General features: G+C 65.8%; 7 protein-coding genes across 10 annotated transcripts; 2 read left to right on the top strand and 5 right to left on the bottom strand.

Annotated features, from left to right (window-relative positions):
* Nucleotides 1-1,450: 1,450 nt before the first annotated feature.
* On the bottom strand, nucleotides 1,451-8,477 carry DQX1 (DEAQ-box RNA dependent ATPase 1). 2 transcript variants are annotated; one of them, XM_086630983.1, is made up of 11 exons: nucleotides 8,187-8,477; nucleotides 5,515-5,708; nucleotides 4,861-5,236; nucleotides 4,005-4,256; nucleotides 3,608-3,707; nucleotides 3,290-3,448; nucleotides 2,888-3,079; nucleotides 2,634-2,759; nucleotides 2,135-2,325; nucleotides 1,862-2,052; nucleotides 1,451-1,631 (listed from the first exon to the last, which is right to left on the bottom strand). In XM_086630983.1, exons 1-11 carry the CDS (start codon nucleotides 8,475-8,477, stop codon nucleotides 1,451-1,453), a joined length of 2,253 nt encoding a protein of 750 aa, XP_086487109.1. The 2 variants fall into 2 exon arrangements, with proteins under 2 accessions (XP_086487109.1, XP_086487110.1); XM_086630984.1 differs by having other exon boundaries at nucleotides 4,017-4,256.
* Nucleotides 8,478-11,501: 3,024 nt separating this feature from the next.
* On the top strand, nucleotides 11,502-85,574 carry LOC147525806 (dedicator of cytokinesis protein 2-like). The gene is made up of 53 exons (XM_086630978.1): nucleotides 11,502-11,544; nucleotides 13,609-13,692; nucleotides 13,878-13,918; nucleotides 14,123-14,178; nucleotides 14,284-14,380; nucleotides 14,453-14,601; nucleotides 15,060-15,195; nucleotides 15,296-15,450; nucleotides 16,284-16,365; nucleotides 17,448-17,583; nucleotides 19,049-19,124; nucleotides 19,610-19,689; nucleotides 20,214-20,339; nucleotides 20,455-20,579; nucleotides 21,457-21,555; nucleotides 22,647-22,719; nucleotides 23,659-23,762; nucleotides 26,216-26,405; nucleotides 28,609-28,706; nucleotides 29,187-29,276; nucleotides 29,775-29,875; nucleotides 30,054-30,188; nucleotides 35,077-35,188; nucleotides 40,206-40,276; nucleotides 40,887-40,993; nucleotides 42,797-42,924; nucleotides 43,658-43,729; nucleotides 45,992-46,087; nucleotides 74,183-74,281; nucleotides 74,580-74,674; nucleotides 75,282-75,360; nucleotides 75,773-75,873; nucleotides 76,095-76,153; nucleotides 76,976-77,124; nucleotides 77,626-77,711; nucleotides 78,347-78,503; nucleotides 78,806-78,846; nucleotides 79,074-79,164; nucleotides 79,239-79,358; nucleotides 79,977-80,066; nucleotides 80,176-80,280; nucleotides 81,310-81,451; nucleotides 81,624-81,705; nucleotides 81,805-81,889; nucleotides 82,146-82,232; nucleotides 82,623-82,799; nucleotides 82,944-83,027; nucleotides 83,151-83,288; nucleotides 83,629-83,714; nucleotides 84,208-84,358; nucleotides 84,583-84,694; nucleotides 85,284-85,417; nucleotides 85,485-85,574. The coding sequence occupies exons 1-53, from the start codon at nucleotides 11,502-11,504 to the stop codon at nucleotides 85,572-85,574; spliced, it is 5,502 nt and encodes a 1,833-aa protein (XP_086487104.1).
* On the bottom strand, nucleotides 49,058-59,218 carry LOC147525807 (uncharacterized). Its single transcript, XM_086630979.1, has 3 exons — nucleotides 57,690-59,218; nucleotides 53,385-53,459; nucleotides 49,058-49,256 (listed from the first exon to the last, which is right to left on the bottom strand). The coding sequence occupies exons 1-3, from the start codon at nucleotides 59,216-59,218 to the stop codon at nucleotides 49,058-49,060; spliced, it is 1,803 nt and encodes a 600-aa protein (XP_086487105.1).
* A 1,014-nt stretch (nucleotides 85,575-86,588) lies between the features above and the next one.
* Nucleotides 86,589-88,745, bottom strand: LOC147525805 (BCL2/adenovirus E1B 19 kDa protein-interacting protein 3-like). Its single transcript, XM_086630970.1, has 6 exons — nucleotides 88,724-88,745; nucleotides 88,004-88,133; nucleotides 87,766-87,895; nucleotides 87,599-87,693; nucleotides 87,307-87,456; nucleotides 86,589-86,979 (listed from the first exon to the last, which is right to left on the bottom strand). Exons 1-6 carry the CDS (start codon nucleotides 88,743-88,745, stop codon nucleotides 86,931-86,933), a joined length of 576 nt encoding a protein of 191 aa, XP_086487096.1. The 3' UTR covers nucleotides 86,589-86,930.
* A 528-nt stretch (nucleotides 88,746-89,273) lies between these two features.
* Nucleotides 89,274-99,502, bottom strand: AUP1 (AUP1 lipid droplet regulating VLDL assembly factor). Of its 2 annotated transcripts, none has more exons than XM_086630977.1 (12): nucleotides 99,418-99,502; nucleotides 98,901-99,038; nucleotides 98,270-98,420; nucleotides 97,185-97,372; nucleotides 97,036-97,108; nucleotides 94,112-94,185; nucleotides 93,166-93,232; nucleotides 92,493-92,604; nucleotides 92,011-92,157; nucleotides 91,672-91,835; nucleotides 91,374-91,462; nucleotides 89,274-89,322 (listed from the first exon to the last, which is right to left on the bottom strand). In XM_086630977.1, exons 1-12 carry the CDS (start codon nucleotides 99,465-99,467, stop codon nucleotides 89,274-89,276), a joined length of 1,302 nt encoding a protein of 433 aa, XP_086487103.1. In that variant the 5' UTR covers nucleotides 99,468-99,502. The 2 variants fall into 2 exon arrangements, with proteins under 2 accessions (XP_086487103.1, XP_086487102.1); XM_086630976.1 differs by having other exon boundaries at nucleotides 92,499-92,604.
* Nucleotides 99,503-99,896: 394 nt separating this feature from the next.
* Nucleotides 99,897-108,830, top strand: HTRA2 (HtrA serine peptidase 2). The gene is made up of 8 exons (XM_086630968.1): nucleotides 99,897-100,246; nucleotides 101,972-102,176; nucleotides 102,247-102,441; nucleotides 102,715-102,747; nucleotides 103,184-103,292; nucleotides 104,133-104,202; nucleotides 108,278-108,373; nucleotides 108,665-108,830. Exons 1-8 carry the CDS (start codon nucleotides 99,897-99,899, stop codon nucleotides 108,828-108,830), a joined length of 1,224 nt encoding a protein of 407 aa, XP_086487094.1.
* Nucleotides 108,831-111,598: 2,768 nt separating this feature from the next.
* On the bottom strand, nucleotides 111,599-122,888 carry LOXL3 (lysyl oxidase like 3). 2 transcript variants are annotated; one of them, XM_086630974.1, is made up of 16 exons: nucleotides 122,579-122,888; nucleotides 121,846-122,009; nucleotides 120,368-120,579; nucleotides 119,776-119,829; nucleotides 117,136-117,195; nucleotides 116,658-116,877; nucleotides 116,184-116,364; nucleotides 115,719-115,873; nucleotides 114,741-114,914; nucleotides 114,452-114,607; nucleotides 114,042-114,204; nucleotides 113,450-113,693; nucleotides 112,842-112,957; nucleotides 112,542-112,678; nucleotides 111,931-112,042; nucleotides 111,599-111,672 (listed from the first exon to the last, which is right to left on the bottom strand). In XM_086630974.1, the coding sequence occupies exons 1-16, from the start codon at nucleotides 122,886-122,888 to the stop codon at nucleotides 111,599-111,601; spliced, it is 2,532 nt and encodes an 843-aa protein (XP_086487100.1). The 2 variants fall into 2 exon arrangements, with proteins under 2 accessions (XP_086487100.1, XP_086487101.1); XM_086630975.1 differs by lacking the exon at nucleotides 119,776-119,829.
* Nucleotides 122,889-131,458: the final 8,570 nt, after the last annotated feature.

The following is a 131,458-nucleotide window of genomic DNA, read 5'->3' as shown; positions in this document are numbered from 1 at the left end:
CCGCCCTGGCTGCGGGCATCGCTGCAGCAGTGAGGACGGAGTCCCCTCCTGGGAGTCACTGGGCGAAGGGACAGCGCTGGGCACCCAGGATGGGGCTGGAGCCCCTGGTGCTCCCGGCTCCTGGAGGCAGAGTGGTCCTGAGCCCCAGGACGGGCTGAGGGTTTGCACATCGCCGTGCGCTGCACGGAGCACCCGCAGCCTCCTGCCGTGGGGGGCCGGGGGCCAGAGCGCAGAGGAGAGGCCACCGAGGTCCAGCAGTGCCTGTCCCGGGGGTCTGGAGAGGGTCAGGCACGGTGCTGGGCTGTGGCCAGTTGGGCTGCGATGGGTGCCCCGAGGAGAGGGTCACTACAGAGGCTCGGGGTGCTGCACCCAGCAGCATGGGCTGTCTCGTCCCTTCCCTCCCCACGCCGCTGCCCTGGCTGCTTGTCCCGCAGGATGCTGTGCTGGGACGGGGATGCAGGGGCACTGGGCACCAGCACCAGCCCCAGCTCAGGGAGAGGGGATGGGGCAGCCCCCCCACCCCTGGGGCAGGCGGCCCCAGCCGGGAGAGCGCGGGGTGGCGTGCGCTGCGCCCTGCTGCTCCCGCTCACGTACTTTCTGGGGTTCCTAGAAAGCGAAGGGGAAGTTCGGGCTCCGAGGCGGCTGCGGGGACGCCCGGCCCTCACCTTTCCACCCGAATGTCGAGGTGCTGTGGGCGGCTGCCGCCCGCCTCCCCCCCCAGCCGCAGCTTCCCCTCCGCTTCTGCAGAAGCGCTGGCGGCCGCGGAGGGGAAGACCCGACGCAAAGGCCAGGGCTGCCCCTCGGCCCGTCGGCGTGACCGGGGACAGCGGCACGCTACCCAGAACCAAGGCAGGAGATGAGCAAGACCAGGAATGCCTCACGTTCAGAAACTCCCCCGGGAGCGGGGGGAGGCTCGGAGCTGCCCCGCAGGGACGTGGGGGCCAGGGGAGCCCTCTCGTCACTGCTGGCAGGACCCCGGGGTGGGACGGAGCCCACTCCCACAGGGCATGAGCCCTTCTCAGCTGCAATCACAGATGCGAGGCCAGGAGCAAAGGTCACAAAACTTTATACAGGAGAGACCCACAAGTGGCCCCTCGGCCCCCCGTGCTGCTATGCCGGGCGTGGGGGCATGACTGGCAGGGACGGCGGCCCCAGCCCCATGGCAGCCCCCAGCTACGCGAGGTGAAGGAGCCCGGGCAGCGAGGGTCTGCACGACTCCCCAGTCCTGGGGCTCGCACCACACCGGAACGGGCTCTGTCCCCAGCGGAGATGCCAGGGGCTGCTCCCGTGGCCGCTGGCACCATGACCATGGCACAGAGCCGTGGTCACGGCAGGCTTTGCCGGCACCTCCCCAGGGATCGGGTCGGCCCCCATGGCAGCACGGTCCCCCCAGGGCTCTCCGGTCACAGCGAAGCCTGGGCAGCCCCAACGTGGCTCCGGTGGCTCCAGCTCACTGCAGCACACAGACTTCCCTCTCCTCATCCTCCCCACCGGCCGCCTCCTCCAGCGGCTCCGGCACCGTTGGCACATCCTCCACAGCCACCACCTTCTCCCGCAGTTCCATCAGCAGGTCACGGCTCTCGCTGGGCGGCAAGTTGCTCAGGTAGTACTGGGGTGCCAGCTCCACCAGCCTGCGGGGATGGGGGGTCAACGGGGGGTAGCCGGCCCTGGGGGCCTCCCTGGAGCAGCCTCCCTGCTGCCCCGCACAGGGTCAGGCCCCCACCAGCCCCCAGGAGAGGAGACCCGGGTCAGACATTGCGCCCTGGGGCTCTGCCGCGCTCCCGGGCCAGCGCCAGCTCCGGAGCCACGCACAGACATGGCCCGGGTGCGACCCGTCCCTCTCCATCTCCGAGGTCCTCACATTTGGGGCTGGATCTCCGAGACCACGCGGAGGCAGTTGTCCTGCGAGATGGTGAACTCGTGGTAGAGGACCCAGGGGGGCAGGCGCCGGGGGGGCTGCCGCAGCAGGTAGCAGCAGGCAGGGGGCAGGTGGGCCACGTGCTTGTGTGTCAGCATCACGTAGTTGCCAGAGCCGTCGATGTCCCGGGCCACCTGGGGAGCGGAGCAGGAGGGCAGCGGGGCTGGCTGGCACGACCCCCGCCCGCGGCCGGGCCCCGCGTGGCCCCCAGCCCACCTTGAGGAAGTAGCCGGAGATGAGCGCTCGCTGGATGTTGAGCACGTTGGCGTCGGTGCCGAAGGCGGGGGGCGAGACGGGCAGCTCGATGCGCTGCATCACCTCCAGCAGCTCCGCCCGCACGACGCCGGCCAGCCGCAGCGCCTCCGCGCTCACCGCGTGCTTGCGGCACCAGCCCTCGTCCGCGTTGTCTGCGGGGAGAGCGGGGTCAGCGCCACGGGGACGCGGCTGGACGGGCAGAGACCCCGCGGGGGAGCGGGTGGCCTGGCCGGGCTGCGGGCTGACGGGCCACGGAACCAGGCACTGCTGCTCCCTCCGGCAGCGGGGACAGGGACCGTGTGGAGAGCATGGCCCCCATGCTGGGGCTGGGACCCCCTCGCCACCAGCCTGGGCCACGGAGGTGGCCGCAGCGCTCACTCATGGAGGGCGCAGGGGACACACGAGGGAGCTGCGGGGCAGGTGTGGGGTGCTGGTAGTGGAGCCCCTGCCCAGCACTCACGCTGCTGGAAGGCGTTGAAGATGTTGATGAGGGTGAAGTGGTCTCCGTCTGGGTGGAGCAGGGCCCGTCGGCGCATGGTCACAGCCTCCTCCAGGTGCGTGGAAGGGGGCACGAAGCAGGGGGAAGCTGGGGATGGGGCGAAGGGAAGGTCACCACGTGCCCCCCAGCACCACCCCTGTTGGTGCCGGCTCTCCGGGGGCCATGCTGCGTCCCGCGCCAGCAGCGGAGCGGGTGCCCAGCCCCTTGGAACGTACCTGTGAGCATGGCAGCCAGGCTGACCATCTCCTCCACGCAGTCGAACTCACAGGAGGCGATGAGCGCCTTGGCCAGCTGGGGGTCCAGGGGAAACTCCGACATGATGATCCCCACCTCTGACAGGTTCCCGTCATCGTCCAGGGCGGCCAGGTAGTCCAGGTCCTCCAGCGCTTGCATCAGCGACTCGGGGGCTGGGGCGGGATGTCAGCCAGCTGCCTGCAGCGGGCAGCCCTGCCCACCCTCCTCCCACACCCGTGAGACCCTCCAGCCCCTCTCCAGAGACCGCCCGCCACGGCCACCGCCAGCCTCCGGTCGCTCCTGCCCAGCCATCGCTGTCACGTCCCACGGCTCCGGCCCCGCCACGCTGCCGCGCCTGCCCCTCCGTGCCCCGCGGGCACTACCTGGCCGGTCGAGGAAGTCGCACTGGCCCATGTCGGCGATGTCCAGGCGCTTGAGCAGCAGCACCAGGCGGCTGAGGCTGGTCTCGCTGACGTGGGGCGCGGGGCTGGGGGGCAGGCGCTGCTCGTAGAAGGACTCCGAGTAGAGGCGCAGGCAGGTGCCTGCGGAAAAGGGGCTGTGAGCCACCGTGGCGGGAGGGATGGTGCCCGGGATAGGGCAGCAGGCGCAGGCAGAGGAGCTGCCCGGGGTCCGGGCGGGGGGGGATGACAGCCCTTTCCTGCCAGAGGCACGGTGGGGGATGCCAGGGCAGGGGCTCTCACCTGGGGGGCTGCCGGCGGCTCGCTGCATGCGCGACTCCGCCTGGCTCCTGCTGATGGGCCGCAGCACCTGGGACTCTGCCCGGATGCGGGGGTTGTACACCTGCCAGCAGAGCCGTGAGGAGGGACACCCGCCGCGGAGCCCCCCGCTTTCACCCAACGCCCCTCCATCCCACTGGTGCGGTGCCGCCACTGCCACCTCCCTGGAGCAGATCCTGCACCCCGCGGCATCCCCCCGCCTGGGCACCGCGGCCGGCCCAGGTCACGCAGGTGGCACAGCCCCCCTGCTGCCCCCTCCCCAGACTCGCCCCAGCACGTGCTGCCGGCAGTGCCTCAGAGTGGAGCCAGGCCCCCGGCTCGCCGCCGCACCGCTCCCTGTGCCGGTGCCCCTGGCACGGGCTGGCACACTCACACTGCGCAGCTCCAGCCCCGAGTCGATGACGAAGCGCACGGTGCCCAGGGAGAAGGACGAGTCCGCGAGCCAGTGGGTGACGACCACCCGCCTTTCTCGGCCGCCGTCCTCCAGCGCCTCGTACACCTTCTGCGCCGCGCGGCCCACGCCGGGGTGCAGGGGCAGCACCAGCAGCGGGCCCAGCCCCGGGTTCAGCGCCACGGCCTCGGTCTGGATGGCCCTGCAGCACTCGGTGATCTCCTGCGAGGGGGGATGGCGGGATGTGAGTGATGCCCGCCAACGCCCAAAGAAGCCCCATCCCCAGGACCCGGCGCTGCGCTGTGCCCTGTGGCTGCCTCCCAGTGTCCTGGGGGGAAAGGCTCTGGAGACAGGCTGGGAGAGTTGGGGCTGTTCAGTCTGGAGAAGAGAAGGCTCCGGGGAGACCTTCCAGTACCCTAAAGGGGCTACAGGAAAGCTGGAGAGGGGCTTTGGACAAGGGTGTGGAGTGACAGGACAGGGGGCAATGGCTGCGAACTGAGAGAGGGCAGATTTTGATGGGATACAAGGAATAACATCTTCCTTCAGAGGGTGGTGAGGCACTGGCACAGGTTGCCCAGAGAAGCTGTGGCTGCCCCATCCCTGGAAGTGTTCCAGGCCAGGCTGGATGAGGCTTTGGGCAGCCTGGTGTAGTGGAGGGTGTCCCTGCCCTTGGCAAGGGGTTGGAATTGGGTGGTCTCTGAGGTCCCTTCCTGCCCAAACCCTCTGTGATTCCATGAAAGACACTGGGCCCCGGTCCCGTGGCTGCAGTGCCCGTGGCCCCTCCACAGAGGAGCCCCAGCTCCCGCAGTTTCATCCCACAGCCCACCTGCTCGCTGGCCAGGAAGAGCAGGACGTGGCCGGGCTCCTGCCGCCGGTGGATGTCCAGCACGGCCTGGCAGGCAGCTGCAGTGCGGCCACGGGCCGGTGGGTCCCTGTAGAGCAGCTGGGGAGGGGGCCCATGCCCTGGCACTCGCACCACGGGGGGGTCCCCACAGAAGGCTCGGAGCCGCTCCTCCATGGCCGGCGCGGTGACCACCACCACCTTGAGCGCGGGGCGCTGGCGCAGCACGTCCTTCAGCAGCCCCAGCAGCACGTCGGTGGGCACCGTCCGCTCCTGCGCCTCATCCAGCACCACCACCCCGTACTGCCGCAGCAGCGGGTCCGACGTCATCTCCCGCAGCAGCATCTCGTCCGAGCAGAACCTGCCGCGGAGCGGCCATGGTGACTCCCGGCATCGCGGGCTGCAGCCCCACGGGTGTCCCCGCACGCAGCCCTGGGTGAGCGCACCTCGCCCCCTCCCCAGTGGCAGAAGCCCCCATGGCAGCCCCCAGAGGGCCGGGGCAGCCTGCAGCCCACTCCATCGTTCCCTCAACGAGGCCAGGCTGGATTAAGAGATTACGCCGCAGCTGGGGAGCTCAGCGGGATTAGAGCGTGGCATGACGGGTGCTCTGGGCGCAGGCAGCCCGCTCCGTCCCCGTACCTGAGGATGGTCTCGGTGGTGCAGCAGTCCTCGTGGGGGACGCAGTAGCCGACCTCGTGGCCCAGGTTCAGGTCCATCTCGTCGGCCACGCGCAGGGAGAGGCTGAGGGCGGCCAGGCTGTGGGGCTGGGTGCAGGCCACCAGGCCGTGGGCGAACTGCAGGGACAGCGCGTACTCCGCGCACCACTGCGGGATCTGCAAGGGGCAGAGCGCCGAGCAGGGCTGGGGACGGTGCAGTCACAGCTGGGAGCACTGGGACCTTCCCTTCCCCATGACGGAGCGGTGCCTGCTGTGCCCCCTTGAAGGGCAGCAGGACCCTCCCGCTGCAGCCCCCAGAGGTCTGGCTGTAGGACCTCCCGAAGCACTTGACAGCCCCAGTGGGACCTTCCCTCCCCAGTGCCGTCACTTCTGAGCCCCAGTGACCTGTGACACGAGCCCCAAGGCCTCGCTGCCCCACGGCCTCGCCGCACCATGCCTGCAGCTTTCTGCCTCACCACGGGGCACCATGGCCCCGGCTCTCGCACGAAGGACACGGGTCAACAGCCCTCTCTGCCTCCACCTGCCCAGGAAAAACGGGGCTGGGGGTACACGCTGCACGGCCTCCGCCAGAGCTGCCGGCTCAGGGCGAGCGGTGCCCCCGGCGCACGCCTGCCAGGGCTTACGAGGCATTTGGACAATGCCCTTAATAACAGGCCAGCCCTGGAGCAGTCGGGCAGCTGGACCAGACAATGGCTGCCAGTCCATTCCGACCGGAGCCGTGCTGCTCTATCCTAACCGGCCCCCAGCCCCATCCTGTCACCCCTGCGGGGCAGGTCCCCGCTCAGGCGCAGCGCAGAGCGGCGGTCACCGGCTACGTCCACAAGATCCGCACCCGGCAGCAGGGGCTGAGGCACCCTGGCGTGGGGCCGCAGGGATCGCACACCACCCCAGGAAACCCCGCGGTGAGAGTCGGGGAAGGAAAGCCCAGGGAGCAGCCGCCACCCAAGCACCCGGCAGGCGGTGCAGGACGGTCACGGGGCCGTGGGGATGTCCGTTGGGATGTCCATCGGGCACCAAAACCACTCTGCTTCCCGGCTCCCAACGCACCCGCCTGCCTCGCTCACTCCTCCAGCCCCACGCACCCCCACGGGCAGGTGCCTGTGCCCCTGTCCTGCCCCGCACCCGGGCTCCCAGATGGCAGGGTCCTGCCCAGGGGCTGCCTCTGGACAGCCCAGCTCGCAGCTGGGCAGGAGCACACGGGTCATCCACGCGCCCGGCGGTGACCGTGGGCAGGGGTGCAGCCTGTTCTGTGCCTCCGCGGCCCCACGGATCGCCCGTGCTCGGCCATGTCTCCGTGCGCAGTTCTGTGCCCTCCCTTCTGCCACCTCGCCGCTGGCACAGACCGGCGAGGGCAGCGGCACAGGGTGCAGGCAGCCCCCGGCCATGACGACGGTGAAGGGACCCGGCTTAAGCATCTGCTTTTCCCACTTTGGGTGGAAACACCATGCCAAGGGGTGCTGGCGTGCCAATGCACAGGATCAGCTGTTCCACGTGGATCGAGTCCTGTCCCCTTGTCTGCTCAGGGCACGGTGGTCCCAGGGCCCCGCAGGGATGGCAGGGGGTGCCTGTGCCCAAAAGCAGTCCGTGCCCGGGGCCAGATCAGGCCAGGGCTCGCACAAGGGCTTAATTCCCAGTATGTGGCACCTCGCGGGTTGGTCGACACTGCACGGCAGCGGGGTCACGCCCAAGGGAGGCGGTCTGGGCAAGCAGGTGAGCCCTCTGCCAACACGCTGATAGCCCCAGGGGCTGGCAGCTGCCACGCTGTAACCCAGCCCGTGTCCGGCTCTGCCCCCACCACTTCCAGGTGATCCCTCCCCCGGTCAAAGTCTGCGTGACGATGTCTCCTGGTGTCGCAGCAGAGGTTGTCAGGCAGGACCAGCTTCCCGGGGCGGACAGGTGGAAGCCTGGCACCCCGGACCCACCACCTGACTGCCCGCCACCGCCCCGTGCACCCGGGCCCAGCTCTGGGGAGCGGACGTTCCCCCCTCCCTGTGCCACCTCCTCAACCCGCCCTGACGCCTCGTGCCACCGCAGCAGCCGCTCCCGGGGCAGCCGCAGCAGCACTTCCCGGCTCGTGCCGAGGCTTTGCCCGCGGCCGCAGCGCCTGCCCCAGCACATCCTGGCACGCAGCCGCCCGGCTCTGCGTTAGACTTGCCCCACGTCGGGCATGCTGCAGCGGCACGCTCCCAGGTACCGCGGCGGAGCCAAATCCCTGCGGGGCCCGTCACTCCCTCCGTCCCCCCGACAGCTCAGACGCTGCTGTGGGGTCAGGGAGCTGCTGCCCACCGTCCCGTCTCCGTGCCTTCTGCCCGCAGCCCTGCAGCTGCCCGGGCTCCCACCGGTAACACCGCACAGGGGGCTGGTGGGAGCGGAGAGCGCAGGGCCTGCTGGCACTGCCGTGGCAGGCGCGAGGGCCTGGCCGCTGCCGTGCCACAGGGGCTGTGACTCGCTGGCACGGCAGCGGGACCCGTGGCAGGACCCAGCCGCTGCCCGCAGCAGTGCCGCAGGTGTTCTGAGTGGGACGGACAGGGCGCCCAGCTGGCAGTCTGGCGGGCACAAGGGCTGTTGGCAGAGTGGCTGGTACTGCAGCCCTGTGCTGGGCTCCCAGCTGGCAGCGTGGCCCTCCCCACTCACCTGGGTGCTCTTGCCAGTGCCGGGGGGCCCGGACACCAGGATGATGCCGCTGTTGCCCTCCAGGTGCTCCATGAAGCTGTACTTGGTGGTCCAGACGGGCAGCTCCCGGCGCTGCCGCAGGAGCTTGTAGTAGCGGGAGGAGAAGGGCAGCCCGTCGTAGGGGTTCACCTCCAGGTCGCCATCGCAGCCCAGCGCTGGGTCCTCACCCTCCTCCTCCTCCTCCTCCTCCTCCAGCGCGGAGCCAGGGCCGCTCTGCCGGGGCGGGGGGCCAGGGGCCCCGCAGCCGGCCATGGCGGGGACACCGGCACCGGTGCTGCAGGGGCAGGCAGGAGGTGGAGCGGGGTCCGGGGAAGCCCGGTGCTGTCCCACCCTGGCGCGGGGGACCCGCGGGCACGGGGGGCCGGGAGCGGCGGGAGGGCACGGGCAGAGAGGGGTGACACGGCCCGGGCGTGGGGAGCAGGGACAGGCAGGGGCACGGCGGACCGGGGACAGGCGGGGATCGGCGGACACAGGCAGGGGGATCGGACCGGGCCAGAGCACGGGGAGAGCCCGGTGGGACCGAGCGGGGCCGCGGGACCGGCCCGGGCTGTGCGCGGGGGGGACGGGCCGGGGACGCAGGGGGTGCGGAGCGGGGCTGACACCTTGCAGACGGGCGGACCCGAACGGCACGGGCCGTGCCGGGCCGGGGGGGCACCGGGACGGGTCGGACCGGTCCGGGCACCGGGACGGGTCGGACCAGACCGGGCACCTGAGCACCGGGACCGGATCTCACCGGACCGGACGGGACGGAGCCGGGTCCCCCGACTCAGCCCCCTGAGCCGCGGCTCCGGCTCCGGTTCCAGTTCCGGCTCCGGTTCCGGTTCCGGCCCGTCCCGGCCGCCGCTCACCTGCGCGCGCCGCCGCCACCTCGGGCCCTGCCTCGGGAGACCGTCAGGTGACCGCGGCGCCGTCACGTGGCCCCGCCGGCGGCCGCCAATCAGCGCCGCGGGGCGTTCCCCGCCCGCCGGCGCGCGGCCCGGTGCGCGGGGCGGCCGTGCCGGCGGGACGGGGCGGGCCGGGCCCCGACGGGCCCCGGGGCCGAGTCTCCCGCGGCCCAGCCCGCCCGGGGGCCTGCCCCGGGGCGCCCCGGGCCTCCCGTCTTCCTACGCGCTCCGCCCCGCCCCGCCGCCCGCCCCGGTGTGTCGGTACGGAGCAGCCGCCCGCGTCCCGACGCCGGCGCAAGGCGGGCCCGCCCCGGCTGCCCTGACAGCGCTCCCGGCTGCGGTCCGTGTCTCGGACGGGGCCGTGCTCGGCAGCGCGGGCCTCGCCCCGCCTCCGCTCGGAGCCCCGCTGTGCCCAGCCCGCTCCCCCGCGGCTGCCCGGTACCGCTCCGCTGCGGGTCCCGGGTGCGCGGTGCCGTGCTGGGCGCGGCTGCAGCCTGAGCCCGCCGGCATCCCGGTGCCGTTGCGGGGCATCCCGTCCCCGGGACCCTGCACCCAAGGCGGGCGCTCCTCGGCCCGCAGCGGCTCCCGGCGTGCGGCCGGTGGGGCCGGCAGGTGGAGCCCCCAGACCGGCTGTCGGCCCGTGGCGCGGAAGTCCCGCCGGCACGGCCGGGGCCGCGGGGACCGGGCAGCGGGGCAGAGCTCAGGCGCGGGCCGTGCGCTCGTTCCTGGCGCCGGGACGTCGGAAGCTGCCCGGGCAAGCGGGGTGCGGGAGCCCCGGCTGCCGGCAGAAAGCGGAGCTCTGGGGCCGCTTGCAGCGACCGCTCCGCCCCCGCGGCTCCCAGGGACACCCGCCGGCCCCGGCTCCCAGATCCGAGAGGGACTCGCCGGCCCGGCCCCGGCCCCGGCCCCGGCCCCCCTCGAGCCGCGGGCCCCAGCGCGGGCGGGGCGGGGGCGGCGGCTGCCGCCGCTCCCGCCCTCACACCTCGGGCCTGGGCCGCAGCTCTCCGGCATCGGAGGTCCCTGCTGCAGCCTTCAGCGCCGGCATAGCCCCGCGGCGAGTGCCCGCGGGCTGCGGAGTGCTGCCCCGGCGTCTCTGCTGGCACCGGGCATCGCCGCCCCAGCCAGCGACCCGGCCGTGCCGCCGCCGCCTGGGAGCAGACCCCCAGGCAGAGGGAGGACGATGGCAGAGGGGCGATGACGCCCGGGGTTATCCCCTCCAGCTGTCTGTGCTTGGGAGCCCTTAAACCCTCCGGGCCACCTCCTTGCCCAGCTCTGGCAGCCCACCCGAACCTGCTCGAGCCCCCTTTCCTACGGGGCTCTCCATCCCCTCCATCATCTCTTCCACAGGCAGAGGCGTCCTGAGGGCTGCCCGGAGCGGGCTTTGGGCCAGAGGTGTCTGCCCTGGACCCTGGGGTGATGGTGGGATGGAGGAGCTGCACCCAGGGGTGACCCTGCTGCAGGCTCAGGCGGGCGGGGGGCTGAGGGGGCCTGCAAGGGGGTGCAGGTGGCACAGGGAAGGAGCCTGGTGCTGCCTCGGAGGGGCCGATGGAGAAGTGGCTCAAACAGGGAGAACGGCAGCCCTGCGCGGACTGGCCAGGAGCTGGTCCCGGGGGCATGGGGGTCCCAGGGCTGTGCGGGGGGGAGGGCCTGGCTTGGGCTGGGGCTCTGCTGCCCAGCAGGGCCGGAGGACGAGCATCCAGTCCCCGTGGACCTGCAGGCGCTGGGCAGCCGGAGTTTGCAGCGGGTGGGAGGAAGGAAGTGGTTGATGCCGAACCGTTGCTTCACTCACCGTCCCGGTGCCGCAGGGAGCGGAGGGCTGGGCACAGTCCTGCAGGGGCCCAGCCGTGGCCGTACCCTGCACTGGCACTTGCTGAGCCTCGTGCACTGAGGGATGGGGACAGGTCAACCCCGTCTGGGGAGGCAGAGGCCTCGTGCCCGCGGTGCTGGTCTGTAGTGGCGCATGTCCCAAGTGCATGGCTGCCTGCAGCTCCCCGTGCCATGGGGTGGCTGGGGCTGCCCTTGCTCCATGCCCGGGGCTCCAGACCCGTGTCCCGCTGGCTGCTGGGCCCTGGCAGTGGTGGGGCTCCTGGTGCCGCAGCATCGCCCAGGGCTGACAGCCCCATCGCGCCCTGCGGGCAGGGCCAGTGACCCACCGGAGCCTGGGCCCATGGGTGGGTGGCGTGATGGGGTCCCAGGGGTTCCATCCCCACTGTCCCTGCCCTGGCGCATGGCGGGGGGCACAGGGCAGGCTGGTGGGTCCCTGCAGCGCCCAGTTGTGTGTTGAGGAAGTGGAGGTTTGCACAAGCCGGTGAGATACACGTGACACGGAGCGCAGCAGAAGGAACCAGCACCCGCCCCGCGCAGGGTCCCGGTCCCCGCGGCACAGCCGGCCATGGGCCCGTGGCTGCCCACCAAGGAGGAGAAGTATGGCGTGGGTGAGTGCAGGCTTTGGGGCTGAGCACCACGTCCTGTTGTGCTCCCCAGCTCGCCGGAGGGGCACGGGGCTGGCGTGATGGGGTGCTCGTGGCTGGGGTGACGCTGATGGTGGCCCCCGGCTGCGGTGGCCCTGCAGCAGTGGGCTGTAGAGGGGTGGGTGATGGTGGGTAGGTGATGGCGCGGGGCTGTGGAGTCTGTGGGGTGAACGGTGCTGGCGGTGCTGGGCTGGGTGGGGCCGGCAGCGGTGCTCCGTGGTGCAAGGTGGGGGCTGGGCCCTGGCGATGCTGGGGCTGGGTGGGCCAGTGGGTGCAGGAGTGAACGGGGGTTTGGTGGTGGGCTGCAGGGCTGGTGACGGGGTGGCTCAGGGGACGGGGGGCTGAGCAGGGCAGGTGTCAGTGGGACCCACGCATCCAGAGGCTGAGCATGGCTGATGCTGGGTGGGGATGTGGGGCTGGTGGCAGAGCACTGGGGCAGGGGGCTTGGCACAGGATCTGGCCCTCGCGTCAGAGCTATGGGTCTGGGCTCAGCCCGGCTGTTGGAGCACAGAAGCCCCCACCCCAGGGGTGTTTAGCTCGTTAACACGGATCGTTAGCTCATGTGTGACCCCCTCTTGGGGAGGTGCCTGGGGGAGCCCAGAGCCACCCCTGTAATTTGCCCCGGGTCCCAGCTGGGGCTTCGCTCCCAACCTCTGCACTGGGAGAGTCCTGGGCAGCCCCATTCTCTGTGCCACCCCCCAGCTCCGGCTCCCCGCTCCAGCCCTTGCAGCCCTGTGCCTCTTCCCCTTTCTGGCCGAGGCTTTTCCTGCACCCTCCCCTTGCCTGGCTGGCAGCACCGGGGGCCAGGGCTGAGCCCCCGCGGGGTCCTGGGCAGCGCCCAGAGCAGGGGCTCGGATCGGTTCCTGCTTGTGCCCGACGAGTGTTGACAGTCCCGCGAGGAAGCCCGGCCTGGCTGGGGTCTGGGCGGGTGGGAAGGGGCTGGAGGGGAGCGAGCCTGGACCGTGGCTGGATCAGGGTCCTCATGTGGCGGGCAGGGTGGCAGGAGGGTCCCGTGGGACCTCAGGGCTCTCGGTGCTGCAGGGTGTGCCAGGGGCAGCACGGGGGGTCCCGATGAGCTGTGTGGGTCTGGGGGTGTCACAGCAGGAGCTGGCCCTGGCCAGGGCTGGTGGTGGGTGCTAGCAGGGAGCCCCCCACCGAGTGCAGGCACGTTTGCGGGGACTGTCATCCGGTGCAGGGCACAGCTGGTGCTGGGGCCAAGCTGGGACTGCCTGCACCAGACAGAGCTGCTGCTGTTCCCGGGACCAGAAATAGCGGCGGGACTGACCGCAACCGCCCCGGCAGCCCGCGCCGCAGCAGGAACTGTCCGGCCACCAGCGAGCTCCTGTGCTCCTGCAACCCCGCTGCTGCTGCCACCTCACTGCCCTTGCCACCCCGCTGCCCTGCCACCCCCACTGCCGCTGCCGCCCCACTGCCGCTGCTGCCCCACTGCCGCTGCCACCCCACTGCCGCTGCCACCCCGCTGCCCTTGCCACCCCACCCCACCCCCCTGCCGCCCTGCTGCCCCCGACGCTGGCTCCCGCTGTCGCCAGGGACTGGCCTGGTGCCCCCAAGCTGCCAGCCCCAGGCGGGCAGTGCTGCTGCTCCAGGCAAAGCCCTGGCTGGCACTTGCCCCCCTGCACCGCTTGCAGTGGGAGTGGGACACTCTGGCTCAGCACTTGCCGGGGCCCATGTGGCTGGGCCGGGCACCCGGGGTGCGGGCAGCAGGCAGTGTGACGGGGAGGATGCCGGGCAGGGGACCCCTACGGTCTGAGGTCCCCTCCCCACCCCTGCTCCGCTGCGGCCGCTGCTCCTCTACCTCGCACCGTGCCTGCCCGGGGTCTCATGCCGGTGTGTGGGGCTGGGACTCCGCACCGTCCCTCGGGGCTGAGCGATGGCTGTCGAGGAGGCGCTGGCCGTGGGGCATGCTGCCCCGACGGGCAGAGGCCACAGGGCCTGAGACAGCTGTGCTGGTGAGGGGGGTCCGGGCGAGGGACCCCTACTCACAGCTCCCAGCCCCTCTCCTTGCAGCCGTGTGGAACTTCCCGCGCACCAGCGAGCATCACCTCCCGCTGCAGATCGGGGAGACGGTGCACATCCTGCAGGCCTCCGAGGGTAAGGGGGTCCGGCAGCCCACGCCGTCCCCTCCTGGGGAGAGCCGGGGCTGGGTACCCAGCTGCACCCTGGCGCTGCTCCTCCTGCACCTTCTCTTGGCTGCCCCGCCAGCGGGCACCCAGCCCTGCTGCGGGCTGCCGTGTCCCCGAGCCCGGCTGACGGCATCCCCTTCTCTCCCCTTGCAGGCTGGTACCGTGGGTACTCACTCAGGAACAGGGCTGCCCGGGTAGGTGAGGGGCTGCTGGGGCGTGGGGTGGGTGCCCTGCCCTTGTGGGGGGACATGCTGGGCACCTTGTGGCATTGCCAGGCTCAGACTCTCTGTGTGGGACCCTCGATCCTGGCATGGGGAACCCTTGTCCGTGGCCCCCCGGGGAGGGCTGTGTCCTGCCCAGCTCAACCCCCCGGGTGCTGACGGCTCTGGCTTCCCCAGGGCATCTTCCCAGCCTCGCTCATCCACCTGAAGGGCGCCGTGGTGGAGCGCAGGGGGTAGGTTCTGGGCATGGGCAGGGGCAGGGGATCTCTGTCCACCTGCTTGGGGTGGGGGCCCATGCGGCACCGTGGGGCTCCAGGGCTCCCTGTGCCTCTCCCCAGGGCGGAGGAGAGTGTGGTGCCCGCCGAGATGCCCATGGTGCAGGAGATCACCACCACGCTGCGGGAGTGGGCCACCATCTGGAAGCAGCTCTACGTGGTGAGGTCTGGGGGCCGGGGATCTGGGGGGGCCTGGCAGGGACACGCGGTGACCCTGCACCGCTGCCTGCAGACGAGGCAGACGGAGCGGTACCAGCAGGTGAAGCAGATGATGTACGAGCTGATGGAGCGGCGCTCGCAGCTGCTCTCGGGGACGCTGCCCAAGGACGAGCTCCTGCAGCTCAAGAAGGAGGTGACCGGCAAGATCGACTACGGCAACAAGTGAGAGCGGGGACGGGAGCTGGGGGGGCCTGGATATCTGCCCTTGCCCCAGGCACAGGCTGTGCGGTGCCGAGGGGTGCCCGGCCCCTCTGCTGCAGTGTCCCTGCGGCCTGGCTGGCTGTCCCTGTGCCCCCATTGTCACGGCTGGCTGTCCCTGTGTCCCCCCTGTCCTGGCTGGCCATCCCAGGGGGGCTGGGGACAGTGGGTGGCACAGGGCTGTGCCAAGGCTATCAGTGATGAGCCCCAGCTGGGGCAGGAGAGTGTCCCTGGCGCTGCCCGGCTCTTGTCCCCATGCCAGGGCTCTGCTGCTGGCCGGGACCCATGGGGGTCTGTCCTGCCGCTGCACTATGCCCGCAGCCCCTGGGCCCACGCGAGGGCGGGTGGGTCCCGGCAGGACGCACAGATCCCTGCGCCCAGCCAGGTGCCCGGTCCTGCCTCACCCTGTGCCGCCTCCGCAGGATCCTCGCGCTGGACCTGGTGGTGCGGGACGAGGACGAAAACATCCTGGACCCCGACAGGACCAGCGTCATCAGCCTCTTCCAGGCGCACAGGAAGGCGGCGCAGACCATCACATGCCGCATCCAGGAGGAGACGGTGAGAGCCGGCCCTGGCACACTGACCCCTCCATGCCAAGAGCCCGCTGCCCTGTGCCGTGGGGCCGAGCCGTGGGGCTGAGCAGCCTTGTGCCCCGCAGAGCCCGCAGCAGAGCGCGCCGGGCTGCAGCACCCGCCTGGCGGCTTCGCCCTCCTACAGCCTCTACCTCTGCGTGCGCAACTTCGTCTGCAACATCGGGGAGGAGGCGCAGCTCTTCATGGCGCTGTACGACCCCGGCGAGCAGCGCATGATCAGGTGGGCACAGCGGCACGGGACCATGCCCGCTGCCCAACCCTGCTGTCGCCTCGGCTTGGCTGGGCGCCCGTCCCGCTGCTCCCCGCAGTGTCTCCAGCCTTGTCCCCCCTTTGCAGGGCAGCTCCTGTCCCTTTGTACCCCATTGCCCATCCCCGAGCCGGGGCTGCCCATGCTGCCTGGCCTGACTACCCACCCAGCGTGGCACAAGCTGGCACGTCTCGCTGGGGGAGAAGAGGCGCATCCCTTCCCGCAGGGTTGTCTCCTCCGGAGCGGGAGGGTTTGTTGGCAGCGTGCGAGGCGTGCAGTCGCATCCCGGGGGGCAGCCCCCACGGCTCTTCCGTGCCTGATGTGCTGTGGCTCATCATGGCTGTGCGGTGCCATGCTGCCCTGTGCCGATCTGCCAGTGGCAGGAGGTGCTGGCTCAGCCTGTGTCAGACGCTGGGTACCGCTGGGGCAGCGTGGTCCCGTGTAAGGGAGCGGGCAGCTGGTGGCCCCAAGCACCTGCAAGCTGCTCACCCTGTGGGCAGGGCCGGGCTGGCAGCCGCTGGCTGCTGGGCACAGCCAGGCTGGGCCAGTCCATGTGCCGTGATGGGCACTGCCCGGACAGGGGTCTGCGTGGTGGGAGCTGGGGGGGGCCGGGCACGTGAAGCAGCGCCCAAGCAGCACCCTGCCTGCTGCCGAAGCACCCCAGCCCACGCCGTGGTGTTTGCCAGTGGGCTGCTCGCGGGCAGCCTCTGCCTGGTTGGACCTGCGGAGCTCCAGCTCCGATGCCCCGGTGTCCCAGTGCCCGGCCCCTGCCGCGGGCTCCTCACCCCCTCGCCTTCCCCTTGCAGCGAGAACTACGTGATCCGCTGGGCCAGCACGGGGGTGCCCCAGGACATCGAGCTGCTCAACAACCTCAAGGCCGTCTTCACGGTGAGCGCAGACCCCTCGGGAGCAGCATCGCTGCCGCCCGCGCCCCCTCCCCACCCCGCTGCCAGCAGAGCTGCCCCCAGCCCCGGCCAGCATTTCAGATGCATCCAGCACCGCGCATGGGGCACGCAGCCCGTGCCCCCTCCGAGCAGCCGAACCCCGCTCCTCCCTGCTGCTGTCTCCCGTGCCCCTGGCCCCTCAGCCCCCGCGCAGCCCCCGGTCCTGGTCCTGGGACATGGGCACCCGCCGTGGAGCTGCCCCTCGCAGCCTCCCCTCCCGGGTGCAGGGTTGCTGGGGCTGTCGGGGTGCCCGTGCCCCCCTCTCCGCTCCATCCCGCTCCCGCAGCCGGGCTCGGCGGTCCCTGGCCGCGGGTGGGAGGAGGCGCAGGCAGCACCTGCTGACGCAGCATTTTTCCCGCTGCACCAGCGCTGCTGAGCTGACCCCCAGGACGGCCCACGCGGAGCCATCGATATGCAGATGAGCTGGGAAAATCAATGCTAATGAGCAGCGTCAGCACTTCCCGCGCCCGCGGTCCGGCTCCCCCCGCTTCTGACCCCTGCCCGCCGCTGGCATCGGCCTCGTGTCCCCATGCGCTGCGGCGTGACCCTCCCGTGCCGCAGCCCCGTGCCGCAGCCCCGCAGGAAGGCTGTCGCGCAGGGGCGGCACCTGCGGGACCCGAACCCCCAGGGTGCCCAGAGCTGGGGCGTGTGGCCACCCCGCTGAGCCCTACGCCATGTCAGACCTGCCCCTCCCAGGGCAGTGTGCCCCCCTCGGCCGTGCCACCTGGCCCATGGGTGCCCTGTGGGGCCGTCGGTCTCCACCAGCCCTGGCGTTGTCCCCATCCCTTGGGTTTGGGGCTCCCTGTGCTCTCTGGGTGAGCGGGGCTGTGTGCCCACCAGCCGAGCCCCTCTGTGGGGCACAGTGGCAGGGGTGTTCCCCAGCCTCTGAAGACAGAGCCGGGGCACTGGGAGCAGGGACCTGCTGGTTGATCCTCCGGCACGGCCCTGGGTACCTGGCGCCAGCAGAGGCACATGCCCTTGCGGTGCTGCCAGCGCCAGGCTCACGCAGCCCCTGTGTCCCCCCAGGACCTGGGCAGCAAAGACCTGAAGCGGGAGAGGCTTTTCCTGGTGTGCCAGATCATCCGGGTGGGACGCATGGACCTCCGGGACTCCTACAGCCGCAAGCTCAGCACGGGCCTCCGGCGGCCCTTCGGCATCTCAGGTGAGGGCAGGGTCTGCTGGGGGTGCTGGGAGGAGACCCCAGCGCTGCCCGTGCCAGCACCTCCAGCACCCACCTCTCAGACACTGGCCCCCACGGGGCTGCCTGGCCCCGGGGTGCGGCGGTTCAGGGCAGGGATGCCCCAGGGCTGCTCCTACCCTGCAGCCCAGTGGTCCCCGTCCCCGCACGCAGACCCTGACCCTCGCTTGCCTCTGCATGACCACGCTCTGCCACGTCCCCCCGAGTCCTGTCTCCCCCTCCCCAGCCTGACCCACAGCCCCCCATGGTGGCACAGGACCTTCCCCACCCCTGCCTGGTGCTGTGGTGTGGGGAGGGGTCCGGCACAGCCGCTCTGGCAGCTGGGAAAGCCTTGGCTCCCTGCTCCCGCCACGGCCCGAGCCAAGCATTTGCTCTGCTGGGGCTGCGGCCGCAGGGCCCGTGGGGATGCGATGCCCACCCCGGCAGAGGAGAGGGACGGGGGTCCCAGCCACCCCCACTTGCTGTGTGGTGCAGGGGACCCTCAGCCCGGCACTGCGGAGGTGCCCCCGGGAGCAGCCCTGGGCCGCTCCGTGGCACCTGTCCCAGCAGAGCTAGGGGGCTCCAAGCCCCCCCCGACCCGTGGTCCTGCTCTGGGTATTGATCCCTATCGGATGGGCTCGCTGGGAAACGATCGATTTCGTCTGGCTAATCAGCGCGTGCCACAGAGAAGCCGCCAGGTGAATGATGAGCATCTCTGCAGCTGATTGTGCTCCCAGCTGAGCGTGGCCCCGGACGGGTCAGGCGGATTGTCCTGGTGCCTGCTCTGCTGTGGCCTGTCCGTCCTGCACCAAACCCTCTGTCCGTGGGTGATGGAGAGGTTCTGGATGTGGCTTGTTTTGGCCAAAATCTGCCCCGGATCTCTGTGGTGGCCGCCCCATCTCTGGCTGTTCCCCAGAGGCGTGTGGTGGGGACACTGGGCGCATGGGCGAGCCCCAGCAGCTGGCTCTGCCCGGGGGGGCCGAAGAGGTGCAGGGTGAGGAGGGGAGAGCCCGAGGGGCAGGTGGCCGTCGGGCCGTGCCCTAGCATGGGACCCTTCCCTGCTCTGGCAACTGATGCCTGTGCTGCTGCAGACCCCCCGGGACTGTTTGCCATGGGTGGGCTGTGCGGGGACGCCAGGTGCCAGCCCGTGTTGGCAGCACGTCCATCTGCCACAGAGCTGTGTGGGCATGGGGCATCTCCCTGCTGAGAGCCCCAGGCAGCTCCGTGCCATCGGGCACAGGGTGGCAGTGGGGTCTCGGTGGGGCACCGTGACCTCCCTGTGGGGCACAGCAGGGTCAGTGCTGGGGGCACCAGCGAAGCGGCAGCTGCAGGATGGGACAAAACTGTCCCGGGTGCTGGTCCCAGGAGGATATGGCACGGAGGGCCGTGGCGCTGGGGCTGCCATCGCCCGTGGCCACCACCCCACGCTGCCGCCTCTGTGCTGCTGCAGTGATGGACATCACGGACATCACCAAGGGCAAGTGCGAGAGCGACGAGGACAAGCAGCACTTCATCCCTGTGCACCTGTGAGTCCCAGGGGGCAGCGGGCAGGGGGGCAGCACTCCGTGGGCCCAGCTAGCACGGGGACAGCGAGGGGGCAAGAGGTGCCAGGATCAAAAAGAAAAGATTCTTCTGTGAAACGTGGCTTTGCGAAGGGACCATGGATCCCTGGGACACAACGTCCCTGGGTCCAGGACCCTGGTGAGGTCAGAGGAGGGATGTTTCTGTGGGCAGCGACATGCCCAGAGGTGCTGAAGCCCGGAGCTCTGTCCTCCTGGCCCCTTGGGGCACGCGTGTGCTGGGGGTCCCGGTTCTGCTGTGGGTGCTCCTTCACCTCCCTCCCAGCAGGCTGGGGAGCCGTGGTGGGATCCGGGCTGGGGAGCCACGGTGGGATCCAGGTTGCTGTTCGGTTTGCCGCGGTGGGTGCCTGGCCGTGGGGAGCCGTGTGGGGGGTTCCCCACGTGCGCCTGGCGGGGAGCTCCTCTGAACTGCCCCGCTCTGGTGCTCGCAGGGTGGCTGCGGACAACGACTTCCTTCACAACATGATCAGGAAGGCGGTGGAGGGGAAGGACATCAACCACAAGGGACAAGGTAGAGCCCCCGTGCGTCCCCCCTGCTGTGTGTGCCCCGCTCTGCGCCCCGATACGTGCTGGGGGACAGGATGAGACCCCTCCCCAGCCCATCCCGCGTTTCCCTGTGGCTGCTGCTTGTGCTGGGGGTCCTGGGCTGATCCCTGGCACCTGCGCTGGGGCTGCCCCCCGGCCCCTGCGCTGGGGCTGCCCCCCTGACACTCCTCAGAGGGTCTGGGGGCTCGTTCCGGTCCCTGGCCAGCCCTGGGCCCCCTCTTGCTGTCACATCCCTGGCCACGGGGGTGTGAGTGTGATCCTGGGCACAGCCGGGGCTCGCTGCATGAATTGTCCCGGTGATCGGGGTCAGAGCCGTACGGGGGGTCCGGGGATGACCACCCACCAAAGGTGTCCAGGGCTGAGCCCCACGGAGGGGCAGCCGCTTCTGCCAGAGGTGTGCATGGCTGGCAGCCTTGCCCAGCATATCATGACATGGCACAGCCAGAGCTGAGCTGGTGCGGGCCGTGGGGCCGACGTCTCGTCCTGCAGGGTTCTGGGTGTCCCTGAAGATGCTGTGGGGAGACCTGAGTCAAGTGCGGAAGGACCATCCCCACCTCGTGGACCGCAGCACAGTGGTGGCACGCAAGCTGGGCTACCCGGAGATCATCATGCCAGGCAAGCAGGGGGGAAGGTTGGACCACCCTTGGGTAGTCTGGGGGTCCCAGCATGGGGTTACGGGGTGCCCCGCTGCAGAGGGGATCCGGCCTCGCTGACAGGGCTGTTCCCCCAGGAGACGTCAGGAACGACATCTACCTGACGCTGGTGCAGGGTGAGTTTGACAAGGGGAACAAGAAGACGCAGAAGAACGTGGAGGTGACGGTGTGCGTCTGCGACGAGTTGGGCAGCGTGGTGCAGGTACGGCCGGATTGGCCCTGGGGCGAGGGACTGTCCCCCACGTCACCTAACTCGGGCAGATGCAGCAGCTCCGTGGCTTGCACCGCGGTGCCAGCATTGGTGCCAGCACAAACCACCGGAGTAGCCGCTTTGGCTCCTGGAGCCACTGAGGCTGCCCTTCAGAATAAAGATCTGGGAAAGTGGTGGGAAGGGATAGAGAGAAATGGTCCTCCCCTGGGGACAGCCGGAACCCCTGGCCACCCCCGGCTCCCCCAGGTGTGGGGTGTCCCAGCTCTCCATCCCCACGAGAGGCAGGAGGGGGAAGGACCTAGGGGGTAGCCAGGAGGGCGAGGGGAGGCTCAGACCGGGTTGCCCCCACCCCAGGACTGGCTGTTGCCTCGTCTCTCTCCAGGGTGTTGGCTTTCATCTCGAAGGTGATTCTCACCTGGCCCCTGGGGAACAGGCTGTGAACCGCCAGGGGGGCTGCCCCCACCTCCTTCTCCGTCCCTGACAACGTCCTTGGTGGAAGCCAAGCTGTGCCCGTGCCCCGTGGGGCTGCGTGTCCCTTGCTGGCTCCCTTCGGAGGTGGCACCGGGCCTGGCGGAGGGGACGGGGATGGGGATGGGATTGGGGACGGGGAAGCCTTTTGCTGCCCCTCTGAGCCTGGCTGGGAAGGGACGGTCGGAACGATGTCCCTGCGCTGGCTGGGTTGTTGTCAAGGGGCAGCTGTGCCAGGGGGCTCGGGTAGGGGCTGCAGCAGCGCGGGCAGGGAAGAGTGGCTGGGGAGGGCTGGGCTGCTCGGGGCTGGCACCAGCTAGCAGGGCACGCAGTTCTCCAGCCCCTCGCCTTTATTTGGTCTGACCACAAAGCGTCTCTTCTGCTGCTGCCCTCTCCGCAGAACGTGATCTACCACGGTGCGGGGGACAAGCCAGCGAGCGAGTACCGCTCCGTGGTCTACTACCAGCAGCGGCACCAGCGGTGGATGGAGACGGTGAAGGTCTGTACCAGCGACCGCCCGGGGCTGTGTCCCCCCTCCTCCCGCCCGGGGCTGTGTCCCCCCCTCCTCCCGCACGGCAGGGCCGGGCTGCTGCAGGGGATGCCCCGGCGGGGCTTTTCGGTGATGCCAAAAAAGTCGGCAGAGAAAAACCCTCTCGGAGTTGTTCTGAGGTTTCCGAAGGCAGGTGTCCTTTATCGCAGTGCTGGAGACACGGGGGTAATTCCTCCAAACGTGGCTGCTTTTGGGTGAAGTGAGTCGAGTCGATAGAAGTCAGTTGTCTACATATGTATTAGATTCCCAAGAATGATTATACATATTCATCCCATTCCCAAAAACTAATTCTAATATTTGCATCCTGATTATACACACGCGCCCTAAGTCCTTTGGGGTCTTCTGGGAGGGCCCTTTGGGGTCTTCAGGACCCTCTGGTGGTCGTTTTTAAATGTCCTTTGGTCGAACTTTCTTTGGAGCACGTGCTCTGAGGAAGAATCCAGGTGTCTTTTATTTGGATTTGAACGGTTCAGCAGTTCTGGCTGTTACTCAAGGCCGATCTGGTCTGTGCTTAGCTCCAAGTGATGAGTTTTCCAAGTTCAGAGTGATTAGTTTCTGCTTGTTAACATTCTTGAATAATCTATTGTTTAGGTACAAAAAGAAATCAGAGGGACATGCACAAAAAGAATACAAATGGACTATTTCAAAATTTTGGCATCATCAGGGGGCAAAGTCCCGGGTCAGGGAGGACAGGGGGTGCTGCCAATGTCACAGCTTGACCCTGGCTGGGGACCCAGGGCGACACGCAGCAGGGAGCCCGTGTCCCACCTGTGCCAACGCACCGTGCCGGGCAGGGGCTCCGGGTGTGCTGCTCCGCTGGCGGTGCTCCTGCGTCGCTCCTGCCTGTCCCCGCGGGCACAGGGCCATGTCGCTGGCCTGGCACGGGCACCTGTGTCGCCAGTTCAGCCTCGTTAACCGAAGGGAAAGCGCATGGCTTTGGATTTAAGCAGCTCGGCCTCAGCCCAAGTGTGGGGGTCCAGGCTGGCCGGGGGGTCAGCCCGCGCCTTCCTGGCCTCATGTGGGCACGTGGTCTCCCTCAGATCGCCGTTCCCATTGAAGACGTCCACAAGACCCACCTGAGATTCACCTTCCGGCATCGCTCCTCCAGTGACTGTGAGTATCTCCTGTCTTCGGGTCTTCCTCCGCAAGCGTTCCGGCGGGGGCAGCTGTGGGGGGGGCTGCTGGCAGCGCGGAGGCAGCAGGAACAGGAGCGCCCCGTGAGCAGCCCTTGTCCTGTGGGCTACGTCTGGGATGCTGGTTCACGTGGCGGGGCCGGAGGCCGTCACCCCTGTTCTGCCCTGTGCCCGCTGGCCCTTGCATGCCACTGCTCTCTGGGTGCCTGTGCCCACCTTTTGGGAGCCCCCACCCCGCATCCCATGGCGTTGGGCTGCAGCAGGGCCAGGGGCTGCGGCGTGTGGCCAGGGGGACAGGATGCTCCTGGGGCAGGGGGGCTGCTGCCGGTGCCTTCGCGGAGCTGACAACTGGGCGCAATGAGACGTGGTGCGGCACGTCCTGCTGCTGCGGGGACCTTCCCCAGGGCCACCGCTGAGACCTGTGGCTGCTGCGTGGGGATCTGGTCCTGCCTGTCCCGAGCCCTGCCAGCCTCAAACGCTGCCAGCCTCAAACGCTGCCAGCCCCAAACGCTGCCAGCCCCAAACCCTGCCTGCCCCAAACCCTGCCAGCCCCAGCCCTGCCTGCCCCAAACCCGCCTCGTTCCCGCAGCGGCGGCTCCGATGACCGCCTGCCCGGGCAGCGCACGCGGGCGGCTGGTGGCTCCTCCGGCCATGTATCCGCTCACCGCTGCCATCCTTCCCTTCTCTCCCTCTCTGAGATCCCCAAACGGCTGCAGCAGCCGCCTCTCCCGAGCACCCCGGGGACACCGGGGGGTCCCACTGTGCGTGCCACAGCCTGTGGCCTCCGGGAAAAGCAAAGCGATTTCCCCGGCAGCCCCGTCCCTGTGCCACTCCGGCTGCGCTGCCCGTTCCCTGCCCGCGCGGTGGGTCCCGGGGCTCCCCTGAGTCGCTTCCCCGCGCCCGGGTTTGTCTCTCGCAGCCAAAGACAAAAGCGAGCGGATTTTCTCCATGGCTTTCGTGAAGCTGATGCGGCCGGATGGCACCACGCTGCGCGACGGGGAGCACGACCTGGTGCTGTACAAGGTACAGGGGACGGGCAGAACCCCCGTTGGAGGAGGGAGGCTGCGGGTTGACAGCTCTCCTGGCAGCTGCCAGCGTGGGGCCGGGGTCCCATCGCTGCCGGAGCAGCTGTGCCGGTGGCAGGTACCCGAAGTCCCCCAGAGCGTTCCCAGTCCTTCCGTCCCTCCCGTCCTTTCTGTCCGTGAGGGTGGGGGCTCGTGCCGCTGTTCCTGGCACGGCGCGTCTCTGATCTCCGCGCCGCTCCCTCGCGGGTGCCAGCTTTTGTTTGGGAACTTCAACGTGTCTGACTTGGGAGGGAACGTCCCCGTGAAGCTGTTTGCTGCGCTTTACCTGGTTTCACCAGCCTTTTTCTGCCTAAAACTCCTTGGTTTTTCTTCTGCGAGAGCAGAAAGGGAACATGAGGAGGGAAAATTCACTGCTCATTTGGGAAAAACGCCGTCAGCTCGGATGCTGGAGTATGAAAGGCCCCGCGGACGCGCTGCCCCCCCCCTTGCCGCAGTGTGTCCCCCCCCCCAGGCTGAGGCTGGCCAGGGGCACGGGAGGTGCGAGCTGGTCTCCGCTGCACGGGCGAGCTCAGGACCCTTCCTTGGTGTGTTGGCACCACTTTGGCATTCCTTGCCGGCAAGGGAGCTCCAGCCTCCCCAGGAGGTGACCTCCCGCCTCAGCCCCGTGGCTGCTCTGGTATTTAACTGGTTTTCTCTAATTGTCCCTGGTGACGTGACCACAGTTCCTCGAGGCAGCCCCAGCTCCCTTCCCAGGTCCCGCATCTTTTTGGGGTGAGCGGATCTGCCTTCCCCCCGCTGTGGGGGCTGTGCGCCTGGCCTCAGCCAGCGCTTCCCGCGAGCGTGATGCAGAACTCCTCCTCTTCATCGCTGCCTTTGCCCCTTAGCACCCCAATGCTACGTAACATCGTGGCCACAGAGGTGCCCTGGCAGATGGGCTGCTGCCGGCACACCGCTGCACTCGCCATCGTCCCACATCAGGGCTGTGCCATGGGCCTGATGCCGTGTCACCCTGCTCTGCTGCTGCCCCGTGCTTCTGAAGCGGCCCCGCTGCGGGCCGAGCCGCCCGCATGCCCCTGTAGGTCTCTGCTGTCCATCTGTCCATCTGTGCCAGGGCTGCCCCATCCGGCTCCTATGCTGGGGCAGGACTAGCCGCCCTTGAGCCGTTCTTGCTCGGGCACGCTTCTGCCAGTGGGACGGGCTCATGCCCACTCGCCCAGCTGGTCTGTCTCAGTGCCGCACTGCCTCATCCGCCGCTCCTGGGATGCCAAGCTCCCTCCCGCAGGGAACCTGCATGCCCTGCCCTGCCCAGCCTGGGCATGGGGACAGAGCCACGATTTTCTTCCTCAGCAGCTCCTGTGCTTCTGGAATTACCATGTCCCTCCTCCCTGTTCTTTTCCGGCAAAACACCCCAATTCTTTAACTGCTGCCATGGCCTGCAGCACTGCAGCCAGGGTGAGTCCCTGGCTCTCCGGGGAACTGTGCCCCCGTGGTGGCAGAAGCACCGAGCACCGTCGGGATTTGCCGGTGCTGGCTGGGGCAGCGGGATCAAACCCTGCGCACCTCCCTCCCGGCTGCGTTCCCTCCTTACAGGGTCGCTGCTGCCCTCGCCGAACCGGCGCGTGCCCCAGCATGCCCACCCTGCGCAGCGAGGGCTGGCACGCTCTGCTTCATCTTCTCCCCGGCTCACTCCTGCTCTTCCTGGCCAACGCCAAGGCTCGATTCTGGGAGTCAGAAGCTATTTCATCTTTTTTCCCTTGTTTTCCAGGAGAGTGTGAATGACATGCTTTTAGCTGCTCAGACCTCTGGCGCTGGTCGAGAAGCATCTGAAATTAAGCCACTTTGCCCTGCGAGGGCTTTGCTGCCCTCGGGCGAAGCGCAGTGCCTCCCGCGAGGCAGCCGGGCGCTGCGGGCACGCTCAGTGGGGAGCCAAGGGAGAAAAGCCAACAAACAATTTTGTGGTCTTCGTCTGATCTTGTGCAGGAAGGATTTTGTCGTGCGAGGTTGCGGGCAGGGAGGATAAATGCCGTCTTGCCAGGCCGTAAGCGAGCGCTGGGGAGCTGAGGGTGGCACGGCCATGGTCCGTTGTGTGTCCGGCCAGAGCTGGGCACCTGCTGTGTCCCAGTCTTGCAAATGAGCACAGAAGGGTCATTTAGAAAGTCATCCCACTGAGCCCTCCTGGATGTTATGTCATCTTAATTCTGCACCTTAAGAATAGGGACGCAGAGAAATAGGCTGTTTTGCCGCTGCAGAGAGACGCCAGTGTGCCCGTGCCATGGGGTGGGAGCTGCCATGACCTGCACGTGGCTCTGCTGCCCTCCTGGCCCTGCCCCGCTGCCCAAAGCCCCCGCGCAGGGCACTGGATGTGGAGTCAAACTGGAGCCCAGGGCCAGCCCTGAGCCGCGGGGCTGCGCGGGCCGTGCCACCCGGTGCCAGCTGTGCTCTGCCTTGCAGGGCGACAGCCGGAAGCTGGAGGACGCTGGCACGTACCTGACCCTGCCCTCCACTAGGAACCTGTCGGAGCCGAAGCTCCTCTCCGGCTCCTCTTTCCGTGTGAGCGGAGGTGCGTCAGGCTTAACGGTGTCGGCCCGGGACAGCTTCCAAATCTCAACGCTCGTCTGCTCCACGAAGCTGACCCAGAACGGTGAGTCCTGGCTCTCCCTGGGGGTGGCGGCAGGGCTGTGCCCCCGTGCCCGCTGGACTGCGCTTCTACCAGCAACCGACTCTCCCACTGCTGTCTGCTGGCAGCTGAATTTGGGCTCGCACCCATGGCACATGGCACCAGGACAGTGTGCCAACAATGCAGGAGGGCAGGGATGGTGGGCGCTGCGTTACTGTTTCAGCGTGGTCAGGACTGCCATGGCTGTGCCCGGGACAGCGTGATCCCCGGGGCTTCGGGGGGCTGCCGTCCTGTGGAGAGGAGCGGCAGCAAGTGGAACACCTGCGACTGCGGTGGTGCTGCCCTGCCTGCCACCCTGGCCATCTGGGTTCGCTGCCCTTGCCCTGTGGCACTGCTGCCGCGGTGCCCGGTGTCATGCTGCCCAGCACCCGCGCCGCTGGGAGCAGACGTGGTTTGCTGCAGGCTCTGTTTGCGTATCGCTGGGTTGATACCTCCGGGCTCAAATTCAGAGAGTTTCTCGTTTTCTTCTCTGTTTTATTCAGGTTGTCTTTTGGCTCGTCTGCCCCCCGAGCCCTCCTGAGTTGGCAGCAGATCAGTTTGCCAGGGCAGGGAGGAGAACAAACAATAACATGCTGCAAGTGTTTCCAGGCGCTCTCCCGCCTCAGGGGCACGGAGCGGCTGGGGATCCTTGGCGATTTCTTGGCTGGCGCAAACCCTCGCAGATGGTCGTTCATCTGCCCGTGCCCCGGGCGACTGAGCCGCTCTCTCCCACCCGGGAGCCGGAGCGAGCTGCGGAGCGTTGCCATCGAGGGCCCCGTGCCCTTCCTTGGGCCCTTTGCCATCAGGGTGGGAATGGGACCCCCTGTTTTTAAGCCTGCCCTCAGGGAGCTGCGGGGGCTCCCCGAGCGCCTGCGCCAGCTCAGCACGGGTGCGTCCGCCTTTGCGGATGGGATTTTGCCTCGTGCGGAACGGTTTGGGGGGTGGCCGAAGCAAGAGGGGTCGGCAGCCTCGAGCGAGCGCTGGCGACGGTCGGCCCGCGGGAGGGAGGGCCGACGGGGCCGCGCCGTCCTGGTGCCCTCGCGGGCACCCGGCACACGCGCACCTCCTCTGTGACGGGTCTAACCGCACCGCGCTGCGTGGCGGTGCTGGCGGTCGTGCCGTGGCCACGTTTTCAGCACGTGTCTGCGAAAGCCAGGAGGTGACATCTCCAACTGCCTGGAGAGCCGGATGCTGCGCGGGAGCACCGGCACCCGGTGGGCACCATGCTCAGGGGCGAGCGGCAGCGGTGCCCGGCCGGGGGGAGAGCCGGGGCTCCGGGCCGGCGGGTGGAAACACTGCGTTCGGCTCTCGCTGGAGCGCGGCGACGCAGCCGGGGAAGCGCAGCCCTGGCGCGGGGCTGGGGGACCGCGGCCTCGCGGCTCGGGGGACGTGGCGCGCGGGGTGACTCAGCGCTGTTGTGCAGCCGGGGTCTGGGGCCGCTGCGGTTCCGTTAATTCCCTTCCTGAGGCACAACTGCAGCTTCTGCAGTCACAAGCTTTTATTTAGCTGAGTTTCGTGCTTTTATGGTGCTGGAGTCGGGGAGCGCGCCGTGCTGAGCGCCAGTCGTGCCGGGGGTCGGAGGCTGCCGGGGTCCTGGCTGCTCATGGCAGTGCAGTGCCGAGCGCCAGCTGGTGCGGTGCCGAGGCCGCGCTCTGCACGAGCTGCGGCCGCTCCCTGGGAGCCACGGTGGTGGGTTGGCACATGGCCCTGTGCTCATCTGAACGGCAGTGGTGGGATCTGCTTGGCGCAGGATAGGAGCTGCGGAGCTGCTGCCGTGGGTGGGCAGCACAGCTGGGAGCACGGGGTGGGCACCTGGGGTGGGCTCTGGGGAGCCACGAGGGGGCCGTTGCTGGGTCCCAGCCCTGGCATGGTTTAGCTGGTGGAGGGCACGAGTGGGCGGAGGATGGTGACCCGCAACCCCCCTGCCCGAGATCCCTTCTCCGAAAGGTTGGCAGGGAAGCCGCAGCTCCAGTGCCAAGTCCCGCTGTTTCGGCTCTCGGTTTCTCTCCCGTGGGGTGTGAAGCGGACACAGTGCCTGCCTGCGCGGCCGCACCATGGAGTGGCCAGAGCTCAGGCACAACGGACTCGTGGCCAGCGGCGAGCAGGACGGGGCAGCCTTGGGGGGTCGGCGACGTTGGGGTCTGGCAGCAAGTGACACCGGGCTGACCGTCCCCTTCCTCCCGCCCAGTCAACCTGCTGGGGCTGCTGAAGTGGCGCGCCAAGCCCAGCCTCCTCGCCGGGAACCTCCAGAAGCTGATGAACGTGGACGGAGGGGAGGTCATCAAGGTACAGCTGGGATCTTCCCCCCACCTCCTTCTTCCCTCCCCTGCTCCTGCACTCGAGTCTCCAGCCACCCCTGACGGTGGCTCCCGGGCAGGGCAGAGGGATGTGAAAGCTCCCGGGGGCACCAGGGTGTTTGGCAGCCTGGCCGGGTGTGCCAGGAGCAGCTGCCGGAGCCGCACTCCCAGCAGCACCAGGAGCTGTGTGGCCTCAGCACCTTTTCCCCGGGGCAGACACTGCCTCTGCCTGCGGCCATTGCCCCGTCGGCCCCGGGAGCCTCGCTGGGGCAAGCGGGCAGCCGGAGCAGCAGTGCCCGGCTGCTGGCAGGGACTGGGATGGGCAGGAGATGTCAAGTCCTGGCAAAGGGCTGGATGTCCCAGGCTGAGGACGGGCACAGGAGCTCTGTGCCCAGGCAGGTCACTTCCGTGCTCAGGGGTGGGTCCAGGACGACACCGGGAGTCCTCACAGTCCTCTTGTCTCCCCCAGTTCCTCCAGGACACGTTGGATGCCTTGTTCTCCATCATGATGGAGAATTCGGACACGGATGTCTATGACACGCTTGTCTTTGACGCCCTGGTAAGCAGGACCTGCTTCCCCGTGCGCTGAGCATGGGTCTGAGCCCACTGCCCGGTGCGGGTGCCCAGGACGAGCCAAGGTCAGGCTGGGGCGGGTTTGAGATGGGACTTGCTGACCGGACCAGACGAGCCGTGCTCGGAGCTGTGCAGTGGCTCCATCTCCACCATCGTGCCACGGGTCGGTTTCTCCTACTCTGAGACAGGAGCGACCCCAGTGGTGGGAGCAGGGGAGAGTCTGGGTCAGGGCAGCTCTCGTGGCACAGCCGGGGTTGGCGATGGTGCGAGCTCCGTGCAAACTGGCTGTGAAGAGCCCTGCGGCTGCTGGGCTCGAGGCTCCTTTTAGGCTTTCCATGTCTCGGCAGTTGGCCCGTCCTGGCAGGCTGGGCGGGCGATCGGCGGCTCTGGTGGCCTCGACAGCCCCCATGAGGGGCCAATGCACCCCCTGTCCCAGGCATCCTGCTGCCTGCACTGAGCCGTGCCCGCTGCCCGCTCCCCCCAGGTTTTCATCGTGGGGCTGGTGGCCGACAGGAAGTTCCAGCATTTCAACGCTGTCCTGGAGGCGTACATCCACCAGCACTTCAGTGCCACGCTCGCCTACAAGTGCGTACCCGGCGCGGGGAGGGATGGGGCTGGGATGGCGGGTGCCGGGAGGGATGGGGCCGAAGCCCAAGGAGCGCCTGGCAGGCAGGGCAGCATGGCTCAGCGGCTGCCCTGATGGCTGCTTGGCCGAGGCCGGGAAGCCCCCTGAGCCCTGGGCACACGCGTCGCTGTCCTGCAGGAAGCTGCTCTCGGTGCTGACGCAGTACGTGGAGGACACGAGCCGCGGGGAGCCCTGCGAGCCGCTCATGCGCACCTTCAAGGCCTTGGAGTATGTCTTCAAGTTCATTGTCCGCTCCCGGCATCTCTTCTCCCAGTGAGTACCAGCAACCGCTTCCACCGGCTCAGGTGCCGTGCTCTGCTGGGCTGCTGCGCCAGCGCCGCGTGGCTGCAGCACCACTGGAGTGTTGGCCCTGGGGATGGGGTCTGCAGCGGGGAGGAAAGGAAAGGTCCCACGGGGGTCCCTGTGCCATGGGAGCAGTGTCGGTGCTGACTGGTGGTCCTGAGGATGCGGCACTGGCACCTTGACCTGCCCAGTGCTGGTGCTGGTGCTGGCTGCTCAGGTCGGATGTAACACCCAGGGGGGGCACCCGCGGCTCCCGGCACGCTGCGGATGTGCTGCCGTGTTGGCTGGTCCCCAGCCAGGCTCTCCTCCACCACCGCGCTTCCTCTCCCTGAGGTTTCCGGCAGTTTTCTGCTGCACACTGTCCTCCGGTTGCTGCGGTCGTGGTCTGCGCTGTCCTCCGGTTGCACCCCTCCGGTCGTGGTCTGGTGTGGGTGGTGGGCAGCACCGTCCATCTCGGGGCAGGAGAGCTCCCGCGGCACGAGGGGCCGTGGCAGGATGCGTGCCATCGCACAGACCGCGCTCCAGCCGATGGGCGATGTTCTGTAGTGTTTGCAGAGCGCGTTGGCACGAACCAACTGTGGTGTGCTGCCCGTCGGGCTAATGGCTGCTGGTTCCTCCTGCGCGTGCCGGCCAGGAGCCTTGGTGCGCAGTGCTGGGGAGATGGGCTTTGGCACCGGAGCTGCGGCGCTGCCCGCGAGCCCAGCTGCAGTCAGCGGCGTGGAGCCCACCCTTCCTTCCCAGCTGTTCCGGTGGATTCGCTCCATGACTGCGCGGCCAGGCCCTGCCTCGGCTCCCGCTGCCGCACACCGTGGCGCTGGGAAATGCCCGGCTCCTTTGGTGCGGCCGGTGCCAGCACCGTGGGCGCGAGGCCAGGGGCACCTGCAGCCACGTGCCCCCCGAGGCAGGGCTGGTGCTGCCCTGGCCACCCCTGACGGGCGTTTGTCCAACATGCTCTTCAAAACCTTCCACAATGGAGGTGGCAAAACCTCCCCGTGGAGCCCGGTCCCCTGCGGAGCCGGCACGGAAGGGTTTCCTGGCGTCCAGCCCGGTTCTTCCTGCTCCTTCCCAGGGAGCTCCCGTCTGCCTGGCCTGTGCTGCTCGGGAGCTTTTCAGTGGGTTTTTCCTTGGCGAGGAAAACGTTGCGCTTCCCCTCAGCGAGGCTCATCTTCCTACGGAGCAGGGCTCGGCTCCGCTCGGCTCAGCCTGCGGACGGCCACCCTGCTGGCCCTGGCACCTTTGGGTCTGCCAATGGCGTGACCCGCCAGCCTCCCTGCTCAGCACTGGCATTGCTGGTAGCGGGTGTGGGTGGCAGCAGGTGTGGTGGCAGTGATTGGGGCAGCGGGATCTGTGCAAGGACCACCCTGGCACACCGGTGGCAAAGCCACATGTCATTGTTGTTGGGTTCCTATGAATCCAGCGGTGCCCACGGCTCCCAGACCTCACCCGGACGGCTCTCGCGCTTCAGCTGGTCACTCGGCTTTAAATCATTCCCAATGCGCTGCAGCAAAACTGGAGGCATTGCAACCCCTGCCAGGGCTGGGGAGGGGGTGCCCAGGCCAGACCCCCCCGGCTTGTCCTGGCTCAGCGACTCCCCGCACTCGGCACAGGCTCTAAAGGGGCTTGTAAGAAAGAGCGAGATGTTTCACCAGGGCATGGAGTGACAGGGCACGGGGCAACGGCTTTAAACTGGAAGAGGGCAGATTTCGATGGGATCTAAGGCAGAAATTTTTCCCTCTGAGGGTGGTGAGGCACTGGCACAGGTTGCCCAGAGGAGCTGTGGCTGCCCCATCCCTGGCAGTGTTCCAGGCCTGGTTGGATGAGGCTTTGGGCAACCTGGTGTAGTGTAGGGTGTCCCTGCCCATCACAGGGGGTTGGAACTGGGTGGTCTTTGAGGGACCCTGCTGAGCCAAACCCTCCTGAGACCCTGTGATAAGTGGTGTGAGGGGCTGGGAGCCTCCACGGCTCCTTGTTGCTGCCGAGGAAAAGGTCAAAATTCCCCCGCTGGGCACCTCCAGAGCTCTCGTGGGACCTGGTTTCATCTGTTCCCCGTGGGCACGGAGTTCCTGTCCTCATCTGTGTGACGGGCAGGCGTGGGTGAGCCCGGCCGCGCTGCTGAGCAGGAGTGGAAAACAGAAAGCAGGACCCATCGGAGTTCCCAGAAAAAGCAGGTTACGTTCCTCTTTCATTCCGAGCACGCGGCACCGAAAGCCGAAGCATCCCAAGGGAGCGGCAGGAGGCGAGGGCCCCTGGCACGTGGCATGGCACGTGGCATTGCCAGCGGCACTGGGAAAGCAGCACCATGGCCCCGTGCTGCGGGGCCGTGGGTTGGCAGGCGGCTGTTTTCCAGAGGGCAGAGCGAGACCCCCCGAGCTGTGCCGCCTCCGCCCGAAGGCCCCGGTGCCACCCCGAGGGGCCAGGACAGTGTCGGTGACAGTGTCGGTGATGGTGTCGGTGTCCCTGGTGCTCTGCGCCCCGCTGGCAGGGAAGAGCTGGGTCGGGTTCCCGGCACTCCCAGGGGTTCTGCCCCTCACTTTGCGGTCTGCCAGCGTGCCCTGTCTGTGTGTCCTGCCTGGTCCGTGTCCCTGCCAGCCCTTCCCAGGGTCTCGGTTGTGCCAGGGCCCTGGGGTGCTCCAGCACCAGATCGAGGTCCCTACCTCCTCGTCAGGGATGAGAATACAGAGCGAATTCCCCGGCTCACAGAGCTTCTGGCAGAGAAAATTAATTATACGGAGCATTTGTAAACAGCCCCGTGAATTCGTTTGCGTCGGAATGAAGACATCCCTGAAGACATTTAGTGGTTTTATTCATCTTCCCTTTATCTCAGTGATCTTAACTGCGAAGTAACATGGAATCCTCAGATCGTCTAAATACTTTAAACGCTGCTACAATTTGTAGACGGTCTATAATTTAAAGAAATTAGATTGTAATTATAATAAGTTCCTGCAGATTGCTGTATCTATTTGATTATGTGTGGTACCGCTGGCATCAGCCGAGCAGCTCAGGCAGCTGCTGTGACAATCCCGGCTCGCTGCGAGGATGATCCCGGCGCGCCCGGCCGGCGCGGGGCTGGACGTTCGTCGCACGAGCCCCTTCGGCAGCTCTGTGGCCGCTGCGCGGGGAAGGGGCTCCCCGGCTCCCCTCCTGCCTCGGGCTGGATCCTGGCACCAGCCGTGGGAGTTCTGCGCCCGGAATGTGCTTTCCTGCAGGAACGTGCCCCAGCCCTCACTCTGCAGGCAGAGCCGTGGCGCATCTCCAGCCACCTGCCTGGGCAGCACCATGGCATGCGGTGAGCAGCGGAGCCCCCCGAAGCTCCCTGTGCCCTTCCCTCTGCCACGGTAACCCTGACTCCCCTTGGAGCCACCCTGGCACCCACGTGGCTCCATCGCCGCAGGGGGGAACCTGGGGCTTCGATGGCCCGGTGACATGATCTCCTGCTCGCTGCTTCCTCCCCGCCAGTTCCTCTGGCCACTTCTGCTTTTCAACTGGCGCCGAGGGTGGCACCCAGCACGGTTCTCCCAAAAGCGCTCGGCGTTACCCAGGGGCTCTCCCCGTGCGGGGGGCTGGGGCCGCTCTCGCCAGCGGCCCTCCGAGGCCACCCGCTTCCCGGCTCGCAGCCCCCCTGCCCAGCCCTGCTCAGCACCCCGCTTCCCGCAGCTGGCCCCTGCCCTGGCAGCACCCCGGGCTCCGCCACTGCTCCGCTCGGCCCCTCTCCGGTCCCCGCCGCAGCCCAGCACCCCGGCCAGGAACGGCCCCCTGCCCACTGCGGCCCCATAGCCGGTCCCTCGTGCAGCCGGGGCCCCTGCAGCTGCTGAGCATCCCCACCAGCCCCGCTCCTGTGGGGCCTTTGCCGGGGTCCCCGGGGTCCCCAAAGGCTGTCACAGCTGCGGCGGAGCGAGCTCGAAAACCTGTGCCAACGGCTGGTTGTGAGCGGGTGCGTTAAAAAGAGGGACGGTGAAAAATCCAGCAAACCACTGGAGCATGATGGTCGCTGCGCGGCGGCGCGGCTGTGAGAGTAAAAGCGGTGCGTGGGCATTCTGCTCCTCCGGCTTGCTGGGGCACACACGGACCCTGACTCAGGGCTGCGGGGAGGGGGCTGCGGGGGCTCCCGCCGTGCGGTGGCTTTTAGCAGCGGGAATGAGGGGGGCACCTTCCTTGGCGCCCTTGGGAGTCGGTCCAGGGCTGTAACGCAGCTGCTGCTCAGCCCCACATCTGTCTGTCTGAGCACATCTGGGACACCGCGGGCGGAGCGACAGGGTCATTACGGTGAATGTATTTTCACGATTTTGCGTTCGGTTGGCGGCGTTGGAATGTTCTCACGGTTTTACACCCGTCGGGGCTAAAACTCCGCACGTGTTCGGTTCGTTCTGCGACTGGTCACACAGGGCGTGTTGGGGCTGGAGGCGTGGGAGGTTTCCTGCTTGGGTGGGGAGATACCAACCTCCTTTGGGAGGACTTGGGTGTAAAAAATAATGTAAAATAGTCTATTTGAATAAAAAAAAAGAGTATATATGTGAGTATGTGTAAGCAATGTATATAAGTACTGTATGAGGGCAGTCAGCAGTCTTTAATGTGGGTAATTCTGCACATCTGAAGCTTCTGGATGGTCCCAGGGCCGGGGCAGTGGCCGTGCCAGGGCAGCAGTTGTGCTGGGGCAGTGGTTGTGCCGGGGCAGTGGTCGTGCCGGGGCAGTGGCCATGCCAGGGCTCGTTGCTAGACCCAGATATGGAAAATGGTCCCTGAGGAGCATAATGGCAGCAGCAGCTGCCACCCGTGGTCCCCAGTGCAGCGGTTGCCCGGTGTAGCGGCGGTGCAGAAGGTGCCCGGTGCAGCGGCGGTGTGGTGACTCTGGCTCTTGCAGGCTCTACAAGGGGAAGGAGACGGCCGAGTTCCAGCGCTCGCTGCAGCGGTTCTTCCTCTCCCTCAACCAGCTGATGAAGTCGCCGCTGGAGGGTCCCACGCTGCTCTCCCAGGTACGGCGGGGGCCAGTGCTGTGGGGGGCTCAGCTCCAGTGCGTGGCTGGCCGGCCGGTGCTCTGTGGGGGTGACACCGGCTGTGCCCGTGCAGGGTGACTCCAGCTGTCCTGCACGCAGACCTGCTGGCGCGTGGGGCATCGGAGGGAGCTGCTACCCTGCGCAGTGCTTCGCTCCCCCCAGGGACCCCTGTTGTGCCCCTGGTGCAAAGCCCCCCGGGGCTCCAGACCGCAGAACCCCCTGTCGTGCCGGTGCCAGGGGCTGCGGTGCAGTTGGGGTCAGCATCTCAGGCAAACGCTCTCCCGGCCGAGTGTGTGCTGGTGCTGGGAGAAGGGGGTGTCGGGAGGGCTCTGGGGCTCATCCCTGTCCTAGCGCTGGCCTCACCCCGCTCCCTGCACCCCAAGAACAGGCTGGCACGGGGGGTCGGGGAGCAGGAACAGTGCCCTTTGCGCTGCGGGTCCCTGTGGGCACGACTGCGTCCTTCACCGGCTGCCAGTGCTGAGGTCCTCCGGCCACTGGTGTGATGGTGCCGGCAGCAGGAGCTGAACTGGTGCGTCAGAGCTGCGCGCACCCTGCGAAGTTGGGTAGTGGGAGGAGGCAGGAGCCGGTGCTGGGGCTCAGTCGGTCTCACTTGGATGCTGTGCTGGGGTGAGGATGAGGCCATGCTCGGCACACACGGTCTCCCAGCTGGAGAGAGGCACTGCTGGGTGCAGGCGGGACCTCGTTGCGGCTGGGACGCGCGGTGCCCTGGGACATCCGGCAGCTGCTGCTCCTGTGTTCCATTATCTGATGGCATCCTCAGATAATCCCTTATAAACTGATATAATTAAAAAAAAGTAGTTGGGAGGCCAACATGACAGCTTCTCATAGATTCATAGATTTCTAGGTTGGAAAAGACCTTAGAGATCATCGAGTCCAACCATCCCTAATCCCCATTAAACCATATCCTCAAGTAGATCATCCACCCTATTCTTAAACACATCCAGGGATGGGGACTCAACCACCTCCCTGGGCAGCCTGTTCCAGTGGCTGACAACCCTTCTCTGTGGAGAGGAGATGCCTCGTCCCTCCCAACCCCCTTTCCCGTCTGACCATTACCGTTATTCTGGTTTCTATCCCAACACCGTTGCTCTGGACACTGCTGCGGTAATGTGATGCACTGCAGCGTTACCAGCTGCGGCGCGTTCGCCTCGGTGATTTCTGCGTCACTCAGCACCTCATCCAGGTCTGCAGAAAATAATCCTTGCAAACACATCCAGGGCATAGATTCCACTGCCCAGGGCAGAGGGGCAGGTCTGCCCGTGCCCCGCTGGAAAAGGCACCCCAGCAGCTGCCCCGCAGCCGAGATCGGGGACAGCGGTGGTGGCAAATGACAGCTGTAAGGCACGTGCAGTGCGGCGGGGTCTGCCACGGGGCACCGATGGCACAGCTGACTCCGCCAGCTGCCCATCCGAAGCGTTGGGGAGGAGGCAGAGGGCTGTTGGGAGTGGATGAAGCCCATGTCTGGGAGCTGGCCGTGCCGGTGTCCGGCCGAGGCGTGGGGGGACACGCGTGTGCTGCACCCTGAGGCTGCAGCCTGGCAGCGCGTGGCATGAATTGGGCAAGACGAGGCTGCGGTTGCCTCCGCTGGGCCGGCGTCTTGGCGCTGTGGTGTCCAGGCGAGTCCCTGCGGCACGGCCCGCAGTGGCTGCCCGTTTCGGCAGGGAGACTTTTCCAGCGGTGGCACTACTGCGGTCCCTCGGGAGCGCTCAAGGCACGGTGGGCGCACACATCGGTAAGAAGCAGACTTGGTAGAAAACAGCATTTCCTACGCGCCGTCGCACGCTGGGGCGTCAGGGCGAGATCCCTCAGTCCGGGATGAGGAATCGCCCTCTGCCCTCTGCCCAGAGCAGCCTGCAGGGAGCCAGGATGAGGCTCGGGAATTTGCCCATCGCTGCCGCCGCTGCCCAGTTTGCAGAGTCTGACCGCGCGTTCTGCTGGAAACGGCTGAATTCTGCAGTGGGATCTCCGCTGCCGAGCGGGAGCGTTCCCTGTGAAAACGGCTCCTCTGGTGGCTGTTACTTTGTCAGAGAGAGCGGGAGAGGTTGCAGCTCTCTGGCAGACCTGTGCCCTTCTCTCCAGGGGAAATGTGCCCCTTGGAAGCCCCCTGGGCTCTAAACTGGGGATTGCTGGAGGCTCGAGCAGGTCCAAGTGCGGGGACCACACTCCCTAGTGGGCTTCATTCTTGCATAGTAGCAGGACATGGTCTTTCAGGGGGACTTTGCCGCTGCTCCTGTCTCTCCTGGGCATGAATACCTGGATTTCAGGTTCTCGTCCCCAGGTCACTGGCTGGGTGGTGGCCCCTCGGAGGTGGCAGCTTGTTCCATCAGAGTGGGGCAGCATCGGGGCTGTTTCTCACTGACCTCCCCCAGGTCATTTTTGGTCATTGCCTCCCGACTTTGAAGTTGACAGTTTTGTTAATGCAGCTCGTGTTTGACGCTGGCACAGGTTGCCCGGAGAAGTTGTGGCTGCCCCATCCCTGGAAATGTTCCAGGCCAGGTTGGATGAGGCTTTGGGCAACCTGGTGTAGGGGAGGGTGTCCCTGCCCATGGCAGGGGGGTTGGAACTGGGTGATGTCTGAGGTCCCTTCCAACCCAAACCATTCTGTGATTCTAAGCTGAGTTTTGAGGTGGGACCAGGGTGCAGACTTACTCAAACACATCGAGTTGTGCCGCTGCCGAGGTGCTGAGCGCGGCGGAGCCGAGCATCACGCTGCTCCAGGGACCCAGCCTGGTGCTCCGGAGCAGCCGGAGCTTCTCTGGAGGTGCCATGACGGTTCCCTTGCGCCCACTGGCATGTGGGTGGGTTCTGCAGGACACCCCTCCGCCAGCTGGGGAGACGTGGGGCACAACGCGTGTGTCGTGGCCAGGCTGACCTGCTCTCCCACGAAAACTCACTCAGAGGGGCTGGTCCCCGGGGCTGGGGGAAGGACGTGGTCAGTTCTGCGGTTACCTTGGCAGGGGCAGCGAAAGCCAGAAGCAGTTTCTGGGAGAAATCCTTTCTGAGACCTAGACACGGGTATTTAAAACTCTTGTAACACTGGAAAAACTCCTGAGGAGTGGGAAAAATTCTGTATTAGCTCATTTTTCTAGAAGGTGAATCCGCTGACCTTGCCAGCTGCAGAACAAAGAGGCTGACCGCTGGTCCCGGCTCGGTCGTGAAGGGTTGCAATCAGTTTGGAGTTAAAGGACGGCAGCGTAATTAACGTTAATCAGTCCGGCTCTACTAAGCGTGGAGTTTAATAAAAAAAAAATAAAAAATTTAGCTGTTACTTTTTTGAAGTTACAAATGTGACCGACTAAGATAACTGACATAACAGGCGAGACTGTGTGGCTCCATACGGCGCTCTGATTTAAAATTGGCATTGTGGGAGTTTGTTAAAATAACTACTTTTAATCTCCTTAATGTATATCTTCTCAGTTCTAAAAAGAGGAATTACAAATGGAGAACCGTTGTGCAGGGATGGGCATTTCTTTTGGGTCCCAGGGGGTCTGGCTCTTGGTCCCTGGATTTCTACACAAGGAGGCATTAAGCGGATGGAGCCGGAGGGGCACGCGGTGGGCAGGAGGCTGCTGGCGGGTGATGCACGCGGCCGTGCTGCCCTCAGGTGCAGCAGGTGCCTGGGCATCGGAGAAGGGTTTGCAAGAGCTGCAGGAGTGACTCGGGGGGTTTTGATGGAAATCAACACTGTTTCGGTCAGCTGGGAGAGGGTAGCAGAGACGCCGACCACGGTCCGAGCAGACGCTGCTGGAGCATCACCATGTGCCACAGGCACAGCCGAGTCCTGCGCAGGCGCCGGAGCTCACCGTGCTCGCTGGGAGCGCGGTGCTGGGCAGCAGGACGGGCGGCTGCTGCCGCAGGAGCCGGGTCTCCAAGATGAAGTGTTCAGTCACACCTGGAGGTCTCCAGAGCAGCCTGGCTGCCCCGGCTCGGGCCGAGGGCCCACCCTGCCCGTTCCTGCCCGGGCATGGGCAGCGGCTGCCCAGAGAGGGTAAGAGCTGAGTAGAGGTTTGGGCCCCACTGCGGGGTGCTCCCAGGGCGGACCCCTCCAGCCTGTGCCCCTGATCCCGAATTCACTGTGGCCTGGGGACACGTCCAGGATTGAGTTGCCCGGGCACTTTTTAAAAAAGCGTGAACTTGCAGTGGGCACCGGTCTCTCAGACTCTGACGGTAACTCAGAGGGAGATGATGGACTCGATGCCGAAGCCACTGGATAAAAATTTCCTGGAGCTGAATGGCATCACGGTCAGCCCCGTGAGGATCCACAGGTGAAGAACCTCCTGAGACCAGTGTTGAAGGGCAGGAGGGTGTGAAGACCAGCCTGGCACCTGGCTGCACTGGGGCTGGGGGTCCCCGGTGCCGCTGCCAGCACCATTGGGAGCCTGAAGGACCGGCTATCCCGGCAAAGCGGGCACCAGCACAGCTCCGCGAGTTGTCTCTGCTGCTTAGCCCCATCACAGATGTAACGAAGTGATTCGAACACAGAGCGATTTGCAGTCGGTGTGTTCGCTGTTCCAAACCCAAAGAGCCGTGTGTCCCACCCTCGCAGCTCCCAGCGAGGGCACGGAGCCGGGCCGCAGTCCCGAGCCTCCGAATGCCGGCGGCCGGGAGCGGTGCTGGAGGGTTTGACAACACGGCGAGGCAGGGACCGTGCGCCGACCATCGCGTGGTCGGAACTTACGTGGTTTGGAAGCAGAAGCTGTGGACACTTGTTCTTGTGTGACCACCGTGGTGCCGGGTGCTTTGCTTGGCCAGAGGAAGCTGCTCCCGGCCGGACGCCCCTTCCCAAGGCTGATGGCCGCGGGCCAGGCTGAGCGCGGCGCTGTGTTAACGAGAGGGACAGCTGGACGCGGACGGTGCCGACTCAGCACCCACGGCCTGGAGGGGGGCCGGAGGGACCCGGTGGTGCCCGTCTGTCCATCCTGCCCTGCGGGTGCACGGCGGCCAGCGTAGAGCCAGCTCCCTTGTCTCTTTGCAGGGAGCAGCGCTGAAGTACCTGCCTTCCATCCTCGAGGACGTATTTGGAATCTTCGACTCCTCCATGCTGGGGTAGGGTCCCCGTCGCCCCTGTCCTTCCCAGCCCCGCTCTGCGACGAGCTCAGTGCCTGTGGCCACTGCATCTGCCCCGCTCCCATCCTGCGGTGACCCCCTGGCCTGGAGCTGCTGGCAGGGACAGGGGCTGATGGCATCAAGCCAAGGGTGAGGGCAGGCGGGCAGGTTTGGGTTTCCTGACACCTGGGAATAGCCTCCTTGTCCTCTTCCAAGTGCAAACCCAGCTCGATTTCAGTGGTAGCCTGCACCGAGCAGTGGCTGAGCCTGGAACCCGCAGTCCCAGCCAGGTCCATTCTGGGAATTGAGGCAGGGAGTTCACGCCAGGTGTCTCCTCGCAGCCACCTGTGGTGGGCACAGGCTACCCAGCCGCTCGGTGTGGTGGGGCTGTCCTGCCCCACTCCCCCCCACAGCTCTGCCCTCGCCAAGCAGCTCCCCCCCCATCCCTGCCCCTCCCGACTGGACCGCGGGGCGATGGGCGCCCCACTGCCCTGCTGCTGCCTTTGGCTTCTGCAGGAGGACGGGGCTGCGGGTGCCCGGAGCTGCAGCACACGTGGGGCACGTGCAGCCCCGTATTTGACGCTCCTTAAATCCTCTCTCCTGGACGCAGGGCCCTGCTGCGGGACTTCATCGGGAACCTGCCGCCCCAGCGCCTGCTCAGGCAGAAGCTGCAGTCCCTGACCGACATCGTCAACAGCAAAGTCTTCCAGTCCTACGGTGAGGAGGGGACCGGGGGTCCTGGCAGCACGTCCCTGCTGCAGGGGCCCCTTCTCTGCCCCTGGGGCAGCCCCGGGCAGCTCTGCCGAGAGAGGCCGGCTGCAGCCGGAGCCGCGGGCACGATCCTGGCACTGCCCGCAGTGCTGCCAGGCTGCGTGGGGAAGGGCAAAGCAGGCACGGCGACACGCAGTCGGTGTGAGTGTGGCTTAGGAGCGGTGCTCGGGGAGGGTGTCAGGCTGGAGGGATGTGCCCAGGAGGATTGCCCAGCTCTGCCCAGGCTCCGGTGCTTTTTGACATTCTCAGGAGTAATCTTGGTGATGGAAAAAAGAGTAACTTGGTGAATGCTGCCCTGCAAGGCAGGAGTGACTGGAGGCACGCTGGAGGGCAGGCTCGGGACTGAAGATAGTCTCAGCGAGCGGGAGGCAAGGTTCTCGAAGATGCAGACCGTGTTTAAGTGAAAAACAGTCACGCGACAGCGATCGCTAAGCAAGCAGGCGACGGGGCGCGGGGCGGCGGCAGCGCTGCAGGAGGGTCTGGGGCCGGGGAGCAGAGGGGCTCGGCGATGCAGCCCCACGGGGAGAGCATCCCTCGGAGCCGCTTGGCGTCCCGAGGCCTCGGCCGGGCTGACTTCCAGCTGCGGCTCTGGGTGGCACAGGAAACTTGGGGCTGGTCTGCAGGAAGCCCAGAAGGAGGCAGCGAGAGAAGCAGAGCTTAGAAGATGGGGAGGAAGAAACGGCCGAGGGTCTCGCAGGAGGAAAGGGCACGGAGCTTCCAAATGTCCACATGACGTCTCCAAAGAGAAGGGGAACAGGCTGCCCTGGGAAGCGGGGCCGGGGGCTCAGGGGAGCTGGGCGGCAGCTCAGTTGCGGACAGCAGGAGCCGTTTGTGTCTCTGCCCATGGAGACTTCGAGAGACAGCGACGTGGATGTCTGTAAATCAGCCATTGAGTGCGGGGGGCAGGTCACCTCCCGCCGCCCGCTCCAGCTCTGCTCTGAGCCACCACGACCCCACGAGCGTTCCCCGCATCCCTCCCCACATCCCTGTGACCATTCCCTGCATGCCTCCCTGCATCCCTGTGAGCATTCCCTGCATCCCTCCCCACACCCCTCCCTGCATGCTGCCCTGAGTCCTTCCCTGCATCCCTGCCCACGCCTCCCAGGAGAGGGTACGACGCTGCTCCTCTGACCCCACTGTGGCAGACGGTCGTGCCAGCAAGAGAACAGCAGAGCAATGTTTTTCCGCGCTTCCCTTCCCCTTGCTCCCGCTTCGGCGGTGCCATTGTCGTGCTGAGCAGCAGCGTGAGCCGTCGGCGCAGCGCGGTGTCACAAGGGCCAGCCCCGGAGAGAGACAGTGACATGTAGGAGAAGAGCCTGGGTTTTCCATACGTTCAGCACTAGAGACTCGAGTTTATCTCGATGGTGCCCAGTTTGAAAAGTCTCCGTCTATTTAGTTAAATCCTGAACACCTTTGCCAGGGCGGAGAAGCACAACAAAGTCCGTTGGCAGAAGCAGGGGGGGCTCAGATGAGGCTTTTCTGGTTTAGTTTAGTTCAGCAGAGAGGCTGTAACAGGATGTGACGAATTCCCTGTGTTGGAGCCTTTCCACCGGGATTTAACGTTTTTCCCCAAACCCTGCTCCGTGCCATGAGGAAGCTGACAGCTCCATGTCTGTGGGTCACAGCCCAGCCCAGGTGTTGTGCTGCTCCTCTCCGTCCCAGTGCCCCCTTTCCTACCTGGTCCTCTCCTGTGCCGACATGGTGCCAGTGCGCCTGCCAACGCCGGCGCCTCCGTGTCTGCCCCGACAGAGTGCCGGGAGCTGCTGCTGCAGATGGCAGTGCCCATCCTGCGGGAGCTGATCGAGAAGGGGGAGGAGGAGGACGCCTGCATCGACCTGCTCAGCACCATCCTGGAGGTGCTGTACAAGGCCCAGAAGGTAAAGCCCGTCTCCTCTGCTGCCTCCTTTTCCCTCTCCGGTGATCCCCTCGGAAGTGAGCTGACCAAACCCCCCCGAGTGGGGCTGAGCACACGCCACTGGCCACAGTATGGCTGGGGCTGGTCCGGGTCCATCCAGAGTCCGAGGGGCTGCTGGTGCCCACCGGGGTGGGAACCTGCCCAGCGGGCGGTGAAAACCATTTGATTTCCACCGCAGTCGGTGCCCGGCGGGTTCCCTCCGCCCTTACGAGTGGGGAAGGGGCCCCGAGCCGCGGGACGGCACCGACCCAGGGCGTGCACGGGGTGTGCAGCCGGCCATGCCCCTCGCTGTCCCGGCTCCGCAGGCGCCGGAGCAGGGTGTGGGCAGGGGAGGAGGCGCGGGCAGGGGTTGCTGCTGCTCCTGGGGCAGTGCTGCACTCCGAAATTAGCCGTGATGGCCTAAAGGGGAGGCAGGGCACCCCACAACAGAGACCCAACGTGCCTGGGCATGGGGAGCCCCATGCACCTGCTTCCCCCCATGTGCCTGTGGGAGCCTGCCCGCCGGGGCCGGGCACCGGAGCAGTGGTTGCGGTAACAAGCAGCCCAGCTGCAGGTCGGGCTGGGCGGTGGGTGGTGGGCGTCCAGCCAGGCACGGTGCTGCTGCTGGTGCCTGGCGTGCCCCAGGCTGGCCTCCAGTGGGACGGTACCATCCTGGCCGGGCATCAGCCTGACTTTCCGGGCACCACCTGTTGCAGAGAGCGGAGGAGCTGCGAGCGCGGCACGGCGCAGGCGAGGGGCGGCACAAGGACCGCAGGGACGCGGAGCTGGTGAGTGCCTCTCCAGCAGGATTTGGGCTTCGGCACTTGGCAGATGGCAGGAAGGAGCTGGGCACTCCTGCACATTTGGGAAGGGCTCGCCTGTGTCTCACCACCGTGACGAACCTGGAGCCAATGCGCGGAGCTGGGCTGCCGGCAGGGATGCTGTGGTGATGGTGGGAGGCCGGGGGTCTGCGTGGCCCTGGGCTTGCGCTGGGCTCCCAGTGCCCCGTGGCCACCCTGGGGCGGGGGTGTCTGTGCCCAGACCTTCACCCAGTTCCCCTGCAGCCTCAGTACTTTGGGCAAGGAGCAAGCGAGGTCTTGCGGCTCTCAGGGGACATCAGGGCTGTGGGGTGGCCTGGCAGCATTCCCAGATGTCCCAACAGTGTTCCCAGCATGGCAGCTGAGGGATGTGTGAGGCATGCCAGCGCTCCAGAGCTGGCTCACACTGCGTTACGGCCCCGCCAGTGTGCCGGTGGCCCTGCCTGGCCCCGGCCTCACTGCTCCCCAGCAGCTGGAAGGACGGAGCCTGGGCTTGCGGCACGGGAAGCAGTGTACAAGAGACATCACACAACCAGTGACGGCCGGCAGCCCCGGCAGCATGACCTGTGGTCACGGCTCTCCTGGTATGCTCTGCCCCGGCATCACGGTGTTGGGACTGAGCACATCGGAGTCACAGGTGTGAGCACAGCCCTCGCACAGCCACGCTGGCAGCACCTTCCCTGGGTCATCCATCTCCTCCCGTGGCACAGGAGCGCGGCATGCTGCATGGTGCAGGATGCTGGGTCACGTCGCTGCGGTGCCAGGCTGATCTTCCTGGCAGGGCCAGGCGTGTCCATACCTGGTAGCTGACCCCCTTTCCCTGTGCTGCCTGGGTGCTGCCCTGTGTTCCCTGCCTTCCTGCAGCCAGCAGTGGGCTGTGTCCCTGGGCCACTGGCGAGCCCATCACCATCTCTCCCTGCAAGCCCCAGTCTCCCCACGGCGGGGCTGAGAGCCTGGAGGTCGCATGGCAGCTGCTGGCGGCAGCCATTCCTGCAACATTTTGGGAAAGCGCAGGATCTGTGCCTCAGCTCTGCAGGATACCTCCTCCATTTCCGTCCTTTCTAGGCTGGTCTGTGCTTTGGGGTCCCTTTGTGGGAGCCCTGGGAAGTCCAGATGTCACACCCGCAGCACAGTGACCGGCGCTGTGGAAGCTGAATTAGATGCATGGCACCGTGTCCTTTTCAGTTCCCGTGGCTCCGGGACGCCCAGGCAATGGCAGGGAAAGCTTAGAAGTTGTGGTTGAAATGTCTCTTTTTGGCCTTAACTGTTAAACCCGAAAGCCCCGGGAGCCGATGGTCAGGGTGCTCACGGGGCAGGATCCTTCTCTTGTTTCGACCCTGTCTGAGCTGAAACCCACCTTTGCCTGCGGAACCGCCTGCTCTGGGCACAGCTCTGGCGAGCGCCGACACAGCTCTCCCCGTGTCCCCCGCGGCTTGCCTGGCTTTGCCCAGGAGGTGCCCAAGGCCCAGCTGTGCAGGGACCCCGAGCTCCGTTTACACCGGAGCACATCGCCGTGTTCCAGCTGCAGCTCCCACTGCTCGCCCTGGCCCTGCCAGCCCCGGCGCGTGATCGAAGGAGCCGGACTTGCTGTGCTGGAGTGGACAAGACTTTATTTCAGTATTTCATATAAATCACAACTCTAAAGAGTCAGCTCGTGATTTCCCATCTCCCGAGGTGCCAGGAGCCTGTCCCTCCTGGCAGCGTGTCCCTCCTGGCAGCGTGTCCCACCTGGCAGCTGCCTGGCCCCACGCTGAGGATCCCTGGCACAGGGCTCGTCTGGCAGCCACAGCACCGCACAGCTGGAGCTGCAGAGGTGTTGGGGCTCGTCCCACGGTCACCGTCTCCCGTGGCTGGAGCAGAGCCGCTTCCTCGCCGCTGCACGGGGCACTGCGGAGTGCTGAGGAAATTGTGCCCTCAGCCCCGGCTCCCGCACCTTCTGCCAAGAATAACTGCAAACACTTTGCCATCCCCTTGCCTGCTTTTTTTGGTGAGCCGCGGTAATTGCGGCGGTGCCACGGGGCCCATCGTGTATGGGCCGGGAGGTGGTGTGCCCCCAGCCCAGCCTGCCAGCACCAGGTGCCTGCAGGGTCTGGGGACCACGTGCCGGCTCTGTGCCACAGGGGCAATTCCTGCCAGCTGCGGTGATGGTGCTCTGCCTGTGCCCTCCCTCCCGGCACCGTGGCTGGCAGCGCCAGGCGCTCAGGCACGGCTGTGACACCTCTTGCCTTGCAGGTGAAGGTGAAGAAGCACATCCAGCTGATCCTGGAGCAGCTGTTGCACACCGTCAATCGAAGGGTGATCGTCCTGGACCGGGAGAACGCCCTGCGGGTGAGTACTGCCACCGCCACCTCGCGCTGCGCCGGGCATCGGGGCCGCGCCACTTCCCGCGGCTGCCTTTGGGTGACGCGGGAGATGCGAAAGGCAACGCTGATTTGGGAGTCCAGGAGCGGGTGACCAATGCTGCTCCTCATCTGGCACTGCAGCCCGGTACCCAGGCTGGGGCTGGACGTGCAGGTGTTAAACACAGCTGGATGCAGGAGAAAGCCCAAAAGGGAGGGGGAGCTATGCCAGGAGCGGGTCTGGGGCAGGGGGTATGTTGGGAGCAGCAGGCAGCGTTCATGGTGCGGGCAGCCTCTTTTGGAAGCAGATGAGGGGTTTGGGCTGCCTTCTCCAGAAAACCAGCGGCTGGACCCGGCGAACTGTCACAACTTTACATGCCAAGAACTTGTGGGAGGAATGTGCTGGGACACCAGTGCCAAGGGAGGGGCACGCAGGGCAGAGCGCTGCCCGGCCAGAGCTCCACGCAGAGCAGCTGCACCGGGCATGATGAGCTGACCATGAAGGAGGGGGAACTGTGACCGGCGTGGGGCTGCGGGCACCTGATGCGGACATGGTGGCAGTCCCAGTGTGCTCAGTTGGGCAGCGAGGTGTGGGCCTGACAAGCTGCTCCGGGTCGCAAGGGTGAGCAAGGAGCTGTGTCTGACCACGTTCCAGGAGCCCGGAGCGAGCGGCAGGGCCGTGCAGCAGTGGAGAAGTGCCGTGCCATGGGGAAGCGCCATGCCGTGCCATGCTGCGCTGCGTGCCGTGCCATGGGGAAGCGCCGTGCTGTGCCATGCTGCGCTGCGTGCCGTGCCGCTCTGCGTGCCGTGCCTGGGAAGGTGTGGGCATCCGGAATGGCAGCTCAGCCCTTTGCTTGAGCCTTCTTGGGATAAGCCTGCAGGATTGCCATCCTGTTCTTTGCTCTCATTAATAAGGACCTAACTGAAGTGAGGTGGTAAAGCCAGTGGGCAGGAGATGTAACTCCGGCAGGAGACGCGTACAGGGTTGTGTTTGGTGTCATCTTGCGTTTAGCCTTTGTTCCTGGGCTGCGTGACTCAGTGCCAGGGGAAGCACGAGCAAAGAGGGCCGTTGGGTGCACCCTGCCAGGCTGCAGCAGGCGAGCAGGGGGTGCTGGGTGCCGACGCGTGGCCCCGTGCACGGTGCGGGAGAAGGGAGCGATCCTTTGGCTGCGCCTCACTCCCACTGCTCAATCCGCTTCCCTGCTGGGCGCCAGAAACGCCGTCTGGCAGCTTCTCCAGCGTCGTTCATTGTTTCCGTGCCGCTGCCGCAGTCCCCATCCATCCTGGCACTGCCGGGCAAGAAGGGAGGAGCGCTCCGATTCACTGTCCCAGGAACTCCCTCCCAGTTGCGGGCTGGGCGATTGAGAGGCCTCTGACCTCCCCAGTTCCCCCGCCAACATCTCGGCCCCGTCCGCAAGGAGGCAACCAGCTGCTGCGGGACAGGCTGCGGCTCGAGCGGGAGGGCTCCGTGGCATCATGGGGTCCCCTCAGCACTGCCAGCCCCCTCGGCACCTCCGGCTGCGGGTCCCCAGCACAGGGGATGGGCCTTAACACCATGTCCTGCACGTGTGAGTCTCCTGCCAGGGGGTACCGTGGTGTGGGCGCAGCCGTGCCCAGACCCTCCTGCCCTCTGCCCCCCGCCGGACCGCCGGTCGCAGCAGCCGCCAGCCGTGGAGCTCCACCTTCCTGGAGTGCGCTGGGCGACGTCCTCCACTCCAAGGCTGGTGGTCCCACTGGGAGAGCCACGAGGGCTCGTGCTGCCAGCGGATGCTGAGGCGAGAGCCCCGGTGCCGTGTGCGGGTGGGTCGCCCGGCTGCGGGCCCTGGGAAGTGCTCGCCCCGTGGCTGCACTGCGGCGGAGGGTGGTCGGGGCACAGTGCGTGCCGGCGAGCTGGGGGGAGCGTGGGGAGCGCTTGCCACCCCGCTCTCGGCACACGCTGGCCTCCCGCTGCCGCCGCCGGCTGCTTTGATCTGGGACCCTCATTAAACTGACGCTGGATCTCTGCTCTCGCGGGCGGCCTTGCCGAGGCTGCAATATTGGAGCTGCTAATTCCTTTCTCCCTGTAATCAGCCGGCGGATCCGGGGGAGACCCTGCCAGCCAGCCGCCACGGAGGAGAGGGAATTCCTGGCCCCTGCAACCCCGGGCAGTCCCCGCTCCTCTGGCAGCCCCGGGGACGAGCAGGCTGTGGGGGCTCAGCCCCAGCCCCCTGCCTTGCACAGGAGAGCCACGTCCCCCGGGACCCCGCCCAGCCCACCCTGCCGCCCAGGGGGTCTCGGGGACAGGTCTCCTGGCGAGGACCCCACAGAGACCGTTTCCCACCGTCTCTGAGCAGGGGTGCAGGAGAAGCCCCCCGCACTCCCAGTTAACTTGCGGGCAGCGGGGGGGGGGCCGGGTGAGCAGCCCACCCTGTGCAGTGCAGGGACAGGTGGGGGGCACTGGGGCTGCTGGTGGCCCTCAGGGAGCTCCGGGGCACAGGGGGGTCCGAGGCAGCTCTCAGGGAGCCCTGGGCGGGTCCCAGGTGGCCCTTGGAGAGCCCCGAGACAGCGGGGGGTCCCAGACGGCTCCTGGGGAGCCCCGGGGCAGAGGGGGGTCCGAGGCAGCTCTCGCCAAGGGGCAGCGGGAGTCTGGGGCCAGGCAAGCACTGCGGCCCGTGCAGGGGAACAGCCACCGTCCCCCTCCTCATCCTCATCCAGAACAGAAGTGCACAGGTGGGAGAGGATGTAACAAAAATAGCGTCTCCGTAGAATTTATTGAATTCTCATTAAATACAGCCATTGTTCCCCTCGCCGTATTTACACAGGGGCTTCAACAGATTAAACTGAACGGTTAAAAATATAAAAGCTGGTGCTACCCAAACCCTACCGACGGAGGGAGGGAGGGAGAGGAGGGAGGAGGCGTGGGCAGGGGTCAGTGCTGGGACGGTGCCCCCACGCTGCTGGCCCGCTGGGCACCGCTGGCTCACAGGAACCAGAAGCATTTGCGCCTGGATTTCTTCATGTCCAGCTTCGCAGGCAGCTTCGTCACCGGCGACGGCTCTTGCCTGGGCGGCGGGACGGCCCCCGCCGCTGCCGCGGGGGAGCCGGGCATCGTGTCCCCCTCGATATGGCTCAGCACCCGCTGGAAGCGGCCCTCCTGCTGACGGAAGTCGTGCTCCACACTGCGGGCGAGCAGGGCGAAGGGGACGGTGTTAGAGGGCATCGCCCACCACGGCCCCCCTGCCCACCGTGGCCCCCTGCCCGCCACGGCTCCACGCCCCAGCACCCACCTCCACCCCTGCGCCCTGCCACGAGACCCCCGGGGAGCTCAGCCCCCAGCATGTCCCTGGGGACCTCAGCCCCACTGCATCCCGAGGCTGCTGCACGGGGCCGGGGTGCGTGGCAGGGGACCAGCCTGGCTGTGGCAGCTGTCGTCCTGCGGTGGGACGGGGTGTCTGAGCCCGCGGGAAGGGCAGGGGTCTCATGCAGGAGCAGCCCCTGACCCGGAGCCCACAGTGCAGAGTGGCCATTTGAGTGTTTCTCTGGCAGCTTTCTCCAGGGCTCCGGGTACTGCCTGGTGGGCAACTTCCCGGGGTCACCGTGCGCCCTGCAAGGGGACATCCTGCTGGCATGCCCTTCGGAGAGCTCCTGCCCACCACCCTCAAACTCAATGGCTGTAAGTGGCGGGGTGGGGGCTGGATCCGTCCCGCCTGCGGCAGTGCGGTCTGCAGCTGGGCATGTGGCACCGCACATGCCAAACGGCTAAACCTGCTGTGCCGGAGCATCCAGGGACCTCTGCCTCGGGAGGGACAGACTGACAAGCAGCCCCTGACCTGGTGGCAGGGGGTATTTTGGGATGGGTTACCCTCAGCTGCCCCCCTGCATCGTCTTTCTTATCAAGCCTGGCTCTGCCTCTGCTTTTCTCTTGGGCTTGACTGTGCTTTTTCCTGTTATGCCCGCTTGCCAGAGCTCCTTCGCCCTGGATGCCGGTCCTAAACACAGGCAAACAGTCCTAAACACGGGCAAACACACCGAGTCCCTCCTGGGGAGCTGATCTGCTGCAGGGGGCCTCCCCAAGTGCCAGGGACTTGCTCCCAGCACACTGTGCTGGTGGCACTCAGGCGGCACTCGGGCACCGGGCAATTGGGGTTTCCTGCAGCAGCAGCAGAGTCCCTGACTCGGGAGTGCAGCAGCAACTCTGCCCTGATCAGACCATCAGTGGTGATGCCCATTAGTGCCCCTGGGACCGGTGGCACTGCTGCCAGGGCTGCCTGTCCTCCCGACACGGACGGGAGGGCAGAGGAAGGCTCCGGACACGCTGAGCACCCTGCAGTCACCGTGTTCTGGTGGTGCCATGCTGTCACACCACCGGCGATGCAAAGAACTGGGGTGCCCTGGGTCTAGATAGGTAAGGGGGGCTGTGCCCCCCCGCCACAGCCCGCGGGTTTCCTGCAAGTGCCAGAGCCCTGCGGTGTCCCCGCAGCACCCACAGCGTGGGCTGGCTGCTGGCAGCCACGTGCCGTGATGCTTCTTCACACGGAAAGCGCTCCGCTCGCCTCGCACCAGCCACGTCCCATCGCATCAGTGAGGTGCTGCTTTGTGTGCCCAGGACCGTACACGTGGCGTGGCCACCCCGCACACGGGCAGCACCCTGTGAGCCCCACGTGGCACGTTAATGCCTTCCGTCACCTCCCATCACCTCCCGTCACCTCCTGTCACCTCCCATCATCTCACCCTGCCAGGACACCCACTGTGCCCAGCTATTTTGAGCAAAAAGGACGAGCCGCAGCAGACAGCCCTTAGCAGGAGGGTGGCATGGGGGGACCCCACCGTCCCAGGGGGGACACAGAGGAAGGACTCAGGGCTGCTGTGGGGGTGCTGAGCTGGCACGTTTGTGCATGGCCCTGGGACGGGACGGGCGGACAGGTCTGCTCCTCCTGCTGCGATCCCCAAGGGCTGGTGCTGGCACCGCTGTCCCGGCACCCAGTGCGCTCGGCGCTGCCCCTGCTCCCCCTGCCCCGTATCCTGAGTCCCGCTGGAGCCTCCTCTCATCACGCGGATGGCAGCGAGGCCCAGAGGAGTCCCCGGCGGGAGCCCGGCAATGACAGGGATGCCCTCCCCCAGATGTGCCATCTCTCTGCGCCGCAGTGCCGCGTGGAGACGGGCTCGTCAGACCCAATTAGCACTGAAGGCCCCCACGAGCTACAGCGGGGAGGTCGCGGTGTAAATAAGCAGAGAACAAGAGATGGCCGCAGCGCTGCCGTGGCGGCGCGGGCACGGCGGGCAGCGGGCGCAGGGCATGCGAGGGTGCCGGTGCGCAGCGGGGGCCAGCGCCGGGACACCCCGCGGTGCTGGAGGAGAGGGCGTCTGTCCCACGCACAGGCGCTCGCCAAAGCGCAGCAGGGCAGCAGCTGAACCGCACTGTGCCCGCGCCGCGGCACACCGGTTGGTGCCAGCGCCGTGTGCCGCAGCCTGCGCTACTGAGCGCCAGCAGAGTGAGCCTAATTAACAGCAAACGAGACCATGGCTCACCAGCCACCTGCATGTGCGTGCAGGGGGGCTGGCAGGTTGCCCAGCCCGAGGGGCATAGGGATGCCCATGGATGCCTGGACAGGCAGAAGGCTCCGGAGAAACTGCAGCTCCGCGGTTCCCACAGGGCTGATGGGGAGAGGGCCCTGGCCACGTCCCGGCCGGCGCCGGGAGGGCGTGAGACCCCTTTCCCTGAGACCGAACGGGCTCTGCGGAGAGCGGGCAGTGCAGGAAGGGCCACCACGCCGCAGCCCAGTGCCAACGCCGGGGAAGCAGAGCTGAGGCCCCGCGGTCCCGTACCCCAGTGAGGGGCAGGAACGTCCCGTGTGACCGGCAGCCCGTCTGCGTGCAGCCTGGACGGGCACGATGACGTGCAGCCTGGACACGGCGCGAGCGGGCGAGCCCGCCCACCCGCCGCTAACGAGGCTTTCCCCGATCAACGGCTCTTACAGCCGACAAACGCTGTGCCGCCGGACGGGAGCCGCTCTCCTTCCAGCTGCAGCCAGGCAGCTGCTCTTCCTGAAAATCACCCTGTCCCTGCCAGCCGCAGCTGCTCTCCGCAGAGATGCAGGGACCAGATTCAGGCCAGGTGACACCAGGAGCCCACTCTGGCCTTTCGACACGTGGCAGGAGCCGGCTGCAGAGCAGCGCGGTGCCCGTGCCGGGAGCTCTGGCAGCACACAGTGGGTAGAGCTGGCACCAGTGTGCCAGAACAGCTCCTTGGCTGGTCTGGTGAGCCGAACCCTGCTCCGAGGACAGCGAGCACCTGCACTGTGCTAGCAGCTGTGCCCCTCCAAATGTGCCACTGAGGTGTCCTGGCACGCTGGCTGCCCGCCGCGTCCTGGCACGCAGCACCCTGCCAGGAGATGCTGCCTTTAGGGACACGAAGGGCTGTGAGGAGAGAGGGGAGGCTGCAGCTCATGGCCATGCCGTGCCACTGGTGGGAAGCAGCCCATGAGCCCCCCCAGACTCCCTGCAGAGGAAGGGGTGACCCAGCAGCAACAGCAACAGCCCAGGGCCGGGCCACCGCAGCACCCTGCCCTCCGCACAACCCAGGCTCAGGCTCCGGCTCAAACGGCATCTCTGTCCCTGCTGCCCACCATCCTGCCTGCCCTGGCACAGCAGCCCTCTGGCCGAGGTGGTGCCCCCCGACACCTGTGAGCGGTTGTATGTGGTGCCCTGGGAGCAGGGCAGCTGTGGGCACAGCGGGGCCGAGAGCCCTCTGTGTCCCCATCGGCTGCAGGGCTGCAGATGGGACGGGCTCCTGGGGACATGGGTGAGCAGGATGAGGTGCAAGGACACGGCACCGCATGCGTGGCATGGGCACAGCCGCTCTCTGTGTGCCCCGTCACCTTTTCCCATGAGCTTCCAGCAACGGTCTCTGCTGGGGACCTAGCACGGGGGGCCTTAGCTGGCCCCTACAGCCGGCTTTGTGTCCTGCCCTGGGGAGCTGGAGGCATTTCTGCGACAGAGCTCCTCTGCTGGGAGGGACAGGGGAGGAAAAGCTGTGGCTGTGTTAGTGCCACATCCCCCCAGGCACAGCTCAGACCTGGACAGGATGAGACCCTGCAGCCCCTCGCTTGGGATGCCTTGAGCACCCACCCTGCCATGGGAGAGGAGATGGAACGCAGACGGGCAGGTCCCCTCCATCCCCCAGCACGGTGCCCAGCAGTGCAGACTCGCAGCTCTCCCCACCTCTGCCTCACAGCCAAACCAGGGGTCTGAGAGGCGGAGAGCCGGGGTCCCGCGGGAACGTGCCTGGTGCCGGCGCCAGCTCTCACCTGTAGATGATGCAGGCACAGTCCCGGCAGGTCCCGCAGTTGGCGATGTCTTGCCCTGTCCGGTACGAGTGTCGCCTGCGACAGAGCAGAAGTGCCGTGAGCCCGGAGACCCGGACTGCTCCGCCTGTGCCCCCCACCGCCCCGGGCCCCTCTGCTGCCTCTCGAGTCCGTAGTCCAGCAGGCAGGAACCGGGACCCAGATCCTGTCCTTCTTGGGATCCTGCTCCTCTTCTCCCTGGGATCCCGCTCCTCTCCTCCTTGGGATCCCGCTCCTCCCCTCCTTGGGATCCCGCTCCTCTCCCTGGGATCCCGCTCCTCCCCTCCTTGGGATCCCACTCCTCTCCTCCTTGGGATCCCGCTCCTCTCCTCCTTGGGATCCCGCTCCTCTCCTCCTTGGGATCCCGCTCCTCTCCTCCTTGGGATCCCGCTCCTCTCCTCCTTGAGATCCTGCTCCTCTTCTCCCTGGGATCCCGCTCCTCTCCCTGGGATCCCGCTCCTCCCCTCCTTGGGATCCCGCTCCTCTCCTCCCCGCGTCCCAGCTCCTCTCCTGAGTGATGCCGTTTGATGCCAGGCCACGTGCGGTGCCTCTCGGCTCTGCAGGTTTCTCAGATGGTTGTAAACCAGAGAGGCACAGCAGAAGCCCCGGGTACTTCCCCCCTCCTCTCCCCTCCACCCCAGAGCTGCACCCTGTGCCGTGGCCACCCCGTGCTGTGGCCACCCTGTGCCGTAGCCACCCCAGCTCACCGTGCGTCTCCCCACACACGGTGCCATGGAGGAGTGAGACCATGGGCAGCGCGCGGGGGCACTCGTGGCATAGCAGTGCCCTGGCAGACGGGCGGTGGGGGATGCTCCAGACTAACCACTAGCCTACCCCAAACCCAGGGCTCGGCTCCTTTTCGTGCCTTCGCACCAGAGAAGCGCCCTTGCCCAGGGAAGGCTGCCTGGCACTCGGGTTAAGCTGCTGAGCCCCAGGGTCTCTCCTTGCTTGGCAGCCTGCAGCTCCCCTGAACGGCGCTCCGGTGCCTTCGGCTCTGCAGCCCTCCCGAGCCCCCATGGTGCCGGGGCTGTGCCAGGGCTGTGCCAGGGCTGTGCCAGGGAGCTGCCTGCGGCCTCCGGCCCCAGCACTTCTGCGGGTGCTCCGCAGGGGTGCCCCAACTCCGGTGGCTCTCAGAGACGTAAGAAAAGGGCCCTATGAAATACTTCTGGTCACCCGTGCGGACTCCGTCTCCACCCCTCCGTCGCCCCTCTTAGGCAGCGCAGGCTGCGGCTTTTGGGGGGCAGCTGAGCAAACACCCCCGTCCCCACAGGGCACTCGCATCCTCCTCTTTCAATCTGCCTCCTACTAGTTGACCTTGATCATGACTGTTCTCAGCCCTCAAAAACTAGGTCTTTTATTGCACCAAATTATATATTACAATTGGGATTATGCTCTTAGCACATAAATTAGATCAGGATACCTTTTATAAATATATTTATATAAAAGGTACAGATGTGTGTGTGCCTAACGTTGCACAAACTACGCCCCTCCACCAGGATGAGGTCTGACCCTGAGGCGGGTGTTCGGTGCGGGGTGTTGCTGGCGGTAGGTGCCCGGACCCTGTGAGGACACGTGGCACCGTGAGCGGTGTTGGGGCTGGTGGCAGCGCTCTGGTGCGCGGCGGGTGCCTCGGAGGCACCGCACGCCTGCAGGACGCCGACCCATCGCAACCGAGGCCGCGCTGTTCCTCAGCATCAGGGCACTGGGATAATTTTTAATGTGATTTTCTCTCCCATTCCTTATGTCTCCGGGCATCTTGTTTGCTCATTTGACTGCAACAGTATACGGAGCCGAGATCTTAATTAGCTGCCCGCAGCGAAGCTAAATCAGCTTCCCAAGCAGACAGACTCAATTCTGACCGCGGGAGCCAACCTGCCCTCTAAACAGGCACTGCTCTGCACAGGGCCCCATCGTACCCTGCAGCGACAAGGCTCGGCACGGCCATGGCACGGCCACGGCACGGCTGCGGGGCTGTGGGCAAACCCGAGGGCAGCACCGCAGGCAGGGGGGTCACTCCCTGGCTGGTCCCCTCCAAGCAGCTGCACAGGCCCTGGGGGCAGCGGACCCTCGTGCAGCCCTGACAGGCGAGGGGCAAGCGGGCTGTGCTGGGGCTGCATGGTGAGGGGCAGAGCGGGTTGGGCAGGGGGCTGCATGCTGATGCCCAGCAGCAGCAGCAGCAAACATAGGAGGAGGGAATGCCAGCCCTGGCCCTGGCCAAAGTCCCTGGCACTGCACTCAGGTGCCCATCCATGGAGGCAGAAGCAGCACTGCTGGGCTCGGCCATGAGAAACACTTTTTCAGTGCTTTGTGCCAAGCCCCGAACTGTGCCCACCTTCCCTCTGGTGCGGCTACCTGTGCTGTGCCAGGGCAGGAGCAGCAGGGCACGCACAGAGCCAGCAGGGTAAGCAGCTCCCACATGGCCAGGGAGAAGGGGTGCTCAGGGCACAGGGAAGGCCCCATGGGAGCCGGCACCCCAGGGCTGCTGGCAGCTCCTGCCAGGACGGGCACACACGGGCTGGGCAGCCTGTGCCAGGGAGGGAGCACGGCACTCGCACGCTCTTGCTAACGCCTCTGTGGGATCCACAGCACCTCTATTGCCTCTAGTTGGAAGGAGGTACTTAGCGGGCATTCGTTTTACGTGAAACAATTACACACGTGCACAGGCACCAGGGCCAGGACTACTAAGAGTTGCCCAACCGGCACAGATCTCCCGTGTGCCACCTTGCCTCCCCAAAACCATATGCCAAGTCAGATGTACCGATGCTGCCACGGCACGCACCGAACTCGGCACCCCTGGCAGGCTGGGCCTCTCTCCATCTGCGAGGCCAAACTGACGAGCTCTCCTGTCCTGATGCCCCGGGCTGTGCCCACACGGCTGACCATGCCTGAAACGCTGCCCATAAGTGGTGGGGGCAGTGCTCCCCAGCACCGTGGTCCCCATGCCAGGGGTGTTCCCCAGCACCGCGGTCCCCATGCCAGGGGTGCTCCCCAGCACCACAGTCCCCATGCCAGGGGTGCTCCCCAGCACTGTGGTCCCTGTGCAGCGAAGCTGCTGCCTTCCTGACTCTGACCCAAGGGAATCGTGGCAGGAGCTTAATGGGAATATCCTGAACCGTGGCCGCTGCTGGGCACCGTGAAGGCTGCCTGCATGCTTCTCTCCACCACTTCTTTACTTGCATGGAGCAGAGGGCACGAGCTGCACGAGCTGCACGAGCACTAGAGATTAGGAGCGCGTTTTCACGCTGAGGGTGGTGAAACACCGGGACAGGGAACCAAGAGGTGGGGGGTCTCCATCTCCTCGCACACTGAACCACAGCTGGGCAGGGGCCCGAGCAGCCTGTGCTGGCCCAGGGACCCCCAGCTGCCCGTCTCACCAGCATCACGCCGGGAGGTGGCACAAGGGCAGCTTTGCCCACGCTTTAGTTATGGCCAACACCGGCTTCGTTAGGTGTAATGAGCGGGTTGTGGGGCTGCCCTGGTGGGAGCCGGATGTCTCGGGGCTTGGGGGATACGTCCCAGAGGGCGCGAGGACTGGCACAGAGTGAGCAGCTCCTCACATCTCTGGGGAGGTTGGTGGCCCTCGTGTGAGATGAGTTTGGAGGGTCTCAGCTCTGGGCCGTCACAGACTGACCTCTAACCTTGCTCCGTTTGGCAAATCTAACGGGGAGGGCAAGGAAAAGTGGTCTGGGTGATGCCCACGGAGCAGGTCCTGCACAGGGCAGGGCAGGCAGGGCAGGGCAGGGTGTGTGGGCATCTCCTGGGGGCACAGACACATTAGTCACCGGGGCCAAATTTGCACCTTAGGTAACTTGAACGATGGGCTGAAAGCAGGTGTGACAAACTGGGGGGGGGGCTGTCCCCAGGGCATGGCAGGGACGTCAGCCCCAGGGCATCCGTCACAGCTGGGCTGAGCCTGCCACGGGGATGCGACATCCCAGTCTCAGCTCCCAGTGACTGATGGGCATGTCAGCTGCACCAGAGCTGGGAGGGGACCTGGCTCCCCTCGTACCCCCGGCCTGCCCACCCACACCCTTTCCCTGGGCTCGGGGAGGGCACCGAGGGCACACGCGGAACAAGCCGGGGCGGCTGAGATATCGTGCCAAGACGCAGTGTCGTGTGTGTGTGACGGCAGCTCCCAGTTTCTCAGAGGGAAACGTGCCCGGGAGGCAGCGGCACCCAAATCTCTGGCAGGGCCCCTCCATCCTCCATCTACAGCCCCCCCAGGGACATCAGTGCCCCCGGCCCCCACCTCCATCCCCGCCTGCTCACCCGTCCCGCTGGGCCTCCTTCTTCTCCAGGTCCTGGATGACGTCCAGCAGCACCCGGATGGTCTGTTGGCTGGTCTCCAGCACCCCTTCCAGGGACTGCAGCTGGGACTGCAGGTCCCTCTGCTCCCCGGGTGCCGGGGGGCCCTCTCCCTGAGATGTCTGGGTGTTCTTGTCCCCTGCCGGTGGTCCCGCCGGCCCCTTGGACACCACCACCAGCTGCAGAAGGTCTTGGACGTGGCGCAGTGTCTCCGACTGCTCGGCAGTGAGGCAGGGCTGCCCATGCCGGGGGACCTCTGACGCCCGCCCAGCCGGCTGCGTTCCCACGCTGGGGCCACGCGGGGCCGGGGGCAGCAGCTCCCTGGGCCCCTCTGGTCCTGCCCGGCCGTGCCCGGGCTCAACGGTGCGTAGCCAGCTGCAGATGCTGTGGGGGTCTGGTCGGCCGAGCGCAGCTGGTGTCTTCTCCGGTGCAGCGGTGGCAGAGCTGTGCCAGCCCGGCACCAGCGGGATGGGGGCTGGAGAGGTGCAGCAGGGCCCCCCCCAGGACGCGCCGCAGTGCTGGTGCGGGGGTGGCGAGGGGTCCCGCAGGGGGTTGCCCTGAGCTGGCTGGCGGAGGTCGCGGGTGTCCGTGGCGGGGATGGTCCGCGGGTGGTGCGGCGAGGGCTGGGGCAGTGGGCGCCCACAGGGCAGGCTCCGCTCCGAGTCGCTCCGGCCGAGCCCCCGCAGCTCGGCGGGTGGCCGAGCACAGGGCACAGAGGCTGGGCGCGGGGGGGCCACACGGCTGGCCCCGGGGTGCCCTCGGAGCCGGGTGCAGGCAGGGGTTGGCGGGCAGGGCTCAGGGGCACAGTTCTGTACCGGTGAGGTGCAACGGGTAGCAGGGCACCCCGCCGCGCCCGGGTAAGGGGGACAGGGATCCCTGGGTGGTGGCGGTGCCACACGGCACGCCGTGGTGTGCTGGGCAAGGGCTGCAGCGCGGTCGTGCACAGGGAGGCCATTGGGTGCCCACAGGGGTGCGACCCGGCTGGCACCGGTGGGCACAGCCTCCCCTGGGCACCAGGTGTTCCCCGTGGCCGTGGGCAGCGCCACATCCCCGGCCACATCGCAGACGCTCTTGCTGCGGGGCTGGGGGGCCGGGAAGGGCTTCTGGAGGCTGGGGGAGGTCTGGATGGCGGTGCTCATGCATGCCTTCCTGGGCATGGGCAGCGTCAGCGCGCCCGGCTGGGCCCGGGGCCAGCGCCGCGGCGAGGCACAGAGAGCCGCCGGCTCAGGGGCATCCCTGGGGGGCGGTGAGGCACGTGGGGTGTTGGGACCGGGGGCGGCCGTGGGCCCCGGGCTGGGACCGGGCGCACAGTCCGCGCCGCCCTCCACCAGGTCCTTGAAGCGGACCTGCTGCGTGCGGTTGCGGCGGCGCTTGAGGCGGCTCTCGATGTCGGGCGAGTCGCGGTTGAGCAGCACCGAGCGCACCGTCATGGCTTTCTCCTGGCCGCCCTCGCTGGCGGGAGCTGGGCCGGGAAGGGGCTCGCGGCTGACCATGGCTCAGGGCGCGGGGGGCCGAGTACCGGCGGCCGGAGCCCTGGGCTGCACCGGTCCCCGCGGCTGCCCAGGGCGGCGGGCGGCCTCATCCCGTGGCGCCGCGGAGAGGGGACGCCGCGTGGGAGGCAGGCAAGGGGATGCCGGGCATGCTGCCCGCCACCCACCCCTACAGCCCCCGACACGCCGCCCCGACGGCCGTGCCCACTGCCGCACCTCCACGCCGGTGCCAGCAGCCCATCGTCCCACCGCCGTCCACCCCGGCTCAGCGCTGCCTGCGGCGGGCCGCCGGTGCCAGGCGTCCCTGCCCGTGGCTCCTGGACCTGTGGGGACAGAGAGAGGTGGGTGAGCCCCGGCTGCAGCCCCCCGAGGACGGGAGCGTCCCCCATGCACCGCGCTGCCCCGCGGAGCCGCCAGCGCGAATCGCGGAGACGAGCTTTGATCTCCGGCGCTGCCGCTTCAGCACAAAGGGAGAAGGGAGAAAAGGAACCCCTTTAGCATAAACACGTTTCGAGTTCACAGCTCAAATCAAGCAGAAGCAGCTGTTAAAAATAGCTCTGCCTCGCTGGGGCTGGTGCCTCGTGTTCCCAGGGCGCTGGCAGCCGGATGGCAGGCGCAGGGCAGGCACGGGGACCACTGCGCGTGGGCACGGGGCAGACCCGGGCTGGGCATGGGGGGCTCCTGCGTAAGACAGATGGATGTGGGGCAGCCATGTACACGGGACACCGGCTCTGTGTGGGGATGGACACGGTGCGGGGCAGGGCTGGAGTGGGTGCAGCGGACCCATCCTGTGTGGGGCAGGGCTAGAATGGGCACAGGGGACCCGTCCTGTGTGGGGCAGGGCTAGAATGGGCACAGGGGACCCGTCCTGTGTGGGGCACGACCGGACTGGGCACAGGGGACCTGTCCTGTGTGGGGCAGGGCTAGAGTGGGCACAGGGGACCCGTCCTGTGTGGGGCACGACCAGACTGGGCACAGGGGACCCGTTCTGTGCATGGCACCCGCCAGCAGTGCGGCAGGGCTGGCTGGGTCACCAGCGTAGGGGACCTGCCCCATGGGCAGGGGGTGATTCTGTGGCTCGGGAACGCTGAGCCACCACGGGCGTGCGAGAACCGACCGAGAGGGAGAAGAGGTGTTGTGGCTCAGACAGTGACTTCGGTGGGACCGGGGGATGGCTCCTGGCCCCTCACCACAGAGAAGCAGGGTCGCCAGTGTCTCCAGCTCAGCCCCGGCTCTGCCCCAGGGTGGTGGCACAGGGAGGCTGCAGCAGGGCTGACTCCAGAGAGCGAGGCCTCCCCGGGGCATCGCGCCTCCCACCATTGCCCATGCTGATGGCACATCTCTGCCCGTCACGCGGGCACGGGCACAGCTCCCACTTGCAGGGCCACCACTGGCACCTGGCTGCAGGGCTGAGGCCACAGCTCGTGCCAGGGGACGCGTCCCTGACACCAGCAGTGCTCCCCAGCGGCAGAGGGGCAGGACCTGGGGGTAGGCCCTGGGGGGTGCCCCTGCCCCTGAGCAGAGGCTCTCATCCAGAGGGGATCACATCCAGCCACATCCCCGTCCCTGCCATTGCCAGCCCGGTTATGCAGGGCTCCTTGTCCTGGTGCAGGCAGGGCAAACCGCCCTCCGCAGCCCTGCCCTGGCCATACCCCCCCACCAGCACCAAGCCCCTGTGCCCACCTTGCTCTGCCTCTGCCCACCCATCACACTGCCGGGCATACAACACCATGGAGCATGGGGGGCACACCACGAGCCCTGCCCAGGATGCCCTGGGAGCAGACGAAGCGAACGGCTCATTTTGGGGAGCAACACCAGGGACAGGGTGGCTGAGACAGCGATGCCAGCCCCTGCGGGCAGCGGTGCTGCTTTGCCCGGGCAGTTCAGTCTCCCGCTATTCAAGGTCTGCACACGTCCAGAGGTCCCTGCGGCGCAGGCGAGGAGCAGAGCATGGGGGCTCCCCCGCGGCACGGACTCACGTCCTTGCAGCCCACCATATCCCACATCCTGCATCCCTGTGGCTGGCACCGGCAGCCCCTGCCCTGCCTGGACCGCAGCCCACTGCTCCCGCGGTGCCCCCGCGCCCTCCTCAGCACACCGAGACGGGCTCCGCAGCCCTCCTGCCCTCGCTGCGGATGGGCACACGGCACCTGCCAGCTCCCCCGACCCCCCTCGCCGTCTTGCCTTGCTCCTGCCGTAACGAAGCGCTGACTCAGCGCAGCGGCCTGGAGTCACCCTGCGCTGGTAATGAGCAAACTTCCCGGAGTGCCAAGCACGCTGGTGCCCGGCACTTCCCCAGGCCACCAGCCACCCACCGCCCCAGCGCAGCCCTCCCAGCCCCCACCCCACCACCGCGCGCCCTGGCGCCTCCGCACCCCCTGCCCAGCCCTTGTCGGGATGCTGCTCCACGCGCCACTCAGCCGCCCGACGCGTTCCTTCCCGAGCTTGGAGCCGTGCCCAGACGCCGGGAGATGTTTGTGAGGCAGGACGCGACGGAGACACAGCAGAGCGATGGGGCACCTCGTTAGTATGGGCAGCAACAGGCGGAGGAGAGAGCTGGCGTGGGGACGGAGCCAGCGCACTGGCCCCGTGCCCCGCGCTCGCTACAGGCTGCGTGCGAGCCCAGGAGCAGCCCCACGTTGGCAGTGCCGGCACCCGCCAGGATGGCGAGGGGCTGCGAGGCAAGCCCCTGCCCCAGCCGTGGGGTCATCTCTCCCCGCTCGTGCCGCAGCGGCAGCCGGTGCCCAGAGCTTGGTACCCTCCACCCGGGTTCCGCTTCAGCATCCCTGGCTGCGTCTGTGCCAACACGCCGAGCATGGCTCGGGACCGGCGTGGCCAGAAGGCAGCCCACATGTGGCCAGCCGGCCCCGGGGGCTTCCTTACCGAGAGCGCCAACAGGCATGGGGCAGAGGGTGCCCGGAGCTGCTCCGACAGCCGAGCGCGGGGCATGAGCGCTCCCGGCAGGGTCCGAGAGCAGACGTGGCCCCCGGCAGAGCGGCACGAGGCTGTTCCGGTGCCTCGGCTGCAAACGTGAAGCTGCCAGTCAGGGGGGCCTCCGCCGAGGCACCCTCTGCCTCCCGAACCCACCGCTGGAGAGATCACAGACAAGCCACAAGGACAAGGAAAAAGTCCATAAATTATACATGCGCGAACTCCATTTGGGAACGGCTCTGAGGATGTCAGACGCCGAAAGCGCGGACCTCCCACTCGTCTCTCCACGGACGCCGCACGGCACGGTTAGATGTAGTGCTGCGCTCCGGTGCCGTTTGCGCTGTGCCCGGTCCTACTGTGGGACGGAACTGGGACTGTGCGACCCAGCAGCTGCGGTGTCTGATGGGCCCCCTCGTACCGGAGCTGAATCCGAGGAAATCGCTCTGCCAGTGGATCCCTCTGGAAGCGTGGCTCCAGAGACATCATGGGTGCACAGGAAGGGCTTGTGCAGGAAGCAGAGGCACCCAGCCACACCAGGGTTTTCCAGCTGCTATCCTCAAGCATTTCTACTGGGAAGTGGTGCTCAGCCCCCCCCGTTCCCGGGGCCACACGCTCACCCACGCCCCCCTCGGATTCGGTACTGCAGCCGATGCACTGTGTGTCCAGCACACAACCACGCTCCCCGCTCACCTTCCCATGCCCCACCAGCTCCCCCGTGGGCACCCCAGCCCAGGGACCTGGGCTGTCGGGCTGGAGAAGCAGCAGCAGGGACACCTCCTGCTATTGCCACCCTGCCCCAAACATGGGACACGTGGCTCTGGCCGGTCCCGCAGTGCCGAGGGCTGTCGGGAGACAGCACCGAGACAAGGTGCTGTGCAACTGAAATGCTCCGAGCTCCTGAACCCGCAGCAGCCCCTTCCAGGGTCTGGTCCACCAGCACCGCAGGGCTGCGGTAGCTCCTCTCTCCTGGGGGACGATGGGGATCGGGGACAGAGGAGGGCAGGGGAGGGGATGGCGGAAGGAGACATGTCCCAGCTACCGCGTCATGGCTGATGCTCGTCCCCGGGTGTCCTGTGCAGACGGCTCTCGGGAGATCTCTGCCAGCGGTCAGGAGCGGGGAGCCCTGCCCACGGCTCCTGCCTGCCCTGCCAGTGCTCACTGGGACCATGGCTGCGCGGCCTCCTGAGGCTGGAGCAGGCGCCGGGAGGCTGAGCCCTGGGGCTCAGAGGACGTTGGGGTCCTCCCTGGGGCACGTTGGTGGAGAGCAGCCTTGGGAAAGCCCGGGTGCTTGGGACGGGGCAGCAGCAGAGCCCCAGCGTGGGAGGTCAGGAGGGTGCAGGTGGGCTGGCACTGGCCATGCGACCACCAGCCCGAGGCCGGACGGGGGCAGCGGCACGGGAATGGGCTCAGAGCTTGACTAATAACAGCTGAAGGACAGCAGCGTGTCCCAGCCATGCCAGCGAGCACAGGGCCACGGAGAACACGGCTCATCGAACCAATTTGCTTTATGCGGTTCCAAGTTTGGTCGATGGAGGTAAAAGCCTCGACGGAGCAGACGTGGATTTCTGTGAGGCATTTGACATTTTGACGAAGAAGGCAGGACAATACGAAAGCAATGTGGCACGCATTAAATGGATCAGAAACTGGCTAACCAGCATGTCTCAAGACATAATCATCCAGCCATCACGGCCAATTAGCCGTGCGCTGCCCAGGTCCTGCGGAGGGGCAGCCGGGCCCCGCACCGGCGCTGGCGCTCACCCACCTCACTGGAGAAAACTCAGCGCTGAGGAAACGTGCGGATTATACCAAGGCTGGGAGAAGGGCGAGGAAGGAAATGGAAAAAGACAAACACAGAGCCAGGAGAGGAGCATGGAGCGGACACTGGGCAGGAGGGTCCCGGGCTCCTCTCCGGCCGAGGAGACCAAGGCAGCAAAACACGGCGGCTGGAAGTCGGGGTCAGCACAGGCAGCGGGGCGGCTTTCTGAAACAGCGAGGCCAGCCGGCGCTGGAGCAGCTTGGAAAGGATCTGCACGGTGGTGGATCCTCCATCTTGGCAATTTTTTAAGGTCTGAGTGTTTTTGTCCTCTAGTTTATGTGGGAATTACGGGCACGTGAATGAGGTGAGGCAGCAGGTCACATCAGACGATGCATAGAGAAAACCAGACAAGACAACGCCACTGTAAGGCGGTAGGTGACACGGGCACTTCAGTGGTGGGCTCTCCAGTTCCGTTGGATGCTCAGCGCGGGTGGGAATGACATCTTCTCCGCTGAACGAGCCCAGGAGCCGAGGAGGCGTCAGAGATGTCTTCCTATGGCCTGGCCACGGATGCCACTGAACTTCAGAGGCCAACTCCCACCCAGTCCTCAGATTGTCCTCGCTCCCCGCAAACATCAGATGCTCCTCAGAAGGACAGGGATTTGTGAGCAGCGCCAGGGCTCTGAATCATGCGTCAGCCCGGCTGTCATCCCCAGCCCGGAGCCCTTCACATCCAGGAACCTGCCGTGCCGCTTTGGATGGTGGGATCCAAAACCTGGTCCTGCATCAGCAGCCCGTGCTGTGCCGCTGTGCTGTCAGCTCCCACCTGCAGCCTGGAAAGGGCTCGTGCATCGCCCGTGGGGAGCCACTGGCACCGGGACTGGTGAATTTTGTGAGAGGGAGGCATTAAATCTTCTGGTTTTCTATCTCGAGACTCACCTCTCATGGGCTGTCTCAGAGGGACAGAGCCATCTTTCACACCATCCTGTCCAGAAAGTTACCTGCATCCACCAAAAATCCTGCAGAGCGGAGGGAAAGCCTCCAGCTGCCTGCCGCCTCCTCCTCTGGGGCAGCAAGGCCCAGCTCAGCTCTTCCTCCTGACTCCATGGACGTCGGTGTCCTGTGGGAGACACTGGCCCAGGGCTGCTGAGCAGAGCCCAGCTATGGCCACTGACCAGTGGGACTGCAGGCACCGATGAAGGGTCCAGCTGCCCCCCACCCTCGTGACAGCCCTGCCCGCCCCCAGCCACCTTTGGCCCCTTCTCCGCTTGTCCTCCACCTCGTCCTCCTGGTACTGACTGTGGCAGAGGGAAAACCAGAGCAGACACATAAATCTTCTCAAGATGCAGGAACCCAGGAGATTAGATTTATGAGAGAGGAAGTCATATTCTCCTGGAACTGCAGAAGAGAACAGCTAATTACCCAGCTCCACTCGCTGGGTACAAAGGCTCCTCTTGGGACAAAACCTTTGCTTTTCCTGACCTCTGGAAAGGGAAGAGGTGCTGCTGGTGCTGGGAGGGGCGGCACTGGAGGATGAGGCGTTTGCTCTCGGTGGAGGACTGGGCAGGAGCCAGGCTCACGACACGTCGCTCACCAGCGGAGCTTAATCCCGCTTTGGCTCTGAGAGGACTCGGCACGTTTGTACTTGGATTGGAGCATCTGTGGGACCTGAGGACAGAGGACTGAGAGCATCTCCTCGGGCAGCTGGCAAACCCGAAATCCGGTTCCTCGCTGAGGAAGCTCCACCGCGAAGCCAGCTCATGCCCGACCCTTGCTGTTCTCTTGGAGACTCTTCCAGGGCCCGGCTGCTCGGAGCCTCACAGACCTCCTCACTTCCTGCAGGCACTTAATCACGGCCAGTTTCCATCCGACTGTGCTCCTGCCAGTACAGAGCTTCCGCTGGAACAGCTCTTCTCCCTCCTCGGCGTTCAGCCCTCGTGCGTTCTCAGCGTGGACACACGTTCTTCCTCCGGCCACACTCTGCGGTGCCCAGCAAGTCCAGCTCTGCCAGCATCCCCCGACACCGGCTCCCGTGTCTCTGACAATCCTCGCAGGCTCCCTCCACACCCGCAGCACTCGGCCTCCTCCCTCCAGCAGTGTTCGAGGTGAGGTCTCAGGCTCTGCTCCGACACGCAGGGGCTCCACCAGGAACACCGGCGCTGGCCCGGCTCAGGGCGGCAGGCGCAGTCCCTGCAGCTGGGGCAACACTCTGGGTGCCCTGTGCTCCGCAGCACCCCCAGCACCCCCAGCACCCCCTACACCTCCCGTGAGCTTCGCCCAGCGAAGGGGAGCATCACAGAACAATGGGTTCTGCCCCGTGTCAGCCGGGGCCTGGTGTGAGCAGCAGCTCGCACGAGCCAAGGGATCTGCGCGCATCCCTATTTAGGTCACTGGCTGAAATGTTCTGCAGGAAAATTAGTCACTCTCCCAGCCACAGGGCCCAGGAGAAGGCGCCTGTCACCCGGCTGGAGCGGGGAGTCCCCGCTACCCGCCTGCCCGCAGCACCGGTGCCCCCGGGTGCCCTGCGGGCACCTCTCCAGGGCTGCCGGAGGCTCCTGGCCACCCTCAGCACAGACACCACAGCTAATACCCCGTGGAAGGCATCCCATCAATCGGGGAAGAAGCAACAACATCCTCCTCCTCCCGGCACGCAGAGGTCATGGACTCTGGCTTGCCTTGCTCCTCTCCCTTCGAACTGCAGACGCGCTGGTGCTGTCAGATGGAGACTTTACGTGGTCAGGAGACACAGGGAAGTACAAAGCCTTTGCACAAAGCCCTCAGAAGCCTGCAGAAGCCAAATTATTCCTCTGTCTCCCGTGGATGCTAATACGGCTGTCATGACAGTAGTGTCTCTGTTCTCACTGCGACCCGTTTGCTTTCCCGCCTCTCTTTGCCAGGCAGAGGAGCACTGATATCACCATTTTAAGTGACACACGGAGAGGTAGGGTGACCTCCCGGGGGAGCACGGGCAGACCGTGGCAGGCAGCCTGCGCGGAATGGGATGAGGTCAGGAGGAGTTTGTTTCATGGCCCAAGCCTTCCCTCCGCCGCCCCGGTGGAAGAGCAGGCGAGCGCCCGCAGCTGCTGCTGGGCACTGCGGCTCAGCACCTTTCCCGAGGGCCACGGAAGAGACCACGGGGGGGAAGCAAACACCTTGTTTGGCTGCTTCCTTCCCAGCAAACGTGGTGTGGGCAATATCACGTTCCTCCGTGTCCCAGAGTCACCTTGCACAGCCACACGGATGTGGGAAAACGCTCGACGCGGAGATCCAGCCCAGAGAGCGGGAGAGCTCAGCTGGTGCCCAGCACCGAAGCACGTGGGCTCTGCCGGCATGTCCGACACGGGGTATTCCTGCAGTGATTACGGGACAAGGGAAACAGGACACAGCCCAAAGGCTTTTGGCCACAGGAGACGCAGCTCATCACAAGACTTCCTGCAGCTCCGTGCCTTCCCGGGGAGGAACGTCTCACCTCCCAGAGAAAGGCGCTCAGGCACCCATCTGGAGCCAAACTGCCCCAGTGAGCGGAGCAGCCGCCAGGCTGGGGAGCCCTGACAGACTGGGACTCCGTGTGCTCCTCCGCATGCCAGAAATCTTATTAGAAAGCCACAAGCTGTCGACAAAGCACCCTTCTGGAAAAAGCGAGGAAGGCTTTGCTGCCCAGCAGTTCCCAGAGGCAACCGCAGCGCCCTGGTCCACCCTGCGCACAGCAGTCCAGGCTCCCAGGGGCTTGGCCCCGGGGGCAGGCCGTGCCCCCCAGCACCGTCGTCCACCCCCGCTGGGCAGCCCTCTGTCCCGCCGGCGCTCGCCCGGCCCCGGTCCTGGCAGCCAGCACCGGAGGCCTCTGCGGCTGCAGCCTCCCGGCACAGACAGGGAGAATGGCGTTCCAGAATACAAATTCCTGCCTTTAAGTGGATTCCCAACGCCATCCAGCAGCCGCCCCCTCTTTATCTTTACGCGCTTTAGACAACACTGGCTACCGGGGGGATTTAGGAATTAGCAAACGCCTTTCTTTGCCGTGTGCCTCGGTTTCCCCACCCACCACACGGCCAGGATGATACGGACCATCTTTGTGAACACGCAAGGGAGACCCTGTCCAAAAGCACCAGCTCGGACTGAAGTAGTATTGTGACTACAGAAGGGAACAGACCCACTAATTATTTGTGGCCTCTGGATGCCACCATGCTATTAAATAATTATAATAATTATAATTCATAGAGAAGATAACCTCAGTCTAAAGGAGCTTCTGCGTTTAAAGCCACTCCGCTGCTACGAGCGCGCTGGAAGGACCGAACGCTTCCCGCAGAGAGGAGACACGCCGGGAAAGGGACGGCGGGCGCCCGCCGGAGCCCGGCTCTGCCCGGTGGCCGCGTCCCCGGCCGCTCTCCGGGGCAGCACCGGCAGGGAGGGAGCGCGGCCGGCCGCCCCCAGCGTCCCCTGCCGCGGCTGCCCGAGGGGCTCGCTCCGCTCCCGAGCCCCCCGGGAGGGGATCGCTCCGCTCCCGAGCCCCCCGGGAGGGGACGAGGCCACCGGGAGCTGCGAGCCGGCGCGGAGAGGGCGGGCAGCCCGGCGCAGCCCGGGTCCCGGCGGTTACTCATACGTGTCCGCCGCGTGCTCCGAACGGAAAACCGGCTCCGGGGAGACCTCCGGGCTGCCCCCGCGCTCCCGCCGGGAGCCGCGGCTCTAACCGCCTGTGCGTGCGCGCCCGCGGGGGCGAGAGGGGCTGGAGCGGCCCCGAAACCGGCGCCTTCCTCTTCCTCTGCTACGGGCAGCAGCGGAGGCTGCGCCCGGCTCCGCTCCAGCCCCCGCGGCCGCCGAAGCCCCGCGGCAGCACCGGGGCCTGGAGGGCAGCGCGCGGCGCCGGGAGCCGCCGAGAGCACCGGGGGCCGGAGCCCTCGGCCGGCGTCAGCGCGGCGTGCGGTGCCCGGAGTGACAGCCCCGGGATCGCGGGCGTGCGCCTGGCAGCCAAGCGCAGCCCCGGCGGACGGACGCGTCTCCTACCGGGGGGGGAGCGGAGCGGCGGCCGGCACGGCCGCTACCGGGGCGCAGCTCCCGCACGGAGCCGCTCGGCGAGCGGAGGTGCCGCGGGCCGGGGCGGCACAGCCGGGCAGGCAAGAGCGGGGCGGGGGGCTGCAGCACAGGGGCCTGACCCTGGGGGGTCTTCGGCCCCTCTAACACAGCGGCTCTCGGCACAGATCTGTCTCCCTCGGCTGCCCACCGCCTCCAGCACGGCCGCGTCCCCCGGGGACCGCGGCCACGGCAGCCTGCGGCTTGCTCGGTGCGGGGTGCCCGGTGCAGGGTGCCTGGCACAGGGTGCGCGGTGTGGGGTGCCACCAGCCACTTGGGTGCCGGGTGCCACCGGCCCCGTGGCTCCCGCCCTTCCCCGGGCAGCTCCTGCTCGGCGGCGGGGCAGAAGAGGAGAGACCCGCGGAGCGCTGCGGCCGCCGGGAGCACGGGGCGCCGGGGCGGCCGAGGCCGCTCGGGGCCGGGCACCGCGCTCCGCCGGCGGGGAGGACGGAGCGCGGCCGCCCGGGCACCGCAGTTCGCCCCACGCCCGCCCAGCCCGGCTCCTTGCCCCGGCCCCACCGGCCCCCCCGCACCCCGCGGGCCGCTGCGCCCGGCTCCCGGCCGCGGGTGCCCGTGCGGCCCCGGCGCCCCCGGGGTCTCCGCACCACCGCGGGGTCCCGGTTTCGGGGCTCTCCGTACTGCTCCGCGGTTCCTGGCCCCAGGGTCTCCGCATCTTCCCGAGTCTCCGCCCCGGGTCCCCACCCCGCGCCGGCGCCCCCGGTCGTGGGTCCCCCCGCCCCGGCTGCGGGGCTGCCGCGCCGCCCGGGGTCCGGGTCCCGATCCCGATCCCGAACCCGGTTCCGGCCCCGGCCCGGGTACCGCCGCCGCGGCGCTCCGTGCGCAGCGAGCGAGCGCTGCAGGGCCGATGCCCGCAGAACCGAGCCCGGCCCGGCCACCGCCCTGCCCCGCTCCGCCGATCGGGGCCCCGCTCCCCAGCCCGCCCGGTACCTGGTGATCGGCGGCGGCGGCGGCGGCTCGGGCAGCGGCGGGCGCGGGGCACGGCGGGGCGGAGCCGCGCGGGCTCGCCGGTACCGGGGCGGAGCCGGCGGAGGCGGGGCCGGGCCGGGGCGGAGCGGAGCCGGTGTCGGCGCCGGAGGTGTGAGCCGGTGGGCGTTCGCTGGCGGCGGTGCCGGCGGGACGCGGGATGCCCGTGCCGTGTTCCGGATCACCGGTACCTGCCGCCTCTCGGCCGGGTCCTGCCCGGGCCGGGCCCCCCGGGCGGTGCGATGGCTGCTCGCCCGGAGCCGCGAGTCTCCGGCCCCGCGCTCCTTCTCTGGCACCGCGGGCACCCGGCGCTGCCCCGCGGTGTCGGGCAGGCGGGGAGGGCCGGGCCGGGGCCGGGGCCGGGGGCCGGGGCGGAGGAAGGGACTGGCACCGCCGAGGCTCTGGGCAGCGCCCGCCGCGGAGTGTGCAGGCGCCGTGCCCAGTCCGGTGCTCGGTGCTGGGCACATGGTGGGGCACAGCCCGTCCCCCCGCCAACCCCCTGCCCGTCCCGGCCCAGCAGCGCCGCTGGGCCCAGGAGCAGCTGCGCGGGGCCGGGAAAAGCCCCTGCCCGCGCCGGGGCTGGGGGTGCGGCGGCAGCGCGGCCGTGGGCACCGGGGGAAGCCGGTCCGTGCACCTGGCAGGGCTGCGGGGCGGCCGGAGGCACGCACGCCGCAGCTCCGGGCAGGGGCTGCCCGGGGTCCCCGAGCTGGGGAGCAGGAGTGCAGCATCCCCCCGGGGACCACAGAGCCTCTCCTCCGGTTTTGAACGTGTTGTGCCCGCAGCCCTGCCGGGTGCCCGGTGTGCCAGCCGGGCTGGGGCTGGGCTGGGGCTGCGCTGGCTCCGGGAAGTGCTGGATGGTGGGACTGTGGCTCGGCTGGAGGCTGGCTGGGTCTGCTCGTCTCTGTGACCACCCAGTGGGTTTTAGGGCCACGTGCTGAGCCAGGCTATCCCTGGGCCATTCCCCATGCCATCCACAGAACAAACCACATCCCTGTGTGTGGTCGTGCCTGGCTGTGTGGCTCCCAGTAATGTAATTTAAATGTGAATACGGTTTCCCTTGAAGAAGGTGTAGCAGGCGGTGCAGAGAGTTCACCTGGATCTAACTCCAGCAGCCACCAGAACAGCTCTTTCCAGATGATTGGTCCCATCAAATCTCCAGAACAGACAGGCTTGCTGCAAGTTTCTTCCTGTCGCCTTCCTGCCCTGCCCCACATTACCCACGGGGCTGTACTGTACTGGTGGTGGTGGGTGACGTCCAGCCCTGGCTGGTGGATGAGAAAAGGCCCCCCAGAACCTCAGCGAAGGCTCAGGCTGCTCCTGCTCTGCCCTGGTGAGCCCCACGGCCGGGCTCGCTCAGTGGTGAAGGCGACCCCGGCTCCCACCACAGGGTCTCTCCTGAGAACAGGGTTCTGTGACGTTGCACACACGGATGCTCAGGGAATGAGGTGGATTTGTGGCACTTTCCCCACTCTGCTGGCACATGGTGCTTGCTCCCTTGCAGGCAGGGCATCCCCCGGGGCATCTCACGCTCCTGAGCTGAGTCCTGGAAGCGGGCCATGCTGCACAGTGAGGAAGGACTTCCCTCCAGCTTTGTGGGCAAGTTGAACTCGCTTGGACTCGTGCAGGCAGCCGTGGGCAGCTGGAAACCTGGATGTCTCTCCAGGATCGCTGTGGCTGCCTGCATGGGCTCCCCGCATGCAGGCACTGCTGGCCCTGCTGCACGCTGGCGTTCCGCAGGGAAGCCTCAGGTCTGTGGCTTCGCTTTGTTGCTAAAAGGACTGTGATTTATTGGGGTTTTATTCCTTTGCTTCTCAAAAGATAATTCCCTGCAAACCTGCCTGCGCGCTTGGTGCAGGCCAGGGCTGTCCGCGGGGCGCAGCACTTCTCCGCAGCCATCCCTGCCGCCTGCTGCAGCCCTTCCCGAGGAGCTCCCCCAGCCCCGCTGCCGGGGCTGCCCAGGGGGGCGATCCCGGGGCCCTTGGTCACAGGCAGCAGCCGAGTGGCCCTGGGCTGTCCCCTTTGGCCTTGGAACCCCCCTCCACTGGCTGCTCTGTGCAGCTGGTGAGAGCTGTGCTGGGGCCGCAACAGGGCTCCATCCCTGCCACAGAGCGAGGGAATGCCGGAGGGAGCGAGCCGGGAGGAAGCTCCGGCAGCAGCTGAGCTGCCAGGGCTGGAAGGTGCCTGCGTCGGTCTGTGCCTTCCCGCTGCTCCTGCGCAGCCGAGACCGGCAGTGGTGCTCAGCACCCCGCGGTGCCCTCGCGGTGTGGCAGTCACCAGGGAAGGGTTGGCACCTGAAGCCACCCACAAAGCTGGTGACACTGGGGTGCAGCAGGGCCTTCGCTCCTCCTGAGCCTGCCAGACAATGCATCCTCCTGCCCTCACCCTCAGAAATAGCTGCTCTTTCCCACAGTTTCCAGTCCTGGGCGCAACCCCGGGACAGCTTCCCAGCTGAGCAGGCACGCATGGGCTGCCCTGGACACTGCTGGGAACCGGCTCTTTAATCATAGAATCATAGAATCATAGAATGGTTAGGGCTGGAAGGGACCTTCAAAGGTCATCTAGTCCAACCCCCCTGCAACAAACAGGGGTATCTCCAACTAGATCAGGTTGCTCAGGGCCTCGTCCAACCTGGCCTTGAATGTCTCCAGGGATGGAGCATCCACCACCTCTCTGGGCAACCTGTTCCAGTGTTCTACCACTCTCATGGTAAAAAATTTTTTCCTAATATCCAATCTGAATCTACCTCCCTCTATTTAAAACCATTACCCCTTGTCCTATCACAACTGGCCCTCCTGAACAGCCTCTCCCCATCTTTCTTGTAGGCCCCCTTGAGGTACTGGAAGACCGCTATAAGGTCACCCCGGAGCCTCCTCTTCTCCAGGCTGAACAGCCCCAACTCTTTCAGCCTGTCCTCATAGGAAAGGTGCTCCAGCCCTCTTATCATCTTCGTGGCCCTCCTCTGGACCCTCTCCAGCTGGTCCATGTCCTTCTTGTGTTGGGGGCTCCAACAAGCTTCCCAATACTGGGAAGCGTTGGGTGCTCTCGCAGCCCAACAGTTGCCCCCTCTCAGCACCGGCCGCGCTGGGCTTCCCACTGCGCTGGAGTGACCTGCCCAGTCCCGGGCTCTGCCCGCCCCCAGCACACCGCGGCACTGCCAAGGGTGCCTGGGTTGGTTTGTGTGCGGCTCTGGCGGAGGTCTGCGCGGTGATGGGTGACGACACCGTTGGCATGGCAGCCCGTGCTGAGCGCCGCCAGCTCTTCCACGCGCTGCTCTGCTGCTGTGCCGCGGGGCTGGACCAGGGCTGCTGCGTCCCCGGGTGACTCCGGGTGCGCGGCGACGCCTGAGCTCCATTCCCTGGGGAGTTTCCTGTAGCTTTGTCCCAAGCACAAAACTTCCTTTTAACGCGTCAATACTCAAAGTGCTTTGGAGTCTCTTGCAGAATCAGGTTTTATGTCGGAAGCACCGTCAAGCAAACGTGCTGAGCAGCGAAAGGGGAGCAGAACCGCGGTGGTGAGGGGCAGGGGGGTGCTGCATCTGCCACCCACACCCCTCCTTTCGCCAGCGGCGCAGCAAAAGGATGGATCTCCAAATCCCAGTCATCCGGAGATCAGGCGTAGCCTTTCTCCCCGTTTAGTGACGGGCATCCTGTGCCGCCGCCGCGCTGCTCATCCCGCAACAAAGCTGTGAGCACCCAGAGCGGGACTGGAGTTAATGGCCCAGTTTGGGACCCTTCTCTAGAGGCTCTCCAGACACACGGGCCTCCAGAAAGAAGCTGCTTCCCGTTTTCAAAATGCACTTATATCCACAGATTGCCTTAAATTACCTTAAAAATTACGGACGTGTGCTACAGCAAACATGCTGTGTAGTCATGTCCGTGTCCTCCCCAGCATCACGGCAGCTGCCAGAGCCGTCCTGCCTCTGGAGCGGGAAGTGCAGGACTGGGAGAGGAAGGGCTGGCTGCAGGAGCTGGGGCTGCACGAGCTGGGGCTGAGCGGGGCAGAGGGCTGGAGGGCTGGGGAGGAGGGGGCTGCGGCAGGCGGAGGGCGAAGGAATCCCAGGGCAGCCGGGGCTCTGGGGTACGGACCAGCTGGAGGAACATGGATGGGCACGTGGGCCCCTTGGGGCCCCATCACACCCCGCGGTGCCAGCCATGGGGGTGTCCCTTGTCCCCTGCCCACCTCGTGGTGCCAGCTGGGGCCTTGGCGGTGCCTGACCAGCCCCCCTCCACCAGAGTCACTACGTGGCCTGCATGGCTGCCATCCTGAGCCAGATGGACAAGGACCACTACAGCTCCTACATCAAGGCATTTCCCTCCCGTCCCGAGCTGATGGTGAGTGCTGCCCCACGCAGCGAGACCCGGGCCCTCCCTCACTGGCACCTCCCTGCCTCTCTACCCCACGTCTCGGCTGGGGTGTCCCACCGATCCTGGTGCCCTGCCTGCCTCTGGGCACCCGGCACTGGTGCCCCCTGCCCTGGGTGCTGGCACCGCCCACATCCCCACTCCGCGGAGGTGAAGCTCTTGCTGTCGGGTGACAAGGGCTCCTCCCAGCCCCAGTGCTCAGCAGAGCATCACCCTGGGAGGGCATCGTGGTCAAGCCCAGCTCCTGACACCTCTTCCTCCCCGGCAGGACTTCCTCATGGAGACCTTCATCCTCTTCAAGGACCTGATTGGCAAGACAGTGTACCCCTCTGACTGGATGGTGATGAACATGGTGCAGAACCGGTGAGGACCTCTGGGCCGGCAGGGACCCATGGGCAGATGTTGGGGCTGGATGTGAGAACCTGGGGCACCTTGCTGGGGCACGCAGACACTGGAGCACAGCTGTGCCGGGCAGCCTGAGGCCAGCTCAACCCCCTCCAAGCCCACCCTCTAACAGCCCTGAGTCCGTGCTCCTGCTGGCTCAGGGCAGCTCCGACACTCCCTGCTCCGTCCTGGGACAGTCTGGCCCCGTCTGGGAGGTGGGTGGCGGAGCTGCTCTCTGCAGCCCCATTGGTGGGCTTGGGGACTCCCGAGGGGCAGCGGGAAGCTGGCGCCAGACACCCCATCCTGCCATGCTGGGTGCCCGCACAGGGCAGGGATGCTGGGCATGCAGGACCAGTGCACCCAGGCAGCATTCGGCTACACCGCAGCGGGCGGAAGGGACCAGCTGGAGCGTGGGTGCGGGCAGCCGCAGCCCCGTGGCACTGCCAGGCCTGGCCCCCCCCCACCGCTCCTCGCTGGTGCTGGGAGCCCCAGCCTGTCTACCCACTGCAGTTTGGCCCCGGGGGTGTCGGTGGGCGGGCGATGCAGCTGCCCTCCGCTCAGTGCCCCACGGCCGCTCACCCCACAGGGAGTTCCTGCGCACCATCAACCACTTTGCTGCCACCTTGACGGAGATGTTCCTGAGCGACAGCAGCTTCGAGCTGCAGGTGAGCAGGTGCTGCCCCGGCCCTGGGGCTGCTGTGCCTTGCGGGGTTGGAGGGCTGGGGGCGAGGTGCCATGCTGCCTGTCCCCCTCCCTGTGCCACCCAGCCTGCTGTTTGTCCCCACACTTTTGCTGCAGCTTAGAATCACAGAACCACAGAACGGTTTGGGTCGGAAGGGACCTCAAAGATCAGTCAGTTCCACCCCCCCTGCCATGGGCAGGGACACCCTCCACTACACCAGGTTGCCCAAAGCCCCATCTAACCTGGCCTTGAACACTTCCAGGGATGGGGCAGCCACAGCTTCTCTGGGCAACCTGTGCCAGTGCCTCACCACCCTCAATGTAAAAAATTTCTTCCTTAGATCTAATCTCAACCTCCCCTCTTTCAGTTTAAAGCCATTGTCCCTTGTCCCCTAGCTTTGGAACAACTATTTCCACCTGGCCGTGGCTTTCCTCACCCAGGACTCGCTGCAGCTGGAGAATTTCTCCCAAGCCAAGCGCAACAGCATCCTGGCCAAGTGAGTCACCCGTGCCTTCGCTGGCCCTCCCCGGCCCAGCCGCCTGCCAGCAGCACCACAGGACCGAGCTCTGGAGCTCGGCTTCAGGTTCCTGCCCCAGGCTGCTGCCAGACCGTGGGTCAGGGATTTTGGGATGAGCCGGTCGGGCTGTGCTTGGGCCCCTGGCCTGGGCACTGTGCCCCAGGCTGCAGCGTGATGCTAACCAACATCTGTCCTGGCAGGTACGGGGACATGAGAGCCACGATCGGAGCTTCCATTCGGGACATGTGGTACAGCCTAGGTGAGCCACGGTGTGGCCAGCAGCGAGGAGGCTTGGCAAGTCTGTGAAGGCTGGTGTTCACCAGCACTGTCCCCAGAATGGGTGCTGGCGAGTGGGGTGTTGCTGGTGTGGGGCATGGGAGCCGCAGGCATGAGCAGGGCGTGCGAGCCCGCAGGCAGGGGAAGCTGCAGGTGTGCAAGGCTGGGGGACAGGACATGCAATCTGTGGGATACGTGATCCCACGGGATGTGCGTATCTGCCGGCGTGCAAGGCGGTGGGTGTGTGAGCCCGCAGGCACTGTGACCGGCCGCGTGCTCGCGCTCCCTGCGGGCAGCCTCCCCGCGCCGGGCTGGCGTCTGCCTGCAGCTCTGCCTTCCTGTTGCCAGATCCTGCGTGCTCCTGCCGTGCCTTGTGTCATGGGGCCGGCAGCATCCCGGGGCAGGCAGGCAGGACGCAGCATCTCGGGTCTCTGCCCCACGCCCCAGCAGGGAGCTGTGGGAAGCGTGTGGGGCAGCCCACAGCACAGCAGAGGAGCGGTGACGGGTGCCCACAGGCTGCTGCATGGGTTATTCATGTGTGCCAGGGCCTCTAGGTCCCGTAGCAGAGCGTTTGCCACGCTGTCCTGGCCGTACAGCGTTACCAGCCTGCCAGCACGGCTGTCCCGGAGGACTGCCTGGTTCTGCGGCAGCTGCCTGCCCTGGGCATGCTGACCTCTTCCTGGCACCACTCCCCCTCCCCTTCCACGCGTTGCTGCCCGTTTACAGCCGTGGGGTGCCAGGCCAGGGCTGGCCCAGGGAACGGGTGGCAGCCCCCAGGCCCCCCCAACCTTCCCTGCCCTCCCAGGCCGTCACAAGATCGAGTTCATCCCGGGCATGGTGGGCCCCATCCTGGAGATGACGCTGGTGCCAGAGCTGGAGCTGCGCAAGTCCACCATCCCCATCTTCTTCGACATGATGCTCTGCGAGTACCAGCTGACCGAGAGCTTCAGCCGGGTGAGTGCCCAGGGCCGCGGCAAGACACCAATGTGGCCAGATCCTGCTCCTCACCAGAGCACAGACCCCGGGGACCTGAAAGCTGAGCATCATCTGGGCAATGGGGGACCCCTGGCAGGGAGGGCTGTGGTGTCGGGGGGCACAGAGCACCATCCAGAGCCCCCTGGGGTCTGCTGCGCCCAGGCTGCTGGGGGACAGCGACGAGGCCAGCACCGGAGCGAGACGGGGACCTGGGGAGCAGGTCAGGGACCCCGAGAACAGGATGGGGCCCTGTCTGTGCCGGGACGGTGCGGGGACTCATCCACACCGGGGAGCCGGATGCCCTGGGAGAGGGGCAGGGACTCAGCTGTGCCGGGCAGTCCTGGGGCTGCAGCAGCCGAGCCTGGGGGCTGTCTGGGGTCTCGAGCCGGCTCCAGCCCCCGCAGCCCCCCGCGCCCCTGCGCCGCGGCCCCGCGTCCCGGCGGCTGCAGCCCGAGGCCGCGCTCAAGCCCGTCTCCGCAGTTCGAAGACGAGATCCTGCGCAAGCTGGACAGCGAGGTGGAGGGCGGCCGCGGGGATGAGCAGTACAAGCAGCTTTTTGAGAGCATGTGAGTGTGCAGGGCAGCCCCGCGCACCCTTCCCTCCAGGGCACGACCCTTCGCTGGCTGCCGCGCTCCTGCCCCAGCTGAATCTCGGCCATCCCACTCCTCCTCACGCTGTGCTCTGACCCAGAGCACGGCTCTCAGGGGAGTGGGACCTAAGAGGAAGGCTGCTGCCTGGGCAGCGTCATGTCCCTCTTCTGCACCACGGCTGCCCAGCCAGCCTGCCCCTGCCTGCCCCAGGCAATGCCCCTGCCCCAGGAATTACCCCTGCCCTGCCCCAGGCACTACCTCTGCCCCAGGAATTACCCCTGCCCTGCCTCAGCTGATGCCCCAGCCCCCCATATTGCCCCTGTCCTGGGCGATGCCCCTGTCCTGCCCAGGCTTTGCTCTTGCCCCATGGTGCCCGTCACAGGTTTGTGTGCAGGGCAGCTGGAGCTGTCAGGTCTCTCCCCCCTCCCTGATGTACCTGTTTGGGGACAGCACTCTGTCTCGCTGCATACCAGGTGTTGCTTGTCATTCCTTGCTGGGGACTCCTGGCCCCCCCCAACTCCCTGCACCTCAGGGGAGCTGAGCTGGGGCAGCGGTGGGAGCACTGCGGAGCTGAGCGTGCAGTGGCACCCGTGACCTCCTCTCCTCCCCAGCCTGCTCAGCTGCTGCCAGAGACACCCTGAGCTGGCCAAGCCCGGGGAGAACTTCGTGGCGCTGGTGACGGGGCTCCTGGAGCGGCTTCTTGACTACCGGGCTGTCATGAATGACGAGAACAAAACCTACAGCATGAGCTGCACCGTCAACCTCCTGGTGGGCACCTGCCCTGTGTCCCCAGCCCCCCAGGGCTCAGCCCTACATCCCCCCGGGTCCCCCGAGGGCTGCGGTGCCCCCGGCACAGCCGAGATGGGGTGCAGGTGGTGCCAGACCCGGTGCCCCCGGGAGGTGCTCGCTGGGCGGCACCGTGCAGCTCCTGCTGCCGAGGGCAGCCCCGTCCCTGCATGGGGATGGTCCCAGCGGCACTGTGACCCAGAGTGAGGTATGGGAGTGTTGGGGGCTGCAGCATGTCCCCCCTCCCGGGGCCACTCAAAACAGCCTCATCTGCTCTTCCCCAGAACTTCTACAAGGAGATAGACCGCCAGGCCATGTACATCAGGTGAGCACGGCCCCGGGGAGGCTGGCATCACCTGGGGGTGAGGGGTCCCGGGGCCCCGAGCTGCCCCAGCCCCCTGCCACCCTGGTCCCAGGCACGCGGGACGGGGATGGCGGAGTGGCCACAAGGGCAGGGTGCTGGGGGCTCTGCCCCCACCAGCTGCCAGCCGGGGACTCTGCCCCGTGGGGGAGCACGGGATGGACCCCCAACTGCCACGGAACCCCCCTCAGGTACCTGTACAAGCTGAAGGACTTGCACGTCAGCTACGAGAACTACACGGAGGGAGCCTACACCCTCCTGCTGCACGCCCGGCTCCTCAAGGTGGGTCCCGGGGGGCTGCGGGGGCTGCGGGGGCCGAGGGCTCAGCGTGACGAGCTCCTGCTGCCTCTGCGCAGTGGTCGGACGAGGCGCCGGCAGCGCCCGTGCAGGGCTTGCACAGCCCGTGCCTGCACACCCAGCGCCAGCTGAAAGAGGCTCTCTACAACCAGATCATCCACTACTTCGACCAGGGCAAGGTGAGCGGCCGCATGCCCCAGCAGCCCCCCGAGCCCTGCCAGGATGGCAGGAGCTGGGCTGTCCCAGGGCAAGCTCGGCCCCCGGCCACTGCTGCCTCCTGCTCCAAGCCCCCAGCCTCAGCACAGCCCATCCACCTGCCCCACTGCGGTGGTGGGGCTGGAGCTGCCCCACAGTGAGCCTGGGCTGGGTGGTTCGACCCCGCAGCCGCCCAGCTGCCATGGCTGTCCTTCCCTGTGATCTGACCCATCCCATCCCATCCCATCCCGTCCCGTCCCGTCCCATCCCATCCTATCCTGTCCCGTCCCATCCCGTTCTGTCTCAGCTCAGCCTCAGCCCCCAGCCCCGTCACTGCCCAGCAGCTGGGGCACCCCGGGTGAGGGGCTCACCCAGGCAGGGGCTCAGGTGCTGGAGATGGTGGGAAATCGAGTCCTGCTGCTGCCCGGTGGCACCCAGCCGGAGCAGCCACCCCTGCGGGGAGAGCCCGTCCCGCCTCGCTGAGGAGCAGGGCTGTGGGTGCCCCCTAGACAAGGCTGGTCTCCTCTGAAAGCCCCCAGTGCCCCCCACCCCCCAGCTCACCCCACACCATGGGGCTCCTGTCCTGGCCCCATCTCCTGCAGATGTGGGAGGAGGCCATCCACATCTGCAAGGAGCTGGCAGAGCAGTATGAGACCGAAGTCTTTGACTACGAAATGCTGAGTGGCATCCTGGTGAGTGCCCAGCTCGGCCGGGGGCGGCCACGGCGTCAGAGCCGTGGGGAAGGACGGGAGGTCTGTGGGGCTCCCATCCCATCCCCACTCCTGCCCCTTTCCCCTGCAGCAGCGGGAAGCCGAGTTCTACGAGAAGATCCTGAAGGTGCTGCGGCCCAGCCCGGACTACTTCGCCGTGGGCTACTATGGGCAAGGCTTCCCCACCTTCCTGCGGGTGAGTGGCTCCCAGCCGCCCCAATGCCAGTACCGTGCCAGCAGCCACATGCTGCACCCGCCCCAGCCAGCGCCGGCGCCTGGGCTGAGCCTCATGGCCGTGGCCACCTTGGTGGCACCCCGTGAGCCAAGCCCTGGCAGTGTCCCTGCTCCCCAGGGATGGGGCCCCTCACTGCGGTGGGCATGGTGATGCCGGGGTGCCAAGCGCTCCGGCCAGGTGATCCCCCGCTGGGAGAACTGGAGGAGCCCTGGCAGCGCACAGGGTCCTCGCCTGCCAGGACGTGGGTGTCCCCTGGGGACAGGGCGAGTGGGGCACAGCGGGGGGAGACGGGGATTTGTGGGGCTCAGGGCAGGATCTTGGCTGCCCGTGAAAAGCACGAAGCGAGAAGCCGCAGCCCCAGCGGCAGGCGAGGAGCCGCTGCTCCTCCAGCCCCCCGTCACCTTCCCGGGAACCCTCCAGGAGCGCGGGCAGAGCGGTGGCTCCGGCACTGCCCCTCCAGCACTCGGCCCCTGCCCCAGCGGACCCCCCAGCTCTGCCCCCTTCGTATGAGCGAACTGATGGAATGGCCGCCCCTCGGAGCTCTCGCATTGGGTGCGCTGCCTGGTCTGCCCAGTCCACGTGCCAGCGGGACAGCCGGCGTGACTGCAGCCCCGAGGTGCCACCGGCTCCGCCAGCACCCGCGGATGATGCTCCTTTGCCCGGCACACACTGCACGCTCCGCTGCTAACGCAGTGGCTCGTCCCATCGAGCGTCATGGCAGGGCAGCTCCATCCCAAAGCTCCTCTCCTCCGTGCCGCTGCGGAGGAGCACCCCCTCTGGCACGGGCAGTGCCAGGTCCATTTTCCTCCAATTGCTGGATTTGGGGAAATTTTTCAAGAGGGAAGGTCTCCCGCTCAGCCGGGGGCTCAGCCTCGTCGGCGCCTGCGCCCCTGACGCCCTGGGGCTCTCTGCAGCCAGAGCACAGGCCGGGGGCTCCCTGGCCCGGCTCCACGGCGTGCTGGGACACGCTGCCATCTTCCTCTCCCGCAGAACAAGATCTTCATTTACCGGGGCAAGGAGTACGAGCGCCGGGAGGACTTCGAGATGCGGCTGCTGAGCCCCTTCCCCAACGCTGAGAAGCTGAAGAGCACGTCTCCACCTGGCCAGGACATCACGGGCTCCCCGGGCCAGTGTATCCTCTGAGCACAGGGACGGGGCTGGGAGGGCAGCGCCTTCCCTGTGCCATCGCCCCCTGAGCGGGTCCCAAGGACCCCTGGGGCTCTCCCCCTCCGGGCCCTGGGGCCCCTCTCCCCTGCAGCCCCCACCCCCCCCAGTGTGCGCCCGTGGCTCCTTCACTCCCACAGATATCCAGTGTTTCACCGTGCAGCCGGTGGAGGAAGCCAAGGTCCGGTTCAAGGACCGGAGCATCCCGGAGCAGATCACCAGGTGAGTGCCCCAGCATGGAGGGGTGCACCCGCTCTGCTCCCCGTGGGAGGGGACGCAACGGGCACCTGTCCCACGCTCTGCCCCCTCCCTCCCCTGCAGTTTCTATAAAGCCAACCACGTGCAGAAGTTCAGCTACTCGCGGCCCTTCAAGAAAGGCCCAAAGGATCCAGACAATGAATTTGCAGTGAGTGCTGGCAGGGGCTGCCAGGACCCCCAGCTGGGAGGGACGGGGAGCACTGGGGGGGCCCTGTGAGGAGCCAGGTGTCCAGAGGAAGGGGGATACAGGAGAGACTGGGGGTTCCCCAGTCCTGGGCTGGGCAAGGTGGTGGTCCCGTGCCCGTGGGAAGGAAAGGTGGGAGCCCCCGGCCCCACGGGGCAGCCAGGGGTGTCCCAGGGTGAGGAGGAGGAGGGTGGCGGGATGACCACTGTCCTCCCGGCAGAACATGTGGATCGAGCGGACAACCTTCGTAACAGCCTACCCCCTGCCCGGCATCCTGCGCTGGTTCGCGGTGACCTCCACCACCACGGTGAGGAGGGGGAGTGGGGGCAGCGGGGCCCCCCCAGGGCACCCCTTCTCCCAGAAGCATCACGCCGCTGCCCACCCCGGCGACGGTGACGTTACCCGGGTCTCCCATAAGCTCACCGCTGCCACGCGACCCTCACCCGCCTGCAGCCTCTTGCCTGCAGGACTGACCCTGCCGCAGTGGCACTCCCAGCCGAGGGCCAGCACTTCCCTGTGAGCCTTTGGCTCAGCTCCCGGCAGCCGGTGCCGGGGGTCCGAGGGGCTTCATGGGATGAGATACGCCACCCCGGGGCTGCCCTCCTGCGGGGCCAGGGAGAGACCACCCGGCCAGCCCCAAGCCGGATGGGCAGGTCGCTGGGTCAGCCGGCTGCTGACCCTCCCTCCCTGGGCGCAGACCATCATCTCGCCCCTGGAAAACGCCATCGAGACCATGATGAAAACAAATGAGAAAATTATGAGCGAGATCAACCGGCACCAGAGTGACCCCGGCCTGCCCGTCAACCCGCTCTCCATGCTGCTCAATGGCATCGTGGACCCTGCGGTCATGGGTGGCTTTGCCAAGTATGAGACGGTGAGGACACGCGGGTGCTGTGCTGGGGCCAGTGCGGGCACTCTCAGGGCTGGCAAGGGCAGGCGCTGGCACCGCTTAGTGCCACCTCCTGCCTGGACAGAGCCCAGCCAGCCCCTCAGCGGGACTGAGATGGGGTTCCTGCAGGCCTTTTTCCAGGAGTCCTACCTGCAGGAGCACCCCGAGGACAAGAGGAACATCGAGAAGCTGAAGGACCTGATTGCCTGGCAGGTACAGCCCGTGGCACCCCTCTGGCGGCAGAGGGGCCAGCTGCCCCGGGGCACCGCGTGCCCGGCGTCCCTGTCCCCGAGGAGCCCCGCAAGTGTGGGTGGACCTGTCCCTGTTGTCCCACAGACCCCGCTGCTGGCAGAGGGGATCCGGATCCACAGGCGGAAGGTGACGGAGGACCTGCGGCCCTTCCACGAGCGCATGGAGCAGTGCTTCGAGCAGCTGCGGGCCAAGGTGGAGAGCCAGTACGGCGTGCGGGAGATGGTGAGTGCCAGGGCGGTGAGCGCAGTGCGGGCATGGCCGGGGCGGCACAGGTGGTGCACGGCACCGGTGGGATGACACTGGACAAGCCAGTGCAGGTCTGGGGCAGCAGGGAACTGGCTGATGCAGCCGCAGCTGCAGCAGCAGGGGGAGGGGCACTGTGCACGGGGAACCTCGGGGTCCCCGCCTGCCCTGAGTGGGGGGACAACCCTGCCGAGGGGTGGCTGGTACTGGCACAAAACCACGACCGGCACTGCCAGCCCGGGCCGAGCCAAGGGAAGGGAAGGGGAGGCTCGGCACTCCCATCCCTCCTGGCTCCCTCTCAGGCTCTCTGTGCTCTCAGCTCTGCTTTGAGGACCGGCGCAGTGGACGACCCCGCTCCATGGCCTGGGGACCCGACTGGGACAAGCTGAGCCACGCTGGAGACAGGCAAGTGGTGTGGTGGGGAGTGCTGGCCCCGAGCCACCCCCCCTCACCACCCCTCTCACCACCCTCACCTGCTGGTCCCGCACTGCTGAGCCATCTTCACTCTCCACCCCGGACACTTCTCCCTCCTGCCCAGCCCATTGCCCTCCCGGCTTCCCTTTATTCCGAGCCGCATCTTGGGCTTGGGGTCCATCCTGCCGTGCCACCGTGGTGGCCCTGTCCCCGGGGGGGGGGCATGGAGCAAAGACACCCCATGTGCAGCCCCCAGGCTCACCTGGACACTGCTGTCACCTGAGCCATCCACGCTTGTCTTGCTGGCTTGTTCCCCCAAAACATCCACTGCTGAGCTCTGCCAGAGACGGTGCTGGTGCCCAGCTCAGGGCGGCCACTCCTGGCCACGGGCCAGCTGGCCCCGGCACAGCCCCACTCCCCATTCCCCTGCTCCCCACTCCCCCTGCTGCCCACCCACCCCTCACCAGCCACAGCTGCTCCTCAGCACGGAGGCACCCCCAACCCCGCAGCCTGCCCCTCGCACCTCCGAGAGCGAGGACCGCAGGAGCGAGCGCAAAGAGAACCGCTCCAGCACCTTCTTCGGGTACCGGCGGCAGGAGGCGCGCCAGTCCATCTCGGAGCTGCCAGAGTCCAAGGTGATGCTCGGCACAGCCCCGGTGCCTCCTCTCCTCCCCAGGGCCCTGCTCATGCTCCCCGTGGCGTCCTGCTGCACCTGGAGCCCCTGGCCCAGCTGGCAGCACCAGTCCCCAGCACGGCTGGGGAGCATCACACCCTGCCAGGGGCTCCTGCGTTCCCGGGGCTGCGGGTGCTGCGATGCAGCCTGGACCCCGCGGTGCTGAGCCCCCACTCCGTGCCCCAGGACGAGAAGCAGAGACTCTCCCGCAACATGAACGAGGGCAGCCTGGGCAGCTCTGAAGGAAACCAGCCCCCGCCAAGCCGAAACGCCACCGGTGCCCAGCCCGGCACTGCAGGTACTCCCTGCCACGGCTGCTGGCTCGGGGTGCCTTCCCAGTGCCCACCCCGGCCCCTGGCATGGCTGGGGGAGCTCCTTCCCTGGCCCCTACAGCCCCAGGCAGCATCCAACCCTTGTCTCCACGAGCGGGGCTGTGCCCCTGCCCCAGCAGTGCAGGTACCCACACTCCCAGCTCCACACCCCAGCACAGGCACCCTCAGCCCATCCCCACAACAGGGCAAGCACGTCCCCCAGCAGGGAGCGGGCAGGGAGCGGGCAGGGAGTGGGCAGGGAGTGCTTCGTACCAAGAGCACAGGCAGATCCCATGCGGTTTGCACGTCCCCCACCGAGTGCTCCCCACGGAGCTGCCAGTCATCGACCCCAGACCTTGTGCTGCTGGGTCTCAGTGTCAAGACCAGCTCCCAGTGGGAGCCAGCCCACACTCCCGGCTGGGCTTGTGCCCCCAGCCACCCCCAGCCCCACTGCCAGGGCCGTCATGCTCCCGCAGGCAGGAGAGCCAGCCCTGGCAGCCTGGGGCACCCACTGGCTCAGGGCACCCCAATGGGCCCCACGAGCCCTCCCAGGCTCCCACCTCCCCTACTTCCCAGGGCTGGCCCTGTCTCCCACTGGCTTCGGCGGCCGCGTGAAGAGTGCCAGCAAGGCGCCGCCGCTGCCCCGCAAGATCAGCCCCACAGTGTACGAGACATTCCTGGAGCAGAGCGGCATCATGACTGGAGGGAAGGTACTGCCAGACCCAGGCCCCCGGCCCCCACCGCCCCCCACCCCGGTAACCACCCTCTCTGCTTCAGGCGTCCACATCACCGACCACGGATGGAAACAAAGGGCTGAAGTCACCGCCGCTGCCACCACCAAAGTCCAAGCGGTTATCACAGCTCTGACCCAGCGCCCACCTGCAGCCACACTGCCCGCTCGCAGCCACCCCTGCCCACGGATGGAGAAGCCCGCGGTGCCCCCGCTCCCAGCTGGCTGCCGGATGAACAGCCCTGCCTGACCCTCGCCCGCTGGACCACCCCTCCTGCAGTACTTGCACCAGAAGCATCCCACACAGCTGCGCGACTCCCTGCGCACCCCGGCACCCAGGGTGGCACAGGGCACCACCGGCCTGCGTCCTGCCAGGTCTGACTCTTGCCACCCCCAGGTGCCCTCGGGCCGGGACGTCTCTGCCTTGTGGAGCTGCCCTGAGCTCCCACCCGCGTGACCACGCTGCACCAAAAAACTTTCCTCCCTCCGCCCTGAACTGCCCGCGGACCACGCGCACGGCAATGAGCTCTCTGCCAGCATGTGCTCAGCTCTTCCCTCCTCCTGCCCTCCACCCCAGGGGCAGCTCCTTGTCCCTTGGCTGCCCAGCCCACCCTGCAGCACTGGGACCAACGCTCTGGCCCAGGCACTGCGGCTGCCCGGGAGTCGGCGGGTCTGCGGGCGGGCCGGGGCAGCATCGCGCTTTGCAGCACTGGCTCTCCTGCCGGTACCCAGCTTTGCAGCCCTGCCTGTGCCAGGCTGGTGCCGCTGCTGCAGCCAGCCGTGCTGGGCTCCAGCCCCTGCGTCCCTGCTGCCACAGGCCACGGCCGTGGCTGCTAATAAAGGACTAACACGTCAGCCAGGCACCCTGCAGCGGGGCTGAAAGCCCTGTGTGTGCCAAAGCGCTCATCCCTGCTCACGCACAGCCCGACCAGGGGCCCTTCCACAGCCAGGCACCACCCTGGCACTGTGCCCCAGCACCACCCCAGCACTGTGCTCCAGCACCCTGCAGAGCAGGGACTCGCCCTCTGGCCAGGAGCCCTGAAGCAGGGAAAGCCCATGGGAGCCCGACACTGCCGAGGCACACGCTCCCGCTCCCCTGGCCGGGCTGTGCCGGCTCTGGCGCGGTAAGTGCCGGCACGCTGCTCTGCCTCCCGAGCTGGCACAGGGCTCTTTATTCGCGCGGGGCGTCGCGGGCTCAGCAGCCGTATTTACAGTCCTGCGTTACCAAGGAGGAACCTGGACCCGTACCCAAGGGATGGGGGGCGCAGGGGCTGCCTGCAGCAGGGAGCTGCCATCAGTGGGTTCCTGTCTACGTGGGAGTGTAGGATCAGCTCCCTGGGCTGGGGCTGAGGAAGGGACAAGGGAGACAGCACCTCGTGTCACAAACACGAAGCCTGGGAGCAGCTGGGCTGCGCTGGTGCCTGGGCACCCTCCACACGCCGGGCGGAGACGCGGGGCAGTGGAGCCGGCCATCTCTCGCTGAGCCCAGGTCTTCACAGCGGGTTTGCCGAGGAGGCTGCCAGCCGCTTCCCAATGTAGATCCTGGATTGGAGAGAGTGACCATAAGGCAACTCCGTGGGGACAGCCCGCTGGGCCGCAGCAAGGCACAGCGAGAGGAGTGGGCAGCAGCCACGGAGATGGCGGCGGCTGCCGGGGGAAGTGGTGCGGAGCAGCACCCAAGGATGAGCAGTCCAAACGCAAGAGCGTTCCCCCATCCCCCTGCTTTCCATGGGGACAGCCCCTTGGGCCAGGGCAGCCAGAGGCCCCCAGAGAGCCCCAGACTGTGCAGGGCTCACCCTGTCTGCACCCAAGGGGTCCGTTCCAGCCGAGGCCCCTCGGCAGCACGGATCAGCCCCATCAGAAACTCACCCCAGCCCCAGGGTCAGCACATGGCTGAGCAGCAGCGAGGGGATGAAGAGCAGCAGCAGCTCTGAACTGAAAAGTCTCTTCTTCCTCCCCACTGCACCTCCCTGCAGGCTCCACAGCACCGGCTGGGGGGAGCACACAAAGGCAAACTCCCTGGGAAAAGCGCACGGTTAACGGGGGCAGGAGGGAAAAGGGCAGAGCCCGCGGGACGGGATGGGACAGCAGGACGGGGCAGCAAAGCAGACAGCAAGGGTGGGGGACAGCGGGGCGCGCTGGTAGAGGACACGGGCCTTACTTTGGAGACCGATGCTGCGGGCGGCGGGCACAGGCCCAGCCGAGGGATGCTGGCAGGCGTCGCTCCCTCCGCTCGGCATCCTCCGGCACATCCCTCTAGAAGGAGGTGCAGGGCAGGTGAGGCCGGGGGCACGGCCAGCACGGCCCGCGGGGTGCAGCCTCCCTTACCTGTCGGGGGTGGGGGCACCCCGGCTGGGGCTGGCTGCAGGGAGGGAGCAGCTTGCTCTCCCCAGGTTGCTCACTCGTCTGACCGGCTCCGTTGTCATCCCAGGCCGGGGAGCCCAGCGTGAGCAGGGGGCTGCAAACACAACCCCCTCGGTCACCAAGCCCACGCTGCCCCTTGGAGCCCTGATGCCCGCCCTGCCGGGCAGGACTCCAGGGGCCTGGGCTCCTCCCTGGGACTCACCTGTCGCCGCTCTCCATCTCCAGCTGAGCTTCCAGCAGCATCTGCTCTACATCGGCGTGGCAGGAGAACCGCGAGGGCACAGGCTCGGGCTCCGGGCACCCTGGGCCACACCGCAGCTCCACCCAGGAGCCTGGGGGGGCTGTCAGCCCAGCACCAGCCTAGTCCCCGTGCTGCCCACCTGCTCTGCCCGGGGCCCACCAGCGCTCCCCACTCTGCCCCAGAGGCCTCCTTGGCTCACCCCGTCCTGGCCAGGAGCCCTCCCCGGTGCACCCCGCACCGCAGGAGCACGGAGCACCATTTCTGATCTGGGACATCTTGTGTAACCCCTACCCGCTCCCCCCCCACCTCCCCAGGGCTGCTCCTCGGCGTGCCCGGCTCCCCCGGGACCCCCGTCCGCCTCAGCCCCCCCCCGCCCCAGAGCGCCATCGATCCCACCCCCCGGGGCACACCAGCCCACTCGGACCTCCACGGGATCAGTCCCTCCCGGTGCACGTGAGCCCACCCGGGACACCCACCCGGGCTTCCCGCTGACCCGCGCCCCCCCCTTCCCCCTGCACGCCCACCCTCCCGGGACACCCGCTGACCTGGACCCCCCCCACGTGCACGTCCGCCCGCCTGGCGCCCCGCTGACCCAGACACCGCGGGGCACGTCCGGTCCCCCCGGGACTCCCGCGGACTCAGCCCCCCCCGGGCCCGCACCGCCCCGCGCCCCGCACGGACCGTCGTCGCCGGCGCGCGCCATGGCCCCGCGAGTGCGGCCGCGCTCAGCCCCCGCCGCTCTGCCAGTCACGTGACGCCCGCGAGCCCCCATGTAAATAAAACCACCGGCACCGGGGCACCGCGTCTTAAAAGGGCACCGGCTCCGTCCCCTGGGGCCCGCGGCGCCCGCAGCCCGGCGGGAGCGCCGACGGAGGCCCCGTCCCCTGCAAGTTGGCCGCCAGCACCGCGTCGGGGGCGCGGCCGCCCGCCGCGGCTCTCCCGGCGCAGGAGGAGCCGGGGCCGCCGCGTTGCCCCTTTAAGCGGCGCCTACGTGCGGCGCGCGAGCGGGCGGCGGCCGCGGCGCGTGCGGAGGCGCACGGAGCCGCGCTGGCCCCGCCCCCGCCCGGGGCCCCGCCCCCCGCCCCGGTGGCCCCGCCCCGCCCCGCCCCGCCCCGCCCCCGCAGAGCCGAGCCGCGCCAGACGCTGCCGCCGTTTATTTCCGCCGCCGGGGGCCCGCCCGGCCCGGCCGCGCAGGGCACAGGCGCTTCCGGGCCCGCCCCGCCGCGCCCGCTCAGGGGCTGCCGCCGGCCCGCGCCGCGCCGTGCTTCTCGGCGAACCTCCTGCGGGAGAAAGCGCCGTCAGGCACCGGCCCCGCCGCCCCGGACCGCCCGACGGTGCTCCCAGAGACCCGACCGGGCAGCGCCGCCCGGGCGTCGCAGGGGGCACAAGGGGCCGGGGCGGTGGGATGCGGGGGCGGGGCGGAGAGGAGCGGGGCGCAAACGGGGGTGCGGGGGGGTGCGGGCCGCGGGGCTGAAGCGGCCTCCCTGCTCCGGGGGAGCGCGGCTGGAGGCCCCGCACCAGGCACCGAGCCGGGGCGCTCCCCCGGCCGCACACTCCCTCCCTCCCTCGGACCCTGTTTTCATCTCAAGCTTTCATGGAGCCTGGGGAAGCTCCGGTGCAGCCGGCAGGCAGAGCGGGCTGCTCCGGGAAAGCCACACGGCTGAAGGAAGTCACTGGTGGGGACCAGTGCGACAGCGTGAGCCCAGCATGGGCTGCGCCGGACCGAGCTGCCAGAGCCTGCTGGAGACCGCTGGCAGCAGCCCGGAGTAGTTCCTTGGAGCAAAGATGAGGAGCATGGTCACCTTTCCACATCTCCTCGGGACCCCTTTCTCCCAGAGGAGTAGAGACACCACTGCTCTACAGCCAGAAGAGCCGCAGAAAAGGGACATAAAAGATCGGGATGGGGAAGAGCAACAAAGTCAGAAGAAAGGACTTTCACCTCCTTCCCTCTGCTGGTGAACCAGTCGTGCCTGGTGGGTCAAGCAAGAGCCCTGAGCCATCCCTGTGCTTGGGTTAAAAGGTCTGGGGACAACTCTGAAGACAGAGTCTGACATTCTCTACGGCACAGGACTATTCCGAGATGTAATTCCTCTGAACTGAAATGATCTTTCAGAAAAACAGTCCTGTTAAATTCTCGGTGACTTAAGGGCTACCCAGAGTCACCTGGGGCTACCCCTTCAGAAAGGGGCACTTCCGAGTTCGCCTGGCTTCAACCGTCAACCATGGAACTTCCAGACTTTCAACCGCAGGGAGAAGCTGATGTGCTGCCAAAAGCCACAGGATCCAAAAGGTTTAACTGATCCCTGAGCCTCTGCAATCTTGTCCCAACTGCTGGCGTGCTCTGGAGCAAAGCCCAGTGCAGCGCCCGAGCGTGGCACCAGAGGGGCTCGCTCTCCACAGCAAGACCCTGCGCTCAGAGCGGAGCCCCGACCTTGCAGCACGCAGGCTGAGCTGAACACTCCCTCATCTCTACCATCTTCTAGAGCATCTTCTAAGGAGTCAGCCGGGCATTCCGGGAGACACCCAGAAGCCACCACTTCTGCTGGAAGCTTATTCCACTGACAAATCCATTTCCTTTTCAGAAACAACTACCCCATTACCTGTGTAAAGTCTGTCACATGAGTCACTATTCTGCTTTTCTCTGCCACATTAAACAGCCTTTCCGAACCTGGTTCCTCCACCCAGAGTTATATATAGTGTGCCATCTCATTTACAGCATGTGGAACAGACTTGGCTTACCCTCCAAACTCATCCTGAATTTTCAGTATCTTTTCTAAAAACAGACCCAGACACCAGAATGGGGCATTTGTTCCAGTATTTGTCCCGTCAAAATCCTGCACAGAGGTCAAACTTGCCCCCTGTTCTCTGCAGTTCTCCACTTACTGCACTGTCCCTGTTGCCAAACAGCCAACTTCTCTCCAAAATGACTGTTCCATAGCGTCCTTACTAATTCCAAAGAAATCTGTAGTCCCACAATGACTTCTATCAAATCTGTTTCACCGAAGAACCACAGGAGATTTTTTTTGCTAAGCTCCATTCCTCAGCAGCTGTGTTTCTGGCAAACAGCTAGAATCCCACCTAGTCCCTAAAACCAGAAGCCCAGTGTCAATTCAGGAGACAGAGCGCTTCCTAGGAATGACAAGGGGCTGCATGCTTGGAAGAGGCAAAGCAGACAAGCACCTGCCTCCTCTCTCCTTCAGCCATGGTTCCCTGCCTCAGCCCCGCTGCCTTGGGCCAGAGGGGAGCACTGGGAGGACACGAGGCGAAGCAAGAGGCGTTTTGGGGACGGGGTTTTGGGGACTCTGACAGGGGGAGGTCTGCGTAGACTCACCTCCTGGCATAGTCGTACAACGCTCGCTTCCGCTCTTGCAAGGACAGGTGCCGCTCCACAGGGGACTTTGCGAATTGCTTTGTAGCCGGCTGGAACAGAAAGCACAAGAGCCATCAGGAGACAGTCAGACGAAGCCAGGAGACCTCCTCAGTGGCTCTGCACAGACCCAGCATGCCACTTCGGTCTCTGGTTTAAAATGCTGCACTCCCCTGACATCACAGCTAGTCCTGAACACAGGCCACCATGCTCTGGCTGCAAGCCATCAGACCAGAGGAGACAACACAACCACCAAAAGTACCTTGGAAGAAGGCACAGCTATGGAGCCCTGGATGCCAGAAGCAGCTGCAGCCTGGGAGGTAGATGGAGCAGGCAGGTCAGTACCAGCCTCCTTACTTTCAGGGAAGAAGGGTACTCTCCCCTCCAGCAAGTTGGCAATGGTGGTATCCACACAGTTGGTTTGGGCTGTAGGGACAAAGAAGATCTGTTAGAGAGGGAGCCACTGCCTCAAGACACTCACATCCTTGCTGTTGTTGTGCTCCACAGTGCAGCAGGCACAAGGTTTCTGCTTTCAGGTATTCACAGAGACTTGGCATGGAAGGTGAGCTGCGTCCCTGCTAACACCCCAGGCCTCTCTTACCCAGGTCTATCCTGATGACCTCCAGAGGCACATGAGGGAGCACCTCCTTGACCCGCTGAGCCATTGCTGTGATCCGCACATCCTCAGGAACAACTCCAGTCGGGCTGGAAGGCACCCTGGGCCTGGCTGCCAGGGGCTGGCTTGAGGCTGCAAGAGAAAGAACAGCGGGCACAAGAGGGTGGCCTAAAGGTGCATGGCCTTTGAGCTGCAACAGCTCTGCTTTCCCTAGTGTGAACTGGTGTGGTAAGAAAGCCGCACTTCCTGCACACAACCATCAGGTCTGTGCTCAGGAGTGGTGGCACTCTCCCTGCCAGCGAGCCGCAACCCCCTGCCTAAAGCACACAGGTGGCCCCTGCTCCCCAGGAGGATGTCAAGCATGCCTTCTCCTCTCCCTCCATGCCAAGAGGGAGGAGGGAGAGGAGACCTTTGCCTTTGACACCTCCCCAAAGGCAAAGCCCAAGTGGCTGTTCTGTAGCCAGGACACCTACCTGGGGCAAAGGGGAGAAGCGATGTGTGTCTCAGCCTCTTCATGTGTTCAGTTTTATCTGCTGCAGTGAGCCGTGTGGATACCACACCCAGCTCCATGGCCAAGAGCTGCACAAACGTAGAGAAGAGTCACATGTACACAACACACAACACGTATGACCCCGCATTCCCATCTGCAGGGGCATGTATCGGATGTACAGGCCTGTGTGGAGCCGTGGCGAGGGGAAGAGGACTGGGAACTGATTTCTCCAGGGCCACAGTGGTGCATTTCAGTGTTGCATGGAGCACTTGAAGGACCAGGATAGGCAATATCATCCTGCCAAGACAGGCTGACAGGCAGATACAAGAGCTTTGGTGCAGGAGCTATGAAGTCCCTGGCACATGAGGGGAAGTTGGAGAAACAATTGCTTTATTTGATTCGTGGTATTATGAAAAGGGAGTGAAAGGTTTGAACCAGATGGGGAGAGCCTTGATAACTGGGGGGTAGCAAATAGGCCATGGAAAAACTGAATTAATTATAAGGGGCAATAAATACGGGCCAGAGTTCCCATCGTACAAACACACCCATCCGGAAACGCCCTCTGCAACTCTGCTGGCACCCCACTCTCCTCTGTGACCATCCCAAATTGCAGGAGTCCTACACATCCCTCTCCCACGTCATCCTCCTACCTCCTGAACTCGGAGCGCAAAATCCTCACTCAGTTCTTCAGCTCGTCTGGGGACAGACGGCATCCACCTGAATGGGGACAACAGCACTGGGCTGACTGCTTCAAGGGCTGCTGGAGGAGCCAGTCCCATCTGGGATCAGCAGTGCAAAGGTGCTATCCCCACCTCAGCTCTCCCTGCTCACCCCAAACCTCTCCCCACAAGACAAGCGCCAAACCTCGATGCTAGCTGGCAAAATTAAGGGCAAGGCACGGCTCAGGAGACAAAACTGGCTCAGTGAATCTTTATTAGCACTCAAGCGTAACATGCCAAGTGTCTCCTAGTGAAGCTCCCAGAAAGGCCCCAAACGAGGGGCCGTTGCCATTTACATGAAAGCAGAAAACAGATCAGCAAGGCTCGGGCCAGACACAGCCAGGGAAAGCTACAGCACAAGACGACTCTTTGCCGAAATAGCCTGAGCCCTAAATTTGACTCCAAGCCCCTTCCGCTGCCTACGAACCCGTATTACACCAAAGCTGCTCAGCCCACCTGGGCCCGGGACAGGTGTCTGAGCCACCTCTGCATTTCCCAGGGGACTGCAGGGAAGAGACAGACGCTCGAGGGCTGGGCTGCCTGCAGGGAATCTCCCAGGGGACCCGCGCAGCCCTGGGGTGAACTGCAGCAGGGCAGCTAGCTTCAAAAATACACCCAGCAAACTGGATGTAAAAGCCCCCAGAGACTCCTCTCCATCACCAACTGAATGCCAGAACCAAGAGCCGCCTCCACTTCAGCAGCTGGTCCAGAAGCTGGAGCTGGCAGGGACCAAACAATGCTGAACAAAGCCATGCTGAGATACCACCACAGGGGCGCGCGTTAGCGCCTACCAAAACATCTCCTACTGCAACGGCAAAAGGTCAGGCTCTCTGCCCACCCTACACCCTGCCCCAAACGAAAGAAAGGGAGATAGTACCTTACTTGATATACTGTGAAGGGAACAAAGAAGGTCCAGAGCAGCTCTGCGATCCAGGAGGAGTCAGCCACACTCTGGGGAAGAGAGCACAATGAGACGGCGGCCCACGGAACGGGCTGGTCAGGTCTCCCACCAGGGAGGCAGGAAGGCAGCAGACAGCTGAGCCGCGGCCGCGAGCGACAGGCACGCAGGCAGAGGACTGGCAAAGCAGCGCACGGCGAGGGCTGGCACGAGGGCACATTCACCTTCCTCAGTCTTCACCAGGCAGAGCAGGAGAGTCAGTTTTAACTGCTCCAAGTCACCTTTTCCTCCCAGCAGGGGTTCCCCTCAATATCCTCACATTCTCTGCCAGACTGTGCCTTTAGAAAGGATCGAAGATGCTGCAAGGCCTACTAATGTTTCCTTAGAATCAGGAATGATCCTTCCTTACTCTGATGGGAACAGCCTCTGCAGTGTGGCTGCGCTCTGAAGCCTTAAACAACTCTTCACTTTGCAGATAAATCGTTAGAGGTGAGCTGTAATTTATTACTTCCTTCCTGTTTCTAAAAATAAGTAAACCTTTTCCCCAAGAAGTACTGCGACGCCTGCCAGCAGAGAGCACTGAACAGGCACTCTGAAGTGGTGGGCTCTCCGTCCTTCCCAACAGGACACAGCCCAACAGCCAGGCCATACTCAGAAACCAGCCTGACTGCGAGCACAGAGCTGAACTAAAGACCTCCAGAGACTCCCCACAACCTACGCTTTTCAACCATTGTAAAGAATTTGCTGTTGAACGGACGTTGTTCCTGGAATTTTTGCAGTTGGTTACTTTTATCCTGCTGTGACTAAACTTTCCACAAGCTGGTGAGAACACCATCTCAAGATCTGCAGCGTGCAAGGTAGCTGCCTCAGCTTCTTTCACACCTGACCTGGTCCTTGACCAAAGCAGCGTGGCCCTGAGACAGGGCCTTGTGCCTGGTTTATGCCGCAGCCTGGAAAGAGGTGCTATAAATGAGAAAAGCCTCGAAACCACAGTCACCAAGGGTAACACAAAGAAGCCTCATCTCCTGGATAAAGAGAAGGAAGAAAGCTAAAATCAAACGCCTTATGGCGATGCCAATAGCCAGGCTTCAGTTACGCTGCCCTGTGCCCCAGCACAGCACCCTCCTTCAAGGTGCGAGCCAGCTGCAGCTGGAGAAAAGTCTTTCTTAAACCCAGTTTTGGTGGTTTGCTCAGCCCAGCGTCTGACGTGTATCACATACGTGTCTAAGAAAGCTGATGGAACCATTCAAAGTGTCTCATCTCCAGTCCTCGGAAGCTTCTGACGGCTTAGAATTACGTAAGAAATTCACCAGGATTTACTTAACCGATGTGCACGAAGGGCAGAGTCCTGCTCGACCTCTGAAGGTAAAAACCTGAGCCAAGAACTGACTCCAACCAGCACCTTCGAACGGATCTGCAGTTACACACGTGCTGTTCTCCTGAACGTTCACCAAGGGAAAAGCACAAAGACAAACACCCAACTCGTCACATCTCACAGAATTTCTCGCAGGATTCAGAACCAGAAAAAGAGAAGATATTCATTATAAACAGCCCGGAGGAGGACAGCTCTCCCACTCTCTAGAGCAGTCATTCAAAAATTCCAATTACCCTCACTGTCAGAAAACTGCATCTTAATCCAGAACTGAACTCGTGCAGTACCGACGTTTAGCCTCAGCACCTGCAAGGACCGCTGCTGCGTGCTTTGCCAGAAAAATAAAAAAAGAATCCTCCGCTCTTAAGCCTCTCCTCCAGCGTGCAAGCAGCTGTGCGCAAGAATCCCTCTGCCTTTTCTCTGGTAAGCTGATTAAGCTGAGTGCCTTTACGCGTTGCTCTCTGGACCCTGCATCATGCTCACGGCATCCTTGAACTCTCTCTGCTGCTGCCCCACTTCCTTGACAGCGAGGCTACCAGAGCTGCGCAGGATATTTCGGAGGTTTTCATCACGGCACGCATCCAGCTAACGCTGCGTTCCTCACCCTGCCAGGTATTCCTCGTTACGCACCCACAGACCACATCAGACTTACTAACAGCTCTCGGCAGTTCACTGGATCACAATCAATAATCCGGCTCCTTCGCTGTTCACTGACCTGAACTCACCGGCAAGGATCTCAGGATCGATGCCCGCAGCGCCAATAAAAGCACCAAACGACACCGGGCAAAGAACGAATCCCTAACGGAACCTCGGAATACCCGCACGCTGCTGTTTGCGTTTGGGCAGTGATGTTTTGTGACCTGCTGCTACATGGCTTTAACTCTGTCCACTGTGCCCGGCTACCTTAAAAAGATGGACGTTAAAGGATCAACTCAAACGTCAGACAAATGCAGAATGTACGTGTCAATCAAGCAGATCCATAAATCGTTTCAAGAAATAAGAAATTCAACAAAATCTCACTCTGCAAACAAGCCGAGAACAGTTTTGTCGCAATCTCTTTAGCAGCACAAGCGTTATCATCATGAACTTTGCCGCTTTTCCGAAGCCACTCTTGCATCACGTGACACGTCTGCGTTCGGGAGGCCCGAGTTCCACCCTACGCCGGAGCCTCGCCTGACCTGGGCACACCAGCCGTTCTCCGGGGCGACTGGAGCTGCTCTTCCCAAGCACTTTGAAAGCAGGGAGCTCGCAAAGAGGAGATGAGACACAGTGTCATGGATGCCGATGGCACAATGGTGGACAGCTGCGACACCGACGCGTTTATCAAAGTTGCCAGTGTAAGCAAGAGGGTATTGACTGGGCAGAAAGGAGCTTGGAAACCACTGAGAAGCGGCTCCGGGGGGCGACAGGACACAAGGCCAGGCGGCACTGCCCACAGGCTTCAAAGCAGCAGCAGAATCAACGGCATGGCCAAGACCCTGGCACAGCGTACGCCTCCGCAACTCCTCCTGGCCCCGTGTCCCTCACTCACCACAGTGATCAAAGGCCTCTGAACCTGTAGGGCAACGGGCTGCACCACATCCAAGACTGAGAACGGCCACGAGCTGGAAAGGAAGAATTCAGCAGTGAATGACCCCGAAGGGACCGCAGCCCCGCCGCAGGAATACCCACTCCTAGTACCTGAAGCGGAGCAGGCCAGCCCGGCCATTGGTGGCAGCCTCCTCTGGGAACAGCAGCAGCGGTGGGTTTCCTCTGTGGGATGAATACACCTTCAGGGAATCCACCAGCTCTGCCCGGCTTCCCGTTACTCCCAGCTCCATGAACCCCCGTGACCAGCAGATGAAGCCAGGGGCACCATTCAACGCAGGCTGCAAGGAAAGACAGGAGTAAGGAAGAAGTGCTGTCCTGTCCTCCCCTCAAGGCCTGCTTTCCCAGGTGACAAAGCTCCTGCTTATGACCAAAAATGCCTCTGGGGACTGAGGGAGCAACCTGCATGCTAAAAGCACCAGTGGCAGAGAGCACATTACTGCCAGGCTTCAGCAGCTGCTCTGTCCCTGATTCCCTAGGAATTTGATTCCTGATCTTCAGTTCAGACTGCACCCTGTCTGCCCCCATGCCGTGGGCGACAGCCGCGTTTCCCCACGTTCTCTCTAGTAGTTCCTGACACACTTGGCAAAGGACATGCTACTTCCAAGAATTACTTTACTCCAGGTCAGGAGCAAGTCTACTGCTGTTCAGGATACAGGACCAGCCAGCTCACCCCCAGGCACGTTCGGAGCCTGTCGATTCAGGAACTCCACACATAAGGAATTTCACAAGAGCACAGGGAAAGTTACACAACCATAACCCGAGCACCACTGCCCCACCACGCAGCTCCCCTCGCACTCCTCTGCCCTGCAGCCAGCTGCCCACACACACCAGAGCGGCAACCCAAGCTGTGGGCAAACCCCACAGCCAGCCCTGCTTCTGACACCACCTGTTTGAAACGCCAGAAAAAGATACAAAGATTTACCCACTGTCTTCCAATAAAATAAATAACCACCATAACATCTCCTGTTCCTCCTCACCCTGTTTCATTTATTCATGCACAGCCTACAGCGTGACACTGAACCACAGCAAAAAACTCAAGCCTTGTACAATCCTGGGTTAATAAATAGGAACAGAAGAGGCTCAGGGCAACACCTAAACTCTAAATGAGCTCTCCGTTCACCTCTCTTGGAGAGAGGGGCTTCCAGCCCCACCACATTCGGCTCCAAGCTACTCACCGTATTACATGAGGTCAGAAGGTTGATGATGTTGTGGTCGAATTGCGTCACGTGGTTGGCGATATACACCCTCACGTTGACATCACGAAGCTGGGGATCGCTTTGCCGCACAAATAAGCCCAGCACCGAGCACATGACACGTACAATAAACCTGGGAGGGGGGAGGAAAGTGTCTTGCAATCTGAGCCATCGCTGGTATACGTTTCCAACAAAAAGAAGAGAGAGCTGGGAATTCGTGTAACTTGCAAAAGGACACTGGTACAAAATGGAAACAGTATGACAGATGCCCAGGATAGGAACTGTTGGGGCTGAAGTCTGCCTACAGAACTGCAGCATGAAACATGGGGCAGTAAAGCCACGCACGGAATTTCTGAGCAGGATCCCCAGCTGATCCGAGTGTTTCAGATCAGTCCTTGAGCACAGAGAAAGCACCTTCATGGCTCCTGGGGACAAAGAGTCCCAAAACCACAGCTCCCTGTGCACCTCTGCATGAGCCAAGCCTCCACAGCTACGGACCCCGAAGGGCAAGCCCTCCCACCCCCCACCGCCCCACAGCAGTGTCTGCACAGCACGCCCCCACCCCCAGCAACAGCAGGAGCTCCACGCCCTGGGCACTGCCGGGCTCACGCACCGTCGCAGCACGCTGTCGGGCAAGGCGCAGCTGACCAGAAAGACGTGCACGCCGATGAAGAGGCGCAGGACGAGCAGGCAGAGTCCCACGGGCGCGTAGAGCAGCAGGGCCAGAAGCAGGAACCCGTCGGTCGGAAACCTGTAGGGTCCAAGAGCAGCACAGACAGCGTGGCTGGGGCACGAATGGGACGGGCAGAGCCCCAGCTGCCCACCCGGGCCCTCCGCAGGGACCACCCCGCGCCCTCTGCTCTGCGTGACCTCCCGGGCCGCCCCGAGGAGTCAGCCAGCCCGCCCCGGGCCTCCCGGGCACACCCCGAACCCCCGCCGCTCCCCACACAGGACACCCCGGCCCTCCCCACGGAGCTTCCCCCGGCGCCTCTCGCCAGAGACACCGCAGCTTCCTGGGCGGCCCTCCCCCGGGACACCCCGAGCCCCCGGGCCTCCCCCGGGACACCCCGAACCCCCGGGCCTCCCCCAGCAGCCCGCGGCCCCACCCCTACGGCCGCCGCATCTCTCACCGGTGCGAGTCGAAGAGCCGCTCGGGGCCCGGGGTCGCAGGAGGCTCCATCCCCACCGCACCCGGTGCCTCAGGGCCACCCGACACCCGCCGCCATCTTCCGCCGCGGCCGCCCGCTCGGCCCGCGCAGGGCAGCCTGGGAGGTGCGGCGCCTTCCCGGCGTGCAACGCGCCACCCCCCCCCGCACCGCCGCCCCCGCCTTCGGCCGCGGGCCCTCGGCGGGCCTCGTGCTCCCGCCGCGGACCGCGCCCGCCCTCCGCCACCGGCGGCCGCGCTACGGCTCCCGAGGCGGCTACCGGCGGCAGCGCAGCTCCCGGCGCGCCCCGTGGCGTACTGCAGCTTCCGGCGGGCCTCCGCGCCGGGACTACCGATCCCAGCGTGCCCCGCGGCCCGATCGCACCTCCCGGCGGGGCGGGGCCGCAGCTCCCAGCGCGCCCCGCGGGCGGATCGCGCCTCCCGGCGGGCGGGCACCGGAGCAGCATGGCGGCGCTGGCGCGGTGGGCGCGCGTCCCGCTGCGGCCGAGCGCCGCGCGCTGGTGCCGGGCGCTGTGCGGTGCCGCCGCGGCCCCCTCGCCGCCTCCGCCGCCTCCTCCCCCTCCGCCTTCCGCCGGGGGCCGCGCGCTGGCGGCGGCGCTGGGCGCCGGGGCGGCGGCGCTGGTGCTGCTGTGGGCCCGGGAGGGCGAGGGCCGCCGGCCCGCGCTGCCCGCGCTGCGCGCCGCCGTGCCCGCGCCGCCGCCGCCCTCCGCCTCGCCCCGCGCCGCCTTCAACTTCATCGCCGACGTGGTGGAGAAGACGGCGCCCGCGCTGGTCTACGTGGAGATCGTGGGCAGGTACCGGCAGCGGGCGGCCGCCCCCGGCCCGGCCCGCAGCCCCGCGGAGCCGCCTCCCCCCCCTGCGCGGCGGGGCCGTTTCCCCCTTGGCCCCGTCGCCGCCCTCCGCCGCAGCGCCCCTCTCCCCGCTCAGCGCAGCCCCCGCCCCGGCCTTCTCGTGTCCCGGGCAGCCTGACCCGGGCACGGCACCCGGGAGCGGCGGATCGGGCCCCTCGCCCTGCCGCCTGCGCACGCCGCTGGCCCGGGGCCGCCTTCGCCGAGGAGGTGTTGCTGCCGCCGCCCTCGCCCTCCGGGGCCGTTCCGGCGGAGCTGCGCCCCGGGCAGCAGCCCGGTGCTCTCCCGCGGCGTGGGATTGCTCTGTGCCCGAAGCACGACTTGGCATTGACCTTCGAACCCCGTGGTGACCTTGCCATCCCGCCTGGCAAGGCGTCTCTGAACGGCAGCTCTGCCCTTCGGCTTGTTGACCGCTCCCTCTGTACGGTGCCCGCTGCAGGCTTGCTCAGTGCCCGCTGCAGCGTGCCACCCTCCTGTTCCCGAGCAGAGGTGTTGGCCTTTTCGGTTCCTGCGGCACCGTGTTAGTCACTGGCTACCAGCTGGACTTGCACCTTGGTGCTGCAGCCAGTTTTCCATTCGCTTTATCCGGTTCTCAGCCCGCACATCGCCTGCGTGGCTGGAAGGGTGGGTGCCACGGGAGACCTTGCCGAAAGCTTCTTCAGGTGGGCAGGGTTTGCTGCTCGCCGCTCACCTGCTCGCAGGAGCCAGCCACCTTGGTCGAGCGTGATTTGCCACTGGTGGTCTGTGGTGGCTGCTCCCAGTCCTCCTCTCGTGTGCTGGAAAGTTTACTCCCTGAGTTTCCCAGACACGGGGGCAAAGCTGACTGGCCTGCAGTTTTCGGGACGCTTTTTCGTGATGATCTTGCAGCTGGTGTGACGTTTGCCTTTTTCCAGCCGTCAGGAGCCCCTCTTTACCACCGTGACATTTGGGCACTCACGGGGACATCAGCCGTCCCCTTCGTATGTATCCCGGCTGGTGCGTGTCCAGGTGGCTTTGGCAATCTCTCCCTTGATCTTCTGTGCCGTGCTGCGTTCCCACAGACTGCCTCTGGGCACGGGGACTTGGGAGGCCCAAGGAACCAGGCAAAAAGGTGCTGAGCACCTCAGCCCTTTCTGTGTCTGCAGCACCAGGTGCCTTGCCTCACTCAGCACCAGGCCTTCCCGCAGAGGTCAGGGTGATGGGCATCCCCCGCAGCGACCAGGGCCTGCAATCCTGAGTCTTCCTCTGGCTGTCCAAAGAGGATGTACCATCTCCTCCCAAGTGGAGGCAAGGCTCTGCGTGTTCGGGCTACTTTGTGCAGATCATGACCTCTGCTCCTTGCCTCTCTTTCCCGAAGAGCCTGCGCCATCCGTTGCAGCTCTCCACGTGCGTAACCGTCCCACTGTGCCTCTGCAGTCCCAGCAGCAGGATCGTGCCGTGGCGGTTGTGCGTGGACTCCTGATTCTTCCTGCTTGTTCCCCTGTGGCACGCCTGTTTGTATGGACTTAAGATCTTTCATGGGAAAGTGAAGGAGTCTCCCTCATAGTGCTGTTCCCTGGACATCCTCACTATCCCCCACTTCTTTCCAGGCCTACCCGTCTGGGCCACCCAGTCTTCCTGGCCCCTGCCCCCCCCCTTCTCGGTCCCCTCGGAGTCCCTGCCACCAGTCCCTGATCTGTGCCCACCTTGCAGGCATCCCTTTTCGGGCCGTGACGTGCCAATCTCTAACGGCTCGGGTTTCCTGGTGTCTCCGGATGGGCTCATTGTGACCAACGCACACGTGGTGGCAAACCGGCGGCGCGTGCGGGTGAAGCTGGCCAGTGGTGAGCAGTATGACGCTGTGGTGCAGGACGTGGACCAGGTTGCAGACATCGCTACCATCAAGATCAAGCCTAAGGTGTGCACGGTGCTTGTGGAAACTCTCCCTTCATTCCCTCCCGTCCGCTCACCATCCTCCTCCCTTCCAGCACCCGCTGCCCACCCTGCCCCTTGGACGCTCCTCCGAGGTGCGGCAGGGAGAGTTCGTGGTGGCCATGGGCAGCCCGTTCGCCCTGCAGAACACCATCACCTCCGGCATCGTCAGCTCTGCCCAGCGGGGCAGCCGGGAGCTGGGCCTGACCGCCTCTGACATGGAGTACATCCAGACTGATGCTGCTATTGATGTAAGGGGAGCTTGTGGTGCACAGCGGGTTGGCACCTCATCCTGGCTGCCCTCTTTGGGGAGGGGGGAGCTGGGGAAGGGCTGTGGGTGCCATGAGGTCGGAGGAGGTCAGACACAGAGCACTGGGAGACGAAGGGATTCTGGCCAGTCACCCAGGCGCTGGCTGCGTTTCTTGGCCTGACCCTGTTCCCCGGACTCTGCCTCCGTGCCACGGGTCCTGCTGTGCGAGGATGTCGCTTTCATGGCCTGTTCACTGCTTTCTCCTCTGCTGCAGTTTGGGAACTCCGGGGGCCCCCTTGTCAACTTGGTAAGTTCTGCCAAGGCAGAGATGTGCCGTGTGCCCTGCGGTCTGTGCCCGCCGAGGCTCGGTGCCGCTCAGTGGGAGCACTTGCGGGTGCCACAGCGGCTGGGAGGGAGGGACTGTGTGTGCTCCAGGCTCCTTGTGAGGAGGAGCAGGGGATCAGCCCGGTCGGGGAGCCCTGTGCAGCGTCTGCTTCAGGGAGCCTGAGCCGATGGGACTCTGGCATGGCAGCGCCCAGCCCTGCCCTGGCGAGGCCACATGGCCGATGCCAGCAGGGCAGAGGGAGGGGCTGCAGCCCGTGGGACCGGTCCCTGCCCGGCCTCGGCGGAAGCGGCAAGCTGGGAAGGGTTGGGCACACTGCCGGGACTCGGGGGACGCACAGTAGTTCCCCTCCTCTCCACAACGATGCAGGTTGGGTAGCACGGTGCCCTTTTCCCCGCAGGATGGCGAAGTTATTGGGGTGAACACTATGAAGGTGACGTCAGGCATCTCTTTCGCCATCCCCTCAGACCGACTGCGGAAGTTCCTGCAAAAGGAGGAGCAGCGCAAAAGTGAGTTGGGTGCTTCCTGCTCGGGTGCTGGGGGAAGGAGGCCAGGAGGAGGAGGACGAAAGAGGGGATCTCTGGCAGAGCTGGGCTCTGGGTTCTTTTGAGAGAAGGGCAAGCAGAGCGGGAGAAAGAGTCTTTGGGGATAAGAAGGTTCTCCCATCTGGCCCAAAACTCGCCTCGGCATGGGAAAGCTGTGCTGCTGCTTCCCTGCCCTTAGCGGCCTGACGGACTGCAGGGAGGATGCTGGTGTGCATCTGCTGCAGGTAAAGGCTTTCAGAGTGTCTCCAGTAGCTTGCACGTCAGTCCCCAGGGGCAGGTCAGGATTTTTTTTTTTTTTTCGGCCGTTGCTACTTTTCATTAGATCTCAACATATGGGAAAATCAGTGGGCTGTTTGTTGGTGTTCAGAAAGGGAAAGGATGACCTGGAAACTGGGGGCTGCTTAGCGTTGTGTGTGCTAATGGAAACACAGGTGCAGGATTCATCTGCCTCGTAAGGGACAGGTAGTTAATTTAGTCCAGTAGAACATTGCCTGGTTTTGTTCCTTTGTGTTTGTGGTAATTTATTTAGTGCAGACTCTTGCTGTCTGGAGAATATCACTCCACGTGTTGACACTGTGGAGTGATATTCTCAGTCCAAAAAATGACAACTCAGACCAGGGAAGTAAAGTCTGCCATAGCTGTAAAGCTCTAACTGGTAAATGGAACTTGGCTAAGCTGTTGGTAGGGAATCAGAATGACTCCCTGGGTGGGATGTCTGCCCTGAGGCGTGTGGGCTTTGTGACTCAGCTGGCTCAGCCCAGCGCTGTGTTCAGCCTCGTCATTCCGTGTCCTTTCCTTCCACAGGCTCTTGGTTTGGCAACACAGAGACAAAGCGCCGTTACATAGGGGTGATGATGCTGACCCTGACACCGAGGTACGTGTTCCGAGGTCGGGGACCAGCAGGCCAGTCTTGTCGGGGCACGGTGCCTGTGTGACGGGGTCTTCCAGACTGACTGCAGGTGCCTGTTTTTGGGAGGATTGTCTTCACAGCTTAAGCATTGACTCTCAGATCTCTTTGTGCTCGTGTTGTGGTTAGACTCCAGGCTGTGACAGAGGTAAATTAGAAGCTTGCAAGTTTCTACACTTGTGGCAGAATCTGCAAGCAGATAAAAAGTGCCTGAACCTACCCCCCGGAGTGCGAGATCAGTCTGTGATTGGCACTGAGGGGAATTCAGTAAAGAGCCTTTGCAGCACAGCATGAAGGAGGAGCCACCAGAAATATTGTGTAATTAACAGATACACAAAGTACCGACCGAAAGTTGTGGTGAAACAGTTGTATCCTCTGGGAGGAGGGGTCTACCAGGTGAGCTGCTGTGTGCAGAAGCAGGTCTAGAACATGGGACTTTCAGAATAAGAAGTGGCAAGTTTGCCCGCAGTAGAATCGACTGCGGGAAGGAGGCAGACAGGTAGGAGAGCAGGCTGTGCTGGCACACACTGCGTGGCCGCCACCCAGAGAGGGTGGTGGGAGGCTGCTGGGTGCTGGAGAGAAGTCGTCATGGTGCTGACCAGTACAGCACTGGCAAGTGGGAAGAGGATGAAAGGACCTGGGGGTGTTGGTTGACTACCGGCTTGATATGAGCCAGCAGTGTGCCCAGGTGGCCAAAAAGGCCATTGGGATACTGGCATGTATCAAGAATAGTGTGACCAGCAGGAGCAGGGAAGTGATCCTGCCCCTGTACTCGGCACTGGTGAGGCCGCACCTGGAATATTGTGCCCAGTTTTGGGCCCCTCGCTTTAAGAGAGATATTGAGCTCCTGGAGCGAGTCCAAAGAAGGGCAACTAAACTGGTCAAGGGGCTGGAAAATAAAACTTATGGGGAGCAGCTGAGGGAGTTGGGGCTGTTTAGCCTGGAGAAGAGGAGGCTGAGGGGAGACCTGATTACGGCCTATAAATACTTGAGAAAAGATGGTGGGGAGGTGGGGGAAGGGCTCTTTACATTAGTGATGGGTGATAGAACAAGAGGAAATGGGCATAAGCTTAGTCAGGGGAGATTCAGGTTGGATGTTAGGAAGTATTTCTTCTCTGAAAGGGTTGTCAGCCACTGGAATAGGCTGCCCAGGGAAGTGGTTGAGTCCCCATCCCTGGATGTGTTTAAGAATAGGGTGGATGAGCTACTTGAGGATATGGTTTAATGGGGATTGGGGATGGTTGGACTCGATGATCTCTAAGGTCTTTTCCAACCTAGAAATCTATGACTTGTGTGCCTGAGACTCTTCACCCTCGTGGCTGTGGCTGGGGAAGGCTGTTGTTACCTCTGCCTCTCAAGGAGCGCTCCGGTCAGCAAAGAGGACTGCGGACCGACAACCTGCTTGGGTCTGACAGAAGGGCCACCTGCTGCCCTTGCTTCAGCTGGTCCCCAGGACATGCCTGTGGCCTTGGCAGCCAACCAAGCTCCTTGAGACAGGTGCCCTGCAGGCAGTGGCAGCTGTCCCCTGCTGAGGGCTGGACAGCCCTGGTGAGGCCTGCACAGAGCTTCGCTCAGGGCTACGAGCTGTGGGAGGGAATTGCTGCGGGAGCGATGCCTGAACGCCCGCCAGCAGCCTCCTGGGTGGAGCGAGTGCGTGGGGTAGGAGTGTGCTGGACCTGCGCTCTCACCTCTGAGAGCAGTTCTTCTCAAGGACAGAATGCCTGCTCTGGCTCCTGGGCCGGCTTTCAAGAGACCTTTAACTGACTCTTGGGGCTCAACATCCACGCGGGGCACCTTTCAGGGCTGAGCTCTGCCCTTGCTGAAGCTCTTGTGGCTCTGTGCCTTGGTTGGGGTTGTGGGCTGCCCACCCCTCTGTGCCTCCTGGGATTCGGGGCGGTGGGGTGGCAGGGGATCCCTGCCAGCGTTGCTGGCGTGCCCTGCAGATGCCCCGTGCCCAGCAGATGGTGCTGGTGCTCCGCAAAACCTGCGGGATGCGGGAGTCCGACCTCCCCCTGCTTCTCTGGGCAGGCGTGCAGGGCAAAGTGTGTCAGGGAGGAAGCGTGAATTGCTTAGGACGTGGCTCCTAGGAAGCAGGTCCAGCTTCAGAACAGCCAGTGAGCAGTCTGGCAGCTGATCCTTGGAAACCATCTGACTGCAAGTCTTGTTTGTGCCCGGCTGCTGGGAAGATCTCCCAACAAGTGATTGCTCACCTTGGAATCGGGTGATCACACTGTCTGAACATGCTGGTTTGGAAGGCCAGAAACTTGCCCTAGAACAGGAAGGAGAGGCTCCATGTTGGGCACAAGCTCCTCAGCATCCTGGTCCTGCTGCGCAGATTGTCTGGCAGGCAGGAGCTTCCCAAGACACCAGCCCTTTGCTCTGCTGCCCAAAGGGGACGGAGGTGTGCCAGTGGCTTCAGGTTCAGTCATGGTGCAGCTTGTAGGTACCCTCACCTTGGCCAGAAAAAGCCGGGGAGAGATGGCCCTGGCTAGCACAGACCTCAGCAGTCATCTCACAGCGTTGAGTATGTGGGGACGGAGCAAAGGGCTTCGAAAACAGCAAAGGAAAGAGACGCGGAATATTGGGAACAGGTTCTACATGAAACTGCTGCTGGAGCATGTTGCGGGTCAGGGCTGTTACTAGAGGGACATCCAAAACGTGTGTTGGTCCTTCGTGCAGTGTGTGATAGAACTTGTTGATGTTGTAGGGTTCAAAAGAGCAACTAGAAAACTTGAAAGAAGAAAAATCTTACTGGCTTTCAAATGCGAAGATGCAGCGTTACAGCTCAGGAGCTTCTAGAGCCAGGAGGAGGCTGGAGGCCACAGGCAGCTGGGGAACTCTCCCATCTGCAGCTGGCATTGGAGGTAGCAGGGTGGTGGGGATGGACCCCTCATCTGCCTGACCTGTGGTCTGGGTCTGGCCGGGCTGGAGTCGTTTCTTCATGGCAGCCCTCGTGGTGCTGCGTGTTAGGTCCGTGACCAGAACTTGGTAACACCCGGATGGTTCAGCTGTTGCAGAACAGCGCTGACGCGGTGTCAAGGCCTCCTGCAATAAAATGAGGGAGAATTTTTCCAAGGTAGCCAGGCTCGGGGATTGGCTGGGTATCCGTCTGCTGGTGGGAGGTGGTCAGCGAGTGCCTTTGCATCACTTGCCTTTTTTTTCCCCCCCTTTTTTTTTTTTTTTTCTTTCTTTCACTATTTGCTCGTTAAACTATTGTCATGGTTTAACCCAGCCAGCAGCTAAACACCAGGCAGCCGCTCATGGGAGTGGGGAAGAGAATTAAAGGGGAAAAGGGAAGGAGACTTGTGAGTTAAGATAAGACCAATTTAATAATTGAAACAAAATAAAAGTAATAATGATAAAAATAATAGAAAAATTATAATAGTATATGATAATATATAAAATTATAATAACATATACAAACAAGTGATGCACATGGTAAGTGCTCACCACCTGGTGACCAATGCCCGTCCCATCTCGGCTAGAGATCCCAAACCAGTGAAGTCCCAAAACCACAATCCTGGAAGAGCAAGAGATCGGAAAAGAAAGTGAGAGAGATAGCTGCTGAAGCGGGTCCAGAGGAGGTCACAAAGGTGATCCGAGGGCTGGAGCACCTCTGCTCTGGAGACAGGCTGAGAGAGTTGAGGCTGTTCAGCCTGGAGAAGAGAAGGCTCCGGGGTGATCTTATTGCAGCCTCCCAGTACCTAAAGGGGCTACAGGAAAGCTGGAGAGGGGCTTTTTACAAGGGTGTGTAGTGATAAGACAAGGGGCAATGGCTTTAACCTGAAAGAGGGGAGATTTAGATTAGAGATAAGGAAGAAATTTTTCACTCAGAGGGTGGTGAGGCACTGGCACAGGTTGTCCAGAGAAGTTGTAGATGCCCCATCCCTGGCAGTGTTCAAGGCCAGGTTGGATGAGGCTTTGGGCAACCTGGTGTAGTGGAGGGTGTCCCTGCCCATGGCAGGGGAGTTGGAACTGGATGATCTTTGAGGTCCCTTCCAACCCAAACCATTCTATGATTCTATGATTTTTTGCTCTGCAGCATCCTGGCTGAGCTGAAGCTGCGTGACCCCAGCTTCCCCGACGTCTCCTACGGAGTGCTTATCCACCGGGTGATCATCGGCTCCCCGGCCCATCAGTGAGTGCTGCCCTGGGCCTTGGGGGGTGGCACGGGAGAGCAGCTACGCAGGATTGAGATGCATTTAGCTCTGAGTGTTTTGCTCCAGAGCAGCAGGGCTGGGGCCACGCAGCCATCAGAAACCAAGCGGTGACCCGTGCCCAGGCTTGGCATCCTGTTGGCCAAGATGCCCGTGTGGCCGGAGGAGCACTCGGTGCAGCAGCCCAAGTTTCCCGTAGTGCCTGACTCCCCTTCCTTCTGTTGAGTGTCTGCTTCTCCCGCTGTGTGTTCCTGTCGCTGTTGTCCCCCCAGGGCAGGGATGAAGGCGGGTGACGTGGTGCTGGAGATCAACGGGCAGGCGTCACGCCGCGCGGAGGACGTGTACGAGGCAGTACGGACGCAGCAGAGCCTGGCCTTGCTGGTGCGGCGCGGCTACGACACTTTGCTGGTGAGCGTCATCCCGGAGGTCACGGAGTAGCGGTGCTGTCGCGCACGCCGCCGCGGGCGCTGGCCGGCAGGGCTGGCCCGGAGCCGAGGACACGGACCGAGCGTGACCGTGTGCTGCTCAGGGAGAGACTGAGAGCGCGCGAGGGACTGGAGGGGGCCGGGCAGAGGGGCCCGGCCCGGTGCGTGGGGACTCACGGTGCCACTGCTCCCCTCCACACGCAAATAAAGCACTTTTCTAGGGACCCCACAGTGCTGCGTCGCCTCCTTCCCGCGGCAGCGGCTGGGCTGCGTGGGACCCTGCCCCTCCTGCCTGTCCCCACACGAGTCCTTCCAGCTGGGGAGGAGCACGGCTGTGCCTCCAGGATCTGCTCCGTGTCGGAGCAGGGGGGTCCTGCTGCTCACCCGGCACCCACACAGGCTGTGATCCGACCCTTCCGTCTGTGGCACACGGGCACCTGCTGAGCTGTGACCTGTCCGGCATCTGCTCTGGGAGTGAGAGCGGCCCTGGAGCTGCGCTGGAGCAGGCTCTGCCGGGGCGGCTCTCCCTGCTGTGCCGGCAGAGCCGGTCCTGGGCAGCACTCGCCGCTGTGGCTGTGCCCGTGAGGGCAGAGGGACGCAGCAGATGTTGGTCTCATCAAACTGCTCCGCTGGGAGCCGTGCAAATGCTCTGAGGTCTGCACCCACGTGGCGCCTTTCTGGGCCGTGGTGAAAGGGGTGCCGATGCCGGACTCTGAGATGGACAGGGCAGTGTCTTGCTGACCCTGGCGTTCAGGAAGGCCGAGGGTGGGAGCCTGCGCCGGTGCTGGGGCTGGGGCTGCGCATGCCTCGTTGGCGCTGCCCGTCCCTCCCCAGCCCGATGTCTGTCCGAGCCGCAGCCCTGCTCTCCCACGCCTGCAGCCCGGCCCCGGACAGCTGCGCCCTCCCTGCGCGCTGCCGCTGGTGGCCGAGAGCCCGGATGGCCCTTCTGGGAAGGAGCAGCTCTGGCTGTTCCTCGCCTTCCTGGAAGAGCCCCTGCTCCGCGCTGGCCCCCGCGGAGGCGGCGGGAGGCAGGCGGCTCCACGGCCAGGGCTGCCTCCGGGGGCTGCATCCGGCCCTGCTCCGGCGGGAGGAATGTGTGCGTCGAGCCAGGCCCTGCTCGTGACGGGGCTCCCGTGCCCTCGCCCCTGCCGCTTATTTTTAGGAGATGAAAGGAGCACAGTTCCTGGGGGTGCTGCGGCAAAGGGCGGCCGTGAGCTGCCGCTCCCCCCGCGCTCCCCCCCGCCGGAGAACAGGCCTCCTTTCAGGCCGCCCCGCTCCCGCCGGAGGAATTTGCTCCCCCGGCAAGCCCCAGCCGGCTGCTCGCAGGGGAAACAGCCGAGACGGCGGCGGCGTTTCTGGCATAGCTGCTCCAGCAGCGCTGACCGCAGTGCGTTCCACTGCCTGGAGCCAGCGCCTGCCCGGCCCAGCCACCATCTGCCCCTCTCCCACCCAAGCGCGGGGACGAGCGGTGTGTGCCCGCGGTGTGTGCCCAGCAAGGCGGCGGTGGCTGAGGCTGCCTGTGCTGCTCTGCCGCAGATGGGACCAGAGCACCCGATGAGGAGCGAGAGCTGCTGGAGCTGGGCTCTCCCGCCCCGTGCCCTTGTGTCATGTCTTCCTCCTCTACCCTGGGTGTCTCCAGCTCTGCCAGGCTCCGCTCCCTCCATGCCAGTCAAGGCAGCCCATCTCCGTTGCGAGGCTGCAGTCCTGTGGGTCTCAGCCCCACGGCGCAATTCTGCTCAGTGACGTTTGCACTACGTCTGGTGTGGGGGAACCAGCATTCCACATCCCCGCTGTGCCCGGCTGGCCCTGTGCCCCCCCAGTGCAGTGCCACGGGGCTGCCCCTGCCCTGGGCACCTACGCCTGGGCTACTACTCCTTCCTCACCCGTACGGGCTTCTCCCAGCAGGACTGGTACCACCTTTCTCCAGCCCAGCACTGGCTAAGGGTGGTGTGGGCAGGTGAGGGGGAACTGGTGTGGGGCAGGTCCTCACCCAGCCCGGGCAGCGTGGGCAGGGGGGTTCCTTGTTTCACGTGGGCATTGGAGGTGGGTGCAAGGGGCAGCTCCCGCTCTGTGCCAGGCAGCCCCACCGCACTTGCCACACTCTGCCTCCTGGTCTTGCCAGGCTCGCCCCACCCCAGAGAAGAGCCAGCAGCTGTTGGGGAAATAGACTGACAACTTTATAGAGAAAATAAAATTACAACTAAGGGGGGGGTGGGAACCCCCGCTGGGCAGCTGGAGGCGGCGCTGCCGGGGCAGTGGCAGCCACACCGTCCCAAGGGGCTCCCTGGGGCTCGGCCGGGCCGTGCAGGGGGGTGTCCCAGCACGGGTGGTGGGTGCTGGGCCCTGCTGGGTCTGGCGGAGTGCAGGGCCTCAGGAACGGCGGTGGGGGCGAGCGGAACCAGGGCAGGATGGGGGAACAGGAGGTGGGGTGCAGCTGGGACGGCAGGGATTGGTAGCCGAGGGGCGGGCCATGGCACGGGTCAAGGGTACAGCACTTCCCAGACTACCCACGTTCTGCAGCCCAGGGGACGTGGGCGCAGAGTCTTCTGGCCAGTGGTTGGAGTGGTGGCCCCAGACTGGGAGGTGCAGGTGTGTGGTGCCTCCAGCACAGCCCCCCGAGGAAGGGAAGGGCAGCCAGCGATGGCACGTCCTGGGCAGTCCCCAGCAGGGCACAGTGGCAGTGGTGCCAGGTGTGAGCCCTCCCCACTGGCCTCCCAGCAGCTTCCTCCCACCCATACGGGGTGAGGGAGGGAGATGCCCGTCTCGCCAGGGGCCGGGGTCCTACGAGATCTGGTTGTTCAGCTGACCCGGGTACTGCTCAAACCGCTTGTTGGCCTCCTCGCTGAGGGCATCGCCTGGGTGGGCAGAGGGTACAAGCTGTGGGCTCCGGTGCTGCATCACCCGCCACCTCAGCACCTCTGCTCCCACCGCAGCCAACCCCAGGACCTCCGACCCTGCCTCTCCGTGCCAGCCCGCCCCAAGCCCCGCAGCCTGCCCCCAACCCCGCTGCTTCTTGCAGCCCCCTTGTTCCCCTCCTCCTGGGGCACCCCTGCCAGGGCACTCTCTGCCCTGCTGTGCCCTCTCTTTCCCCCACCACATCCCAGGGCTGTTACCGATGTGGCAGCTGTGCACCCAGATGCGGTGCCCGTCGTACTTGCAGTTGCATTTCATGGCGTTGTTGGTGAAGTCGCTCTCTGCCACCTCGAAGTTGGGGTTGATGACGACCTGTGGGGCACTGGCAGTGAGGGTGGCAGCCCCCTGCCCTGCTCCTGGCAGCGCTGCAGCCTCCCACCATCAACTTGGCCCTCCCAGTGCAGCTGCTGCCCGCAGTGTGGCCCCCAGCACCCCGGCCCCAGCACGACTCGTCTCCCCCGCTGCAGCGGGATGTCCTGGAGGGCTCCAAGATGCTGGCGGCCGCCGCCGTGGTGGGGCAGCCCTGTCACTGTGCACCCTGTGCCCGTGAGCACCGTTGCTCAGCGTGGGAACGCTCGGCCGAAGCATCCCTGAGCAGTTCCACTGAGCCCTGCGCGTCTCCAGGCAGGACAGGCACTGTCCCACACCGGCACGCTCCCCACCGGCCCCGCCGTGCTCCGGCCCACTCTGAGTGCAGGGCAGAGGGCGCCGGGTGCCTGGGGCACACAGGGAGCCAGGGGTGCGGGGGCAGAGCTCAGGGGCATACACGGGAGGGTGGCAGGAGGGTCCGGGTGGGGCTCAGCCGCAGCACCTGCAGGATGTAGTTGCCCGGCTTGACATCGGTGATGTCGATCCACTGGCAGTCGATGTCGTGCCGGTACAGGTCCCAGCAGCCCACGGTGATGCCCTGCTCCCCGAAGTTGGCACACTCATACCGCTTGGCCACGTCTGCAGGCAGGAAGCGAGCGCAGCTTGTCCCCGCTGTGGCCCACCCGCGTGGCCCCCGCGTCGCAGCCCCAGCCCGGCCCCAGTGAGTGCAATGGCCAGGGATGGGCAGCCCTGCGGGCGGGATGCGGGCAGGGACGGTGCCGTAGAGCCCGAGGGTGCCCACCTTCCCCGCACTCGGTGTCCTCCAGGCAGAAGCTGGCCTTGTGCCCCTCCGCCACCTTGGTGCCGTTGGGGGTCAGGATGTCGTAGTGGGTGAAGATATCCATGCTGTGGTAGTGCCTGCGAGAGGGAGCCCGCAGTGCCCGACTGCACCAGTGCCCGGCGCGGAGGAGCGCGACACGCAGGAGACCCCAGAGCAGCCCGGGGACTCGCCTCGCCCTGTGGCAGTGCCCTGCTGCCCGCCCAGCCCCTCGCTGTCGGGGATGGTCCCCCCAGCCCTGCCCTGAAGCCCTGGTGCCGTACGGCTGGGAATAGCTTGCTCCTGCCCCGGGAGGGCACAGAGCTGCCCCCACCAGATGGCCTGGTCAGAGGGTGCTCAGCAGCCGCCCCGGCTGCCAGCCCCAACACTGCCCACTCAGGGACAGCCCCAAGCCAAGGCAGGCGAGTTGGGCAGTGGGCACCACAAGGTGACTCACCCAGCACTGCCCTCAGCAGGTCACCCTCACGCTGCCCACCCTGGCAGCACCATTGCCCTCTGCCCACCCTGATGCTGTCCCAGCCCGGGCGGTTCCCCCGCCTGCGTGCCCATCCCTGCCCGTGCCATGCACGCACCGGTGGCACTCATGCCAGACCCAGGAGTGCCGGCCGGCCTTGGGGCGGAAGTCGGCGCGGCCGTTGTTGTGGATCTGGGAGGAGAAGCGGAGCAGGCGCCGGTGCCCGTAGGGCCAGTTGGCCAGGCGGGCCGAGCTGGAGAGGCAGTTCTCCTCGGCAGCACAGTACAGCATGTGCAGCGGCCGGTCCTCGATGTACGCCGTCTCCTGCACCAGCGGGGCGTGCAGCAGCAGGTCGGAGGCGGCTGGGGAGCAGGCGGCTGCTCAGGGCCAGCCGGACGCCCCGCGGCTCGGCGGGCAGCAGGGACGGGGCAAGCGGCGGGGATGGGGCGAATGCCCAGCACAGGCAGGGCTGGGCTGGCCGGGGAAACGGGCGCTCTCCCCAGCGCCTGGGCACGGGCTGACCCTGCAGCCCCACTGTCTGCAGACCCCATTGCCTGCAGCCCCATTGCTCACAGCCCCACAGCACTGCTGCCCGCAGATCCCACTGCCCACACGCCCCACCGCCTGCAGACCCCCCTGTCCACAGACCCCACTGCCCGCAGACCCCGTTGCCCGCAGATCCCACCACTGCAGACCCCACGGCCGCTCACTCTCGGAGCAGATGACGCCTGCGGCGAAGCGCGTGCCCGTGTTCCGGCAGTTCAGGCGGGTGCCGTGGTGCTGGCAGTGGCTCAGGGACAGCTCGTGGCCGGCGCACTTCACCCCGCTCAGCACCATCTCCGTCACGTTGCTGGCATCCCAGTACCACGTCTCCTGGGGAGGGGGCGAGATGGGCTGGGCAGCGGGGCCGGCTGCCACGGGTGCCTCGGCTTGTGCGTGCTTCCCCTGCAGCCAACGCCGAGCCTCGGCACAGCCCTGCCCCCGTACCCAGGCTGCCCACAGGGTCCTGTCCCGCAGCACATAGTGGCCACATCCCTTTGTTCCCAGATATGGCAGTCAGGGAATCACCGGCGCCTGTGCTTGCCAGGGTGTCACCAAGGGCCTCCCTGCCACCACCTACCGTCACCGCGTGCAGCGAGTAGCCCAGGCCGAGCTGGCGACAGGCCACCATCGCCTCCTTGGTGGTCCAGCCATCGCTGCACACCACGCCCCACTTACTGCCTCGCTTCACCTCCACGCGGCCCTCAAACGCCGTCCTCCCGCCGGCCAGGCGGATCTGCGGGGAAGCCCTGGGGCCGTGAGCACCCATCCCGCACCACGCCACCTCCCACCCCGTCCCGCCCCATCCCTGTTCCCACGGAGCGGTGGTGGCGGCTCGCTGCCCTGACGAAGCTGGCGCTGGCACCTACTTGTAAGCCGTGGTTAGCGAATCCCAGACCCAGCTGGCGACAGACCACCATCGCCTCCAGCGTACCCCAGCCTTCGCCGCAGACCAGACCCCAGCGGGGCTGGTCCCCGTCACCAGCCCCCACCGCCACCTCGACCCGCCCCTCGAAGCGGCTCCGGCCCCCGCTCAGCCGAATCTGCGGAGAGAGGCAGTGGCAGCATCGTCGTCACCGCAAGCGATGCTCCCGCTGCTGGGGCTGCGTCCCGCGCCATGCTCCTGCCCAGCCCCGTCCCACAGCGGCTGCGGCTGCCCCATCCCCATCCCAGCCAGGGCCGTGCCGCGGTGCCCGGGGGGCCCTGGGTCAGGGGCTTCGGGGCATGCAGGGAGGTTGGAGGCAGGAGCTGAGCGGAGCCAGGCACAGCTCTCATCAGCGCGGAACTTGCCCAACAAGGTGGGTCTGGGGCCAGGGAATTGTTTGGGAGTTTGGGAACTGCCTCACCAAAGCAGGGAGAATGGTGCATTTTGAAATGGCGCTCTCGTTTCAGAAATGACAGGTTAAAAATGATTAAAAAGCCCAAAGTGGATGAAATGACGGGCCAGGGCAAACAGGAACAGGCGGCTCCATTTGCTCATTTCATCATCAATAAAAAAAAATCTCTCTTGGTTGGCCCACAGTGATTTTTTTTCTGGTGCTTGTGCTGGGGAGCTGGCACAGGCTGGCAGCAGCAGCACCCCACGCAGCAGGGCACACAGGGTACCCCAAGCCTCCACGGCCTCCCCTCCACCCCCTCCTCACAGGGGTGGTTGGGACCCCCACCCACACAATCCCCGAGCTCCCCGGGGCAGCCCGTGCCCCAGAGCGGGGAAAGCGTGCGGGGTGTGACGGGGCACAGAGGAGGATTGACGAGGGGCCCTCCCTCAGCACCCTGCTCTGGGGACCCCCGTGCCAGGCCCACCAGGAGCCACGACCCCGCGTGCCAGCGGCCCCCCCAGTGCGCACCAGGTTCTCGTAGCCCATGTAGGGGATGTTGCAGCGGACGGCCGCATCCTCCGTGTGCTTGCAGTCCTCCTGCGTGATGTTTTTGAAGGGGCAGCTCCACAGGGACTTCTCGGTGCCCAGGCACTGCACCTCGTTCATGTGGATGGGCCCCATCCCTGCCAGAGACAGCGGGGCACAGGGCCCGTGACACAGGGATGGCCACGGCCACCCTGTCCTCGTGGCTACCCTCGCTCCTCGGTGCATTCCCGGTCCCCATGGCTGCTGCCCAGGGCAGCGCGGCCAAGTGCCCGCGGTCCCCTGGGGATGGTCAGGGCGAGCCTGGCACCGTGCGTGACCGGCAGCCGGGTGCCCACGGGACGAGCCCAGCCGTGGCTCCCCCAGTCCGGCAGAGCCTTGCACCTAGACAAGCGCCTCGTCACAAGCCCAGGAGGGCGATGCCTGGCCCCCGCGCCCCAGCACCCTCACCTTGGCCCATGCGTGCCCCGGTGAGGGCCTCCTTGGCGCTGCCGAAGCCCAGCTCGCGGCACACCACGCTGGCTGACAGCAGGTTCCAGCGGTCGTCACAGATCGTGCCCCACTCGCTGCTCTTGAGCACCTCGACGCGGCCCTCGCCGACCTTCGCGCCGCCCTTCAGCCGGATCCGCGGCTGCGGGGGAGCGCGGTCAGGGCACGGGCTGGGACTCGGCGCGGTGCTGAATGCCGCCATGCGGCACAGTGCGGCACGGCACGGCACGGCACAGTGCGGGGCAACAAACCCAGCACAGAGGAGGTTGCTGGCCATGACTCCTGGGACGCGTGGGGACAGGACACTGTCCCCACCTCCCGCTCCATGAGCTGGTCACCAGGGACTGGCACCGCCGCTCTCCGGCACAGCGCAGGGGACAGAGCCCTGTGGCCGCTGGCTGCGGTGGGACTCGGCCTCCTCCCGGCGGGGCTCACCTGGCCTTGCTGCTGTTGGCGCTGCTTCTTCTTGTGGGCATTGCCAGCGGCGAAGAGGGGCCCGGGCACGCAGCTGACGACAGCGGGCATGCCGGCCCCACAGGTGGCCGAGGCGTTGCCCCGGTAGAACTCGAAGGCGCACATGGAGAGGTGCACCTCCGTCCCCGTGCAGGACACCGAGTGCAGGCGGTAGTTGAGCTGCTGCCGCTCCGTGAAGAGCCTGCAAGGAGAGAGGAGCCCTGAGACTCAACGGGCACAACCAGCCAGCAGCGGAGGTGTTGACGGCTGCCCTGCCTGCAGCTGCGCCCGCTCGCCGTGCCCCCTGCGCTGTCCCCCAGAGAGAGACCCCTGGTGCCTGCGGGGCGCCTGCCCCTCGCCAGCTGCCTGCCCCACATCCCCAGCAGCATGGGGACACGCACAGCTCCAGCGGCTCTGAGCAGGGCTCCTGGCACTCGGGCTCTCTACTGGAGCCATTTACCTCTTCTTGGACCCTAAGTCCTCCCTGCGCTTTTGTTTAGGCTGAGATTTGGAGGCCAGCCTGGAAAACAGAAAACAACCGTCAAGGAGCCCGGGGCCTCGGGCTGCCACCTCCACCAGCTGCAGCGACGCAGTGGGCACAGCTGCCCCAGCAGTCACTGGAGACTGAACCAGGCACATTGGCCTCCCAGGGAGACTCATGCACGTCCCCTTGGTGTCGCACATAGGTGCGACAGCATCATCTGCTGCCGGCAATGCGACACAACTGCCCTCCGCAGCAATGATGCAGTTTCCTGCCCACATCCCACCAGGAAACTGTGCTGGATGCAGCAACATCCTGCGCTGCCTTGTCACATGGCAGAAGATCAACCACCACCAGCAGTGATCTGATCTGTCAGGTACAGGTGAGGTGTGCCCACAGCCTCATCCAGACACCAGCCAACGTCACTGCACCGTGCCCCGTGGGGAGCAGGACGCCCAGCAAGCATGGCACCAAGCAAGCGGCGCAGGCAGCAGGTGCTCTCCCAGTGCCATGGGGCACGACAAGCGGTGCTGCAGGGCTGCCAGGACCCGCTGCCAGCCAGGAGAGCTGCCCAGGCGCTAGCTGAGTGGTGCGGGGGGGAGGAGGCTGCCCGGGACCCGGCACACATGTGACGTAGCTATGGTCCCAACACGCTCAAATGCTTTGCTTCCCTTGGGGACAAGACGCCAAGCAGGCAGAACCTCAGGGAGCACAAGGAGTGAAGAGCAGAGTGCCCTGAAGCAAGGCGGGGGACTGACACCCCTCCGGGGACACAGCGAAGTCAAGCCCAGCCACGGACCCTGCTGTTGGGTGGCAGCTGTGTGCCAGCCCCACAGCCTGGCGAGCCCCAGGACACAGCATAGGGCTGCTGGGAACCAGGATTCCAATGGCTGGATGGAGTACACCAGCACCCGCTCGAATTCATGGATTCATGACATCCCAATCCTGCACCCCGTTCTGGGTCCCCAGCACCAGACAGACACCAGCGGAGCAGCGCGGGCTGTGGGGAGGGCGCCGAGACAGTGGGGTTGGAAGAGAGATGGGGTGCGGGGTGATCCAGCCTGGAGCCGAGGCGGCTTCCCGGGGCTCTGGCAGCAGCTGACCTGCACCCGCAAGGGACTGCCAGGGAGCCAGCGCCCAGCTCGTCCGGTCATGGGAGGGAAGAGCACGAGGGAAAACAGGCACCATTGGCAGTGCGAGGGTCAGACTCGGCGTAAGGAAAACATTTTCCCCACGAGGGCCGCTCAGTGCTGGAGCAGAGGCCACGAGGCTGTGGGATCTCCATCCCTGGAGGTTTTCAAAAGCCAACTGGATGGAGTCCTGGGCTGAGCCATAGCTGGCCCTGCGCCACGCGGGGAGCTGCCTCAGGATGTCCCAAGGTCCCTCCCAGCCTGGATTAGCCTGTGACCTTGCGCATGACTGCAGCCAGGCAGCCCTAAATTGACCAGACCTGGCAAACCCGTGTGTGGCTGTCGGGAGACAGCTCCTGCTCCGGGCACAGAGAGGGCAGGGAGGAGACTGCAGCCTCATGGACTTGGCAAAGCATTCCACCCAGCGCTGCAGGGAAACACTCGCTCATTGGAAAAGGGCAGCCAGCACCAAACTGGACAAACAACCATGCTACAGTGAGCAGGACCTGTGGGTGGGGGTCTGAGGAGACCCCCAGGGCTGACCCCGTCCAGATTGCCATCACCAGCACAGGGGCGGCTGCAGGAGCTGCCAAGGATGCCTGCAGGGGACAGGAAGCTGGAAGTGTCACAATGAAGAACTCAGGATGGGCCCAGAACGTGGGGCACTTTTGGCACCGGGGAAGGTGGTGGGACCAGGGCACAGTCGTTTGCTGGGGGCAGAGCAACGCCTCTGTGCGGCAGCGGGCTCAGGCGAGAGGTGCCATGCCACAGCCCAGAGCGGATGGGCTCCGGCTCGTGGCACCCACCACCAAACCCAGCAGCAGGGTTCAGGGAGGGAGGGAAGGGGCAGCCAGAGTGAGTGGGCAGAGGCTGCAAGAGATCCCGAGAAGACGCAGCGCTCGGGACAAGACCTGCCACCCCGTGTCCATCACCCTGGCGCCCAGCACCACGATTCCTGCCAAGCGAGTAGTGCCATGCCCACGCCAGCCCATCCCGCAGGGAATGGAGGGTGCACAGCCTTTCCAGCGTCCCCACCGCTGCTTTCTGCAGAAAGCAGCCCATGTCCACAGCCCTCCCTCCCCATCCGCCAGGAGAGACAGCTCCGCTCCGAGGCCCCCAGTCCCCACGGGGCCACAGCACAGGTGCCACGGGACCCTCCGCACCCCCCAGGGACCCTGCCCCCAGAGGGGCTGTGCTGTGGCCCCGACCCCGAGCCAGGGCTCCCGTCCGGTGTGTGGCACGGGGGCTGCTCTGCCCGGGGCACGGCCAGCCTGGGAGAAAGAGTCTCTCATGGGGCACGGGGGACCCCGGCACGCACAGGCAGTCCCACCGGGGTGGGGTCCGTCCTGCCTGCCCAGCACAGCCCGGGCCCTCGGTCCGTTCCGTCTGGATCTGTGTGACCAGGATCCGTGGCGACGGCAGAGACTGGCAGGGCCGGACAGCCCGGCTCTGCCCGAGGCGCAGCAGATGGGGCGCCCCGGCCCCTTACCTGCTGCCGGGCTTCAGGCTCCGGCCCTTCGTCCTGGCCACGCGCTTCACCCGCCTGCGGGAGCAACACCGCGGCTGCCAGTTAGGGGTGCACGCAGCACCGGGCACCATGCTGAGCACCACGCCGTGGGCAGCGTGGCCGTGCCCCCAGGCCCCTCACTCAGCCCATCCCTGGATAGTGCTCCTGGAGCGTCCCTGCCTGGCTCTGCCACAAATCTCCCCTCGGCACGGGGACCCCCACGCTCCGTGCCAGAGGGAATGTGAAGGTGCACCAGTGCCAGGGCACAAAAGCTGCCCTCTTGGCGTGGCCTCTGCAGTAGTGCATGGGCGGGTGGGTGAACATAGCCTGCCAGCCATGCCACGGCCCCCCCCGGTTCGGTTAGCAAGTGCCCCTACGGCCGGCCAGGGCTGGGACCAGTGAGCAGCAGGGCTGGGAGGATGCTGAAGAGCCCCAACACCCAACAGCACGGTGCCCTGCTGTCCTCCCAGCACTGCCCCGTGTCCCTGGCACTGTTCCCCGCCCTGGCCCAGCCCCATGCCCCCAGCTCTGCTCCAGCACCCTGGCCCCGTGGGCTCCCTGTGGCCTCACTCACTTGTAGAAGTTCCTGTTGACCTTCTTCTCCGCAGGGAAGCCCATCATGCCGCAGACGACACGGCTGTTCTGGCTGCCCCAGCCCTCGTCGCAGATCTGTGCCCAGCCATCCTTGTAGCGCACCTCCACGATGCCCTCCGTCACCGGCAGCTGCCTCCGGGCCCCGGACACCACCGGCCGCAGGCGAACCTCCTCCACATGGCCATGCTCGGTCTGCAGGGCAAGGGCAGGCCAGGCTGGCACTGCGTCCCGCTGCCCCAGCTCCCTGCCAGCCCTCTCCCAGGGGCGCCCCAAGGATGCAGGCACCCGCAGGAGTCGTGGTCCCCAGCCCCAAGTGGGGCACAGGGATGGCCAGGTCCTGCATCCCACGTCCAATGGCCCTGGGTGGCCAAGGACCTCACCTCATCCTGTGCAGCCAGTGCCCCCCAGCCCCCTGGACACCTCCCCCGGGAGCACAGCCAGGGGAGCCAGCGCTGCCATCCCATCACCTCAGGACCCTGCACCCAGAAGGAGGGTGCCCAGACTGCCCCACGCCCACACATGCACCCCGGGCAGGCCGGCAGCAGGGGCTGCCGCCATGCTGGGCACAGCCAGCCAGACACGGCCCCCGCTACCCTCGCCTCGCAGGAGACCCACCATCCCATGCCCGGCACTGTGCCACATCCCCGCACTCAGGCACATCCCGAGCAGAGCCTCATCCTCCACTGTGGCCCCACAGAGGCCCCAGCCGGGAAGACAAGGGCAGCCATGAGGGCTGGTCTGAGAAACCGAGAGCCTGGAAGAGAGAGAGAGAAAGAGAGAGGCCATGCCTGCGAGGAGCATGGCGTGGAGGAGCAGAGCCAGGACCAGCAGGCAGCAGAAAAAAGAAGACAGGCTGCAGAGGTGTGAGACAGACTCCCTGGCCTGGAGAGCTGCCGGAGGAAGCGGCAGCTTGGGATGCTCGGGGAAGGCCGTGGCAGCGCCATGCTCCCACGCAGGGCAGGGATGTGTCTGCTACGAGGTGGCCCGTCACAGTGCCAACTGCTCCCTACGGAGCCTGAGCCAGGCTGGGCTGGGCACACCCCAAGGAAACAGGTGCTCACGCGACTTGAGGCCACTGCGGGTCCAGGGAGCCAGGGCAGAGGAGCAGCATGTTCCCCTCTCCATGGGGAGACGGGGACAGCGTGTGTGATCGGGCTGAGGGAAGGCACTGACAGGGTGCCCTGGTCCTGCCCCTGGAGCCTGCCAGCGTGCGGTGGGCAAGCTGCCTCTGACTGTTCAGGGAGAACTGCGGCCAGGCAGGGCTGCCCCTGGCAGGGCTGCCTCATGGCAGGGCTGCTCCCCGGCAGGGCTGTCCCATGGCAGGGCTGCCCCACGGAAGGGCTGCCCCCCGGCAGGGCTGCCCCATGGAAGGGCTGCCCCCTGGCAGGGCTCCTGGCAGCTGGCTCCGTGGGATCCTGGCCAGCACTGGCTGCCCATCCTGGCCGGCAGCTTCCTCACCTCAATGACGTTGGAGTCCTTGAAGCCCGGGATGCGCTCGTCCTTGCAGATGACACCTGCGTCTTCCTCGTGGCTGCAGTCGCTGTTCCCCCAGCCCCGGTGTCTGCAGTCCCCAATGCTCTTCTCCGCTCCGGCACAATTCACGTTGTCCAGCCAGATCCGTCCTGCCAGACACCAGGGCCAGGGGTGAGGGGGCTCATGGCATCCCCCGGGAGCAGGGAAGGTGCCCATGGAGCACGGCTGGGGACCGCACAGGCATAGGGCAGGAGCGTGGACGCCGGGCTGGGGGCAGCCGTCCCACGGCACAAAGCTGCGGCTGGCGAGATGCCGAGAGCAAAGCCCTGAGCAGGGGATCAGCAGATGGGAACTTCCACCTCCCCACGGGGCCGCCCCACCAGACATACAGCCCCCACATAACGTGCACCCCAGGCTCTGCACAGCACCCGCCCGCAGCGCAGCCTGCTGCACCTCTGCACCGTGTGCCCATGCCAGCCTGGACCCGCAGCCCCCGGTGCACCCGGGGGCGTGTGCAGCTGCAGCGCATGACCACGGCCACCCTGCGCCCTGCACACACGCACAGCAGCTCACGTGCAAATACAGCTTCCCAGCCCGCTCTGTGCACACACACGTGCACACGCGCACACACTGCCAGGCACTCAGCAAACGCAAGACCTGCCTGCGCCAGCTCCAGCTCACGCACCGCGGGGGGCTGTGCCCACCGCCCCTCCCTTACCGATGCCTTTGCCGTACTTGGCGCTGTGGGCCCAGCCAGTGGCAGCCACAAAGCCGAGGTGCCGGCACAGCACGTGCGCGTTGGCCAGAGTGAAGTCGTCGTCGCAGATGGTGCCCCACTCATCGTTGTAGAAGACCTCGACGCGGCCCTCGTTGTGCTTGCGCGGGTAGCCGGCCAGGCGGAACCTCAGCTGGGGTCCAGGGCTGTGCGTGGGGCCCGGGGGGGTGGGCTGAGCGCTGCCCACCCACAGCCATAGGCTGCCCAGCAGCACCAGCAGCTCCCGCCATGCCCGTGCGCCGCAGCTCCCCATGGCAGCTTGGCTCTGTGAGCGCAGAAAGGTTCGGGGTGTGTGGGACAGGCGAGCTGTGCTGAAACGTCAGCTCCCTCGATCCAGACCTGTGCCGGTTAAACCACCCGCTCCCATGCAGCTTTGCTCAGCACCAGCCGCCCGTGCATCTCGTCCCCAGCCAATGCCAGTCCATGCCCGCCACCTGCCTGGTGCCTCCTGCGCATGGCCCCTTGCACCGGCCCCACACCCTGGGGCTGCCATCACCAGGGCTCTGCCTGGCGCTGCCCTGGCACCTCACGTCCCTCCGTCAACAGCCGCCACCAAGACCCCACTGTGCCACCAGGACACACCTCCTGCACCAAAGGGCCGTGACAGCGGATGGACAAAGGGGTGCGCGTCACCCCAGGAGAGCCAGCTGGGAAGGAGGGGGATCGGCTGCAGGAGCAGGGGGAGCAGGAGCAGGACGAGGGCCCGGGGGAAGCCCAGCTGGACCCGCCAGCAGCTGGATCCACCAGGAGCAGGGGTACAGGTGTGGCCATGAGGGGCTGCCAGCCCCAGCCCACGCTCCTGCCCGCGGCGAGGCGCAAGGCAGCCGGAGCCGGAGCCTTTCACATTCCTCTGTGCGGAATTTCTCCAGCTCTTCAATAACATCTGTGGCTCCCTGAATACCTGAGGGAGATGTGGCATTCCTGCCCCAGCCCCACTGCCAGACAATGGTGAAAACCCTTCTCTGTGAACCCCCTTCCCCTGCACTGTTCCCATTTATCCGTCAGGGACCACTTAGCCCCGCAGGGGCCGTGGCAGCCCAAGCACAGCGTTTCTGCACGGCGGTGCCAGCCCTGCTCTGTGGCATGACGCTCCCCCAGCACCCCGGCACAGTGACCCGCCTGCCTCTCGTCGCTGCAGCCTCACGTCACCCTTCCGCCCGTCCTTCCCGCAGGTGGGAAAGCACACCCCAAACCTGGACGCCCCCCTGGGACAGCCCCCCCAGAATACATCTCTGCTCCCTACACGCCCCCAGCCCGGGCGCGGATCCTGCACGCCGCACTCACTGGTTGTGCTTGGCATCAGACAGCTTTTAAGAGAACGTACGGTCCGGCTCACCCACGAGCCGGGGTGATTTCAGTGTTTAGCGACGGGGTTGCAGAGGAAGGAGAACAAACACAAATCCCGCACATGCTCCCGGCGCGGGGCTGTGCCACAGGGACCCTTCTCGCAGATGCCCCCACAGTGCCTGCACGCTTCCCTGCAAGCCTTCATCTCTGCTCTCTCACGGCTCGCTGCCTGCCTGCCAGTTCGGTGGGACTGCAAGGGTGCCTCGGGCACCCTCGGAGACTGCGGTGCTCTTTAGGTGCTGCACCGTAGGAGCCCCTTTCCCTGGACTAAGGCCCATCCACGTGTCGCCCCTTTGCTCCTGGCCCCTGGCACCGGCAGGGTGAGAGCGGGGTCCTGCAGCAGCTTTGGGAAAGGGGTTCCAGACTCTCTCTGGGGCCTCACCGTCAGCCTGGCCGTCAGCACAAGGCTGGGGGCCGGTGCAGATGCCCCACCAGCAGCCGGGCAGGGTTTCCGCAGAGGCTCCGCTATCAGGGATCAGCCCCGTTCCTGCTCTGTTCGCTCTTCCAGATGACGGAGGAGAGGTCACCCCTCCTCCTGCACGGAAGGCGAGGATGAACCAGGACAGCGCCCAGAGACAGCCCAACACACACCTCTGACCCGGCCCAGTCCTGCTGCCTGCCCGCCCCTTCGGGCACGTGCCATGTTGGAGGTGCCACCGAGAGCAGTGATCCCTCACAGCGAGCCCATGGTGCCCGCAGGGATGCTCAGGGAAAGAGGGTGAGGCGTAACAGGGACCAACACCACTGGTCCAGCCAAGGCAAGGCATCATGGCGGGCAGCACGTCAGCCTCCTCGGGGCAATCACATCAGCGCCAGGTCCAGCTCCCTCCTCTGTCACAGCCTGGGCCACCATGGCACTGACAGAGACAGGGCAGCAGGCAGGAGCGTGCCCCGGCTCAGGGCAGCCCACGAGCCCTGGGCTGGTGGGAGCCTGCACCGGGCTCCTCGTGCCTCAGCTGCCTGCTCTGGCACTGCCAGGGCACAAAGCCCAGCAGGAAGCATATTTGTGGGCAGCAGCAGGGAAACACTTTGCTGAACCTTCTATCAGCCTATTGTGGCAGGAGCAAGAGGCAGGCGGGCACAAAGGGCCACCCTACCCTGCCGGCTCTGGGCTCACCAGGTGCAGGCAGGGCAGGAACGCTCCAGCTGCATCTCTGCTCTGCCTGGAGAGCAGCGAAGGGACGAGTTCACCATCTCATAACAGTAATAAACCACTTCATGTTCCACCCATCGGTCACCGAGGGGACATCCCCCCGGCCCAAACGAAGCATTATAAAAGTCTGGGCCCTCTTGGTGCTCATCGTAACGCACCTGGGGAGACTGTGAAAGCTGCAAGCGCGTCAGGAAGGACTAAAGCTTCACCAACGCTCGCACTGAACGAGCACGGTGATCGCTGCTGGTGTGACCGACGGCAGGCTCAGGCTCGGGGCTGTTTCGCAACGGGGTCAATACCACGCCAAAGCACAGCAGCACAATTAATGCCAACCCCCACAGCTCTGCAGAAACAGTCCGTGTCACAAAGCTGGTGTGACCTTTTATGAGATCACAGGTTTGGTTAATTGGAGTAACTGTGTTGATATAACAGGCTGAGACTGGAAGGCATTCAATTCATCTTGCACCACCTTTTAATGAATAATTAGCACTCAACAAAATCAGTGCACCTTCTGCTAAGTGGATTAAAACTGGTCACCTGCTGGAACTAAAATGCGGTTACAATGGGGAAGTCACCATTCCGTGGGCTTTCTGGTGAGGATCACATGCTTTTCAAAGCAAAACCGTGTCTGGAGGAGGACAAAAGTCCTCTCCTTGAACGGTCTGGAAAGACAGACATGGGGAGAGAGTGTGCAGAACTGTGATGGGGACAGACCTGGACAGTCAGGTAGAACGGCATCGTGTAGCCTATATCCTTGACCACAATGAAGATTTACGCCCATGCCCCTAGGAACAAAGCACGCAGGACCAGAGACCAGAACATGGCACCTGAGAAAGTGCGTGGGCTTTGGGTGGCGAAGCACCAACCCCACCGAGCCGCAGCAGTGCGACCTCCGGGACCTGGTACGCTCAGTCCGAACAGGATCACCGAAATCACTGGTGTCAGCGAGACCGCTGGGCTCAGTGCCAAGGCTCAGCCCCAGCCCTGCAGCAACGCGGGGCAGTCCCACACGTGCCCAGGTCTCACAGCCCTGCCACAGGAGTGCCCGGCCCCACAGCTGGCTGGGCACAGGGCGCAGCCAGCAGAGCTGATGCTGGGACAGCATCCATGTCCTGACGCTGCGGTGGTCAGGGTGAGAGCCGTACGGCTGTGTGAGGCCACCACAGACGTCACCCAGCCCAGGGTCCCAACTCCTACGGCCGCGGCAGGAGGTTCCCTGGGACAGGGCAGCAATGTCCTGCTGATGTCCTGCGCTCTCACACCCACCTCAGCTACCTCAGCCTCTGTATTTAAAAGCCCACTGTGGATTTCTCTTCCTCACGGTCCTTGAGTTGCTTCTGAACCTGCTCAAACTCCTGCCATCCATTTTCACATGAACTCAGCTCGCTGCCACCCTTGGCACTCTTCTCCATGCTCACAGCTTTCCTCTGCTCAGGTTCCAGCATGCCTCATCCCCACTGCACTCCCTCTGCCCTCGCAGTGCAGCCTGCCCTCAGCTCATCTCGGCACTTCCCAGTGAAATGCCCTGTTGGGGTCTGCAGGGGCTGACGGCACTTCCCGCACCCAGCCTGGGACAGGCTGGCAGCGTGAACACCCTGGGGCACGGCATGAGCCGTCTCCCCATTTCTGTACCATCTCCGTCTCCAAACGTGCTCCGAGTCCATGTGCCAGGGAGGTCAGGCTAACAGGGCTCTCATTGTCCAGACCACTTTTTCCGTTCTCCAAAACGCAAGCAGCACGCTCAGCAGCTCTCCAGCCATGTGACGCTGCCCGACTTCCCCGCTCCGCTGGCAGGCTTTGCTCCCGGTCCTGCCTGCTGCACCCGGACAGGGAGCCCACCCCCGGCCCCAGCAGGGCCATCCCGGAGAGCCGCGGCACAGCTCTGGCTGGCGGATGGGGCCGATCCACGCGCAGCATCTCCCAGTTTCAGCCTGGGGCCTCTCCCCTCCAGCGGGAGGGCCAGACCTGACACGGCCTTAAGGGACTGCGGTCCTGCCGGCTGGCACAGCAGAAGGACACAGGATCTGTGCCAGGGCTGGGGCTTTTCGTCTGGGACAGGCAAGCTGTGGGCAGCCCCTCCACCCTGGAGCGGCTGATCGACCCGCACAAGAGTCCCGAGGGGGATTTCCCATCTCATTCCCACCTCTGGCCAGAGGAAGGTGCACCTCTTTGCCCAGCCTCCGTGGGACATTCCTGCTGAGAGCAAGGGTCCCACAGGGCGACGGCTCCCACCCTATCAGCACACCGCACAGCCAGTGCCACCTGCAGCACAGCCGGAGGATGTGAGCGCTGGTGCTTCCAAGGCACCCGGAATCTGCAGGAACCACACACCACACACGTCCCCTGGAGAGGGCAAAAGGCAGAGGTGCAGAAGTACACAGCCAGTCAGCATCCGCAGGAGGGGCAGGGGGCTGGGAATCACCTGGCTCAGGGATGAGGTGTCCAGGCATGTCCCCTGGCTGCTGCTGCCACACATCTTGGACAGTTGTGTCCAGCCTTGTCTGCCCCAGTGTCCTGGCCATCCTGCTGCCAGCTGCCTCCTCCAGCCAGGGACGGTCTCCTCCTGGATCACAGCTCCTGCCAGAGCTGCCAACTGGCCTGTGCCGTGCTGCACTGAACGTGCCTGCCCCAGCACGTCAGCAAACTCAGACGTACTGCAGCACGCACGCTGCAAGTGGAAAGGGCTCGGGAGGACGAGCTGGCTTGGAGTGGACACTGGGCGTGGGAGCCAGAGAGCAGCCCAGGTCCTCGCCACTGCCCAGGAAACCTCAGGAATGTCCCGGCCAAACATGTGCAGGGCCCCGAGCCACCTCCCAGCCCACAGCGCAGCTGGCGCTGGCAGCAGGGCGGCCAAGAGCCCTGCAGCGCCGAAACCCTGAGGGTCCCCGTGCCCCCCCGGCCTCAGCTCCACGCTGCCATGGCACTGCTCAACCTGCTCCCACGCCAGCCCTGGCCGCTCTGCCCCGATGGCATCAGCAGATGATGGGGGTTCCTGTGCCCTCCAGAACAGAGCCACCCCGGCAGGGCCATGGCCCTCCAGGCCAGACACTGCCTCCACCATCACTTTCCTGACCGCATCTTGCGCAGGGGCTGCCCCCTCCCGGAGGGGCTCAGCTGAGCTGGTGGGGGTGAGCGGTGCCGACAAGGGGTACCTGCAGCTTGAAGGACATTGGTCTGCCCCAGCGAAGCCCTGGTGAACAGCAAACAGACCTCAGGATGGGGTGGCTTCTGAGGAACCGGGGCCCCTGGCAAGTTGGCACGTTTGATCAGCGTGCGTTAGGGCAGCTGAGCGCAGAGCATCCGTGCAGCATGGGGACAACATCCCAGGCTGTACAGCAGGGAAGGGCCACGCAGGAACACGCTCTCTCAGCAGCGGCCCTGGACACACACAAGAGGGACACGGAGCAACCCAGGCACTGACAACTGGAAGGACTCAGAGAAGAGCCGCGCAAGTGATCAAACAACTGGGAAACCCGCCAGCACAAGGAGGAAGCTCCCTCTGTTTATCTTTCCTTGGGGGAAGGTTAAGGGGTGACACAGTCACACTCTGCCAGGACATCCCTGAGAGCATGGGGTTGAGTCCCCAGCACTCTGGGCAGGAGAAGGTCTGGTGGGTCCCACAGCTCCAGGCACTGGGCTCCATCCCTCCCCTCCTCCCCAGAGCCCCAGCACGCATAGCCCAGTGCTGGCCCTTTCGCAATCCCTGCTGCCTGGATGGGCCTGCTTCGCTCTTCCTGCTTCTTGGCAGCCCTGGGATGCCGGCAGTGTGTATGGACGAGCTGTGGGAGCCCCAACACCCCCACCCTGCTTGGGCTAGGACCATCTGACTCCCTGCTTGCAAGGGATCAGAGCTCCAGGGTGAGCACAGCCGAAGTCTGGAGGGCAGCAGAGCTCCACAGCTGAACTGGTCCCAGAAGCACTGGGGAGCAACCCAGGGCCACCACAAGAGCCAGGCCACACTAGCAGGCTTGGTGACACCTCCCAACACCACACACCTCCCGCTGGCTGGGAGCTCGCTGTCCCTCACTGCCAGAAGGCAGGGTGCCTGTCCACGCCATCCCACTGCATGCCCCCACCCCGGGCAGCGAACAGCAAGACAGCGAACAGCACAGCCCAGCTCCTGGGGCTGTCCGGGCTGTCAGCCGGGGCAGAGCACCGACTGCACGCTGGGGCTGTGCTCCTCTTCCCCTGCTGACTCTGAGTCCAGCCCCATGGGGCTACCTGATGTCCCCCTGTCCTGCTGTCACCCCCTAAGCCAGGGCAGGTTACAGCACAGCTCTTTGCAGTTCCTAACACCACCCAGTTTCCCCAGGGGCTCGCCTTATCTGCCCTGGGCTCCCCTGCTCTGGCAAGAACCAGCTTCAGGTGGGAGGGAAAGACCCCAGAGGAATGTGCAGATGCTGCAGCCATCAGCCACACGGTCCTGACAGCCCAGACAAGCTACGGGGCAGGTGGTGGGTCTGGGGGGCGTAGGCACCCCGGAGCAGGGAGGCAGCCTGCTTAGGGCTACTAGGAGATAAGTGACCTGCTCAGCTGACGTGTCTGCTCCTTTGGAGAGCAGCAGGGAAGATGCAGTGCCAGCAGCAGAGAGAATGCCCCACCAGCCCTCACGCCTCACGTCCCTTCATCCATCCTCTGTTCCAAGGGCTACAGCAAATTCCGCCTTCATGGAAATCCTGAGTCTCCACCGGCCTTTGTGAACCACAGGTCAGCCACCAAACCTGCTGAAGCCCACACGCAGCACGCTCGGGGATTCAGCGTGGCTGTGCAGCCCTGCGGCGGCACCCCGCAACCCTGCCGGGTCTGCCGGACGCCCCTTCCCACCGCACCCCCCCACCCCGCGCCGCAGGGACCCGCGCACGGACAATCCCCGGCACGCAGCCACCCACCCACGGGGCTGCCGGCCGAGCGCGCAAAGGCACCTTCCGCCGCACCCACCGGGCTCCCCCCCGACCCTCCCGACCGCCGCGGAGAACCCACGCCCGTGCTGCCGGCACCCACCGCCGCGGCGCGGCCGCTTTGACAACCGGGGGTTGGGGCGGTGAAACCGGCCCCCCGCCCGCTCCCGCAGCCCGTCCCTGCCGTCGCGGACCACCGCACAGGAGACGCGCAGCCCCCCCGCACCCGGCTCCGCTCCGCACCGCGCCCGCCCCGAGGCACCCCCAGCCCCGCGCCGCCGCCCGTCGCTCCTCCCGCACCGGCGCGCCGCAGCCCTCCGGCCCCACGCTGCCACGGCGGGGCCGGCGAGGCGGCGGGGCCGGTAAGGCGGCAGACCCGCGGCGGAACCCCCGCCCGCACACGGCCGCCGCCATCCGCACCCCCGCCCGCGTCTCCACGCGGCCAGACGGGGCTCCACGGGTGCCGGGCACGGTTCGGCGCACCCAGCCCCGTGGCTGCCGGGACCGGGCCGGGCCGGTGCCGCGCACAGCCCAGCGCCCTGCACGCATCCCGGTACCTCTCGTCCCCGCGGGCTGCGCGGCTCCGGCAGCGCCGAGCGAGAGCGTCCAGCCGAGTACCGGCGGGGCCGAGCCGAGCCGTGCCGTGCCGTGCCGTGCTGTGCCGTGCCGTGCCGTGCCGTGCCGCCCCTCTCCGCCCCTCTCCGCCCCGCGTCGTGCCGAAGTGTCCGGGGCCGGCCCGTGCCGCCCCGCTGCCCCGGCCCGCGCCGAGCGGCCCCGGCGTGGCCCCGCAGCCACTTCGGCGAGGACGGGCCCCGCGTCCCGGCCCACCGCCCCGGGATGGGACCGACCCCACAGGGGCCCCCGCCCCAACTGGGCCCCGCTTCAGGGCCGGCACCGGCCCACCGGCACGAAGACTCTGGGGCTGCCCCGCCGCCGCGGGGGCCGCGAGTGGGGGGCACTGCCCGCTGCGGGAGGGCAGCCCCGGGCTTTCCCCCGCACAGCCCAGCCCTCCGCTGCCGCCCTCGTGGCCTTGGGCACCGGCTCCCACCGGCCCTGGAGCACTGAGCCCTCCGTCCCGCCCGGGTCACCCACGACAGCCCCGAGTACAGGGACGGGGCTGCTGCTGCCCTTGGGAGCAGCCTTCGGAGCAGCCCCCTGGCACGGCGAGCCCGAGGCTCCTGCCGAGGTGCAGGGAAGGGCAGGGCTGCCCGCGTGCCGCCCGCTCGTGGTCTCTCAGCCACCCCTGCCCCAACCTCCTCCTCGCCCCAGGCCGGGGGACAGCCAGCTCTGGAGAGTGCGGGAGAGAAACCTGCAGTGACAAGTCTGCTCCTTCCACTCCTCCCTCCCAGCATCCTTCCAGACGCTGCAGCAGGATGGCAGGACAGCTGTGTCCCCCTTGGCCATCCTGCCCATCCTGGATGAGCA

This window comes from Tauraco erythrolophus, unplaced genomic scaffold (assembly GCF_009769465.1).
Source record: "Tauraco erythrolophus isolate bTauEry1 unplaced genomic scaffold, bTauEry1.pri scaffold_63_arrow_ctg1, whole genome shotgun sequence".
Classification (NCBI taxonomy): Eukaryota; Metazoa; Chordata; class Aves; order Musophagiformes; family Musophagidae; genus Tauraco; species Tauraco erythrolophus.
The sequence above is the reverse complement of the archived record's forward strand: the minus strand, read 5'-3'. Positions and strand labels throughout refer to the sequence as shown.

Coding starts and splice junctions, on each gene's coding strand:
- HTRA2 (XM_086630968.1), top strand. CDS start 99,897: ATGGCGGCGCTGGCGCGGTGGGCGCGCGTCCCGCTGCGGCCGAGCGCC. Junction 100,247..101,971: donor TACGTGGAGATCGTGGGCAG/GTACCGGCAGCG, acceptor CCCACCTTGCAG/GCATCCCTTTTCGGGCCGTG. Junction 102,442..102,714: donor AGACTGATGCTGCTATTGAT/GTAAGGGGAGCT, acceptor CCTCTGCTGCAG/TTTGGGAACTCCGGGGGCCC.
- DQX1 (XM_086630983.1), bottom strand. CDS start 8,477: ATGGCCGGCTGCGGGGCCCCTGGCCCCCCGCCCCGGCAGAGCGGCCCT. Junction 3,080..3,289: donor CGACTTCCTCGACCGGCCAG/GTAGTGCCCGCG, acceptor ATCCCGCCCCAG/CCCCCGAGTCGCTGATGCAA. Junction 1,632..1,861: donor TCGGAGATCCAGCCCCAAAT/GTGAGGACCTCG, acceptor CCATCCCCGCAG/GCTGGTGGAGCTGGCACCCC.
- AUP1 (XM_086630977.1), bottom strand. CDS start 99,467: ATGGAGCCTCCTGCGACCCCGGGCCCCGAGCGGCTCTTCGACTCGCAC. Junction 99,039..99,417: donor CGGCTCTTCGACTCGCACCG/GTGAGAGATGCG, acceptor TGGACCCTACAG/GTTTCCGACCGACGGGTTCC. Junction 92,605..93,165: donor TTGCGCTCCGAGTTCAGGAG/GTAGGAGGATGA, acceptor ACGTTTGTGCAG/CTCTTGGCCATGGAGCTGGG.
- LOC147525807 (XM_086630979.1), bottom strand. CDS start 59,218: ATGGTCAGCCGCGAGCCCCTTCCCGGCCCAGCTCCCGCCAGCGAGGGC. Junction 53,460..57,689: donor AAGGAGGCCCAGCGGGACGG/GTGAGCAGGCGG, acceptor GCTCTGTCGCAG/GCGACACTCGTACCGGACAG. Junction 49,257..53,384: donor TGTGCCTGCATCATCTACAG/GTGAGAGCTGGC, acceptor GCTCGCCCGCAG/TGTGGAGCACGACTTCCGTC.
- LOC147525806 (XM_086630978.1), top strand. CDS start 11,502: ATGGGCCCGTGGCTGCCCACCAAGGAGGAGAAGTATGGCGTGG. Junction 29,876..30,053: donor AGTGCCACGCTCGCCTACAA/GTGCGTACCCGG, acceptor GCTGTCCTGCAG/GAAGCTGCTCTCGGTGCTGA. Junction 40,277..40,886: donor TTCGACTCCTCCATGCTGGG/GTAGGGTCCCCG, acceptor TCCTGGACGCAG/GGCCCTGCTGCGGGACTTCA.
- LOXL3 (XM_086630974.1), bottom strand. CDS start 122,888: ATGGGGAGCTGCGGCGCACGGGCATGGCGGGAGCTGCTGGTGCTGCTG. Junction 115,874..116,183: donor CGGGGCACGCATGGGCCAAG/GTGAGGGTGCTG, acceptor TGTCTCTGGCAG/GGATGGGGCCCATCCACATG. Junction 111,673..111,930: donor GGTGCACAGCTGCCACATCG/GTAACAGCCCTG, acceptor CTGCCCACCCAG/GCGATGCCCTCAGCGAGGAG.
- LOC147525805 (XM_086630970.1), bottom strand. CDS start 88,745: ATGGCGCGCGCCGGCGACGACG. Junction 88,134..88,723: donor GGCGCGCGCCGGCGACGACG/GTCCGTGCGGGG, acceptor CAGCCCCCCCAG/GCTCCTGGGTGGAGCTGCGG. Junction 87,896..88,003: donor GAGATGGAGAGCGGCGACAG/GTGAGTCCCAGG, acceptor TTGTGTTTGCAG/CCCCCTGCTCACGCTGGGCT.